The sequence below is a fragment of the Erpetoichthys calabaricus genome, chromosome 1 (assembly GCF_900747795.2).
Source record: "Erpetoichthys calabaricus chromosome 1, fErpCal1.3, whole genome shotgun sequence".
NCBI classification, from domain to species: domain Eukaryota; kingdom Metazoa; phylum Chordata; class Cladistia; order Polypteriformes; family Polypteridae; genus Erpetoichthys; species Erpetoichthys calabaricus.
The window spans coordinates 116,335,251-116,479,429 of NC_041394.2; the positions used below are offsets into that span (position 1 = coordinate 116,335,251).

The 144,179-nt window shown below is 38.7% G+C and overlaps 3 protein-coding genes across 5 annotated transcripts in view; all 3 read left to right on the top strand.

The window, feature by feature from the left end:
* The first annotated feature begins 18,786 nt into the window (after window positions 1-18,786).
* LOC127528761 (cystine/glutamate transporter-like) lies at window positions 18,787-100,112 on the top strand. 3 transcript variants are annotated; one of them, XM_051929531.1, is made up of 13 exons: window positions 18,787-18,900; window positions 39,824-39,898; window positions 44,324-44,450; window positions 51,499-51,614; window positions 53,917-54,042; window positions 57,332-57,431; window positions 74,156-74,200; window positions 79,791-79,914; window positions 82,120-82,223; window positions 95,707-95,803; window positions 96,124-96,273; window positions 98,777-98,954; window positions 99,773-100,112. In XM_051929531.1, the coding sequence occupies exons 1-13, from the start codon at window positions 18,792-18,794 to the stop codon at window positions 99,835-99,837; spliced, it is 1,416 nt and encodes a 471-aa protein (XP_051785491.1). In that variant the 5' UTR covers window positions 18,787-18,791; the 3' UTR covers window positions 99,838-100,112. The 3 variants fall into 3 exon arrangements, with proteins under 3 accessions (XP_051785491.1, XP_051785488.1, XP_051785497.1); XM_051929528.1 differs by lacking the exon at window positions 39,824-39,898 and having other exon boundaries at window positions 18,787-18,975; XM_051929537.1 differs by lacking the exons at window positions 39,824-39,898; window positions 98,777-98,954; window positions 99,773-100,112 and adding an exon at window positions 97,109-97,205 and having other exon boundaries at window positions 18,787-18,975.
* A 14,698-nt stretch (window positions 100,113-114,810) lies between these two features.
* On the top strand, window positions 114,811-115,347 carry LOC127526845 (ribonuclease H-like). The gene has a single exon (XM_051923920.1). The coding sequence runs from the start codon at window positions 114,811-114,813 to the stop codon at window positions 115,345-115,347; it is 537 nt and encodes a 178-aa protein (XP_051779880.1).
* Window positions 115,348-129,060: 13,713 nt separating this feature from the next.
* Window positions 129,061-144,179, top strand: part of LOC114654852 (cystine/glutamate transporter-like) — a 90,367-nt gene continuing 75,248 nt past the window's right edge. Inside the window, 3 exon segments of the mRNA XM_051923992.1 lie at window positions 129,061-129,375; window positions 139,502-139,687; window positions 139,689-139,836. Of these exon segments, the coding sequence (XP_051779952.1) occupies window positions 129,061-129,375; window positions 139,502-139,687; window positions 139,689-139,836 (649 nt within the window).

The following is a 144,179-nucleotide window of genomic DNA, read 5'->3' on the forward strand; positions in this document are numbered from 1 at the left end:
AAAGGGGTATTTGACATGACCAGGTTTGTATGCTGCTGAAACATATTTTAGTTTATGCTTGTAACAGAAATTTGAATCAAAATATTGGGTTTAATGCCTCAATCACAGGGGAATATCACAGCACATCCTAAAACACAATATATCTATTTCATCATAAATCAATAGCATTTTACAAGGGAAATTTTGAATTCTTAGTAATGTTAACCAAGACTTGGAGCTTTGTTATCTTAAAATGTTTTTTAAATCTGTATATTTTTAAATAATGCTCTTTATTTTTACAACAAAACAAACAAATATATCAAATTTCACAATATTCAAGTTTGTCTCCAGGGAACACATAACAGGCCTCTCGTCCAGTTTCAGTGTCACTGTTTATGAATTATTTTTCTACCTGAAAGTGTAACTAAAACATTAATTCCATTTTCAAAAATATTTTCCGCTCCTAATAAAACCATTTATGCAAGAATTGAACACTTGATAATACTGTGAATTTCCCATTGGGATTAATAAAGTATCTATCTATCTATCTATCTATCTATCTATCTATCTATCTATCTATCTATCTATCTACTGGCAGACTTTAAAGGAAGTATTAAAGTCTCAGACCAAACAATTTCAAGACAATATACTGTATATAATTGCTAACATTTTTCAAGAAGAAACAGCGAGACATTTTAATTCTATAAAACATGCATAGATAGTAATGCCTAAAACAAAAAACATCCTTTTCATCATAAATTAACAGAGTTTAGAGAGGGAATTAGAAAAAATGTTTTGAGTGTAAGGCATAATAATAATAATGATTACACCAAAAAGCTGTAAATGAGTTGCTTGAAAAAATTTAAATAAAACTATATTTCAAAATTATGTAAAAATGAACAACAAAATATTTGTTTATATCATACTAACCACAGTATTAGTGGTTTCAGTATACTATTCAAGATAGTCAGGAAACTTGTGAAAATAATATTTAAAAGTAGCATCAAAGTCTTCAACTAAACAATACTGGAACAACATACAGTATAGCCGACTGACATTTTATGAGAGAGAGCAGCAGCAGATCATTCTTGTATTTTTCAAGTTTTTCTTAGCTGTCTGGATCATTTATAGCTATTGAGCACCTTTTAGCAAAATCAAGCAGTTTTTTCTTCCTAGTGAAATCACTGGGTAGCTCTTCATATTTTGGAGGGTTTGCAATGGCCAGCTCAGCAATTGGTGCTGAGGACACAATTGTATTCAGTCGACTCTGTGTGCCTTGTACGCAGAAACAAATGGTTTTGTTTTCTTATAGTGCTTGAGAACTGCTCTGTACCTCCAAACAGCTTGATCAGGTCCTCTTGCTGTGGTAAAAAAATTTAAAAATAAATAAATGAAATTACTACCAACAAATTAGTAATGCTAACAAACAACACCAATAATTTTAAAACCTCTAACAAGTATTATATGAAAGTCACTTATTTATTAGTATAAGTTAAATTATCATTGCACACATTTAAAGCACCTTTGCTATATGCTATTGATGCAGAAGGGGAAAAAGCTTTGCCATTACCATTTTACAAAAACTTCTTTATGTCGTGAGATGTAGTCAAATAATACTATTGTCTTAGGATAGGCACGAAATGTGGTTTGACATTTGTTGATTATTTTCTCATGTCTCTATCTTAATCAATTGTTTATGTAATATTGGGCACAAAGTAGGATTGACTGCCAGAACAGTGGCAGCTGCTTGAAAATGGAAGATCAAGAAAATCATTTTAAATTAATAAAGTGGCTTCAGAAAAGGAAACTATTTAAAAGAAAAGTTAAATGCAGTATGTGAAAACGAAAAATGTCTGTGAAAAAGGATAGGGTAGCAGTAGACTACCATGTATGGTTAAGTGTTTTTTTTTATATATTTTATAACTAACTATAACTATATGATACATTATCTGCCTAATAGTACAAAGAATACACAACATGTGTTTTGCCCTTATTGTGGCTCATCAGGTGTATGCACTTTTGCATCCCCTTACAGGGACAGAACCTCTGACGTCAGCACTTGTGGTGAAGCCTCTGATGTTGCGCCAGAGTGGCTGGTTCGCTTATTTGATTGGGTGAAGATCGAAGTATTACATTCTTAGGTACACGTTGCAATCTGATTATTTGGGTGGTTACCTACCATGTAACGCTTGTGGTTGGTTGGCCAGTTGGCAGACATCCACCACGTCCTCTCAGTTGTGAGAAGCAGATCACAGATATGTGATAGAGTATCTGCCATATACCGAAGAGAAGGTCCGTGATACATATTTGTAGCTGGAAATCCACGAAGGGAGACAATGAATCACATATCTTAAAATAGATTTTTAATTCCTAAGCTTTTGGCTCCTACCATATAGGAGGGCCGAGGGAATTTGTTGTTAATGGTGAAAGTCACTTCAGACATAAGAGAAAGGCATTAATAGTTTTCAGAACCATCAAATGCAGAGAAAGTTCATCAGTAATGTTGAAAAATATAATTAATTTTCACCTTATGTGAAGTATTCTTATAGTTTTCAAAAAGTGTGACTTTATGTAATAGAAAGCATTGTGTAATCTTAAAAATATTAATAATTAGTGTATGTTGTAGTTATTTAGGCATTTCATTGCTATTAGGGTTTGTACTCTGCTTACAGTATAGTAGAGAATGGATTGCAGGTGGATGGAAAAGTAGAAAGCAGGCATTTGGCATGTTGGGGAGTGTAGGATGAAGAGGAAAAGGCAGGAAAATCATTTTTAAGGTTGGTTGAAAGAAGAGCAAAGTGACACCTTGTTCACCACGTGATGGTTGGCTAATGTGTAATAAGTGACAAGTGGTGTGTCTATAGAGGGTCTTTTCCCTACTTTTATTATAGACATTTCACTGTAAATTGCAGTGTGAACTTTGAAGACCCAAGAACTGGAGTGCAGACTCAGTACATTAGAGGGCATGTCACACATATAAGGACAAGATGTGAAGACTGAGGGGAAATAGATCAGAGGGTTTACTGGAAGACCACTTTACAGTCATTAAATGGAATAAATTGCTGACTAAAATATTGTAGAGAAAAGCCAAGCAAAATGACACCTTTTATTGGCTATCTAAAAAGATTACAATATGCAAGCTTTCGAGGCAACTCAGGCCCCATCTTCAGGCAAGATATCTACATTCATAATGGCTAACACGGTACAACACCCTAGTACTACAGACATGGCTAAAATATTATAATGGAACACTGGGCAGACTGTTTCATTACATTTGAAGGCAAAACAAATAAAGATTAAATGCATCAGTCTCTTAGTTCTAATTGTCTAGGGGTTAGTTTCTTAATTCTTATACTAACTCGTTCTGTACATTTTCTTGCTTTAAATTTATTTGGCCTGTTTTCATCAAAATTTGATCTAACATCAGGTGACTATTCATTATTTATTAATTAATTAATTTATTTTATTTTGCATTATGCATACCGTATGTGTACATATTTGTTTGTCAGAAGATAGATAGATAGATAGATAGATAGATAGATAGATAGATAGATAGATAGATAGATAGATAGATAGATAGATAGATAGATAGATAGATAGATACTTTATTAATCCCAAGGGGAAATTCACATACTCCAGCAGCAGCATACTGATAAAGAAACAATATTAAATTAAAGAGTGATAAAAAATGCAGGTAAAACAGACAATAACTTTGTATAATGTTAACGTTTACCCCCCCGGGTGGAATTGAAGAGTTGCATAGTGTGGGGGAGGAACGATCTTCTCAGTCTGTCAGTGGAGCAGGACATTGACAGCAGTCAATGCTGTTTCAACATAAACAATCTGCTACTAAATAGTAAAAAATGCTTTACTAGCTATTTGTTAAATAAATTGTAAACGTTTAAAAATATATTACCTAATATATGAATTATGGGCAGCACGATGGTGCAGTGGGTAGCACTGCTGCCTTGCACTTAGGAGACCCAGGTTTGCTTCCTGCGTCCTCCCTGCGTGGAGTTTGCATGTTCTCCCCGTGTCTGCGTGGGTTTCCTCTGGGTACTCTGGTTTCCTCCCACAGTCCAAAGACATGCAGGTTAGGTGCATTGGTGATCCGAAATTGTTCCGTGTGTGTGCCCTGGGGTGGGCTGGCACACTGCCTGGGGTTTGTTTCCTGCCTTGTGCACTGTGTTGGCTGGGATTGGCTCCAGCAGACCCCCGTGACCCTGTAGTTAGGATATAGCGGGTTGGATGATGGATGGAATATATGAATTATCATCTAATAACTATTTGAATGAACTCATGATCTGTTAAACATTAAATAATGTTTGTTAGTGATCTATTAATGAAAGTTATTATAAAGCATTACCAAAATATTAAAATGTGTACTTTACTTTAAATGTTTAAAGTCTAAATGTTCTTGATTGTCACTTTTCATCCTCTGCTAGAGGTTGATAGAGGGGCAGACCCATAGTAAAGGAGCAAAAATCAAAATAACATATTTGTAATCTCTGACCTTGAAATAGTCTAAAATAATCCCCCACATGAATGTGTTAGCAATTTGTCATTTTTAACCTAGGAGTACCAGTAAAGAGTCATATATTCCTGAACACCAGGAAAACCAAAGAGATCATTGTCGACGTCAGGAGGCACAGCACCGACTTAGCCCCCCTTTACATCAAGGACAAGTGTATGGAGAGGGTCCATACCTTCCAGTTTCTCGGCGTCCATATCTCCGCTGACATCTCCTGGACAGACAACATCACAGCAGTCATCAAGAAGGCTCAGCAGCGGTTACACTTCCTGAGGGTCCTCAGAAAGCATAACCTGGACTCCAACCTGCTACTGACCTTCTACCGCTCGTCCATCGAGAGCCTGCTGATGTACTGTATCACAGTATGGTACGGCAGTTGCACCATGGCAGACAGGGAGAGGATTCAGCGAGTAGTAAAGGCAGCACAGAAGATCATCGGCTGCCCTCTCCCCTCTCTGATGGACATTTACACCTCCCGCTGCCTCAACAGAGCAAAAAATATCAACAAGGACAGCTCCCATCTTGGCTCTGATCTGTTTGACATGCTGCCCTCAGGGAGGCGCTACAGGTGCATCACAACAAGGACAAACAGACTCAAGAACAGTTTTTTCCCAAAAGCCATAACCATTCTAAACTCACACATGCACTGACTACACAGTCTAACCCCCCGACCCCTGGACTTCCTTCTATCCATCAACTGTGCAATATCCAATATCTAAATAGTACTGATAATAACTGTGTAATATCTGTATACTGTACAATATCATTACTCTCAGGGTCCAACATCCACTACTTACTGCACATGATCATCATTATTGTGCAATATTTAAATTATGTGCAATAACCCAATAGGGCAATAGTTATTTATTCTTTCTAGTATTTAAATAATGTGCAATAACCCAAAAGTGTAATAGTTATTATTCTTTCCATATGTATATAGCGTCACAGAACTTTTTTTGCAACTTCTTTGCAACTTTTTGCACCATTTGTTTATTTGTTTATTTACTTGTTGTGTTCTACATATATGTCTGCACTGAAGGAGCTGCTTTTAATCTCATTGTACATGTGTATAGTGACAATAAAAAGACATTCTATTCTATTCTATATCAAACGTATAATTTTTGTGATCAGCAATTTCGAAACAGCATAAAACAATACTCAACATGCCTGTATTACTGATCCCTATTTTTTGAGTTTTGTGGAAAGTCAGGAGGTGCCGAAAAAAAAAAAACTGAAGTGATTCCAAAGCGTAATTCTTATGAACACAATAAAGCAACCATTGCTGATCAAATAAACCCTGCAGTTATTTTTTAACATAATTGGATTTAAAAGCAAGTTAGGCATAAATACAGCCCTATCTTTGACTGGTACTCCATCCAGACCTAACTTCTGCCTTGTGGCCAATGCTGTATACCATGACTTGTAATACGCAGGTTAAGAAAATGACTGAATGGACAATAAGATACACAACTTGGACAAATAATACACTTAGAATAGAATAGACCATGTTCTTGTCCATCAAATGACAATGAAGGAAGTAGGACAAAGAGGACAACCCAATATCAGCAGATTCTTTGTGTCCACCACAATCCGAAGATTCAGGCAAGAGAACAGGTAAAGTATAACTGTTTTTTTGTCATTGAAAGTTCACAGTACTACAGATGTTTCAATAGACTATGTGGAAAGTTCATCACTGTTTGTACTGTACCACATGAATATTTTTATAACTGCACATTCATTATTTGTAGAATTGCAAGACTGACACACAAGGGTGGAAGGACAGCTGTGTTCACTCAGCAGCAAGATGCTATTATAGTTAACAATACCATTAGACTGAGAGAAATATAGTAACTAGTTATTGAAGACAACACAAACTTTGAAGGAATTAATAGTGTCAACCTTTTGACCGTGTATTCCAAAGAAACAGGGGGTGCATGAAACAAGTGTATAGAGTACCCTTTGAGTGCAACTCAGGAAAGGTCAAAGAGCTGCAATTTCAGTATGTGCAAGTAAGTGTACATTCAGAGACATTTACAGTAGTTCAGATTGTTTATAATATACATAATATTACTGTATATATACTACTGTCAAGCTCAATGACATCACAGTATATACAATATATAAATCAAGAATGCATATAATGTACTTAACAACATTGGTTTGTCTTTCTGTAGCACTTACAAAACTATATCTGTTTCTACATATAGAGAATATTAGAAGTGTATTTAATGGACAGACCCCATGAATACATTTTTGTGGATGAAGCTGGGTTTAATCTCACAAACAGGAGAAGATGAGGCCAAAATATAATTGCCAGCAGGCCGTTGTTGAGGTTCCTGGCCAGCATGGTGACAATGCAACACTATATGCTGCCATAAGCAACCGTGGTGTTCTATACTATCATATTACGCTGGGGCCATATAACATCCAGTACCTTTTTACATTTCTTGGTGGTCGTTGATATGTCTTGTTTGGACTTGAGTAGCCTGATCATGAGCTGAACTACAGTAGCATCCTACCTATGTTATAGTTTGGAACATTGTCAGTTTTCATTGTGCTGATCAGATAAGAAAACGGTATAACATCAATGAGCAATTTATCAATGTGTACTTTCCACCGTACTCCCCTTTCTTCGACTTGATAGAGGAGTTTTTCTCTACTTCGCGGTGGAAGGTATATGACAGACAATCCTACACCAGGGTAAATCTCCTATAGGCCATGGAATTGGCCTATGGTGACATAGGTATGGAGTTGTGTCAAAGCTGGATTCAGCCCACGAGAGGGTTCTTCCCCCACTGTGTGCAAGGAGGAATATAGCATGTAACATTGATGAAGTGCTGTGGCATGTTCCAGCCCAGAGACGTGATGTAATAATAATAATAATTCTTTGCATTTATATAGCACTTTTCTCACTACTCAAAGAGCTCAGCACTTGCAGGTTAAGGGCCTTACTCAAGGGCCCAACAGAGCAGAGTCCCTATTGGCATTTACGGGATTCGAACCGGCAACCTTCCAATTGCCAGTGCAGATCCCTAGCCTCAGAGCCACAACTTTATTTTTTCTTTATGTACAGTAAATACTGAATCCACTGAGTGATGAAATCTTTTTTCTTTGTTTTTTGGAGATATAAATTGCATTTATTGTATTGTAAATAATGAGCATTTCTCATGGAGTTACTGCATATGCCCTGAACACAGTGTTTTCCATTTTTTTGATGTAGTGTGAAATGACTGCACAGTAGCATTTTTATTTTGACTGCTTTGTGTATGATCTGAAGACACTGTTTGGTTTTGAGCACAGGTAAAACTGTTTTGAGACGATTGATTTTGCAAGAAGAGTCAGAGGTTTTGTGAAAGTAGTTTGAGAATGGGGTTTGTGTTTACTGTTTTGAGAAAAAGATGCAAGATTTCAGAAACTGTGTTTTAGCAATTCAGAAAAACTGTAAAACTAAAATCAATTGGACTCAATCTAGAAAACAGACTAAATGTTGATTCACTACTAGGTGGCACACTTGGGTGAAGACTATTAGAACTGTCCAGTGATGTATTTGATGCATATTTTTGTAGTTTTACTACCAGATTTTTTACAGAATTCTAGCACCCATTTGAAGGCTAAAGTATCATATTATACTTTAAAACAACATGATATAGTCAATCAGCATTACTGAAAATTGATTTGGCTTTTAGCATGTGTACTGTTTGTTTTCAAAGTTATTAAAGTTGATTTTCTAAAGTTAAAAAGTTTTTTACTGTACAAACTTTAAGATGGCTGTAATTTCATATAATGGCAATATATATTAAATCAGTTCATATTCTGATTTTTGTTTCTATTCATTCTGTAGGGAGGCCACCTAATAAAAATTGCAGATTTCAATATGCACTTAGTTTTATGTAAAATGTATAGCTCAAATATTATTTACCTAATTTAGCAAAATAATATGATCACATAGACCCTGAAGAGCATATGTTTGAAGTCTACTATTCCAAGGAAAATTGGCAATTAAAATTAATTATGCAATTGTACTAGGGCAAAATTCACTATAAAGATCAGATTTGAGATTTCAGAGTCTCAAAAGTGGACTCTTCCTCCTAAAATTACCCTTATAGCTGAGAAGCTGTATGAAGCCAGATGTACATTATTTATATGGCACAGTACAGTATTTTGTTTTAATTTTTTTTTTACTAGTGAGTGTGTTGATCTGTAGAAAGGTCATGAAGAACTGCAAGAGGAAAGGGATCTTGTTACCAGTGATATTTCTTTAACAAAGTCATTGTTTGCAAAAAACAGCACCTCAAATCTCCCATAGGTATAATGGACTTATGATTATGCAGTCCATAGTAAGTCAGTCATGGTCAGAGATGATTTAACACATGTGAAAATTTTTTGCAACCAACAGACAATCCATATACAACTATTATACCATTCTAGTAAAGATTTAGTTTAATTACTTGGAAATTAGTGATCTTGCTTATGTCTAAGTAGACCCCTAAACTTTCTGAGTTATATATTCAGAATGGTCCGTTGGCCTCAAGCAAAATATGTTTCTATTGCTGTTAATGAGTCAGTCATATGAGAAGAACTCCTGCACACACTTACACACACTCTTCATCCCAGGCCAAAAAACTGTGCCTGCATGTTTTATGGTGTGGGAGGACAACAGAATACCTGGACACACAGGGAGTGTTTGGACTGAGAATCCAGTCTGGGTCCAGTGGAGCGGTGGTGTAGCAATGATTAAAATTGTACAACTGTGTGTTGTAGAATAAAAACAAAAAGTTATGCAAAAGCAAAGCATATTGGGTAGTCTGGTGTTCAGATTGGGGTGTTAGAAAGCCTGTTATGGTGTCTAAGCAACAAAATATGGCTCTAAAGGAAGGTAAGAAACAATTTGCAGAAGCAGCTATTTCTGTGAATAATAAAAATGTCCTGGTTGAATGTCCCTCCTGCCTTCACTTTTACAGCATGTCCAGTTCAAAAATGCTTAGGTACTTTTGAATTCTCACTGTGCTTTACACACCATGCTTCCCCTTACCAGTTCCTCTTATAATCCAGAAACAATCTTGGCTTTGACCTCCTGACATAGCTAAGTACATTTAGCACTCCACAAGTTGGCTTCTTCCCAGTATTGGCCTCATAATGAGTGACCCAGTTCTTTATCAATCTCTGTGATAAACAATAGCTGGTGAACTTGAGAGAGCTCCACATTTAACGCTGGGTCCATATAATTGCCACAAAAGATGCCTCATTAAAAAGGATCAGTTTTTCAATAACAAACCCAGCCACAGGGGATGCACAAACCAGTGTGTTTCTTTGTGCCAGGGAGGGTTACATCAGGAAGGGCATCCGGTGTAAAATTTTTCCAGATCAACATGCGGACAACAATATAGATTTCCATACCAGATCGGTTGAGTCTCAGGTTAACAACGACTGCCACCAGTAGTGTTAGCCAAAAGGGTGCTGGAGGAAATTAGGCTATTATTGGCCAAAAAAGGAGGGTGGGGGGACAGGGGGGTATGTGTCCAGAGGAAAGAGGAGAAGAGGAAGGTAAAGAGAGTGGAACTGAGGGTAGGAACTTTGAATGCTGGGAGTATGACTGGTAAGGGGAGAGAGAGAGTTAGCCGATATGATGGAGAGAAGGAAGGTTGATATATTGTGTGTGCAAGAGACTAAATGGAAGGGGAATAAGGCCAGGTGGATCAGAGGTGGATTCAAATTGTTCTATCATGGTGTGGATGGGAGGAGAAATGGAGTACAGGTTATTCTGAAGGGACAGTATGTCAAGAGTGTTTTGGAGGTGAAAAGAATGTCAGACAGATAAATGATTATGAAGCTGGAAATTGGAGGTGATGGATGGAAATTGGATGTTGTTAGTGCATATGCCCAGCAGGTTGGGTGTGCAATGGATGAGAAAGAAGATTTCTGGAGTGAGTTGGATGAAGTGATGAACAGTGTACTCAAGGGACAGAAAGTGGTGATTGGAGCAGATTTCAACTGACATGTTGGTAAAGGGAACAGAGGCGACGAGGAGGTGATGGGTAGGTATGGCGTCAATAAGAGGAATGCAGAAAGTCAGATGATAGTGGATTTTGCAAAAAGGATGGGCATGGCTTTGGTTAATACGTATTTTAAGAAGAGGGAGGAACATAGGGTGATGTACAAGAGTGGAGAAAGACGTACACAGGTAGATTACATCCTATGCAGAAGACTCAATCTGAAGGAGATTAAAGACTGCAAAGTGATGGCAGGGGAAAGTGTAGTTAGATATCATAGGATGGTGGTCTATAGAATGACGTTGGAGATCAAGTAGAGGAAGAGCCAAGGGTCAAAACAAGGAGGAAATAAGGACAGCTATGAAGAGGATGAAGAAATTATTATTTGAGGTACTCCCAGATGGGCTTAAGATGGAGAAGGACAAACAAACTGTAACTGCCTTTACTTCACTATTAGCATGTAGACTTATCTTGCTCAACTGGAAGAGTCCTAGCTCACCTCCTTTAAGTCAGTGGATAACTGATGTTATGTATTATTTGAAATTGAAAAAAATGAAATTCTCACTTTGAGGATCTTTGCAAAACTTTTTTAAAACCTGGCAAGATCTAATCAATAACATTTTAGAATAAGTATTTCAATTGAGGAAGTGGATTCCCTTCCCTTATTTATTTTAACTACTAGCAAAATACCCGCGCTTCGCAGCGGAGAAGTAGTGTGTTAAAGAGGTTATGTAAACATATATATATACATATACATATATATATACATATCTACATATACACATACTGTATCTACATATACATATATATACATACATATACACATCCACATATACATATATATATATATATATATATATATATATATATATATATATATATATATATATATACGTATACAAATTTACATATCTACATATATATATATATATATACATATGTACATATATATATATATACATATAAATATATACATTTCTACATATATATACACATATATATACATATGCACATATATATATAAATATAGACATACATATATACATACATACATACATTCACATATATATATATATATATATATATACATATCTACTACATATATATATATATATATATATATATATATATACAGTATATATATATATTCACGGCATTCGTAGTCTGAATCACAATCTGATTGTATGGGTGGTTACCTACCAGGTAACGCTTGTGGTTGGCCAGCAAGTCAGCTAACATCCGCCACGGTGCCTTCAGTTGTGAGAAGAAGATCATAGAATGGTTGAAAATAGTTTACTGTCAAATAATGCAAAGAGTACGCGACACGTGTTTCGCCCTAATTCTTGGCTCATCAGGCATACACACTCACTGCACTTGCTTACGGTAATCGAACCTCGGACGTCAGTGCTAGAGGCGAAGCCCCTAACATTGCGCCACGGCGTGTGGTTCGTTTATTTGACAGCATGTAGATTGGGGTAATTACATTCACGGCATTCGTAGTCTGAATCACAATCTAATTGTATGGGTGGTTACCTACCAGGTAACGCTTGTGGTTGGCCAGCAAGTCAGCTAACATCCGCCACAGTGCCCTCAGTTGTGAGAAGCAGATCATAGAATGGTTGAAAATAGTTTACTGTCAAATAATGCAAAGAGTACGCGACACGTGTTTCGCCCTAATTCTGGGCTCATCAGGCGTACACACTCACTGCATATAGCCAAATTCCTGCGCTTCGCAGCGGTGAAGTATTGCTTTTAAATTTTAATTAAGAAGAAAAGAAAACCTATTTAAATTAAGGGAAAATATACCAATAACAATTTGTTAAGGATCGTTTTTTTTGTGAAGCTGCCTTTACACAGCCTGTCCGCTGTTTTATAAACGAACACCATATAAGGCCGTCCTTTCTCCTTGCTTAGCGGTTCTGTATTGTTTTATTGTTTGTTTATTACGATTGTTATAGTTATTGTGTAGGTATTTAAGACTCACTTTTCTGTTCAGGTACCCATTTCCTTTATGTAATCCGCGGATTCTCCGCTATTTTTTGTTCGTTTATTACGATTATAGTTATTTATTGATTCCCTTTTTTAGCTGACTGCCTGCTCATATAAGGCGCTCTGCTGTTTTTTTGTGAAGCAGACTTTACACAGCTTCTCCGCTGTTTTATAAACGAATGCCATATAAGGCCATCCTTTTTCCTTGCTTCGCCAAGGAAGCAGCCTTTTTATTTAATCCACGGGTTCTCCGCTGTTTTATTATTCGTTTAGTACGATTGTTATAGTTCTCTTTGTATACCACGTTGTCAGTTCAGCACTCCGGTTGAAATATGACCAAGTCGTGCAAGCTTACTGTTGAGAATGCAACGTATAGTTGTGCAGGAGAAAAGCAATCTTGCCAAACTTAATTTAAACTTACGGTTTACACCGTGCTTTGTTTCCGCCTTAGCTGCACTTATAAATATGCTTGTATGCGTCACTCGCTCGCTTCTTATTGTTTCGCTGCCTTCTCAATTGTGTAATGAATGTTTTCTTCAGCGCTCTTTGGGGCTCTTCCTTGTTTTCTACGTACTGCGTTCACAGTCAGTTCACGTGATTACGTGGGAGGCGTGATGACACGATACGCAACTCCGCCTCCCATGGCCAGCGAGCTGCAGTCCATTACAGTATATGGACAAAAAAGAGGTTCCAGTTAGGACTGTTACGCTTTGAATTTCGAAATGAAACCTGCCTAACTTTTGTAAGTAAGCTGTAAGGAATGAGCCTGCCAAATTTCAGCCTTCCACCTACATGGGAAGTTGGAGAATTAGTGATGAGTGAGTGAGTGAGTGAGTGAGGGCTTTGCCTTTTATTAGTATAGATTTATTTATTTATTTATTTGTTTATGTATTTTGCGATAGACGGCTGCACAGTTGGGATGCCTGGGACGTGGAAGGACCGGGAGAGCGCCAATACCTCCCCCGGGACATGAGAGGGTAACCACCCTGGGGTGCAGGGGAGCCACAAGATTGGAGCTGGGAGGCTCCACCCAGTTGGGGCACGTGGACACCCCCAGGGGATGCCCAAATGTTCCAGGGAACATGGAATGCAGCACTTCCGCCACAACAGGAAGTGCTGTTAAGCCCAAAGGCAAATACACCCGGTGTGCTTCGTCAGGAAGCACCTGGAGCACATCCGGGTACTGGATAAAAGGGGCCGCCTCACTCCATTCCGAGAGCCGGAGTTGGGAGGTAGTGTGACGAAGCTTTGCCAAGAGAGGAGTGGAGGCGGCAGGATAAAGAAGATTGTAGCGGAGGACTGTGAGGGACTTGTGCATTGTGCTGTGTTGGAAGGTGAAAACAGCAATAAACGTGTGTTTTGGTCATAGCTGTCTTGGTGTCTGTTCATGGTTGAGGCCGGTCTTCACAATTTATTTACTTATTTTTCCTACTATTAAAGTTTTACTACCATGTTTCCCTGAAAATAAGGCAGAGTCTTATATTAATTTTTACTCCAAAAGATGCACTAGGGCTTATTGTCAGGGGATATCTTATATTTATTCATGTACAACAATATACATTTATCCAAATTACAGTCATGTCATCTTCTGGAATATTGTCATAACTCTCCACATTCAAACCCTGAATTCCAGCCTGAACTTTTAGGATCCTCCATGATCGATGTGCGTGCTTCAATGTTTGATGAATGGTTCGATGTGGTGAAGCAAAATGCCAACATACAAATTTATTCATGTTGCTTTTACCGTGTATTCAAGCGTTGCATATTTCCCAAAGTAATAACACAATATATTTTAAAAGTCTCACATACCATCTTATGTGCCGATTTTTTTTTGCACCTTCACAATACCATCAGAATTTACGGCAGGTAATTTGAGCCACAGAGAAAAAAAATAAGGACATAATGTCTATTTTGTGATTAAAGTGGAAATTTTGGCTTTAAACTTGAAATGTCCACTTTAACCTCGTAGTTTATCATTAAAGCAGACTGTCATAAACATCATCTTAAAACCGACCCAGTTGTTAATTACTACACACTTCTGGGGCTTCCTCCTGACTTGACAGCAGCGGCAAGCAGCATTGCTACACAGAACACATTAACTTTATAATATTCCAGCTCTCTGCACATTTAGAATTCTTAGATTTATACTTGATATCACTTTCATGATGAAATGCATTAAAATATGTTGTGATGTAAGATTTTGCATATAACTTGATAAATATTTTGTATGTCTTTATTTGTGATTTAGGCAAAGCAATGTAATTTAGTGTTATATTAGTGAGACATATTCATGTTTACCCTCTTTTAGGAATGGGTCTCTTTGAATTTTACGACAGAGTTGGGGGAGGATGTGCCTTAAACCAGTTTGGCGAGTGTTTCTCTGCTAAAGTCTTTCAACCCCCGCAAGAAAGCCATAAACACATATGGTCTTGGGGGTGGCAGGTTTTAAGATGTTCTATTTCCCTATTGGTCTGAGGTATGGCTGTTTGGAATTGGCTTGTCTCAGAAGCCTTTAAGTACTATGATGCCCTATTGGCTCTAGGGGTTGGACAGAACATCTATATATTTACTTGCTTAACCTCACACTCTCTCTCTTACTAACCTCTGATCATGAAGAAGCATATATCTCTTACCAAACTGATGAAGACCATCACACCATGAACTGAAGAAGACAATATATTACTCTACCAAGATAAAACAAATATGTATGTTACATTTTACAGATAAATCGTTAACTTTGTTTAAATAACGAATACTGCTAATAGTTACACATATGGGGTTGCACAGAGGCAGAGCAGTAGCGCTGCTGTCTCGCAAGGAGTCACGTCCCTTGTGATCCCTGCCTGGAGTTTGCATGTTTTCCTGGTGGGTTTCAACAGTGGGCTCAGTTTTCCTTCCAAAGACATGAAGGTTTGGGGATTTGGTGAAGCTACAATGACGCCAGTGTATGTGTGTGCTTATGTTCACCTTGCGATGAGCTGATGCCTCATCCAGAGATTTTGTTTCTGTCTTGTGCCGATGCTGCTGGAATGGGCGCATCCCCGAATTGATGGATGTAATTATTAAACATCCTTTTCAGAGATATTGTAGCAAGGTGTCCTCGGAAATTTAACTGATGTTTCGGGCACACGCGTCACATTGAAGTATAAACCTGGCCTTAGGCACCTTACTTTTCAGCTGACGATCTTGACTAGGGCTTATTTTTTAACAAACTGAAACTGAACCATTAGTTAAATCAAGCAATAGTGATAACAGCGTGAATGACCGAACTGTGTGATATACATGGTGAATTCAGTTGCGTTAAGGTTCACCACATGCAACTAGGTCAATGGCAAAAGTGAAAGTGACTGCAGTCAAATGGTCAGACAAGAAAAGTATTAATAGAATAGAATATAGAATAGAATAGAATGCCTTTTATTGTCACTATACACATGTACAATGAGATTAAAAGCAGCTCCTCAAGTGCAGACATATATGTAGAAAACAACATATAAATAAACAAATGGTGTATAAAGTTGCAAAAAAAAGTTCTCTGACGCTATATACATATGGAAAGAATAAATAACTATTGCACTATTGGGTTATTGCATATTATTTAAATATTGCACAATAATGATGATCATGTGCAGTGAGTAGTGGATGTTGGACCCTGAGAGTAATTATATTGTACAGTATACTGTAAGAAAGGAGCTATATTGCTCCCGACCCGACACAGATTGGACACAGGAGGCACGTGTAAAAACCAACAATCTTTTATTTTTCTTCAGCTGGAGGGGACGTCTTCCCCATTATCCCTCCAGCCACAACACAGTCCCAAGCACAAATAAACACAAAAGCACTATCCTCTCTCTCTTCTACCATCACTCCTCCACAAGCTTAGTCCTCCTCCTCCCGACTCTGGCCGCTAAGTGGTGGTTGCTGGCTCCCTTTTATCAGGCACCCGGAAGTGCTCCAGGTGGTTGATTGCTGTCATCTGGCTGCACTTCCGGGTGTGGCGAAACCAGTGCCCATAAGGGGCCAGCCGCTCCTGTTGCAGCACCCCCTGGCAGCGCCTGCAGAACCCCACAAAGCTGCACAGAGCTCCAACCCCCATGAAGCCCTGGGGGAGTCCGAGGCACCGCTGCAACCCAGGGATGCTGCCATCTAGCATCCAGGGGGAGATACTGGGCTTCCCACCCTTGTCCCCCTGGCAGATGTGGTGAAGGGGCGTCCCGGCCATCTGTCACAATACAGATATTGCACAGTTAATATCAATATCATTTAGATATTGGATTTTGCACAGTTGATGGATAGAAGGAAATCCAGGGGTTTGGGGGGTTAGACTGTGTAGTCAGTGCATGTGTGAGTTTAGAATGGTTATGGCTTTTGAGAAAAAACTGTTCTTGAGTCTGTTTGTCTTTGTTGTGATGCACCTGTAGGGCCTCCCTGAGGGCAACAAGTCAAACAGATCAGAGCCAGGGTGGGAGCCGTCCTTGATGATGTTTTTTCTCTGTTGAGGCAGAGGCTCATTCACAATGCAGCAACTGCCAATGATTGTGCCAGGGGAAATGTGGAAGTTACTAAGCCTTGCAGTGTAGTTGTCTACAAAAACACAGGGGGGCTGATTGCCCATACAGATCAGGCACTGACATTCTGCCGTCTCATGTGCAAGCAAAAGAAAAAATATTAGAAAAGTGTACAAAGGAACAAACTTCTACTGTTCCGATTGCAATGTGGGCTGTGAATTACTGACCGTTTCAGAGCATATCACATGGAGGAAATGTACTAAATCTGCACCAGTACAGCAGTGGACACCAGACATATTTCTTACTGTATTTATTTTGACATTTTAATATTTGCATGTTTCTGAGACACTTAATCACATTTTCTTTCATGGTTTTTGGTTCATTTTCCAGGGGTAAAGATAACGCTAAGGAGGCTACAAGATGTTTTAATATAACCTTTGTGTCTGTGGTATCTAAACAGAAATAAACAACACAAGTTCCAGTGGAGTGCATTCACAAATAAAGATAGTCAAGATGTCAGACTAAAAAGTCAGTGAGCAACGACAACAACCAATATTTTTAAACCACCTTGCAAGTGGCACAATTAACTGGTTTAACAGCTTTTCTCACACTGTTTTACATGACTATTAAGGACCCAATTTTACACAAAAAAAAAAATTATAAAACTTTTTTCATTACATCATTGTATAAAAGTAACCATATCTGCTTTGCAAGGTGGTGTAACATATGAAGATTTCTTTGATGCACACGAAGAAACATCTTTTGACAAGTCCAAATAAATTTATAACCCACAAAACATTTTCTGAAACCTTCTGATACGCATAACAAGAGTGATTCATTTCAGAGCGTCAGCTCTTCTGAGAGAGCAAAGGATTTTATTTACCTTTTGGGAGAAAGTTGCGAGTTTTCAAAACATTTTATTTCCAGATGCAACCAAGAACACAATGCAAAAAAGAAACTGAAAGCAGGAATAAAATTGAAAAAGATCAGATTAACCAGAAGCTAATTTCACTTGACCAATAATACAAGCTGAGAGGTACCTGACACCCCAGAGAAAGCAAATGTCTTTAGCTCCTCACGTAAAATACTGTTAACAGGAGGGGCATTGTCACTTCTTTTCCTCTATTATCTCTTTGTTTTTTTATTGTATATGTTTATTCATTTATAAATATTATGGTTTTAGTATTTTGACAAAAAACAACTCATTACCAAGACAACTGAGGCTGTTTTCTTAATTGAATCAGAAAGGTCTGAATTGCCAAACATGGTGGCTCAGTGCTTATTACTGCTACCTTGCAGGTCCTTTGTCTGTATTTTGTAAGAGGTATTCTGTTAAAAGTTCACATTTTCAACTCTGTATTTTCTTTGTATGAGTGATTTTAAGCAATCCAGGTTTGGTTCCTAATTTGTGAATACTGCAGTATAGGAATAGGCATTGGTTGTTTGACATTTGGTAATGAACAAAACAGAAATGAATGGATGAATGGATCATACCACAAAGAAGTTAAAACTATAGTAAATGGTTTGAAGATGCACTGTGTAATTCTAGTCAGTTCCATTTTTTTCTTTTCTTAATTGGTTTATTAATCTTTGAATTACAATGGATATCACTGAAAAGTTTTCAAAAGTCTGTTCAGTTAGTTTCACAATTTGTTTGATATCCTTTTCTCTGCATGTTTTTCACTTTCTTTAGAAAGCATGCAGCGTGTAAAGGGCCAAGTTTTTTTCAGAGAGAGAGGGAGGGGTGGATAAGTGACCAAAAATACAGTTAACACAGAGAGTAGCTGCCTTCAAGAAATGGCAAGCACAGACACTGTTTACTTGAAGAGAAAAGTCAACCTTCTGGGATCTGTGTGCCTTATTGTAGGCACAGTGGTAGGAAGTGGGATTTTCATTGCCCCAAAAGGTGTCCTGAGAAACTCCGGCAATGTTGGAATGTCTCTTGTCGTCTGGTTGGCCACAGGACTTCTCTCTACATTTGGTAAGTAAAGTAACACTTTGGTTTAGCAAGCCAGGGTTAAATTTCATGCATAAGCCATAAAATATTTCAATGGTATATACAGTAAATATTTTATGAGCATTTTGTAACCTGCTGAAATGAGCTATAAACCTTTTAATATCTGATTAAAGAACTTGGTGAATTGACAGTCTTATTTTATTTGTTTTTTGAGCAGCATGGTCTGCGGAGAGAGTGTCGACCTTGTCGAGTGGTTTACTGACCTTGGCTTTGACATTCATGTCCCTGGTGACTCTTCCTGTGAAGTCAGTAGACGGATTGAGAGAGCATGGGCGGTCATGAAGTCGCTGGAAAGGGCTGTATGGTGCTCCAAATATCTATGCAAAAGGACAAAGGTCCAAGTCTTTAGTGTCCTGTCTTGCTATATGGTTGCGAGACATGGACGCTATCCGGTGACCTGAGACGAAGATTGGACTCCTTTGGTACTGTGTCTCTCCGGAAAATCCTTGGGTACCATTGGTTTGACTTTGTGTCGAATGAGCGGTTGCTCATGGAGTCCCGAATGAGGCACATTTACCTGCATTGTGAGGGAGCGTCAGTTATGGCACTACGGCCATGCTTCCAAGGGTGATCCAGCTCGTAAGATCCTCATTTTTGGGGACCCCAGTGGCTGGACCAGGCCAAGAGGTTGCCCACGTAACACCTGACTGAGGCAGATAGAGGGTCATTTCCGGACAGTGGTACTGCACCGCTTGTCTGCCTGGGGGGGTTGCCAACTGGTATCCTGAGCTGTTTCGCCGTGTAGTGGGTGCAGCAATGCACTGTACCAGTGCACGCTCCCCAGCTTCACTTGACTTGACTTGACTTGATGGTTGTGAATTGTTTAGTATTGCTGCTTCACAGATCCAGCATCCTGAGTTTAAATTCTGTGCCTGATCATTGTCACTGTGGATATTTCATGTCTGCATGGGATTTCCTCCAGGTACGAGTGGTTTATCTCTCACATCTCCACACGGGTCTGTCAAGTTCAGTGTTGTGCGTGAACTAGTTCAAAAGAGTGTGTTCATTGAACAAGGTAATTTTTCTAAGAACGGTGAACTTAACGTAATGTATTTTCAAGTGAAGAACTTGAACGTGAGCTAGTTCAGTTTTATGTGACATTCTGGATCTGGTTTAGGTCCAGATTAAACGTTTTGCCTTACCCTGTAATGTAGGGGTGGCGCCAAATCCAAATACGGTATTCAGATGAGCACAAATAGTGGATTTTTACAAATATTTATTTTGTACGAATTTGTGTAAAAATAACGTAAAATCAAATTAGCACTGTCTGTGTCTGCTTGCTTGTGCTTAAGCTGCACCCCTGCTGACACAAGCACGCTGCGCAGCAACGCTTTTGCTTTTAGGAAAACGTTGAACTTCGCGAGGCCAGTTTATATTTTTCCCTGTTGGCCATGCAATATGTGACGCAAATTTTGACCGGCAGCGTAATAAGTTCACCTACAAGCTGGTTCCCCAGTCACTATTTGTGTCACACAGTTGGAAATAGAGCGGTAATTTATACTTGCATCTATTTAATTTCTATTTAGACCTCGAGGATATTAGCATATATGGTTATACGTGTTGCTGGGTATAACTCAATAAAGTGTATTTAAATAAAAAAAGTCTTCAGAATTAGTGTACTTTACTCAGGAACACTGTAATAGGCTAATAAAAGGCATGCAAAATTGAAAAAAGTAAACTCAAGGGTCATTTATTCTCACTCCTTAAAAAATAAAAAAAAGCTGAACTTGAATTAGTTCAAAATTGAAATGGTGAACTATGAATGTGAATGTATTCATTTTAATCTGTGCAAACTGAACTTTAGTTAGTTCTTGTGAGGTGTGAACTTGCACAACACTGGTTAGGTTAAGGGGCAATTCAAAGCTGGCCTAAATGTGCATGTGTGCTTTAGCCCTGTGATGGAGTGGAATCATATCAGGGCTGTTTCCCACCTTGTCCCAGTGCTGATGGGATAGGTTGTGGCACCAATTTACCCTGAATTAGATTACGTTGGTTTGAAAATGTTATTTTCTAGGTGTTTTTAGCACCTGATGGGGGTGTAAAACTTTTTGTTTGTTTGTTTTTTTGTAAAAAGGGCCATGAATAATCATACAAATTATTAACCTCTCTCATTCTCACATTTCAAGTACAAGTTTTTTCTTCTTTCTAGAACCATAAAATAAATCATTCATGCAAAAATATACAAAATAAAATTTTCCCATTTAATCCAAATCAGAGTTATGAGGAGATAGTGTACATTCCAGCAGCATCAGGAAACAACTCTGAACACGGCAGTAATCAATATCAGGGCCTAGTAGCACATCTATATATCTTCTTAAATGATACCTAGAAATGATCACATAGTATAATGCATGTTTTATACACAATACATTTACAAATATGTTTGTTACAATATACAGTATAAGGAGAAATATATGTCTGATTATATTACAAATATACATTTGAACCATGTATACTTTACATTGAGTAAGTTTGTTCTGTAATCCAGAATGGAATAAACAGCTTTAAAAACCTTGAATTGTTAGCCACTTCCATATGTAAAACCTGGAACATTAACAAGCTATCTAATCTTAGTTTATTCCTAAATCACTTAATGCAGATTTTGAGTCTCTGGGCACTGTAGCCTTGAAATAAAATCTGGCTGGGGCACAAGTCCAGTTTGTGTTGTTCAAAAATATAAATTGGGATAGTCAGGAGGACTGTTAAGTACAGTATAACACAAAAACTCAACTGTCAAACATGTAAATTATTATAAATTACAAATAGCAGTGAACAGGAATACATATGAATGAATGAAATATTATTGCCAAGCAATACAGTTATTAGGAAATTGTCTTGGTATTACAGCCATAAATACAACAGTAGTAAGATTTGTCTATAATTATCTTATAAACCCTATAAACCTATCAAACAGAAAGTACAATATACAATGTGTGACTTGATCACACCATTATATACAAGAGAAGGGAATGGTAATATAGTACACTTTGTACATTAAAGCCACAAAACAGTACAACAGCATATAGAATTACATTCATGACCAATGCTCTTTTTTTATTTTTTTTATTAATTTTATTGTAATCATTCCATACAAATAGATCAATTTTTACAAAAGATAGGATTGAAAACAAGTCATCCCCCAAAGAGAGAGAGAGAGCATGGCCTGCAGAGTAAAACTTAAGGCTTGTAGACATACCTAAATTGATGACTTTAATAGGGCAATAGAGATAAATCGGAGAAGAAAAAGAAATGTAGAGATAATTGCTGCCTCAGTGCATTACGAGCTTATTCTAAGATATTATTGATTAGATCCTGCCAGGTTTTGAAAAGATTCTATACAGATCCTCTAACTGAATATTTGATTTTTTCCAATTACAAATAGTATAAAACATCGGTTTCCCACTGTCTTATCAGAGGAGAGTTAGGATTCTTCCAGTTTAGCAAAATAAGTCTGTGTGCCAAAAGTATAGTGAATGCAATCACCGTTTGTTTGTCCTTCTCCACTTTAAACCCATCTGGAAGAACACCAAACACAGCTGTTAATGGGTTAGAAGGGATTGTGACACCAAGGCTGTCTGAAAGGCACTTAAAAATTTTGGTCCAGAATGATGTTAATTTGCTGCAGACCCAGGACATGTGACCCAGTGAGGCTGGGACTTGATTGCTGTGTTCGCAGGTTGGATCTTGCCCTGCAGGCCCGGTCTTAGGTATTATGGGGCCCTAGGCGAAAGGGGGGTCCAGAGCCCCCCTGGAAGCTCTGCGAAATGCGTGAAAATTAGACCAAGGAGTCGATCCGGGGCCCCCCAGACGGCGGGGCCCTAGGCGGTCGCCTACTTCGCCTATGTCTAAGGCCGGGCCTGTGCCCTGGAAACATTTTGGACAATTTTAGGTGAGACAGATGTGCTCGATATATAATTTTGAGTTGAATAATTGTATGCTTTGCACATATGGAGGTCGAGTGAAGTCTCTGCATTGCTATTTTCCACTCCTTTTCTGATATATTGATTAAGAGATCCTTTTTCCATTGTCCTCTTGGATCTTTAAAAGGGAGGGACTGCAAAATTTTGAGCACTATTTTTTCTGGCATGGAGGAGGGTGCAAGATGAGGAAAATCGGGCAGGTTCTGTTTAACAAAGTTCCTAATTTGAAGATAATGAAAGAAATGTGTGGCTGGAAAGTTACATTTGGAGTGTAATTATTCATAGGATGCAAAGATGTTGTCTATATAAAGATTTCTAAGCAATTTAATCCCAAATCTTTTCCAGATATTAAAAACTGCATATGTTTGCCAGGGTTGAAAGAGGTGGTTCTCTTGCAGAGGTGCCACAGATAAAAGATTCTACATCTTAAAATGCTTTCTACATTGGTTCCATATTCTGAGTGAGTGAAGCACAATTGGGTTATTAGTATATTGGCAATAACTTGCATTTATCGGGGCACAAAACAGGAAATATAAAGAAGTACTGCAGGATTTTACTTCCATTGCGGACCAAGCCAGTGTATGTTCATCTATTTGTATCCAGGTTTTTCATAGCTTGTATCTTTGCTGCCCAGTAATAAAACTGAAAGTTGGGTAGAGCCATGCCAGCTTCTGCCTTAGGTCTTTGTAGGGTCGCTCTTTGGATACGTGAGTGTTTTGAGTTCCAAATAAATGAGGTTATTGTTGAATCTAATTGCTTAAAAAATGATTTATTAATGTATATTGGAATGTTTTGAAATAAAAAATGTAGCATAGGAAGAATATTCATCTTAACAACATTAATTCTTCCAGCTAGAGTGAGATGAAGGGTTGACCATCTATGCAAGTCTTGCTTAATTTTTTCCATACAGATGGTGAAATTTTGTTGATATGTTGCTTTATGTTTACTTGTGATGTTTAACCCTAGGTATTTAAACTGATCTGCGATGATAAAAGGGAAGGTGTCCAAGCTAATATCATGTGCTTGAGAATTCACTGGAAAGAGCACACTTTTGTTCAAATTAATTCTGAGACCAGAGATCTTTTGAAATTCTGTAAGTGCTGTTAAGACTGCAGGCACAGAATTTTGTGGATCTGATATATACAGTACGATATCATCTGCATATAGAGAAATTTTCTGTTCCAGTCCTTCTCTGTAAATCCCCTTTATCTGATAAGAATTTCGACAGTGGACCGCCAGTGGTTCAATGGCAACTGCAAATAGCAGTGGTGACAAGGGGCAACCTTGTCTGGTACCACGTTCTAGTTTAAAGTAGTCTAAACAAATGTTGTTAATAAAAACTGAAGCTTCTGGATTGGTATATAGTAGTTTGATCGATGCACAAATGTTCGGGCCAAACCCAAATTTCTCTAATGTAGTGAAAAGGTATTTCCATTCAATCATGTCAAATGCTTTTTCTGCATAGAATGATAATAATATTTCTGGGGTGTTTGACTTTGTTGGTGAGTATATTATATTAAACAGGCGTCGAAGATTGGAAGATAAGTGTCGACCCCTGATAAATCCAGTTTGATCTTGTGATATTATCGAAGGCAGCACTTTCTCCATCCTTCTAGCTATGATTTTTGAGAGTATCTTAACATCATTATTCAGGAGTGAAATTGGTCTATATGATGCACATTGTGATAAGTTCTTATTTTGTTTAGGAAAGACAGTGATTAATGCTTGGTGAAAAGTTTGAGGTAGAATTTGATTGTCTCTAGCTTCTGTAAATGTTGCTAATAGGAGGGGAGCTAGCTGAGTGGAGAATTTCTTCTAAAATTCTGCAGGGTTGCCATCAGGACCTGCTGCTTTCCCGCCTTGAAGTGACTTTATAGCATCTAGTAATTCTGATGGCGCCAGAGGTTTATCCAGTTCCTCTGCACTAAAAGTACCTATTTGTGGCATCTGTAATGTATCCAGAAATGCATTAGATTGTGTGTTGTCTTCTTTAAACTCAGTGGAATATAAGGATTTATAGTAGTCTCTAAATGTGTGCATTATATTTTTATGCTCAAAGATTTTATCTCCGTTCATGTTGGTGATTGCTGGGATTGCATTGCGAACTGCTTGCTTGGGTGGATTTGTTGAGCTAAAATCTTATTAGCTTTCTCTATGTGTTCATAGTAATGATGCCTGGATATATAAATTAGTTGTTCAGTTTCTTTAGTTGTCAAGAGGTTGAGTTCTGAATGCAGAGCCTGCCTTTTCCTATGTAGAGCCTCGCTTGGAAGCCTGGAATGTTCTTCATCTACTCTAGTAATTTCGTTTTTTAGCTCTGATACGTTCTTGGTTACTAATTTATTCCTGTGGGAGAGATATGAAATAATCTGTCCTCTTAAGAAGGCCTTTAAAGTTTCCCAGAGTATTCCTGCAGAAACCTCTGAAGATGTATTTGTCTCTAGGAAAAAACTGATTTGTTTGGATATAAATTCAGTGAAGTTCTCGTCTGCTAATAGAAACGGGTTAAGGCGCCATCTGTGAGGTGAGTGTGTGGGGCGTAGTGACTTTAGCTCCAAGATCAGAGGTACATGGTCGGAAATAACAATAGCATCGTACTTGCAAGATTTAATCGTGGGCAAGAAATTATTATCTATAAAGAAATAATCAATTCTTGAGTAGCAATGATGTACTGGTGAGTAGAAAGAATATGTTCTTGAGTTTAGGTTTAGAAACCTCCAGGGGTCTGATAAGTGTTTGCAGTGTTAGATATCATCCCCCCTGTGACATCAGTCCTATCTAAGAGTGGATTTAAAACACAATTAAAGTCCCCAGCCATTATAATTTTTTTCACATTGGGAATGGATGCAAATACGTTTTGCATGAATTCCTTATCATCGACATTCGGTGCATAAACATTTATCAAAATCATTTTACAGTTAAATAAGTTGCCCATGACCATCACATATCTCCCTTCAGGATCAGATACTACATCTGATGCTACAAATGAGACTGTTCTATGGATTCCCACACCTCTAGTTTTCTTTGTAAAGCTAGAATGGAACATTTGGCCAGTCCAGTCCTTTTGCACCTGGAACCGATCCTTGCTTAGTAAGTGGGTCTCCTGTAAAAATACTATTTTAGCATTTAAACCTGTTAGGTGAGAGAATACTGTCTTTCTCTTTAATTTGTGGTTCAGGCCTTTAACATTCCAGCTCACAAAGTTAACTGTCCCATCATGGAGACATTGATTCTGAATTTTTGATGTCATTTTATAGTCTTAACTGGAAGTGAGACAGCTTTAACCTTAATTTCCTATTTCCCCACGGGTAATTGCCATGCAGCCTATTGTTACATTGGTAGTTATAATTATAAGGATTAAAAGGATAGATTAGATATAGCCTGCTCTCTTTCTCTCCCCCCCTTATCCCCCCCCCCCAATTTTGCCCCCCCACGTGAGCACGTCCAAAGCAAGACAAGCCCCCACTCAGCGGCATTTGAGGATTAGAAAGTAGACATATTTATTGCCAATATAGTCTAAATACTATATGCCTAAAATATAATCATTAACATACTATAAGCATAAGATAAAATCCTCAGGAATCTTAAAGTATTAAGATAATAAACCCAGGGAATGGTGTTAGAAAGTGGTCCAGGATATGCATAGTAAATCCTAATGCAATAATTACAATAACAGTAAACCAAGGGTATGATGTTAAACAGTCCCCTTTAGGGTAGTAAAAAGAAAAGAAAAAAAAAGGAAAAAAAAAATATTTCTTCCACACACGTCTATAACTGTAATTAACACATAAACAGAAAGCAACCAAGTAATGTAAAGAATGTATAATTATAATACCCGTATCATTACTAATGGATCAGACAGCAGGTGATATCTCCTTGCCATGCCATGACAGGATGCGACTCACTATTGTGTTGTGAATAGTCTCGGGATCAGCTTTCTTAATTCCTTTTCTGCTTCCTCCTTGCTGGAGAAGACGTAGTGTTGGCCTTGAACATCCACTTTCAGTTTGGCAGGATACAAGAGGCTGTATTTGATATTGGCTTGCCGTAACCGCTGTTTGATGTTGTAGAAGGCTGCACGTTTAGCAGCTGTTGCGGGAGAGAAATCAGGGAAGATATGAATGTGTGAATCTTCCAGAGCAGCAAGTTTGTCTCCAGGTTTTTTGCATTCGAAATTGGCAGCTGTTGCTTTTCCATCAGCGGTCGATGCTAGATTTTCAGCTATTTCAATTCGAATCGTGAATGACTGCTTAACATCCTCTAGCTGATCGGCAAGTGTGCTCAGTTTAGACACGTTTTCCTGAATATGCTCCTCAATTTTTTCCAGCATACATTTAAAGGCCATCTCAAAGCAAGTATATATGCGTTTCTCCGAGTCTTTATTATCCTGCCACAGCTCTTGCTGCAGCTTCTCACTTGCCTTCTTGCTTTTCTTTATCTCTTGCTTCAGCTCAGCGATCATTACCTTCAGTTCGGACAGATCATTTCTGCTTTCGTGCAGCGTAGGCGAAGCGGCAGGCTCTATTACAGCCGATTTACCTGGCTCGCGTAGAGTAGGTGAAAGCGCGGACTGCAAGGCCTTTTCCAGTTTCAAATGATCTTCCCCAATCGGCGAGCTATCGCGACCTGCGTCACTTGCACTTTCGCTCCCCATTTCGCTCTCAACTGGAGATGATGCAACGGACCATGGTCCTGAGGAGTCAGGGCTTTCGCCCATCTGTTCCAGGACAGTCTCTGAAAGGCCGTAACTTGGGCTTCTACTTGGACTTGCTGTTCTGGGCTTGGATGTAGCTTTAGTTTTCTTTTCCATTTCTTTCTGAGTCCCCTTCTTACCGACCATGTTTATATAGGATATCTCAGGATAATAAAGAAATAATATTAAAAAATAACACCGCTGCTAACGGAGCTCCGCTTCAGACGTCCATCTCTCGCAACGGACGAGACCAACTCCCATGACCAATGCTCTATGCACTATGATTGAATCATTAGAGGTGTCACACTACAAAACTGAAGATAACGTGCACATGCTGTGAATGACTGCAGCTTGCTCTGATTTTCTTAAAATTTTGCAATTGAAGACTACAATTGAAAATTGTTGGATATGTTGTGTAGTGTGACACCAGCTTAAGACAGAAGGTCTTCTCTTTCTATCACAACATATTTTAAACTCTTTTTAAACCAACCCAGGTCCTTCATGCTTGTCTCTTGAGAATAAATAATCAATAATCATTTCTTTAGTTTATAAAATATTTTGTGATTTGTTGTAGATCATATGTGATTACATCTTCCTGAAGAAGGGGCCTGAGTTGCCTCGAAAGCCAATAAAAGGTGTCATTTTGCTTGACTTGTCATTACGTCAATAATGGCTAATATGGTACAACACCCTAAACTTTCAGAATAATTAAATTAAATTGTTAAAACTGTTATAGTAGTTGCCGTGAAATTGTATTTTTTTTTACTTCCCTAATCTAAGGTGACTGAAAAATTGTTATTAATTTGCCCAATTTTTAACCTGTTTATGCAGTTCAAGATCATGTTGGCAATACATTTGTGACAGCATTTAACAATAAAAAACTAATAATTTACAGTGTAAATATGCGTCTGGACATATGATGAAAATAAACATTTCAAATCAGAAGAAACATTTTAGTCAGTCAAGATCACAACATATAGTTAATATATCCCCAGTTTAGGGTTTTGGGTTTATGCACCTGGTCTGTGTTTCTACTTCATGACTTGTTAGTTTATTTCAGATTGCTGAATATGGTTCCCTTACATTAGCAGTGATGTCTCTATGCTAAGTTAGGTACAGGAATTAAGAAGTCTAGTGGGCATTACATTTATCTCTTGGAAATGTGAGCCCGACGTCAGCATTGCTGCCTATACACCCTTAATGTGGTTTGGAAAAAAATTAGACACATTGGGCAGATGGTTGTAAAGAAAACCATTGGGGGGGGGGCATGGTCTGTTGCTGTGGTTTCCAAGGGTTGTCATGGAGAAAGGACACCAGGATACAGTTGAAAAAGGCCACAAAAGGCAAGCAGGAGAGGAAAGAGAAAAGGTTTTCAACATATACTGATATACAGCACAAAAAAACAGCAGACGTTGACTATCCATGACCAGAGAAAGGATTGCATTGCCTGCTTACGGAGGTGGCCACCTCAAAGACTTTGCTGGCTGACCCACTCTAAAGTAGAAGCGGATGGGACAGTCAGGAGAAATTAAATTGGGTGAGATAAAAGCAGTCCTTGCTTATCTGGGGTAGCACGTTTGGAGACTCTAGGGAAAAGAGATCAAGGAAAATGGACTAATATTATCATTTGTGTCTGCAAACTGTCTGGATTTTGGGTTTTTTTCTGGAGGGAAGGGTTTTCTTTCTTTTAAGTTATTTACATACTGTACTTGTGGGGATGTGGGAGAGGGAGGTGTGTTCAAGAATTTTGTTGTTGCCATTTATGTCTGTATAGTTTTTCATACAAGATTAATTTAATACAGTTATTTTCACCTTGTATGATTCTCATGGTTATTTTGCTTAGATTGTGTAAGTTATATTATTTATCATATCAGTATCACAGGAAGGGGTCAGACACCACCTTTAGTGGTGACATATAGCGATATCTGCTGGGAAAAGTCAAAGTGTTATAAACTCATAAGCAATCTTGAAGTCCTTAATGGGCCAGGTATCTTAGAAAGATTATGGGCAATATAAGGCAGCATGTTCACTTTTAAGTTCATAATCAAGCTTAAATCTGTCACGTGTACATCGTACTATGAGATTGCTATTTGCATAACTTCCACAGACTAAAGATGGCAGTACAATACCAACAACAGACAATGAATACAAAGCAGGGGGTATCTAAAAGAGATACTCATGTAGTGATCAATAATCTTTTGACATGGGAATAACAATTGTCACTTATTCTAATGGTGTGTTGGTTAATGGTCCATGTTCATGTTGACCAAGGTCTTTAATAATATTGTTTGTATCTCTAAGGCAGTGTGTGATATATGTGTCATGGACAGAATGGAGTTGAATCCCAATAATAACTAAGAGTCAGCTTCATGATCTTCTGTATTGTTTGTGTAGTTCTGAGCTCAACTGCTCTGGGATACCAAGGTGTTGAGCAGCCAGTGAGTATGGACTGCGGTGTACACCAGTGGGAATTGGTAAGTAGAGATGTGGACATGCAGGCTTTCCTTAGATACAAAATTTACTTGGGAGCAAAAAAATGTTGCTATATAGGTTCAAGTTAGGTAATGGGTTTAGGGGTGGCTCTGCCGAAAGTGAGCATTTAAAATCCATCAATCCCTCCATCCAAGAATCATGCTCTTGTTCATCCATAGCCAGCCATCTTAATGGTATTCCTCAATTTCTGTACAGGACACCTGCCATAGTTTTTTTCTTTTCAAGATGCACTCTCTCATGAATATAAATAGGTCAACACCCTTATAGTACTAGAGATCTTCATCACGGTAAACACCAAGTGAGTTGTAGGCAGGAATTGTGAGGTTGTGTGAGCAGGACTTGTGGGTGTTGCAAGCCTTGTCCTAACAAGCCAATTGCCATGGATTGTTGTGGCAGATCATGTTTAACTCCTTTTAACTTGTGTATTAAGCAGTTTATTAAGTCTGGGACCACCAGGACGCAGCATTTATGGAAGTCTCTAAATGTAGTCCCAAAGTAGTCAGTTTTTAAATATATTGATCTTGAATATCATTAGAGATGATAAAGAGCAGTGGACCCAGGATAGACCCTTGTGGAACACCATATAGAATATCATGTGTCTTTGAAGTATAATTACTACAACTAACAAAGAATTTTCTACCTGTCAAGTAAGACTCAAACCAATTTAAGACACTGCCAGAGAGGCCTACCCATTGACTAAGGTGATTCCTAAGAATATTGTGATCAATGGTATCAAATGCACTCAGAATGCACTCAGATCTAAGAGGATGAGAACAGATAAATGGCCTCTGTCTGCATTTACCTACAAGTAATTTACTATTTTAACCATTTTCAGTTTCTGTACGGTGATTTGTTCTAAAACCTGACTGAAACTTGTCAAAAACAGAATGTTTATTAAGGTGATCATTTAGCTGCATAATAACTGCCTTTTCTAGGATTTTACTCAAGAAAGGCAGGTTAGAAATGGGTCTAAAATTTTCAAAAGCAGAGGAGTCAAGATTATTTTTCCTGAGCAGGGGTTTAACAACAGGAGTCTTAAGACAGTCTGGGAAGACATCTATATCTAATGATGAATTTACTATGTCAAGAACAATATCAATTAGCACACCGGATACTTCTTTGAAAAAACTTGATAGTATTGGGTCAAGGATGCAGGTGGAGAGTCTCAGTTGAGAAATTATTTTATATAAACCCGGTAAATCTATCCAGGTGAAGAAATTTAATTTGTTTAAAATCGAGTACCGGGGTTTAAGAGGGTTAGTATTGGGGAGATGTACTATATTATTTCTAATATCATTAATTTTGTGATTAAAAAATATAGCAAAAGCCACACAAGTTTCACTGGAAGTTTTTTGGAGGCATTCCATTGAGAGACCTGGGTTTAGCAGACAATCAATTGTAGAGAATAAAACACTCGGATTACTTGAATTGTAATTTATAATTTTACAGAAATAGCAGCACCTCTCAAGATCAACTACTGTATGTTGTTGTATTCTGTTATTTTAGCCTTCAATATCTCATAGTGGATAATCAGTTTAGTTTTTCTCCATTTACGCTCAGCTCTCCGGCTTGTTTTCTTTAGATCAGACACTCTTTGGGTCTTCCATGGTGTAACAGTGCTGGAGGATTTTTTAACTGTCTTTTCAGGTGCGACTATGTCAGCGGCAGCTCTCACTTTAGTATTGAAATTTTGCACCTTACTATTTACATTATCCTCACTATTGTAGTAAGCACTACAAACGGACTGGTTGCTTAAAATGTTTATAAACTTTGAAGCTGCAAATGAATCAAAAAAGTGTTTTTTAACAATGTGCTTCTCATTAATTTTTTCTATCATTATTTCTATATTAAATAGTAAAAGAAAATGGTCTGATAAACCAATATCAATGATCTGCCTCACATCAATTTTTAGTCCTTTAGAAATGACTAAATCCAGCGTGTGCCCTGCTTTGTGTGTTGGCTGACTAACATGCTGACTCAAATCATGAATTCTTTTGCTTTTGGGTCACACTGATTATTGATATGAAAATTAAAGTTGCCAACTATTAGGAACATGTCATAGTTCGTAATTATAATTGACACTAAGTTTGAGAATTCCTCAAAGAAAGATGCATTGTATTTAGGAGGTCTATACACGGACAATATTAGAGAATGAGAGATTCCTTGAATAACAACCGCAAGATACTCAAAGGACATGAATGTACCAAAGCCGACAACTTTACACTTTAACCAGCTCGAGTAAATATTTGCTAAACCGCCGCCTTTCTTACCTTGGCGATCAGCATGAGTAAAGGTGTAATTCGGAGTTACAGATTCAATTAAAACAGCCACACCATCAGAGCTAAGCCACAGTTCACTTAATATAATAAAATTGATGTTCCTATCACTAATAAGATCGTTGATGAAAAACACCTTGTTGGTTAATGCTCTAATATTTAATAAGACCATATTTAAAGTCCTGGAAGAGCAGAACTGAATCATAGAAGCATTATAGGTATTCGAGATGGAAATTAAATTATTCATATTAACGCTGCTTTGTGCATATTTTTTATTTAATCTATAGTCTGTTTTTATAATTTTGATAATTGCTCATCTAGAGGTGAAATGATAGTTAAATGATTCACATTTATGCTGCGCTGTCTAGATTTTTTACATGATTTAAGGTTAGTTATTAGAGTATTGATGCAGTGCGCTTTTGAGGAAGATTTCACTACAGAATTATCATGTCTTAGTAAGTCATTATGGAAAGAGTTTGGAGTAAAAATACAGATTCAAGATAGATGAATTATCTAGAGATGAATCTATTAGGATGCAGACCATCCTGCTTGAAGAAACACGGCGACTCCTAGAAGAGGTTCTAGTTGTCCATGAACCCGATGTTTTGTCCCTCGAAGAAGCCTTTTAACCAGATTTTTAATGCCAGCAGATGATTGCAGTACTCATTCGCTCTTCTAACCAGAGTTAAGTGACCCGAGATGAAGATTCTTGTAGCCGGGGTCCTCTCCTTTGTGGCTTTAATAAGTGCTGTGAAGTCCGCCCTGAGTATCTCCTACTGTTGTTATCTCATGTTGTTTACCCTGGCATGTATTACAATGGATCCTACTGCCCTGTTCTTGTGCTTCTCGAAGACTATCGGCACTCTTCTCATAACATCTCGAACACGAGCACCGGGAAAACAAGAAGGCGCAGGGATAAAACTCACTTAGCTTGAAAGTGAGTGGCACAGCATGGAGTCGAGGTTACTGAAACACAATTTGCTGTTCCACTTCCACTTCGTGTCCTAGGAAAAAAAGAGAGAGAGTTTTATCAGTTTGTTCTACAACATCCCAGTGTTATTTAGGCTTAAATATTCCATCTGATATTATTCTGCATTATTACATACATAAATAAGTACTAAACACTGTTTATTCTGTTTAAACTTTTAATTAATAATTTAACTAATTACACGCCTCAGTACTCTTGTCAGTTTTTTTGTAACCTTAAAACTTTCATCTTGTTAACATTACCTGTTTTTTTTTGACAACATGTAATACTTACTGCTTAAAAATAATCTGAAACTTATTTAATCCAATTTAGCATTAATGGAATGGCTATACCATATCAAGACAAGGCACAGTCTGGATGACCCGGGCCATTTTGCTAGAACATCTTTTGGGATGTGACATGAAAAGAGCAAAGCAGAACCCATTTAAACTTCCACTAGGTGCAGAAATTAAGCCCAGGACCATGGATACCTAAAGGACAGAACTCACCACTACACCACTATGTTGTTCTTCTTGTTGTTTTCATATGTACTTGGTTAAAAAAGCTAGGAAAACGGAAAAGTTATATGTTGTAAGAAAGAGAAAGGGCAAATGAAAAAGGGTTAGGCAAGCCACAGTCGTATATTATTATTGAAAAGAAAAAAATAGAATTTCAAAAAAGTGCAACAAACTCCCAGACATGAGTTTCATGGTTGAACGAAGATGGCTAAACTTTTGATCTCATATGCTTCTAGCAGGAAGTCGGACACTGGAACTGACATCAGAGATGGTAGGGTCGTCAGTCTTCTGGTCTGAGGAGGGAGAAAGAGAGAAGGCATTGCCTTACTTAGTGCCAGGAGGACGGCTTGGACATGCTCTATGTGTTCCTCCCAGGTGCCAGAATAGAAGAAGATGTCATCTAGGTAGGTAGCACTATAGGAATTGTGGGGATGTAGCACACTGTCCTCCAGAAGTTGGAAAGTTGCCAGAGCCCTAAGTAATCCAAATGGTAGTACATGATATCGCCAGTGTCCAGTATGGGTCCTAAACACTGTCTTCTTCTTTGCGGAGTCCATTAAAGGAATCTGCCAATGTCCTTATGTCATGTCAAGCATGGTCAAGTATTGAGCCTTACCAAGTTGCTTGAGGAGTTTGTCCACTTGTGGCATGGGGTAATTATTGAATTGGGGGACTTGATTAATCATTGCAAAATTATCAACTTTTGTCTGGATTTGGGACCAAAAATGATCAGGCTAGACCAAAGATTAAAACTTTCCTAAGTCACATCAAGGTCTAACATTTGTTTGATCTCAAGTTCCACTTCTGCACACCTTTCTTCTGGGTGGGCTACACCCGGCTCAGTAATGATGTCATGCCAAATCAAGCTGGTCCTTCCAGACTGTTCATTCACCACTTCAGAGATAGAGAACATGGCTTACTTGAGTTCTTGTCATTAACTGGGTATCAAATCAGATCCAAAATTAAGCAATGCTTATAAAGCAAAGAAAGAACAGGGCTGGCCAGAGTTGGGATTGTGGTCCTGCTCCTTCCATGGTTTTAGCAGATTTATGTGGTAGACCTGCTCTATTGGATGATGGTTTGGTTGTTTGACCAAATAATTGACCAACCCTTTCCTCTCTTTAATTTCATATAGGCCTTGCCAATAAGCCAGTAATTTTGAGTGGGAAGTGGGAATAAGGACCATGACACCATCTCTGGGTTTGTTACTTACAAAGTCTAGTGCCACAGTCGTACCAACAGGCACAGGTTGCTTGTGCATGCTCCATATTTTCTTTTAGTATGGGCCTAATTTTTGCAAACCTATTGTGTTACTGTATGATATACTCTGAAGTGTTTGTAGAAGGGAGTGCCTCTTCTTCCCATCTTTCCTTTAATATATCAAATAGTCCCTGGGGTTGTTGTCCAAATAATGATTCAAAAGGTGAGAACCCTGCAGACGCTTGAGGGACTAACTGGTAAGCAAATAACATGAGGGGGAGTAACTGATCCCAATTACTCCCATCCATGGTTACCACCTTGCACAGCATTTGTTTGAATGTTTGATTAAACCACTTTACAAGACCATTGGTTTTAGGTCTTTAGATGTATTATTTTTTTATTTTGAGAAACTTCCCTGAATGTCTCCAAGTTAAAGGGTGTCCCCTGCACAGGAATACACTGAGCAGCATTTAAAGAACAAAACTCATCCTAAACTTTGCATTATCATCATCATTAAAATAAATTGCAAAATGGATAACAATGGAAACAAGTCTGTCAAGAGTTGCACAATTACTGCAAATACCGTATCTCAACCGCATTACCATTGCAAATAATATTTATGCAGTAGATGTTTCAGGACAAGGTATGGGCACAGCTTTATTACAAATAGAGCTTACAGTGCTTTCAGAAAGTATTCAAACAATTTCACTTTCTCCACATTTTGTTACATTACAGTCTTACCCTAAAATGTACTCAGTTTTTTATAAATCATACATTTACACACAATGAACCATAAACAAAAAGAAAAATTAGGTTTTTACATATTTTTTGTGAATATATTGAAAATAAAAAACTGAAATGCAACACATACATAAGTCCTTTGTTGAAATACCCTTGGCAGCGATTACATAACAGCCTCAAGTCTTCTTGGGTATGATATTATGAGCTGGGCAGACCTGGATTTGGGGATCTTCTCCAATTGTTCCAACCAGTAGCTGCTGAACTCTGTGAAGTTGGATAGGAAGCATTAGTGCACCTCTGTTTTCACTTCCCTACAGAAATATTTGATTTGAGAAATGTCCAGGCTCTGGCTCGGCCACTTACGGGCATTCACACAAGTCTGTGCACCTGACAGGTCATTGTCATGTTGTAAGATAAAATTTCGCCCCAACCCAAAGGTCTGAGTACTCTTAAAGAGTTCTTTTTTTGTCATAGATCTACCTCTGTACTTTGATCTGTTCCTCTTTTCCTTGATTCTAAAAAGCCTCTCAAGCAGACCCTAATACTAGTAAACAACACTACAGCATGATGTTGCTAACCACCAGGCTTCACCACTGGGACATTATTGGCCAGGTGATGAGTGATGTCTGGTTTCCTCCAAGATTGATGTGGTTTCCTCTACATGTAACAAGCCAAAGAGTTTAATCTTGGTTTCATGAGACCAGACCAGATTCCTTTAGGTGTTTTTCAGCAAACTCCAAGCAAGCTGTCGTGTGGCTTTTTACTACCCAATCCACCAAAATAGCTTGAGTGGTGGAGTGCTGCAGAAATGGTTATGCTTCTGACAGGTTCTTCCATTTTCACAGAGAATGTCAAAATGACCTTTAGGTTTTTGGGCACTTTCCTGACTAAAGTGCTTCTTTCCTCTTTGGCTAAGTTTGGCTGGACGGTCTGCTTGAGTACTTCCAAACTTGTTCCCTGTAAGAATGCTGGAAACTACTTTGTTGTTTAGGACTTTAAGAGCTGCAGAAATTTTCCAGTCCACAGCTCTGTGCCTTGACACAATCCTACCTCAGAGGTCTACATACAATTCCTTTGACTTAATAGCTTGGTTTATCCTCTGTCAACTGTGAAGCCTTATACATGCAGATGTGTTCCTTTACAAATCGTATCTAATCAACTGAAAGACCACAGGAGAAGCTTAATTAAGTTATAGAAAATCTCAAGGATGGTCAAATGAAATGGGTTGGACCTGATGTCATTTTCACAGGTCTTGGCAAGAGGTCTCAATACTGTATGTATGTTCATGTTATATTTAAGCTTTTTATTTTACATATATTTGAAAAAATGTGTAAAAAACATTCTTTGCTTTTTGACTATGGAGTATTGTGTGCCAATAGATGATTAAAAATTTGTTTAATCCATTTTAGAATGCAATATGTGAAAAGAGTGAAGCTGTTTGAATACCTTCTGAATGCAAAGTATGTTTTTACGTTCAGATTGGCCAGTGTTGTTTCCTATCAACTCTGCATCTCATAACATATACAGTATAAGAAGATTCTTTGACAAGAATAGATATGATAACACACCATGACATTCTCAGAAAGGATTAATGCAAATCAGCGTCAATCTCTACACCATGGGGTGCATAGCAGAAAAAAACATGGAGAAGAGGCCAGTCATTCACAGGTAGTTAAGAATTCTTCACACTTGAAATCTTAATGCTACATTAAAAAGGTACCAGTTTCCTATACACACATTGCAGTGAAGCACAGTTAATCTCTATTAAGTCACCATTTTTGCTGTTTCTCGGTCACAATTTATACAGAAGGTTTTGACTGTAAATTAAGGTACTGATAATAGACTACAGTGGATATGGTGAATCAATACCATCCCTACATTGAACTTGCTTAATCCTATTCATGATCATGGGATCTTGAGAACATCCTTGCAACACTAAACAAATGGCAACAATCAACAATAAATGGTGCATCCATACAAGCGAGAAAAAAAACAGATAAAACTTTTATAAAGATAAAAAATACTCACAAAACAGTAAACCCAAAACATCAGCAAGACTGGCTCAGTTTTAGCTTTGACTATCTGGAGGCATTAGCAAACAGAAGGATGCTGTTGACTAACCTGCTCGGTATTATCAACAATGGGTCACACCCTGTATAGGACACACCAGGGAACAAAAGACTAATTTTATCATGTTGCTTCAGGGGATCTTTGTTCTGTACTGGTATGACATTAAACTGCATCTGCCCTTGCAAGTAATCATCCAACTTGCAGGGAATACTTAGAGGTTGGTGGCAGGATTGGCACTCTAGCCACTGTAAACATTTCACCTTCACACAGCACTGAAATGACAGACAGGACCCCTTTCTGCTCTCCGTGGGAGTAGCTCTGCTGCAGCCACCAACAATATGGTTGCCAACCAGGATCCCAAGCTGTTTTTTTGTGTGGTAGGTGCAACAACGCATTGTACTAGTGCATGTTCCCCAACCTGACTTGCCTCGTGTGTGTCTTATAAACCATCAGACAACACTTTGGCCATTTTAATATACAGACATTTCCATAATTTATTAATAGTGCTCTAATGTTGTAGCTTTATTGAGCTCAATAAAATATCTAGATATCCATCTTAATAATGGATTGAAACCCTGAGAAACAAATTACTAAAATGCACTTTGGTTCTGCATTCACACAATACAGAAAAAAGAAAAAAAAGCAGCAATATTACCTAACCGATAGAACAATCAGAATTGATGGAGTTCCTTATACATTAAAAAAAAGAAGAAGGAGGATAAATCATAGACATGTATGAACTCTAAGACCACAGACTGGCCACTGGAACTAATCACCAGGAAGTCTTGAACATCCATAGTCCAGAAGTTTTGAGGTCATTGTGGGCTGGGAGAGGGGTGGATGCAGATATATACTTTGTTTTATGTTCTCACAAGAAGCAAGAATTTAAGATTACACAGACATCCTGAAAATATTATTTCTGGAAAATATTTGGGCTGTTGAGGTAGTGGCCTAATACATGTGTGCTAGCAACAAACAGAGAGCTTTCTGACAATCCAAATAAGTGTGCACATATTTGCTTAGGTCCCCAGAGGGACCAAAAGTGGTCTTATCACTCCTTTTCCTTATCTATTATTGTTCATTTGCAACCTTTGTAGTTTTACCAGTTTTTCAGTAAAAGAAACTCATTGCCTTGCTAATAAAGCAGTTGAATTACCGGAATCAGAGATGTTATGTCATATTATGCCTAATATGGTGGCATAGTGGCACTGTACTTATCTCTTCTTCCTTACAGGTTTAGGAATTTGGCATATTTTACCTTTATGTGGATGTTTTAACAGGTGTTCTGTTAGTCCTTCCCCATTTCTACTGTAAAGTTTTTAAGGCTACACTTAAGGTCTGGTTTGAGAAACTTTAAGCCCTCACTGGTTGTATCTGCTGCTGTCTGGATAGACTGTGGTTTCTTGTCATCCTGTAACAGAAAAGGCAGGCTTAGAAAATGAATGGATGAATTGACCGTGCTGTGTGAAAGTTAAGATGTTGAATGGGTCGTATATCTGAGTGAAGACACCCCAAGTAATTCACTTCAGATGTTAATTTCACATTTTCTGAGTCACTGTTAATTGGTGGATGTAATTGAAATTCATAACACTGAAAGAAACTGAAATGTTTTCAAAGGACAGGCTTCATAGAGGCATCCAGTTTTACAACTTTATTAATTTCCTTTTTCTAGTCTTTTTCTCATTTACTTTGGAAATCATATGTAGATGAATGGGGTTTTTATTCAACACCATACTCAGCATTAAACAGAGAGAGACAGGAGAGAGAGAAGGGCGAGAAAGTGGCCAAAAGCACCGTTAACACAGACCGTAGCTTCATTGCAGAAATGGCAAGTACAGAAACTGTTTACTTGGGGAAAAAAGTCAACCTTCTAGGATCATTGTGCATTATTGTAGGCTCAATGGTAGGAAGTGGGATTTTCATTGCTCCTAAAGGTGTCCTGAGAAACTCCGGCAATGTGGGCCTGTCTCTTATCATCTGGTTGGCTACAGGAATTTTCTCTACTTTTGGTAAGTAAAATAACACTCTTCTCCGGAAAGCTTGGGTTAAGGTTCATCAGCAGCCATAAAATATAGCAAATATGTATGGTTTTTGAAAACCATTTTATAATTATTATAGATGAGTTATGCAATTTTCTTTTGTATTCATCTAAGGAAAAATACTACTTGGATGGAAGAAACCAGAGGATAGAAGATTTTTTTGGCTTACAAAATGTCCTAGCAAGCACCACCATTTTCCATATTTGTTTCATAGGCATATTGATGTTGGCAACAATGTATATATCTATTAGGTGAATTTTTGATGAATGGACACAGGATGTCATCATGTCGCCATTATGAATGGTGACAGCACATTCAGACTAGCACCAAAGCTTTGGATCGGCTGGACTAAAAAGAGTATTTTTATGAGAATATAGGGAAAGAATAGCACATAAATTTAGGACATTTTAGCTGACTTTTGGCTTTTGTTTTTTACTTTGACACTATTTTTTTTTTTGTGTTGTTTATTTGGAACTTTGACCTTGGCTCAGTTCTTGACTATTGTTATTGGTATTCCATGTAGAAAGCCCTTCTGTTTCTGGTTGATATTAAAAAAAAGTTATCAGTACTAACAGGAATGGGCTAGCTTTTTGCCCCTGGTCACTCTTGTCTGAGGCTGTTGAATGGTAACATCTGCCATGTCACAGCCACATGATGGTGTAGTTGAGAATATATTGAAGGGGTTCAGTAAGAACTTACCTAAGTAAAATAAGTCACTGGCACTTTTATTCTTCAGTTGTCCAAAGCAACGATATCTTTATTGACACACACAGACCTTAGCTGCAATGTTCATGCGTGTGTGTTTTGCTCAGTTGCACACAAGCCATTTATACAATTTGCATTACCTTTAGCACTTCACATGTTTGGTTAGTATGTACCTCATGAATTCTTATTAGACTCTAAACAAACAACTCTCTTTTCAGATAAACATCACGTCCTTGAGAAGCCTGCAAGTCTATTTCGGACTGTACTTGTCAAACCCAAAGAAGCAGACACAAGCTAAAGTTTGCTTCATTTTCTTCTATTTAGAGAGAGAGAGAGAGGTTAGGAGCACGCACTAATACAGTGCATTGCTGCACCCACCACATGTTAAACCCACTCAGGATTCCAGATTAGGACCCGAGTGCAGCCATGCAATGGGTGACACTCCAGCACCACACTAGTTCAGATGGAATGGAACAGCGTGAGGTTTTTTATGGCGGCTGGAGTGCCAATTCTTCCACCACCCCCCAGGTGTTTTCCCTGCAGGTTGGAGGGCCTACATGCAGGGCTGGATGCAGATTAACGTCATACTATTTAGACTTAAACTAATTAATTAAGTAAAGAATTATAAGCGTGGGTGTTATATATAAAGATGATAACTATAAAGTAAAAATCAAATGCATGAAGTAAGTTCTTCTCCATTAGCTTGAGAATCTTATCTATTAATTATTATTACTATGCTAAGCACTGACAAATTAACAATGTACCTGCCAGGTCTGCTATTCCCAACAATAAGATTAAATGAGTAAATATACTCTTTTTCCTATGACTTATTTTATGATCACAAATAGCAAGTCGAATACTAGGCTTGTGACCGACTGCACCTGGACACAGGCCCTTGGCAGATCCCAGAATTTCCCAAACTGTGCGAGAAACTTTCAACCAGACCCCACAGTAGAAAGGAAAGTCTTAGTGTGAGCATTTTTAGTCTAACCTTTACAATAGCCACTTCAGTGAGCTCCCATTGAGTTTGTAAGTTTGTTTAGAGTTTAGTGTGTTTTTTCTGACTTTTGGCTTTGTGCTCCTGGATTTTTGAGTTTTGCTTTGCAGATTTGTTTTTGTCTTGATCTCAGTTTCAGAAATAATAATCTGACTACTATTTTAAGATTTATCCTTTGGATTTTTTTAAAGTACATGTTCTTAAGTCACTGTGAAAGGTCCTCACAGAAGGCGCAGTGGTAGTGCTGCTGCTTTGCAGTAAGGAGATTATGGGTTCGCTTCCTGGTTCCTCCCTGTGTGGACAGTGCTTTGAGTAGTGAATAAATGTAAAGAATTATTATTATTAATTATTAAAGGTGAAAGACAAGTAAAAAGTAGTAAATAATCCTATAGACTGTGGAAAGGTACTAGAAAAGTTAGAAACATAAACAACTTGTCAGATGATCCAAACAGGTGAGGCTAAAGGAGTTCCTTTGTTCTGTCATAGTAATATATAAATAAATGCAGACACATACTTACAAAATAATAGTACTTTTCTGGTTTTGAATTATGTTTCAATCTATTGCTTTTTGAATGAACATGTTCATATATTTGATTCTACTTCATCCTGATTTGCATTGCTTTCTGGGTGTGCACTGTCAGCCATGTTTTACAGAGTGATGTTTATTACCGCGTCCCACTGGCTGTGGAGGAGCTGGTCCTGCTGGCTGTACTGTTGGGCTCCAGCTTCTGTGAGCATGATGACCTATCACATACCTGACAAAGACTTACCACTTTCCACCTTAGCCCCAGTACTGATGTGAATATACATTTTCAGGTTTTAAAACAGGACATAAATGATCATACAAATTGTGTACTTCTTGGACTTTAATGTGCTACACTTCAAGTCTAACTTTTCTCCTCTCCCTACAGTGCTGTCAGGCTATTGGAGTCCCCTAGATCTATAAAAATAATTTAGTCTTAATGAAAAAAATATATTACAGAACATTCTCAAATACATTCTGTTCAATTCAGGATTGTGGATATTCCAGAAGTATACAATAAGGATATTGAAAATGGAGAACAGAGAAAGACAGGAGGGCAAGTGTCACAGCAAGAGTGCCATGAGACTGAGCGATGAAACTGAAGCATGGCTAAGCACGGTGACTTGGGTTTGGGCACTGTGTAATGAACTGTTAATTTAAGTCCCACCTTTTATACTATTTTTTTTATTTTTTTGCTTCCATGCATACCACATTTGTGTACTGCACAGGCTGAGGACTGCTGTTCTTGTGCATATCTGCACTGAATTGTGACTAGTTTTATGTAACAATTGAAAACCATTTCAGTTACCTAAATGTTTATATAAAAATTGGGCAATTTAAAGACAATCTTTAAAATCAGAATTAATTTTTTTAATAATGCAGCCTCGCTAGGTCCAAGGTCTCTGGTTTTAAAAATAAGGAAATATAATGCGCTATACCTTTTTAAAATTAATCACATAATTTAATTCTTTAACTTTAACAGCACGCCTTTAAACACATAATGGAATATGACTGCGTTTACAGATGTGCTTACACTTTGTGCTCTATAGGTTTTTGTAACTTAATAAAACTTAGACTAGATGGAGGGAGCAGGAGAGCTGGGAAAAATAGGAGTGAACTGAAAGTTCTGAATGATTACAGTGACTAAAGTAGGAAAGAAAGTACTGACATCATTAGTTATTGTTTTTAACAACATGTTTAATATCATATCAGAATGCTCTGAGTACAGTTTAAATGAATCAAGTGTAAACGTTCTCATATAAGACATGATAAGCTAAGTCTGTAGCTATCAACTAAAATGCATCTTTTAAGAAGGTACTGTATATACCAGCTTCAGGAATGAAGGAGTATTTGAATTGGTTATTTTTTATTTTTTTGTTTTCTGTAATCTGAGTTTAGAGTATTGACAGATTTAGGTTCTTATCGTTTTACTCTTTCACAATTTTATTCATTGTATTTGTATTAATAAAATACAATAATTAATCTAAAAGACAAGAATTAGATTGACTCAATAGACTAAATACAACTACTATAAAAGCATCTCATAAATAGCTTCAAAAACAATTACTAAGACAGAAGCCACACTGGTGCAAAGTGTTTCTGTGTTCTCCCAAAACTTAGTTTGAGTTTGATGTTGTCACAAGATACTGTATTTTACAGTTTTGGCAAGATCTGCTACCTGGTGTTTCATGGCTCATCACATAAGACTAAACATTTGATAATACTGTGTTTAGTTTAAAATATTGTTGTAAGAATTACCATAGATCATTTAAAAGAAACCACTATTGAAAAGTCTAAGGAGTAATAAAATCTAATATTGTTTAAAAAGATTTCTGCAGTGAAAATATATCTCCTTTTTGCTTCCCAAAATCTCAGAAAAAAGATATTGGTCATTATTAATCCGTCTGTTTTACTAACCTGATTATCATTCATTTTAGTATTGTGTGGGCTTTGGTCTTTGTTAAATATTGTTACAGATGTCATAAAAAATGTAAAAAATACACAGACAAAGAGAATGAGAGGAAACAATTCAGTCTATCAATCACCTTTGGTTAGTTAATAGTTTATATGCCCCAAAATCATATTCTACCAATGTGTTTTCTGCTTCAACAATATGACCTATTAATCTGTTTATATTTGTGATGTCCTTTATTTTATGCCTGGCTTCTAGGAGCGCTCTGCTATGCTGAGTTAGGCACAAGCATTAAGAAGTCTGGTGGGCATTACATTTATCTTTTGGAAACCTTGGGACCCATGCCAGCATTTCTTCGTCTCTGGGCACAATTTATTCTTATTCGGTAAGTTTCTGTGAGATGAGCATGCAGATAATATATTCTGTATTCTTTAGTCATGATGATTAAGGTTTGGTAAGTTTTAAATTTGAGAAAGACTGATAGACTGGCATCTTTGTTAACACAAAGATTTAGATTTTATCTGTGGAGATAAGATGCTGGCACTCAGTGTTGTCGATGGAGAGTGAATGGTCAATGCCTACCACCAGGTTTATTTCAGGGGTACAAAATAAAAAAGGAATACTCTATACTCTCATGAAAATTTAGAAAAAGATGGAATTCTTTATGTTGTGTTTCTGAACACCAGAAAATCAACCAGCAGGAGTATTTGCTGACATTAGCAAAGAGATTAGTAAAATAAAATGTGTTATTTGGTGTAGTCACACCTTGCATTATTTCTGTTAGAAAAGTGCTTGTGAGGATTCCTCAAACATGTTTTTTTCCATCTGGACATATGCTGAGGTATCCTTCAAAGCAAAACAGAACACTTTTATTTGTTCTGTGAGTATTACTCAATGTTAAGAATTATTTACCATTAGAATCTCAACTGGAACAGATACTTGAACCTCTCAGCCATTCTTCAGAATTGCCTTTGAAATACTCCAAAAATGTGACACGTCTAGAAGGTTCATTAACAGTTAAAAACAAAGAAAACTAAAACAACAAGCAAACATTTTACACCTAAATATTGATAAAAAATTTGCTCTAGGAATTCTGCTGTGTGATGGTTTTTGGATAGATAGATAGATAGATAGATAGATAGATAGATAGATAGATAGATAGATAGATAGATAGATAGATAGATAGATAGATAGATAGATAGATAGATAGATAGATAGATAGATAGATAGATAGATCTTTTTTTTTTTTTTAAATAAACTTTATTTAGCACAATAACAAAAACATGAACACAGCAGTAATATGCAGTTAATAGACATGTTGCATTACTCCACTACTATTGCCCTGTACACGCCTTCTACTCCACACATAATATTACAGAATTTCCATAATACATAAGTAATTCATCATTTGTTCATTATACCACTACTCCCTGTATATGCCTCCTAATCCACACATAAATATAAATAATTGTCCCTAATAAGTTGTACTCGTCTCCTACTCTGTACATCACACTCCATTATACACACAGTACTGTATTCCTCAGGACGTCTCCTGTGCTATGCTTACAACCATCCAGTATTTAAATATTGTGAAGGACATTTGAAGAAGTCACCACCCAGTCACCAACTTGTCCCTCTCAACAGAACACAAAACACCCCTAAGCCCCCATAAATCACAGAAGGTCTGCATGTCTCCAATGAGGTGGTGGTATGTGAATTCCAGTTTCAATCTGCACTTCACCAGCACTTTAAACATCAGGAGCACATCGGTGGTCTTTGAGGTTTTCTCTTTGTTCCTCCTGGTTTTGAGGATTGAGAGTTTTGCTTGGCCCAGAAGATAATTGCCCAGCACACACTTGTTTCTCTGTCTCAGAGTATACTTAACACCAAAAATAAAGCAAACAGGTGACAATGACAGTCCTATTCTATCAAAGAGTGTCTTGAGAAATGTAAAAAATGGTTCGAGCCTTTTGCAGTTAACAAAAAGGTGAAAGACAGTTTCTCGCTGTTGACAAAACGGACAACAGTCTGATGTTTCCGGTGAAATAATCGATAAGAAGGAGTTGGTGGCGAGAGCCCCATGAAGAATCCTCCATTGTAGGTCGCCAATTCTTTTTTGCAGTGGGTGTTTGTAAAAAGTTCTCCACGCTGGAGTTTCATTCACTCCAACATGCAGTTCTTGTCTCCACCGTGTGTCTGGCAAGTCTCTAAGAAATCTGTAGAAAGTCACCTTAACACACACCTGGTAGAACTCATTTTTTCCCATCGTGTCATACTGCTTGTCTATTAAGTTGCCAAATCTCAGAATGGAGCCCGGCTGGTCGGTGCAGTCTGTGACGTTGGGCTTGACTTGAATGACGAGCTCCTTCACATCTGAGTTGAAGATTGTATTGTCTGAAGAGACGCTCTGGCACAGTGACCCTGCGCCTAAGGTGACTAAGGCCTCCTTAAACTGGCACAGAAAGTGGTGTATGAGCCGTTCAGACCTCACGCCCAGGACCGATGTGAGGTGTGCTGCAGTGTGCCATGTGCCAGTGTGGTTATTAACAAGATGGCCAATCTTCAGAATTCCACTTTTAATAAGGACTGAGGTGAAATGATATGAGCAGAGCAGAGGAGATTTCAGCACATTATTCCAAATCAGAGGTTCCTCCAAAAAACAATGAAGATTACAGAAAACAAAACAAGATCTCCTAAACTTACTATGCCAAGTAATCAACATGGACTGATAAAATTTTGGCAGAAATGATAAAGTTAGTTTAGAAACATCTAAGAGGAGTAGCCGTTTGTCAAATTTTAACTCGTTCACTTTGTGTAAAAGTACAAACGCCAGGTCTCTCCAAAGCAGGCCGTCTGGACCATAGAACAGCCTCTGCAGCGTCTGGAGCCTGAAGGCCTCGATTTTACTCCTGACGTCAATCAGGCCCTGCCCTCCTTCTGCCACTGGTAGGTGCAGCACACCTCTCTGGACCCAGTGCAGACTGTCCCAAAAAAAGTCAAGGATGATCGTCTGTACAGATTTGATCAGAGCTACTGGTGGATCAGCACACCTGAGCTTGTGCCAAAACATGGAGGCAATCAAGTTATTCAGAATTAATACCCTGCCTCTACATGAAATGTCCCTCAGAAGCCACTTCCAACGGTTCAGCCTTGCTTGGATCAGATCTGTCCACCCCACCCAATTGTCTACAGCGGTGCCATCCGTGCCTAAATACACCCCCAGGTACCTAAAGACATTCTTGTTCCATTGGAGGGTCTCAGGAAGAGCCGGAGGAGATGCGAGTCCCCAGTCACCCACTAAGAAAGCATTGCTCTTCAGCCAATTGACTTTCGCTGACGTCAGTCTTTGAAAAACATCTAAGCAGTTGACTAAAGTGTCTACGTCAGATGAAGAAGAAACAAACACAGTCACATCGTCTGCGTAGGCAACGACCTTAAAACATGTAGTGGGGCAAACTGGGATGCTGAGACCAGAAAGACGACACCTGAGCTGCTCTAGGAGGGGCTCAATTGATAAAGAGTAGAGCATCCCTGAGAGGGGGCAGCCCTGGCGAATACCCCTGGTGACAGAGAAGGGGGCTGTCAGGGCACCATTAATCTTCAGAACGCCAAAGACATTTGTGTAAAGCATCTCAATATATTTGGAGAAGGAGGACACAAACCCAAAAGCTTGTAAGACTCTGAACAGATATTTGTGATCCACTCTGTCAAAAGCTTTTTCTTGATCCAAAGAGATCAATCCTGCCTTTAAACCAAAAAGCTGTGAAGTCGTAATTAGGTCTCGCACCAGAAATATATTATCAAAGATGGAGCGGTTTGGCACACAGTAGGTCTGATCTGACCTGATGACGCACCCCATTACCCTACGCAGGCGAGTAGCCAGAGCCCTGGACAGAATCTTGTAATCCGTACATAAAAGGCTAACAGGACGCCAGTTCTTGAGGTCAGACAGATCTCCTTTTTTAGGGAGCAGAGCGAGAACAGCCCTTCGACATGATAATGGCAGTTCATTGTTCATTATGCTCTCCCTGAAGACTGCTAATAAATCTGCACCTAATAAAGTCCAAAATGTTCTAAAAAATTCGACCGTCAGGCCATCTATGCCAGGCGACTTTCCCGTATTTAGTCCACTGAGGGCTGTAGTCAAGTCCTCCAAGCTGAGGGTTGTATCTAGAAGCTCTTTTTCTGTTTCGGGGATTTGTGGCAGGTTGTTTAGGAGACTCCTGGTCTCAGAAGAATCTTCTGTTGTTTCGGCACAGAACAGCTTTTTATAAAAATCCTGAGCTAGAGCCCTGATGGCCTCAGGCTCCTCGATGATGCGTCCATCCTCATTTTTCAGAGCGTGAATCACTTTACTCTGTGATCTTTTTTTCTCAAGTCCAAAAAAATATTGAGAAGGAGAATCCATTTCAGCCAAGTCCTGAATTCCTGAGCGCACAAGAGCACCATGCACCCGTCTGTCCAGTAAGTCCATGAGATCTTGTTTCTTTGTCTTTAAATTCTCAAAGACACCATCGTTGAATGAGCTTTCTAAAGACAAAGAGAGTTCTAAGATGTCTTCCTCCAACTCTGCCATTGCCTTCCTCATATTCTGAGTTACATTTTGTATGTATTGTTGACACAGCACTTTGATTTCAGTTTTTGAACAGTCCCACCACTGACGCAGAGATGAAAAAGAAGATGTTGTCAATCTCCACCTCTTCCAGAAGAATTCAAAAACTTCAATGAAGCGGACATCTTTCAGTAGACTGTTATTGAAGTGCCAGTATGACGGAAAAGAAGATTGAAATGGAAGAGAAACTTTGAGAAGGACAAGACTGTGATCAGAGAAGCCAGAAGGATGAATGGAGCAGTTCGCTATAAGATTGCTGTGGTGATTCAAACAATACACCCTGTCTAGTCGCGCCATGGAGATCGAGCCGGCCGAACCCTTCACCCACGTGTACTGGCGAATTCCTGGGTGTAATGCCCTCCAGACATCAAAAAAGTCAGCCTTACTGAGGACTGACTTCAAGTGAGCCGCGGAGCTGGGGTGAGGCTCCAGGCCATTTCTATCTAACATGGCATCATCGGTGCAGTTAAAATCCCCCCCCCAAATAGATAGATAGATAGATAGATAGATAGATAGATAGATAGATAGATAGATAGATAGATAGATAGATAGATAGATAGATAGATAGATAGTCAAGGAAGTAACTTAGCTTTCTGAAAACGTTCTATTAATAAAAAAAATTATTACGAAACAAAAACAACCCTCTCTCAAATACACATCACAATTACTAGAAAGAAAGACAGCTTCTGTTATGGCCAAATATAAAAAGAGCAGTCACAGTGAGGCATTATAATGGTGTACTGTAGGTATAAAGGATCCCCAATAGTGTAACCTCTACTGACTAATTCCTCAGGTAAAGGTACTTAATGTTAGTATGTCAGAGACAGGATGTGTAACATTTCACATAATGGCCATCAATTTTGTCTTTACATTCTCCTCCACTACTACCTTCAGGTGGTTCAGAGTGCATTCAATTAACTGAGCCTGCCTTCTTAATTAGCTTGTTGATTCAGTGGGCCTCTCTTTAAGTAATGCTACCAGCCGAACACATCACAGTATAGAAAATCTTACTGGCCATTACAGAGTTGTAGAACATGCAAAGGATGTCACTACCCACATTAAAGTAGTGCAGTCTCTAAGAAAAAAGCCTGCTCTCCCCTTTCTTATATAGTTCCTTTGTGTTGCGAGACCAGTCTAGCCTGTCATTGATGTGGATCCCCAAGTACTTGTAGCAGTGTACCACCTCCACATCTATAGTGGCCAGGCATAGAGGCTCTTCAGTGCAGTGGAAGACAATAACAAATTATAACCAATTTCTTGGTTTTGACAATGCTAAGCTGCCAGCAATATTTTCTGCACCAATAAAGTTTTCCACCTGACCCATATACTCTGTCTCAATACAGAGTTGTCATGTTGTCAATAGATAGATAGATAGATAGATAGATAGATAGATAGATAGATGCCTGACAGCTTTTACAATATCCAGGACATCATAGGATCATCCATCTGCAAATGTCTGAGCTTACCCCTTAACAGGGAAATCTAGATGGTATTGAAGACACTATAGAAATCAAAAACATGACAGCTTTGTCCAGACGACAATAGGCTTTGTGATGCAGATAGATGATTGCATTTTCCACTTCAATCTTTGTTAAATAAATAAAATACAGTGGGTACAAGTGGTCATTCACAAGAGGATTCAGGACCGTCCTCTCAAAAGACTTTATGATGCGTGATGTTGGAACTGGAAAAATACAGGATGTTTTTCACAGTAGCAGCACATTTTGGAGCCTTAGTGACAGACTGAATATGTGACAGAGGATATCACAGCCTCTTTTTCACTAGGTTTGAATGCTTTCTTTTTCCTCATTCAGGAGGCCTTTTAGCGCCTTAGTAATCCAGGGCTTGTTGCTTGGAGAGCAACGAACTGCCTTTGAGTTTATCACAGTGTCGAAACAAAAGTTAATATACACTGTGATGCAGTGACGTAGTTCCTTAATATTGTCGTCATTTGATACGCACATCATTTCCCAGTCTGTCATTTGGAAGCATTCATTCAGAGCAATTTCAGTCTCCAGGCTCCATTTCTATTCTGGTGGTTACAGGTGTCCAGCTAATACCAGGCATGTTGATGGGAATCAAGTTGTGGTCAGATGTGCCTAAAGGTACCAGTAATTTAAACTTAAAGGCACCTTTAACATTAGAATAGTGCAGGTCCAGCTTGTTATTTTGTTGAGTGGAAAATGACACAAACTGATTGAAATTTGTCATTGTTTCTGGTATGCATGGTAAGAATGATTTGTCATTGAAGTGTTGGTGACAGAGTAAATCATTTCTATTGCGGAGTCCCTGTTTGCAGAGGGAGGAATATAAACATGATTAAGGATGATCTAACACATCTGCTTGGACAAATAATGTAACAGCCAGAATTTCAATGTCTGAATTACAAACTGTAGTTTTATTTGCTTTTACACCATTGATGCCCAGTCTCCCACCAGTCTTATTTTCCACAAAGCACTGGTTCTTTTTCTGCTCAGATAATGTGAAATCTGTCCAACAGTAAAACAGTGCTGAACCCTTCACTATAAAGTTACAACCACATACTGTATTTGTAATAATAAAATTGTTAATTAAAAGTGCTTTTATAAATTCCACAGCTTACACAATTATAAAAGGTTTGCAACCTGTAAAGTGGAGAATACACCCACTTTGTGTAACAATACAGCAGTTGTGTTTCTTACCTGCCAGTTGCAGTATGAATGTTGAGCAATTTGTGGTCAGTTACTGTGCAAAGAAGAGGGATTTAGAAAAGATTTAGAAGAAAAACTGCATTGCCCTCCTCCCTAACTTTAAATCATTTGTTATCCTTTGAACAATCTAGGCCTGCTGCCTCATCTGTGGTGGCTTTGGCATTTGGCCGGTACATTGTTGAACCTTTCTTCAGCCCCTGCTCAGCACCCACATTACTTGTTAAAATGATCAGCATAATTGGAGTCTGTAAGTAGTCATTTGACTTTCCTATTATCTTTTCTTCATGCCTGCTTTAATCTAAATGTCAATGATATGTACACTGATCATGCATCTTTATGAAAAATGAATATGTCAAAACATATGCTATAATATGTTATTATTTTTATGTACATTTATGTTGTAAAAACACAAAGGACACACTCTATCTGCACACTCCATTTATTGTCCTGAACTCAAGAGAAATTTAAGAATACGATTAAGGCGGTTACACTTGCTCCAGAGAACTGTTTGTTTTAAAAAAAGTACTACATAAGAGTCAGAGCTCTGTCCCTGTCCCCAATAGGTCTCAGATGACAACTCACTAGTGCATCATGTAGCTTAACACTAGAATCTCTGAAGCCTGCAAATGTTTTCGTCGCCCCGGACCAACGTAATTTTCCTCGCAGCTCCTTATCACCATGCCAATTGCCCAGTGATAAGCACTAACCCATCCTCCATTCAGCCAGCTGAAGTCACCACACAGCAAAATTCTCACCGCTCAGGTCTGTGTGGATGTTTTGTATCTGGCAATGAGTTGTAGGGAATTATACAGGGCTATTCAAAATGAAAGAGCAGATTTCAAAAATGTATTTCAAACAAACTGTATAAGACAGAAACACATTCCACACATCACTGGATAGAGGAAAGTTCAAAGTTTGGTCCTATGGTCCTTGAGGTTGCATGCACTCAACATGAGCACCATGTGTAGCGCGACATACATCAAAACGGTAGATATATGCTTGCCCGTGAGGTGGATTTCCTAGGGCTCCATTCGAACACACCTCAGATACATTTTCATCTGACATGCATGGATGACCAGTGCAACCTTTTTCTACGAATTTTTTATGCCACTCGTAAATTTGTTTATCAAGAGGCGGCTGTTTGTTGAATGTCGGTGGAATTCACGTTGCACTTGAACAATGGACTCACACTTCGCAAATTACAGCATGCAAAATGATTTCTCTTGTGGTGTTGTCGCCATTTTACTATAAATGAGAAACAGCACTCTGTGGTATTCACTGGTACTTTTAGACGGGCTTTTAAACCTTGAACTTTCCTCTATCTAGTGATGTACAGAATGTGTTTCTGTCTAATACAGTTTGTTTGAAATAAATTTTTGAAATCTGCTCCTTCATTTTAAATAGCCCAGTATAAGTAGATATTTGAATACATGTGTGTTTTTCATAGTCATGCAGATTTGCTCAGGTGGTAGAGAGGTAGTGCTGCTGCTTTGCAGTGAAGTGATTTCTTGGTTCAAATTCTGGGTCTTCCCTGCATTTAACACTTTGTATAGTGAACTGCTGTTATTATCAGCGATTCAAGTGTTAAAAATAACCTCTGTTGGTTTGTACTCCATCATGCTCTTAACCTAATCTCACATTTAATGGAAAAACCTAGTAACTGTCATTGTTTTCAAAATTGAGTTTTGTTTTTAGTTTTTGGTCTTTCCTGATGTTATAAGGTAGTGGTGATGGCCAAAAATGTCTTCTTTCCGGTCATAGCACGATAGAAGAAGCTAGTATGTACACAGTATTTTACATACTGCAAGACAAAAACCTAGCAACTTCACTGACCAATGTTTACCAGGATTACGATCACATGATTTAAATGCTGCAACTGCGTTATTTAAATTTGTTGATTCGTGACAGATATTATAATATTTATATATTATAATATTTAGTAAATAAAAATGTGTTCATGGATTCTTGGTTGAAGTAAGTAAAACTAATTTGAAATGCTTCAAACATTCATATCAGGTAACTTAGTTACCATATACACCAAACTGTTATGTCATGCATACATTTTAAAACTTGTTTAGCTTTGTAGTGCTCAGCCACTAAAAGTGACTACATGATAACATCACATGGCGCACACCCTTTACGTCACCCATCACGCCAATGTGACTGGTAAAAGGTGAGGTATCTAATAACAATATTTGTTGCCCATCAAAATAATACAGAAAATGGCAATACACATGAGACAAAATTAAATTCAAAATGGTGATTCACTGACATCACCCAAATTACAAAAAAAAAAACACAAAATAATAATATTTTGATGGAAAAACCAAAGTAAAAAAGAATTCAGAATGTTCTGACATTCTCTCATGACAATGTTTGGTTTGCTTCTGTACTACATTGATGGTTATAGATAGTATTTTAATGAGTAAGGACTAGAAGACAAGACATAGTGAAATTCATTGCCCCCTGTTGGATATAGGATCTTTGCCCCTGCCATTTTATTTCTTACGTTTACTTAATCACTTTTATCTTTCTCCATCTTTACCTAGCATTTGCTGTGGCTGTGAATTGCTGGAGTGTCACCTTAACCACACGATTACAGATAGCACTTACCACTGTCAAGATGGGGGCCTTGGGATTAATTATTGTGCCAGGAATGATCAAGCTTGGTTCAGGTAAAATAAATGTATTGTTTGTTGTTTTTAGCTCCTGTGATCCACAATTTTGCACAATTAGCAGCATGCATTGATTGTTTATGCCACAATTCATAAATGTTGGCAGAAGCTTTAATTGACAACTCAACTTTCTGTGAATGCTGCCATTGGTACTAAGAAAGGCTGAATGAGAAGATGTAGCTAGGTGTACCAAATACATTTTTATTGGACCGATGAGCAAGCAGATAGTCAGGACATCTAGACAATCCAATCTTGGCCATAGACATAGAGAGAAAATGGATTCAGACTATGGATATATCAAATGGCAAGTCATAACCAAGCATAGAACATTTTAGTACACTAAGACCAAGAGATGTATCCAGAATCATTCTCAAAAATTGGAGTGAAGTAGTCAAGATTCTAAAAAGATACAGAGCCAAATGTTAAGTGAAAATCATACTTTAAAGTCAGAAGAAAAAAAGGTTGTAACCAGAAAGCTCAGAAATAAATATCAGAATAACACTGTCTTTTTGTTTTAAATCCAAGCTTGGTCAATGCAGACATTTAAGTTGTCATGGTAGTGACTTAACATGTTACACACTCCCAGTTGTCTAATCTAGTAGTGGCACAGAAACCATCAGCAAAAATGGTGGCAACCAAAAGGAAAATAAGAAAATGCCATGGGAGAAGGCAATTCTGTTATAACAGAGTCAAAAACATCTATAAACAAAAATGAAATTTACCACACTTGATTTGTTGGCCTCAGAATCCCTAAAAAACATATCAAAATAATATTTAGAGACCAAAGAATGGCTGAAAAAAATTAAAATCATGAACCAGATTATGGAGTCCTTCTGTGAAATTTATTAAAAAGGGATATGCATTAACTCAAAAATGGTCTTCATGGCTGTAGCCCCACCAATGAACCAAACACCAAATTCTCATGCCATGATGTTGTCAGTCCAATATCCTTTGGATCATATATTTCTGGTTCTCTTATATATATTTCTCTTCTGGTTCGTCCTGCTTCCACTTCAAAACCAGTCCCACCCACACGCAGCCGACACGGCATTTCTCGATTCCTATTCGTCCTCTTCCAAACCCTTCCCCACACTGCATTGGGACTCCAGACCAGTAGTGCAAACACTGTCATGCACTATACTGGCCTGCTGAGCGTAATACATCCAACAAGTACTCCAGGTGCTGCCACAACGGTAAAGTAGCTTTACCACCTTTGCGGGAGTTTCCTGTGTCTTTACAACAGCTTCTTACACACCAAACATCAGAAGCTAAAAATTATCGTGAACACATTCGAGAATACAACTCTTCTCTAGCATTTGTTTCCATTATTGAACAGATAACTCAACCTCTTGGCCATGGACCATCCTGTTTTAAAATACACGGGCAAATTTATCACCAAATCTCTCCAGTATACGCTAGCACTTCTACCTCTCCAGGATATGGACAGTTGTATGTTTTTGACACAGCGCAAGCTACTAAAGTACGCTTACAAAATAAAGCAAATTCTGCATGCAGTGAAAATTTACTTCTCCTGCTAGATTCCATGCTCAGAACCATCAACCCCTTCGCTAAATCATACAAACACATGCATGAAATCACTCAGTCCATTTCAACAGCATCTGTACAACTGGTTTTCAAGGAAAACCCTAGGCAGGATTTACGACGATACAATGCCCAGACATGTCGCCCGGATGTTGCAGCGATTTTCATTGGAGAAGATGGCGAACCGCCTGCCGAAAGGGACATTTGCATCTATCCCATAGGCAACTCCTGTAAACAGATTTCCACACTCAATATGAATTGCGATCCTATGGTTTACCCACTTTTATTCCCTTATGGAGACATTGGCTGGCACAAAGATTTACATGTTCCCGATAAAAGAACCGCCAAGCGAATAAGGCTTACTCAATGCTAATTTTACACGTGCAGATTAGCAGTGAGGAATACATTTAGTATTTTGCACACCAGCGGCAAACTATTCCAACAGTATGTCATAGATGCATATGTTAAAACAGAGGGCGCGCGTCTCAACTATCTCAGATTACATCAACAAGATCTGCGTGTGGAACAATACAAAGGACTATCGGACTCTTTGCAAGCAAACGCTGAAAATAACGTACAAGTAGGCAAAATGATCATATTACCGTTCACATTTCCAGGAAGTCCAAGATACATGCAACAAAACTATCAGGATGCCATGGCCATAATACGTAAATTCGGAAAGCCTGATTTATTTATCACTTTCACATGTGATCCTGCTTGGCTGGAAATTCTATATGCACTGTCAGATACCCAAAGACCAGAGCACAGACCTGATATTGTAGTACGAGTCTTTTGGATTAAGCTGCAGAAATTACTTAGAGACATTCTACAACAACATCTTTTTGGGGTTGTTATTACACCGCCGTATGCTACAGTGGGCGTCGGCTGGTAATTCTTAATCGTGAAATGCAAAACGTTGGAGAAATTCTAAAGTGAACAGGACGGGCCAGACAATAGGAGGCTCAACTCACTCTTTTGCAGATGACTTAAGAACCAGTTTAACTTGGCATCAAAACCTAACAATCATCTTTAAACCAATATCTGTAATTCCTGTTTACTGTCCATATCAGTATATTTTGTATTAAATCAATCTTTAACAATGGCAAAGACTGTTATGTTAACTCTGTCTTGCCTTGTCTGTGTATTCTACTATGGAAGCTTATTCCTACCATTCAAAAAACAAAAAACATTGCATTATTTCACAAAAATATTGTTGTTATTATGCAATATATAAGAATTGTTGCAGTCCTCTGATGCTGAATGTTTCAATATTAATGATCAGTGTCTGAACTCACGCAATACATGTTGACAATGATAGGGTTTTAAGAGAGATAAAATAGAATTATTGTTAATTACATTGTAGCCTATATTTGTTTTGTTCTCAATAATGTTTACTCTGTGCCCTTGGAGCCCAAGGCTAAAAGCTTTGTGCTGCTGGTTAGCAGATTGCTTTGCAGGAAAGTTCGAGTTATGGATCAATGCCCATATGGCATCTACTGTAAAAACCCAAAACATTTCCCCATTTGCCTCTTCCATTACGTCACTGTGTTTAGAATTCCTGAAAGATTTCTCTACTTTAGAGAAAGATGTGTTTTAAGTAATCATGTAGTAACAGTGGTTCAGCCTCCATTTGTAAAGGATGAAATATACATGTATGTATGCAACAGTTTGATTTCACTGATCTATCCACCTTCTTGTCTACTGCTAGAATATCTGATTATGTCAACCCTAATTTTTGTCTTTGTAGGACAAACTGAAAATTTTGACAGTGCTTTTGACACCAGTTCCTTGACATTAGACAAGCTGCCGTTGGCTTTTTATGCAGGATTATATGCTTATGCAGGATGGTAGGTGTCTTTATCTCAAAATTTGTTTCTGTTTTTTGCATAATTCCTGCTGGTAAATTTTTCTTGAATATGTTGACCTGACGCAAAGAGCTTTAAGATCCCTTGTGAAAAAAACAGCCGATCTACCTTATATTAAGTGATCACCTGGATTTAGATAGATAGATAGATAGATAGATAGATAGATAGATAGATAGATAGATAGATAGATAGATAGATAGGGCGGCACGGTGGCGCAGTGGGTAGCGCTGCTGCCTCGCAGTTGGGAGACCTGGGGACCTGGGTTCGATTCCCGGGTCCTCCCTGCGTGGAGTTTGCATGTTCTCCCCGTGTCTGCGTGGGTTTCCTCCGGGCGCTCCGGTTTCCTCCCACGATCCAAAGACATGCAGGTTAGGTGGATTGGCGATTCTAAATTGGCCCTAGTGTGTGCTTGGTGTGTGGGTGTGTTTGTGTGTGTCCTGAGGTGGGTTGGCACCCTGCCCGGGATTGGTTCCCTGCCTTGTGCCCTGTGTTGGCTGGGATTGGCTCCGGCAGACCCCCGTGACCCTGTTTGGATTCAGCGGGTTGGAAAATGGATGGATGGATAGATAGATAGATAGACTTAGTGATTGGCTTATTTTTCCCAGGCTGAAATTTAGGATTTTACAGAAGCAATATTCAGTTTTTCATTTTATTGTGCCAGAGGTGAACAAGTCAAAATAATACAGCAAGCAACTAATGAATTAATTCATTAGATAATTTCATCTTTACAGTGCCGATAAAAGCACTCATTTTCTTCATTAATTTCAGTCTTAATGGATCACCAATTCATAGAAAAAATAAATTAAAGTAAAATTTAATGATTTTCTGAACCCAAAAACTGTTCCAGCATAATTTTTACAAGGAGTAGGTACAATTGTAATACACTTTAAATCCAGGAATTTACATGAGGGCCAATGTTTGTGAGAAGTTTAATGTTGGCCTTCTGTCTTGGTGGCTTTTTTCCTGGTAGTCCATATTCTTCTTGTATTCCAAACATGTTCTTGTTAGATCTCTCGATTAAACAGATATGGTTCTTGTTCTGCATTTTATGCTGCCTTGACACTGCAATTAAAAAATAGGGTCAAGTGACCCTAGGTAGTGAATAAATGTGAATTAGTGTAATTCCTGGGATGCACACACTTTTTTCACTTTTATCAACATATACTCCCCCAAAAATTAATATTGTTATTATGTAATTGAACACTCTGACTGTGGCTGCAAATACTGTAAAAAAACAAAGTGTGTAACTTTTAGCAAAGAAATTCCTCCATAATAGATACCTGTGACTCTAATGTGACTGTTACATTGCTCTATGAAGACAGAACAATGCTCAGTTTGCATGCAACAACCCTTTACTTCCGTAGTCCCTTTTTAATCTTTATCCACACTTTTTCAAGTATACAAAGAAAGCATGAAACATGGCACTGTTGCAAAGCTATGCAGATATGACAGTGACCACCTTCTCTGAGTAATGCTCAAAAACAGGTGGCAGCAGCATTTTTTATCATATGATGTTATGGTGATTAAAGATGCTGCAATGGCTATTTATTATTTTAAAACTTCAGGGTTTTTCCAATTGTAATTCACACCAGTTTTCTCCTCTTTCCGTAAGGTAGTCTTTCTCCTGTCAGTACTATATCAATCCTCAATATTATCAACTTTTATCCACAAATTAGGATATGTGCCTATGTGTCTGTCTGTGTGTCTGTCCACTTACTATGTCTCAGTCATTCTAAAAGATGGATGCATTCCGTTTGTCTTTCCAATAGATCACACATCACAAATATTAACACTGCTTTTACAACAAACAAAACATTACAAATGGCATATCAGAGACATCTGTATTGTATTTGTCATTTAAACAGAAGGGGCACCACAAACATTTGGAGTAATGCATTTTGCTACTAAAAATATTTGTGATGCGCCATCTTTTAAAATGACAAATGTGATATATGTCATTACTACATGCATTACAATATACGGTCTAATAGTACACTTCAAATATTAACACACATATACTTCAAGTACACTTCAAATATTAACACACATATACCTGGGGCTTCCCGTCCAGGTAGAGAATCTTCCTCTCTCAGGTGGGGATGCCCATGCATCCACCTGGGACCTTGCATTTGTGTAAGGATGCTTCCCATCTACTGGTCGGTATGCCCGCCCATTCCATTTAGCACTGTATAGCGGGTCCGTGGCTCTGAACGAATGGCCAGTTTTTAAAATAATTCATTTGGCTGGATCGTTCTCTCCATGGGTGCAATCATGCAGCTGCAGGGAGTTGATGATGTAATTGGGGCGAGCTGCACCTGCACGTGAGGGTGCAATTGTTCTCAATTGATTAATCGGCTTCCTGCGGTGCGTGATTGAGATACTGCGCCCACGGAGCCGTATAAGACCGGCACAGGAGATTAGAAGAGAAACAGAAAAAAATGAAAGAGGCTTAGAGAGCAAGACCAGCATTGAGATGAAAGGGTGGATGAGCCAGCCAACTGAAAGAGAGGTCAGTGTGGTCAGGGGTCCCAGGTCAGAGTGAACGATCGGCGCTCGAGGGACGGATTGCTCCCATTGATTATTCAGAGGAGTGGGTTCGATCGAGGTGGAGTCCTCCCTAGGGATCCAAGGGCGAGAAGGAAGACCGGAGGACAGCCAATCCTGAGCAGTCTGGCAGCCAAGACAGGGTCAGTAGTGTGAGGACCACGGCAGCTGAAGTCTCTCCAGTTGAGCAAGCCTTGGGTGAGTTAGAGAGACTGGGAAGAAGCTGTGCATGGCTGGTGTAGCCCCAATATGGCTGTAGGTTTTTAATTCCCGTTTTTAGCCTGGTTTTAAGCTTTTGGATTTTTCACTGGTTTTTATGGATTATTCACTGGAATATTTTGGAGCACTGAACTTTAGTTGGACTCTGATTTGCTTGGTTTTTGTTTGTAATAAAAGTTGCACCTTTTTGCACCATCCCCTTGCTCAGTTTGATTTGTCCCCATCAGACCAGCTCATCCAGTTACATTACCGACGGTGTTGGGTTGGAGAGGCTCCCAAAAGGGAAGAGGGAGCATGGAGCAGGACCCACACGCATCACAAGCAATTACAATATATATGTATATATATATATGTTTGTGTGTGTGTGTACATAAACACACACACACAATAAACCAGTTAAAAGTCTAGACAAACCCAAACCCCCAGGATGGTGGCATTAGAGGTAGAGTTTCAAAGAAAAGGCCAATCTGAAGGAGGCAAATGAAAAGAAAATGTTAAAATTGGAAAAAGAACACAGATATTGGACAGAAAATAAGTGTACTGTGATCAGCATCCTGGAGTTATCTTTTCTGTGTTGCAGATGACACTGGTATTTGGTGTGCATTGATATGTATTTAAGGAAAAAGCCAACTGAAGACCTGTAAGGTCTTTTGCTTCTCAAACTACAAACTCTGATGTCCTTATCTTCTTGTGTAATTGTGTACATTGGCCTCACAGTTTTCCCCCTTCTCTAGAAGTAATAGACACATTTTTATGTGAAATCTTAGGTTTCTTGCCAATCTTTCACATGGAATATTATTCATTCAGCAAAAAATTTTTAGACTGACATGTTTCTTGGTAAAGCTGTTTCATTTTGGCCTTTTCTGAGCTTTGGGAATCCAAGTAGCTTCCAACCCATTGGACCAGAAAAAAAACATTTTAGTGGTGCTAAAGGTTGTTCCGATAACTAATTAGCATTTAAAATGACAAATTAATGATAAGCTAAGGGTGTTTATCATTCATACATTGAATGAGTGGCTGCTAGAAATGGGGCTTTGCAGTCATTTATGAATAATCAAAAAATTAGTAATTTCAAGCAGTTATAGCTATTAGAAGCACTTGTAATGTCTTGGCTAAATTTTAAACCAATTTAATGGTATCCTGATAAAAACAGGAATAAATTTCTATTAAAAATATGAAAATGTATGAGTCTGTTATGGGCGGCACGGTGGCGCAGTGGGTAGCGCTGCTGCCTCGCAGTTGGGAGACCTGGGGACCTGGGTTCGCTTCCCAGGTCCTCCCTGTGTGGAGTTTGCATGTTCTCCCCGTGTCTGTGTGGGTTTCCTCCGGGCGCTCCGGTTTCCTCCCACAGTCCAAAGACATGCTGGTTAGGTGGATTGGCGATTCTAAATTGGCCCTAGTGTGTGCTTGGTGTGTTTGTGTGTGTCCTGTGGTGGGTTGGCACCCTGCCTGGGATTGGTTCCTGCCTTGTGCCCTGTGTTGGCTGGGATTGGCTCCAGCAGACCCCCGTGACCCTGTGTTCGGATTCAGCGGGTTGGAAAATGGATGGATGGATGAGTCTGTTATGACTATTGTACACAAATGCAAACGATTACAGTAATAACACAAGCATTTTGAATTGAGCTTGAGCTGTGCTTTCCTTTCAATTCTCTTTCTCGTTGTCTGCTTTTAGCTCTGTTGTTCCAAAATACATATTATATATTTTTCCCAGTTGCTAACACATAGTTTCTACAATACTATACAATTTACAAAAACTATATACGCAAAGCCCAGAAACAAGAAACACTGTCTTAAAACCTTTAACGCACAGGGAAAAGCATTCCTAACACTGAAAAACACTACAGACTGTGCCCAAAAGCAAACATTCCAGTCAAAATCACACACTAACACAGCAAAAATGTAAGCCACAATGAGCACTAAATACACACTGTGTACCTATGAATTATTATTATTATTATTACCTATGAAGAACACTTTTGCTTCAAATAGAAATATGTTACAGAGAATGAGATAAGTCATGGAGTTTAAGTACAGGTAAGTTTTATTTTGCAAAGGGTTACCATAAATGAATCTTTTATTGGAAGAAAAATGCATTTGCTCACACTATATAAAATGAGTTTTGTGAAAAAAAGAAATCATACATGGATATTCTTTTGAAATAACAAAATCACACTGCAACCTGAACTCAGGCGATCTTCTGGCGATCATTAGGGTTTGACCAAATGTTATCATAAATATCACACTAGATGTTTTCCCTGGCCAAACAGTGGGGATAGTAATGCTTTGAGTGGCGGATCCATCCTTAACAAGCCTTAGGAGTGACATTATCACAGGACGCCTGTGTGGCTTTAAGAAAACAATCTCATTTATAAGGGTTTCGGTCATATACTTTCCATCTTCAATTTAAAAAATATTCTTCAGTGCGGTTGAGGAATGATAGCTTTGTGGAACTGTGGAACAGCACATATACAACAAGTTGAATGTACACATTGAATGTAATACTGTTGCTGAATACTTCATTGTCTTCCATGACATGTGTCTGAACTTCTGTGAATCTGATGGCATTTTTTGCCAGTACCATATTTTTAATTTTGTCTTCTTGTACTTGAGAAAAAGAGCACTCGTTCTACCACCATTTGGTCTTCTGTGAATTCTTCAGAGTGAAGAGAAAATTGTCTACTCTTTCTCTACATAGACAAGCCATAATTGAGAAAAATTATTATAAGTGTTATCTGTTTTCATTGTGCAACAATATAGCGGCTCAGATTGGTCTGGACTCACTGCCTAGCTTTTTGCATATAGTATTCAAGCCTTGGTTGATTACACTCTCTCCCAATATTGCTGTTATCTCTTATTAACTTCAGATATTATAACTTCATCCGTGGATCTTACAATTATTGATCACAGGTGCTCATGCAGCTAAACAGGTAGCCCGATAGAGGAGCAACAGAGGCAGAAGAGGTGGTGTACTGGTTTGATTCAGAAAGCGAGGAGTATGACAGCCACTGCCTGGAATATGTCTATCTCACTTGTGTTTCCTGGCAAACAAAGTTAACAATCTGCATCTGTTAATCCATACTAAAACAGACTTTTCTTTTTTATCTGCTCTATGCTTTACTTAAATATGGATGAATGATATATTCCTGACTCTGCTTTGGACTTACCTGATTTCACACTGTACTGAGTGGAACACGTTACAGAACTGTGCAACAAAACAAAGGGAGGATGAGTGTGTTTGTACATTAATCAAGATTGTTGTAATGATGTGACAGTTCTATATAAATCATGCTTTTCCTAACCTAGAATTGCTTATTATAAACTGTAAGCTGTTTTATTTTCCATGCGAGTTTTCCTTAGTAATTCTAGCCTGTGTTTACACCACCAGTGCTCATGAAGTGTAGTGGTAACTCGCTGATGTAATCACTGAGATTGAAAAACACAACTGAGACTTACAAATCATAATTTTGTGGTTTCTTTTTTTTTATTTTATTGATTTTATTTGAGGAAAATAACATTCTATACAATCAAGTCAAATTAACATGCCCACCCGAGAGAAAGGGAGGAGAGCCAACAGCAAGAGCAAGTCTTTAAAAACAACAAAGAAGGGGGAATATCCTTTTCCCAATATAAATTCTTCTTCTAAAATTGTATTAATTAGATCCTGCCATATTTTAAAAAATGTTTTGAACCGATCCTCTAAGTGCGAATTTAATTTTTCCAGTTTCAAATAGTATATAACATCATTTACCCACTGGCTTATAACAAGTGAGCTGGGATGCTTCCAGTTGAATAAGATTAAGTCTATGTACTAGTAGTGTTGAATCTTGGCCTGGAAACATTTTTAACAATTATTAACAAGATATATTTGTCTCAAAAAAAGATTTTAAGCTGAATAATTGAATACTTTGCACATATGTAGCTAGAGTATATTCTATGCATGGCTGCCTTTTATTCCTTTCCTGAGATATTAAGTGAAAAATCCTTTCCCCAACATACCCTGGGATCTTTTAAAGGAAGGAACTTTAAAATGTTTTTATATATTATTTAGTGATTTTATATATTATCGACTGATCAATATTTCTTCTGGAATAGAAGTGGGTGGTAAGTGAGGAAAATTGGGCAGGTTCCTTTAAGTAAAGTTTGTGATTTGAAAATAGTGGGAAAATTGTGTTAATGGGAAGTTTGTACCGTAATTGTTCATAAGATGCAAAAACATCATCTATATACAATTTTCTATGTGTTTTAATCCTAGACGTTTTCCAAACATTAAATACTGCGTAGGTTTAAGAGGGTAAAAAAGGGGGATTATCATGTAGAGGTGCAACAGATAAAAGCTTCTCAGCCTTAAAGTGCTTTCTGAATTTGTTCTATATTCTGAGTGATATATGGACAATTGGATTATTAGTATATACTGACGATAATTTGTATTTTTTTCTGGAGCACAAAGCAGGGCATATAATGAAGTACAGGAAGATTTTATTTCTTTTGTGGATCAGGCTTGTGCATATTCATCAATACGTGTCAATTTCCAGGCCTTTATAGTTTGTATATTTACCCCCCCCCCCCCCCAGAAATAAAATTGAATGTTACGTAGTACCATGCCCCCTTCTGGTTTAGGTCTGCTGTGTGGTTTCTTTTTTTTATATTTATTAATTTTTTTTAAGAAAAATAACATTCTATATAATCAAGTCAAACTTAACAAACCAGAATTCAACCCCCACCCGAGAAAAAGAGAGGAGAGCCAACAGCAAGAGCAGATCTTTAAAAAGGCACTTACCATCTTTGTAGAGGCACCTTTTGGATCTGTGGATATTTTGAATTCCATCAGAGATTGGTTATACCATTTGAGCAGATTTCAAACACAAATCCCATTGGTAAAACACACTTATCACCATACAGCCAATCTGAAAACATTCCTTTCTCTAATCAAACACAAGGTACAGTATCAAAACTTAAGTTCAGTTAGCACTAATTTCTGTACTGTAGCTGAAAACACTGCCAAATTGCTTCTCAGTTGATGCTAAACTACTGACTGCGTATAAATGAAGCTGTGTGCCTTTAGTATGGTTTTTTTTGAATGAACCTAAAATGGATAATAGACAAGGAGCCAGACGAGAATAAGGAAAAGGAAAGCAAGGAACTATAATATAAGATGACAGTCATGCTACTGTGGTTGACCATGTGCTTGTACATTGTCCAAATCTCAGTTGCTACACAGTTGCCTCCATAGTCCGTACCTTCAGAATTGAGAACAGGTAAAGCACTTTACTTTTATGGCATTTAACAGACTTACATTGAATAATTACAGGGATGGTCTCCCTGGAGCTGTAGAAAAATGTTTATATTGCCAGTACTGGATTGATCATAACCAAAAATTAAACTGTACTATGATCTTCCACTGTGCTTTTTGTACACATTGATTGCAGCTCCCAGAGATGCATTGTGTGTGCGTGTGTTTTGTGTGTGTAGAAGTGAAAGGTGACCTCATAGTGGGGACAGATAATGACTCCTGTCGAAGCACAAAAACAAGAAATAGTGAATGTGGTCGTGGCCAACAACATTATTCACTTATGGGAAATTCAGAACAGAGTCATAAAAGATCATTCCAGGGTATACATCAAATCACTATTTCTACTATTGTCTGCATAGTATGTTGTAACAACCTGAACATGAAGCAGGTATACAAAGTCCCTTTTGAAAGGAATTCAGACCAAATGAAGACCTATGCACCCTCATACAGTATGTAGTACCAAGTCATGATACAGTAAAAAGTACAACACTGATTAAGTGTACATGCAAAGTTCAAACTTTTTACTGTACATTGTGCTTATCTCTGTTCTTTTATTGTAGAGAATTTTTGAGCTTGATGCCAAGGACATGCCATATGATTACATTTTTGTTGAGGTGGCTGGATTTAACCTCACTAAAAGAAGAAGAAGCCGCTGCAACATTATTGGCAGCATACTATTGTGGAAATACCTGGGCAGTGGGGAGGCAATGTGACCATGTGTGCAGCCATAAGTGTATAAGAGTTTCTCCAACACCATGCCATTTGGGGCCTTTACAACACAGCACATCTGTTGAATTTCCTAGATCACCTTTTTCAGAGTGTTGAGCGACAACAACAAAATGAGGCTGGAAAGGCAGAGCTGTCACAATACATTGTGATTTGGAACAACGTCAGTTTTCACCGAGCTGCAGCCATAAGTAACTGGTTCACTGATTATCCCAGGTTTCCCACTTTGTTCTCACCAGCATTTCTCAACCACACAGAGAAGAATTCTTCTCAGTATGGTGGTGGAAGTTTTATGTCCAGAATCCTTATGACGCAGGGAATCCTTTGTGGCCCATAAGGGAACCCTGTGGGGATATCACTTTAGAATCCTTCCAAGCCTGGATGACACACATCCAAGTATATATCCCTTGATGCCTTAGAAACGCAAACATCTTGTATGAAGTGAATGAGGCTTTGTGGCCTGACCCAGCCCAAAGATATGATGCTGATGAACAAAGCCTGTAATGTACAGTGATTAGCAGACTTGCTAAAACATGAAATGTGTTTTTCTTTTGTTGCTCATGACTTTATACACTGTTGCATTTGGAGCAGTGCATTTGAGGAAAATTAAAACTTGAAACTTGGTCTTGCATGTGATGTATCTATACACGTTCAGTATTGTATGTTGAGTGCTATCAATGAAAATCTTGATAAGTGTGAAATATATGGTTCCTGGTTGTATCAAGTTTTTTAGAATAGTGTTCTGAATTGATCCTCTTTGTGTCTTGTGGTCGTTGTGTTTCTGACCATTTTTCCTTGCTTGTGTGTGTCATCTGAGTAAAATGTGTTTTAAGTGACAGAATGAATAATTTTGAGTTGACTGTTTGCTTTTGGGCTGGAAGTCTGGAATTTGCACAGATGAGTGAGATGTTACGTTATTGTGTTAAAATGTTTGAGGGAATGAGGGCACCGTGAAATGTACTTAAGCAACTGGGGAAAACTGTAAGAATGTATATCATGTCTTCTCCCATGTTTAACTTCATAATACTGACCATTCAATTATTCACCTTATTCCTGCTTACAAACAAAAACAATTGTGAAGTTTAGCAATGATAAGACTTGGTTCACACCAGAGCTGCACCAGAACAAAGAGTGTACTTTCAGAACTGGAAATCGTGAGGGATACAGGAAAGCCAAGTATATCTTGGAGAAAGGGATCAAAGTTGTGAAAAGAAAGTACTCAGATAAGCTTCAGAAACAATTGTCTACAAGCAGAGCAGGACTGACATTTACAATCAGCAGGAGCTTTCCCGGTGGTCTGCTGCCTGGCTTGGCCTGGCATTCAGAGCAACCAGTGAAATAAACTAATGTGTTTAAATGGGTAACTAGTGTTATTATACTGGAAAACGAGCAGGCTTTATTGCTCTGTAGTGAGCACAAATCCCTTCGGTTTAACGTTGGATGGTTTCTTTTCTGGTTTCTGGTTGGATGGTTTCTTGTTTTTGTTCAAGTCAAGTTTTGACTTCGCCTGCATCTCGCGCTCTGACAGTTAAACAGGAGCGCTATGATGAGAGGTGCATATGTCTGGTGCTTTTGTGATTAAAGTTATATATGAAGATTGTTTAAAAGTGTATAATATACTTTGAATTATATTTGGATGTTGTATACTGTAGGTTTTGGTATTTGTTACTATGTATTTATTTTGTTTTATTTTTGTTTTAAATTTTAATGAAATGTAGCGTTTGGTCACATTTTTAATGTTTTTTTTCCTTTTTCCCTTAGAGTGACTGAATAGGTGACACAAAATGTTTTATTTTATTTTTTTATTAATGAAACACATATGTGAGTGGAATGATTTGTGTTTTAAATGTACCTGTTGTTCTTTATTTCATGATAAGTTTGTTAATGAACATGCCTTGTTTTTACTTTATTTTAATATTTTTAAAGTGTGTCTCTCGCGCTCTGACAGTTAAACCTTAGCTCTATGATGAGAGAGTGACTGAATAGGCTACATGAAATCTTTCAGTTTTTTGTTTACTAAGTGAATTTAAGAGTGAAATGTATTTGTAAAAACTGAATCTATTCTGGGCGGCACGGTGGCGCAGTGGTAGCACTGCTGCCTCGCAGTAAGGCGACCTGGGTTTGCTTCCCGGGTCCTCCCTGTGTGGAGTCTGCATGTTCTCCCTGTGTCTGCGTGGGTTTCCTCTGGTTGCTCCGGTTTCCTCCCACACTCCAAAGACATGCAGGTTAGGTGCATTGGTGATCCTAAATTGTCCGTGGTGTGTGTGTGTGCCCTGCGGTGGGCTGGCGCCCTGCCTGAGGTTTGTTTCCTGCCTTGCGCCCTATGTTGGCCTGCATTGGCACCAACAGACCCCCGTGACCCTGTAGTTAGGATATAGTGGATTGGATAATGGATGGATGGATGGATGAATCTATTCTGTCTCCTCATTCATAGAAATTCCAAGACAAAATGGTGTTTGTTGCTTTTTTGAGTCTGTGCCTGTACAAGGAAACTGATGTATATTGTGTGGACTGGGTTAGACTTGGGATAACCGGCCTGAATAAGCTTCCCAGTCTGGCCCTGTCTACAAGTGACAGGACATCAGTCTGGAGAGGCCTTAAACAGGTCATTATCTACAAGAAAAAAACATCAGACAGTTCTGCTGATCCCAGTATGGCTAAACAGTTAAATCAGTTTCACGTTCACTTTGAAAGACAATGGGACATAAATCTACCTGATGGTCTCACTGTCACTACTCTACACTGCTCTTTTTCTCAGATTCCCCTGTTGTAATCACTGCAAAAGACATCTGCAACTTATTCAAAAAGCAAAATATTTAAAAAGCTGCAGGCCAGGGGCCTCATGTATGAACGGTACGTACGCACAAAGATGTTGCAAACGCCCGTTTCAATGCTCACATCGCAATGTATAAAAACAAATACACTGAAATTAACCGCATGTTGTTTATTAGTTTAAGGCATCTGATTGTAATTAACCTGTAACAATATAATGGTCCATGGAATGGCCAAACTATTCCAAATACCATAGCTGCTTTAGCGTTGTTACTCTCAAGTACTTATCCCACTGTATCTGAGTGTGGAATCACAGCTCTACAGCTGCTTAACGGAAAGAGAATTACCGGTATACAGCATCAAGCACATGCTGCCTCAGCCATGCGTACAGTCTATTGAACTGCTCTCATACGACAAACGCTTCAGAGCCAAAAACAGTTTCATGCCAAGAACTATAAACTCAATCAATCAGTCCATCAAGTGCTCCTTGTAGAACTATTTGTACTTATTTGTACAATTACCTCACTGTAAACTTGCGGTACAGTTATAATATTGCACAACTTGAGCCACTTTATAAAGCGCGTATTTACATATGATGATGATATCATTTTTAAGATGAAATGCAGCAAAATATGTTTATTACATTATACAGATAAAATGTTAATATCATTTAAATAATCTATATTGTTAATAATTAAACATGTGAGGACACGGTGTCACAGCACTAGCAAGGAGCTGGCGCCCCATTCAGGTATTGCTCCTGCCTAATGCTGTATTCTTGCTGGGGCTGGCGTGACACTGGATGGATAGACGGATAGAATAATTAAACATGTATTACGATAATATTTCAATGTTTCTTAAATATTCTGAAGAATCGGCATTCTAAGCTTACAGATGGCTTGACATCTATTACAGAACTGATTAGTGGTGACTGGGCACTTGGAGAAAGAAAAGGAAGGACAGGAATAGAGGGTTAGTATGTTTGAGAGAGGCAGTATTGCTGCAGTAAATTATTTCATCGAAGGTCACGCACAGCGCAACAAGCATCTTGCGGGAGGCAGGAACAATTTCTGGAGGGGGCAGCAGCTTGTCACTATCACTGCACCACCGTGTTCCCATGTTTAATAATATGTGTTATTTCCTGTCATCATGAAAATGATATCAAATATTCATCTCAGTATTTAAATTATTCAGAGAGCTGTAATATCATGAATGTAATGGATTCTGTGTCCTGTTGGAGGAAGAGAAAGCTCGTTTAAGAAGCACGTAGTGATTCACACACATAGAGCACATAGAAGAACACATACAATACAAAGCATTTAACATGCTACTTTAGTTACGATGGTATTTGAGAAACTAGTAAATTAAAGATTTTAAGATGAAGTTTATGATATTCCACTTTAATGACAAATTAAACTACGTGATTAAAGTGGAAGTTTCAAGATTAAAGTTCCGTGTTTTTTTCCCACTGTGTGCCTATTTTTATTATCTTTTCTTTGTACCCTAATAAGCTTCTATATGACTATCAGACGGTGGGCTACAATTCGACTTTTCACTGCGACTTTGATATCTGACAACTTCTTTTTTATTTCGGGCACTGTGCAACTTCGTGACCTTGAACTTTCAAGTTTCTCTGATACTCTATGCCACACAATCAACTTCCTTTTGTTGTTTTTACCACTGTTCAAACCAACAAATAGTACGTTTTTCCTTGCCTCCACTTAGTATTCACTGAAATTCTTCTATTTACCCCCGTGTTTTTGCCATTGTCTTTTCACAGAACGCTGAGCTTAAGGGCTATGTATATTGATTTGCATATTCAGATGCGTAATTCTTTTCGCTTTGACCGGAATTTATGTAGCAGAAGAACGTGGAAGTTGGTGTACGCACAGATTTATGCATCTGTTTTTTTTTTGAGTGTACGCACATTTCCACTTTTGTCCGTACGCCATGTTTTAGTGTGAATTCTATGCACGGCGTTATGCGTGAGGCCCCAGGATCTTATTTCCCCTTCCACACTCAGGCACAGCACAGACCAGTTGTCTACAGTATATGCAGACATTTTCAACGAATCTCTGGATCTGTGCACTGTTCGTACATGCTTCAAGGCCTCCACCATCATTCCAGCAGCTAAAAAAAAAATCAAAGGTCACAGTCCTAAAAGACTACATACCAGTAGCATTAACCTCTGTGGTAATGAGGACCTTTGAACACCTTATTCTAAATAACCTCAAGAATGCTACAAAAGACTTCCTGAACCCATTTCTATGGATGATCCAGTAAAGTTTGGTCTGAACTTTATTTACCAAAACCTTGATAAGCCAGGGGCATATGTGAGGATCGTGTTTGTGGACTTTAGATCTGCTTTCAATACAATCATCCCAGAGCCTCTGGATAAGAAACTCACCCCATTCAACCTGCCCAATTTAGCCTGCCATTGAATTCGAATTCAGACTTTCTTACAGATAGGAAAAAGTACATGCGGCTGGGCAAACAGATGTCTGATCCATTAACCCTTAGTACTGGAACACTGCAGGGATGTGTCCTTTCCCCAATATTCTCCTCACTTTATACAAATGACTCTCTGGTGATTTGTCTGTCAAACTTCTTAAATCTGCAGATGACATAATACTAAGACTCATTTTAAACAATGATGAGTCCATATACAGACAAGAGGTGGAAAATCTGACATTGTGGTACAGCTACAGTTTTTTTCCATGTGCAGTTATTCTAACTAATCAGGTCTGAGCTTCAACTCAGTATGTAGGAACACCTGCATACTAGACTGCCTAGACATTTTAATCCTACTATCTCATTATTTTTTGTTTTGCCATTGTATGCTGTATCATATTTAATCATTTTATGTTTTATCTTCTTATATTTTTCTTTTGCATTGTGTGTTGTCCTTGTATGTTGCACTAACACTATGAAGAGAAATTCCTAGTACACATTAGCATACGTGTCCAATATGTGTTCCTGACAATGCAAAGTATTGTACAACACACACAATTCCGCAAAAAATGTTTATTGTATGATAGTATTCATATACGTAAGTGCAATGAAAGTGAAAAGCAAGTGGGAAATTGCACAACAACACTGTAACAAAAAGATACAAAGGCAAACCTATGTACAACATGAAGAAAACACAATACAGTGATCCCTCGCTATATCGCGCTTCACCTTTCGCGGCTTCACTCTATCGCGGATTTTATATGTAAGCATATTTAAATATATATCGCGGATTTTTTGCTGGTTAGTGGATTTCTGAGGACAATGGGTCTTTTAATTTCTGGTACATGCTTCCTCAGTTGGTTTGCCCAGTTGATTTCATACAAGGGACACTATTGGCAGATGGCTGAGAAGCTACCCAACTTACTTTTCTCTCTCTCTCTCTTGCGCTGACTTTCTCTGATCCTGACGTAGGGGGTGTGAGCAGGGGGGCTGTTCGCACACCTAGACGATACGGACGCTCGTCTGAAAATGCTGAAAGATTATCTTCACGTTGCTACCTTCTGTGTGCAGCTGCTTCCTGAAGCAACATGCTGCACGGTGCTTCGCATACTTAAAAGCTCAAAGGGCACGTATTGATTTTTCACTGTTTGTTTTTCTCTGTCTCTCTCTCTCTCTCTCTCTCTCTCCCTGCTCCTGACGGAGGGGGTGTGAGCTGCCGCCTTCAACAGCTTTGTACCGGCGGTGCTTCGCATACTTAAAAGCCAAACAGCCCTATTGATTTGTTTGCTTTCCTCTCTGTTTCTGACAGGCTGTGCTCCTGACGCGCACTTCTTTGAAGAGGAAGATATGTTTGCATTCTTTTAATTGTGAGACAGAACTGTCATCTCTGTCTTGTCATGGAGCACAGTTTAAACTTTTGAAAACGAGACAAATGTTTGTTTGCTGTGTTTGAATAACGTTCCTGTCTCTCTACAACCTCCTGTGTTTCTGCGCAAATCTGTGACCCAAGCATGACAATATAAAAATAACCATATAAACATATGGTTTCTACTTCGCGGATTTTCTTATTTCGCGGGTGGCTCTGGAACGCAACCCCTGCGATGGAGGAGGGATTACTGTATAGACTAGAAAACAATGTACGAAACACAAATAAACACCAAGGCTAGTATTATTTGTTGAGCATCAACTCTCTCCTCTGTGTTAGGCCACAAGATCCTGTCAGTGTCATATCTTATGTTTTACCTTGCAAAGCACTGAGGGAAAAAACATCTTGCATGCCTCATCCACTTTTGACAATTGTCAACTGGGTTATGTTAACAAGCAGCACCCATTGCTCCCAGAAAGGATATTTGCTAATGAAGCTGAAAATCATGAATCTTTCACCACCACAGGTGGGCAGCAGACCACTCTCTCACTACACTGGAGTGGTGAAACCTGACACTGTTCCAAATTACCCCAGAATTTGGGAAGTCAGGCCTTGCCTCTTTTCTCCCTTTCTCAGGGATAAGAGCGCTGCATAGGTTACACATGGTTATGTGACTCCCATGCTTCCCTGGTGCGTTCACTGTGGATGCCCTGTGATGTTCCTGCCACATTTGCTGATTTTGTTCAGTCTGAATTCAGCCCTTTCCACATGCAAAATTATGTCTGAGGGGTCCCTTGATTCCATCTCTGTCACCCTGTGCAAAACACCTCAAAGCAGTTCACATACTATAAACTACAAATAGTGTAGAACAGCATTCCAAAAAACAAGGCAGTAACAGTTAACCTACTATAAGAATGGAAGGCATTATCCAAAACACATATATATATTCCTAAAATGTGTTTTACTTTAGTAAAAGTAGGATAATGTACCATAGTAGGGCACATTCAAAAGTAATTTTGTTTTGGAATTGAACACCTGCCTCCCCACTCATTCAGTGGTCAAGAGTTCTATCTTCAATTCTATTTTATGAAAAACTTAGTTTCTCTGAATTTTTCCATTAAAACATGAGATAATAAATTTTTCTCACTCATCACTACAAACATTTTGGTGCAAATAAGAAGTAAAAAAAATACTGTTTTTGTGTGTAGGATTCCCAAAATGATACAGCATACTAAAATGAATTATGGTTGACCTGCATACCTGGCATGCACCTTAGATCTGAAGACAGTCATTGATCTTACTATGACATGGTAACTGAATTCTATTTTACTTTAACAGGTATGTCTTGAATTATGTCACAGAAGAAGTCATTGATTCCAAAAGGTATTGAGATTTTTGTCTCTTATTTGCAAAAAAGATCTTAGGAAGAAGTTGTAATAAGGATATGAGTAATAGTACATAACAAACTGAGGACTGAGCGGAAACAATCTTTATGTCAGAGAGTAGAAAAAACAATTAATGGTGGTTTATTTATCAATAATGAATGATCATACCTAATTTTTAGTTGATCAGCATACTGATCAAATCAAAAAAATGACATGTGCTGGTCAGTTTACTCACTAAGCAAGATACAGTATTGTAGTTGGGACTGCTAAGAGAACTGAATATGAGGCAAATTAAACACATACAGTGCATCCGGAAAGTATTCACAGCGCATCAGTTTTTCCACATTTTGTTACAGCCTTATTCCAAAATGGATTAAATTCATTTTTTCCCTCAGAATTCTGTACACAACACCCCATAATGACAACGTGAAAAAAGTTTACTTGAGGTTTTTGCAAATTTATTAAAAATAAAAAAACTGAGAAAATCACATGTACATAAGTATTCACAGCCTTTGCTCAATACTTTGTTGATGCACCTTTGGCAGCAATTACAGCCTCAAGTCTTGTTGAATATGATGCCACAAGCTTGGCACACCTATCCTAGGCCAGTTTCGCCCAGTCCTCTTTGCAGCACCTCTCAAGCTCCATCAGGTTGGATGGGAAGCGTCGGTGCACAGCCATTTTAAGATCTCTCCAGAGATGTTCAATCGGATTCAAGTCTGGGCTCTGACTGGGCCACTCAAGGACATTCACAGAGTTGTCCTGAAGCCACTCCTTTGATATCTTGGCTGTGTGCTTAGGGTCGTTGTCCTGCTGAAAGATGAACCGTCGCCCCAGTCTGAGGTCAGGATGTCTCTGTACATTGCTGCAGTCATCTTTCCCTTTATCCTGACTAGTCTCTCAGTTCCTGCCGCTGAAAAACATCCCCACAGCATGATGCTGCCACCACCATGCTTCACTGTAGGAATGGTGCCAGGTTTCCTCCAAACGTGACGCATGGCATTCACACCAAAGAGGTCAATCTTTGTCTCATCAGACCAGAGAATTTTCTTTCTCGTGGTCTGAGAGTCCTTCAGGTGCCTTTTGGCAAACTCCAGGTGGGCTGCCATGTGCCTTTTACTAAGAAGTGGCTTCCGTCTGGCCACTCTACCATACAGGCCTGATTGGGGGATTGCTGCAGAGATGGTTGTCCTTCTGGAAGGTTCTCCTCGCTCCACAGAGGACCTCTGGAGCTCTGACAGAGTGACCATCGGGTTCTTGGTCACCTCCCTGACTAAGGCCCTTCTCCCCCGATCACTCAGTTTAGATGGCCGGCCAGCTGTAGGAAGAGTCCTGGTGGTTTCGAACTTCTTCCACTTACGGATGATGGAGACCACTGTGCTCATTGGGACCTTCAAAGCAGCAGAAATTTTTCTGTAACCTTCCCCAGATATGTGCCTTGAGACAATCCTGTCTCAGAGGTCTACAGACAATTCCTTTGACTTCATGCTTGGTTTGTGCTCTGACATGAACTGTCAACTGTGGGACCTTATATAGACAGGTGTGTGCCTTTCCAAATCATGTCCAATCAACTGAATTTACCACAGGTGAACTCCAAGTAAGCTGCAGAAACATCTCAAGGATGATCAGGGGAAACAGGATGCACCTGAGCTCAATTTCGAGCTTCACGGCAAAGGCTGTGAATACTTATGTACATGTGCTTTCTCAATTTTTTTATTTTTAATAAATTTGCAAAAACCTCAAGTAAACTTTTTTCACGTTGTCATTATGGGGTGTTATGTGTAGAAATCTGAGGAAAAAAATGAATTTAATCCATTTTGGAATAAGGCTGTAACATAACAAAATGTGGAAAACGAGATGCGCTGTGAATACTTTCCGGATGCACTGTTATGGAATGCAGTGGGTCTCACCCTAGGATTGTATGTTTGGTTTATTTCATTTTTGGTTCTTTTTTTCTGAGATGTCCTGATTTTGTTTAATTCCTATTAATTAAATATTTTCTTTTAGTGTCTTTTATTAATTTATTTATGCATTCAGTTAATTTTGCTTTGAAATGATTTATTACGCTTAAGGCTGCAGGGGAAAGACCCCCTAATTAGACTAAAAGAACTAGGCATCTTAATTAATCTTTTAGGTTTTAAAACATTCGACAGTAAGTTCTTTTTGCCATTCACCCTGACAACACTCTGAGTTCAATGACAGTCTGCAAAACACCAACCCTGAAAGCCACTGAAATACCTTGATTGTTGTAGTGGCTCTAATGTGATGGCCTTTTCCAATTCCAATAAGCAGAATGCACCCTTACAAAACAAAACACTTCAGTCGCTCTGGTCCTGGAGGGCTGCAGTGGTTGCAGGTTTTCATTCTAGCCCTTTTCCTAATCAGTGACCAGTTTTCACTGCTAATTACCTTTCCTTTCCCTTCATTTTAATAGCCTTGTTTTTAAGGATTCAGTCCTCTGAATTTAATTGTTTCTTCATTAAATGGCAGCCAAACAGAAATGAGATGTGAAACAAGCCAATAGATGACCAGCTAAGTTGGTGCTTCAAACTCCAACCAATTTCACTCCACCTAATTTCTCATTTAGAAGCCTATTCTTGTTGTTAATTACACCCATTATTTAATTCCATGGCTTGTTGCTGCTGTCATTCTGCCACAGTAGACATTTCCAAAACTATTGATCCTCTTTTTCATAAGAACGCTGTCAACATGTTTTGGTAACTTAAGCAGATCAACATTTATGGAGATCTTTACCTTTTTTTACTTTCAAATATGCTCTGAAGAGTACAAGTTAGCTGGTCATGTGTCAGCTCGTTTTGTGTCTTGTGTCATTTTGTGATTATTTTTTGGCTACTAATTAAGGAAAAAAGAAACAATTCACGGGTCTGAGTCAAGTCAATTAAAGTGAATGCAAAAGAAATTAATTAGCAGCAACTGGTCACTAATTAATAAGATGATTAGAAAGAAAACCTGCAGCTGCTGCGGCCCTCCAGGACCGGAGTTGGACACCCCTTCTCTAATGTGTGAGGCTCTTCTCATACATTCTATACTTTTTTTTCATTTTTTAAGTATTATTACTGCTATTATTAATATTATTGACTGTCATTTTTTTTTAATTTGCCTTCACTGCCTCTGAGTTTGGGTTCCCAGAATACATGTGTAATACATGTAAAAACAATAACAATTTCAAAAATAACCTCTTAATTTCCTGTCAGTTTTTTTTTCTTTCTTCTGACTTAATCAAACCCAAGAGAAAGAAATTGATTAAAGCCTTGACCGTCTTTTTGCCACAAAACAGGCATGCACATTTGAGAAATGTGACAAAATCCATAATTGATCAAAGAAAATTATTATTAAATCAAGTGATGAAAGCTTTCATTAATGTTGTATGGGTTAAATTTTGTAGCGCTTAAATCAAATGACCCTTCGATGAAGAAGAGATCGCTCACACTCAGAAGCCTAATGTGTCTCATTTTTTGATGGTGCTGCCTCGATATGTGAAATCTGAACTCAGTTCACATAATAATAATAATAATAATAATAAATTTTATTTATATTGCACTTTATATTTTAGCAATCCCAAAGTGCTACAGAGTAAAAATAGAATAATAAAATAAAAAAAAGAACAGAAGAGTCTATAAAATACTTTAACAAAATGACTTTCTAAAAAGATGAGTTTTTAGGTTTCGCTTAAAGGCCTCAGTCGACTGTGGGGCTCTCAGGTAATCAGGGAGGGCATTCCACAGCCTCGGCGCCACCGATGAAAACGCCCTGTCACCCATGCTGCTGAGCTTAGTTCTGGGGACTTGAAGAGTGTTAGTGAGTACAGAGCGGAGGGAACGTAAGGAGTTATGGGGGGTAAGGAGTTCCTGTAGATAAAGAGGGGCATGTCCATAAATGCACTGATGGGTAAGAAGGGAGACCTTGTACTCTATTCTGAATGAAACAGGGAGCCAGTGAAGGGTTTTCAGGATTGGGGTGATGTGATCATACTTTCGCACCCTCATCAGGATCCTGGCAGCGCTGTTCTGAATATACTGGAGTCTCTGGATACTCTTGCCAGGAATCCCAATGAGGAGTGCATTACAGTAATCCAGCCTGGAACCTCTAGGGACAAACTTCAAAAGGAGAGTCACCTGACCAAAGAGAACTTGATTAAGTAGAATTTATTTGTAACCTAAGTTAAATCTGGTAAAGGTTTATCGAGAAGGATAACTGGGTTTGCTGGCATTTTGATTTTATGGAATGATCATGCAAGAAACTTCGCTCTCTGGTGTGGATTTGTTTTCACTTAAAATTCCCATCAAGAGAGCAACAAACAATTTGTGAAATGTAGCTCAAATATTTTCAACAATACATCTGCTATGCTTCTCCATTTGAGGTCTACACATCCTGCCATTTCAGAGGGAAATAGCAGTCCTCCTGTATCAGGTGTGATACCCGACATACAGTAGTGGGAATGTGGTGCCAGACTACACTTTGGATACCTTGTAGTTTATGGACCAAACAGGATGAGTCAGAGAGAGATGAGACACAGACCAAAATGTTGTGGAAAACAAAGGTGCAATTTATTAACAAAAGAAACTATATCCTGTGTCATGCGGCCATTTTCAGACTGTCCTTCAGCAATGACACACAATCAAAAATAAATGGGAAAAGACAACGACAGAAATAGTGAATATAGTGTTTACAGTGCATTTAAAATATAAAGAATAATTAGGAAACATGCAACAAAGGCAGTCTTTCTCTATCACAATCAGTTCAGCAAGATACTTGAGGAAAAACTGAAGAAATTTACAGTATATCCCCAAGCCAATTACTTATGTTATCAAAATCCTTCAACAGATGGACTCCTTCTTCTCACTCTGATGGTCAACTGGCGACCCCTGCTGGCGAGAAACTCTTTTTATATTGGCCTTAGGATCAGCCAGCCTCTCTCTATCCTCATCTACCCCGTTCACATAATCGAGGCAGACACAAGCACATTCACGCTATGCAAATTCAGAAAGTATGCATTTTTTGCCAAAATATTAACACTTACTTTTGGAAAAAGCAGTATACCTTGTAAACAGTACAATGTATTTTCACAGTTCCTTGCTTTTGAAATTGTGACAGGACTATTGACCAGTGAGTGAGGGGGGATATATAGCTTATTTGCATGTGTGTGCACATTCCTACCTCGGTCACAAGAGTGTTTTCAGAAAGTGGTTTATTTAAAATATTTCTGTAAAAAACTAAAAATACATGTCTGCAATGTTATGAGCAAACGATTGGATGACTTTGCATGTGGATTATGCAACACCAGTAACATGAGATTTTTTTAATGAATGTTTTTAAATTTTTTGCTGTTGTGCTACATTGGTCACCTACCTTCTTTATTAATGAAAATTTGACATTAAAAATTTTCTTGATTGTCACTATTAAGCTCATAAGGCAAGCTACATTTAAAAAATATCTACACATGATCTGGGTTTTAATAGTTTTTTCACTCCTTGTGCTGGTGAATCATTACACCATCTGCAATAAGTATTTATTGGGACTGGATTAATATAAGGTCAACTTTTGTTATTATTTTTTATTTTTTTTAGAAACATCCCTTTGTCAATCATATTATCCATGGTAACTGTGACAATTTCTTATCTTCTGACGAACATTTCCTATTACACTGTGATGACATCTCAAGATGTTCTGGAATCCAATGCTGTGGCTGTGGTTTGTGAATTCACTTTTAATAAATATGAACAGATAAATATTAGAATGATTTTAAAGGTCTGCCTGGTGGGACAGTGATTAGCATTGCTACATCACAAATTCAGTAGACAGGAGTAGTAGTCCTCTTACATTTCAGATTAAGTGGTCAGTCTAAACCAGCCTGGTACAACTGAGTGTGGGTGTGCTCATAAAAGTGCTCTGTGGAGGACTGGCATGTTGGCCAGAGTTAGTTGCTGTTTTCCACATAGTGCTGCCAGAATAAACTCTAGCATCCCACAACCCAGAAATTGAATGAGACAGGGCCTGGGAATGGATGGATGGATACATTTATAGGATAACCTAACTGCATGACTACTGTAAACCTACCCAAATGTTACACATTTGAATGAAGGAAATTTCAAATAAATAAAAACAAAGTTTTAATTAACAGTATCTGTAGCCCATACTGTGCAGTCTAGAACAGAACAGAACAGAACAGAATTTTGTATAGCTCTACTAATGGTGCTAATAATGCTAATGCCCTGGCATTACTTTTTGGTCAAGGAAGGTATGGGTGAGTGAACTATGGTCATATGTGAGTCATGAGGTGTATTCGAGGGAAACAATTTATTCAACTACTTTTAACAAAACAAAACAGATTCACGAAAAATAATTGATTTTTGCAGAATGTTGCAAAAAAAAATCTTTTCAAAGTAATAAAATATCTGTTATGTGATAGCCAAGGTTTATTCCCTGGCTTATGTTTGTTTTCCTTTTTTGTGTTTTCTTTGTTTATCTTATTTTTAAATATATTATTGTACTTGTGTGTTTTTGTTGATATTGGCCTTTTTATTTATTATTTAGTATCTATGTATTGTGCTGTGTTCTTTTCTGTTCCTTTTGTTTTGTGAGTGGAACCCAAAGAGACGGGCCCACTCTGATGTCACCGCTGAAGGACCACTTTCTGCCTCTTTTTTCTGAAAGCTTGGAGCAGGTCCTTCTGTGGTTCATTGTCACTTGGTGTGTGGTTTATTTATTGTGAGCATTAATTTTTCTAGCTTCTTGAATTACTGCTTTGTGTTCTTGTATTTGGTCTTGTTTTATGGATCTGGATTTGTTAGCCTTAGATTGTCTTTTAGGCAAATCCTTTTGCCTTATTTTGCCCGTTTTGCTCCTCAATTGTTTATATAATAAAATTCTTATTTTATAAGGATCCTGTGTAGACTTGATTCTCAAGCCAAAGGTTTTGTATGGTTTTCTTTTCACTTGATATGCATTTTGATACATTTTCAGCCAATTAAATGTATTTGAATTTTCAAAGCCTGCTCCCTATTTTTGGGAGCCCTGATTATGGAGTTGGCAAGTTAAGCCTGTCTTATGTGAAGTTTTTTCTTAGCAGGCTAGGAAAGTCAGAAAATTATGCAAATTATAGCAGAGGGCATGGTATTAATTTGTATTGTACACAAATAACTTGATACATAATAACATCTCTTCATGCTAGGGAAGTTGCCATGTGTCAATTACAATCTTCCTGGTTTCCTCATTCATCAAAATATTAATTTATAGATTATTATCTGTTTGTGAAATTAAATTCACAAACTAATTCACAAATCAGATTTGTGACAGATTTGTGCATTTCAAAGCTCTGCCAGGCTATGCTGCATGATGAAATTGGATCAAACAATGAAGAAAAGAGTAGATAGATGCTGACAGTCATAAATAAGGGTGACTGGCCGTTTCTGAAGGATGGCAGGATGAGGTGATTGGAACTGACAGCTATGAGGTAAGCAAGTGAGTACAATAAACCGAATGATCTGCTTTGTCTCATTATTGACATAGGGATCTAGTTGCTGTTAATGCTGCTGTACTCAAATATGCATCTTTTTTATAATTAAATTCATCCATCCACCCATTATCTTCACATTCCTTGTCCAGTTCAAGATCACATTGGGGTCTTTGCTTATCCTGGAAATTCAAGACAGAAATCAACCCTTATTATGCCAGGCTTTCAAAGGCTGGCTGAATTCTTGACAATTAACCTAAAATGTATCTCACTAAGAGTACCAGCAGAAGAACCCACTCTGACATTAGGAGAACATTCAAATTTCACACAGACAGTGACCAAGCTGGTTTTGGACCCAGAACTCTGGAGATATGGAACAGTTGCACCATAATATTTAGCAAGTTTCCATTGCTTCAGTTTTTTCTTTTTGTAATCTTTTTCAGACCTTTGCTGACAGAGCACTCCAAGGGTTCTCCTCTGTCATTCCAGTCCTTGTTGCCGTGTCCTGTTTGGGATCTCTGCTGGGAAGCTGCTTTACTACTCCCAGGTAAAAATATTAGTTTTCAAACCATTTTTACAAAGTGGGGAGGAGTGTAATTTTAAGATGCGAGTTTGATGTTTTATGAAATGGCACTGCTCATAAGAAGAGCTGAGAATAACTCTGCTTATAAAGAATATTTAACATATAATAATAGTAATTCTTTACATTTATGTAGAACTTTTCTCACTATTCAAAGAGCTTTTCAAAGTGAGTGGAGAGTCACTTTTACCACCATCAATGTGAAACATCTACCTTGGCGATGTGATGTCAGCCATTTTGCACCAGTTTGCTAACCACACATTAGCTGTTAGGTAGTGTAGGAGTAAGCAATAGACAGCCACGTAAGAGACAGCAGATGATTATTTGGCCAGAATGACTAGGCTCTGGTGGGCAATTTAGCCAGGACATCAGGATACACCCTACTCTTTCTGAGGTCCTTGGTTTTAAATCCGGTCCACTGGGTCACTGGGATCTGCATTCAGACCACAGGGTAAGCTCCCCCTCCTGACCTCGCCAACACTTCCAGCAGCAGCCCAAGCTTTTCCTGGTTGGTCTCCCATCCAAGTACTGGCCAGGCCCAGACATGCTTAGCTTCAGTTAGATTAACTGTTCTGAAGTGCATGTGATATGGAAGAGCATTGCCAAAGTATTTATATAAAATCAAACATTTTAGAGGTTCAAAGGGATAAGATAATTCCACAACTATCTACTGAAGTCATATGGTTTCTATGGCTCTGAATAGTATTTACTGAGTTATGAAAACGATAAATGGATTTTACACTGACAATGAGTGCACAGTTCTACAAATTTACCCTTAGTGGTCTATAAATGTGCTGGAGGTTTAAGAGGAAAAACTGCAGGGAAACAGTTTTAGTCTTATAAAGAAAAAACGTTAGTGAACATACATCTTGTTTAAGCAAGAAGTTATCTGCAAATAAGTGATGCGACTCCAAAGCCAAAATCACAACCCTATGGTTATTAAATGCTTGTTTAGAGAAGGTAACTAAAACTCAACTTGTGGAGAGGAGTCCCTCTTTCACTTTGTCTTTTAGGGTGGAGACACCTTCTCTCTATCATACTTCTTCCCAATAGTAGTCACTTAATTGATATGTGTGTAACCAGATAATCTGTTACCCTTAAAATTTTCCGGTTAAAATATATTCAGCGTTTTACTTGAAGTCATCTTCCTGAGGTAGCTGTTCTTCTATTATCTTTAGCTTTTAGCAAACACTTGTATTTTTCTATTTCCATAATCAGAATTTGTTTAAGTATGGTTTTTTTCTAAATATAATGCACAGACTTATATTCCTACATATTTTTCTCATTAAATTCAAATGCAAATAAAATAGAAAACATCTTGCAATATATGCAGTACATACAAGTTGTCACAGACGGTCAGGGTCTTTGTCCAATCGGGACGCCTCTTCACGGAGAGGACATGGGGAGCAAGCGTGGGCAGAACAGTACTCTCCCCTGGGACGTTAGATGAAAGCCCCCATGGGTTGCAGTATTGCTTCGGATTCCCGCAGGGCTTCATGGGAGATGGAGTTATCTACAGGCCTGTTGGGATCCAGGGGTGCTGCAATAGCTGTTGAGCCCTCTTCGGCGGGTTTTCCGCCACACCCGGAAGCGGTGCTAGAAGTAGGTCAATGAGCACCTGGAACTCTTCCGGGGGCATTATAAAAGGAGCCAGCAGTCACCACTCTGGGAGCCAGAGTCGGGAGGAGGAGGAGGGAGACAAAGCTTGCCGAGGAGGAGTGGAGGAGAAAGACAAAAGAGAATAGAGAATAAAGAAGGAAAGTATTGTGTTTGTGCTTTAGGACTATGTAGTGTACTCATTGGAACAGGGAAGATGTTCTCCACGAGGGAAGAAAAGAAAAGAAAAACTTGTGCTTTCATAAGTGTGCCTCCTGTGTCTGTCTGTGTCGGGTTAAGCGCTGGTATAGTGCCATCTGCTGCCACAAAGTATATTGTAAATATATAAGTATAAACTTTTGATGTTTATGATCCTTGAACTTTTGTTCTCTTTCAATGTATTCATAGACCTGAAAGACTTACAGTAAACAGTGTCATGTAAGATAAATTTATTTGAGGTAAACAAGGCTAAGGCCAGTTGACAACAGAGGAAAGGAACATTAAATTCCCATTTACATAAGTTTCAGCAGTTCATTGATGATTGTGAATATGCAATGTACCTGGGGACAAATATCTATCTATCTATGTAGACCTCCCAGTTCTGCCTCATCATCCTATGATATTTTGTAGTAGAGTATTGTATGCGATTTTATAAAATCATTTAATGGTCTGATGTTGGCTGTTTCACCAGTAATGTCATTGTCTCTGTTCCACCTGGAGGAAAATGTGAAGTATTTTGGTCAATGTATAAATGACACCATTTGCCACAATAGGAAAAGAAAGATAAAAGGAAAAACTTAGTAACAGGCAATCACATGATTATCACTAGTATTAAGAAACCTGTGTCCCATGTGGTCTAGTGGTTGTGATTTTTTATCTAGATGGTTCAGATTCAAATTCACATATATATAAAATAGCAATATTGGCTTGAAAACCTTTGTTTTATCTAATGGCTGTCATTTTATTCATGAATCCAGCATCGTGAGTTTGAGTCAATATACTTTTGGTGTCTGCAGCCTCTATCCCATGTCTGTGTGGATTTATCTCCTAGTACTCTGGTTTTCTCCCCACGTTCCAAAGAGATGCATGTTAAGTTAATTACAGATTCTAAATTGGGCTCTTGTTAGTGTGTTAATGAGAGAGCCAAATGATGGAAAGGTGCCCTGTCCCAGATTTGATTCCAAACTTGCAACTGATGTAGTGAAGATTGCGAGCCTCCCATTTATGTGAATTGAAATAAAGAGGTTTCAGAATTGTTTAACTTTTAAAAAGTATCATGGCATATTTTAGGTAACCAATCAAGTGTTAGTGACTTGGTCATGAATTGTAGTCATAAATATGGCAAATTGGTGCATGAGGCCTCCAAACAATCCATAAAACTGACCATGACCATCCCTGACCTGCCCAGAAGAAACTCACCTAAACTCAACCAGGCCCCAATTACTGCTGGCTTTAACCAGAGCAGGCCTCAAACAAGGAGAGAAAAAATGTTAACCTCTGACTTGTATAGAGACCATGTTTCACAATAATCTTTAGAAAATGAAGATATATTAAGAAGAATAGAAAATAATGCAAAAATGCTTAGCAGAGCAAAAAAAAAAAAAAAGTCCAATGAATTTTCCTATGAAGGCACTCCACAGTTAAGAAGTCCTAATGCATGATCCAGTAACAGTAATCCCAAAACAGAAGCAAAATACAAATACCAGAAGGAAAGAATAAGAAATGCACTATTCACATAAACTCCAAAACAACCTTAATGTTCCGCTGAACATTCTCACTTTCCTGACTGAGACACCACCACGTGTTTCATTTAAAAACTAATAGATTTCTCCCTGTTTTCACCTTTCATCCACTGATAGAACTGTAAAGGAAGATTTTTCAAAACACTCTCCAGAGCTGGAAACTCTTAAAATGCAGCATCAACGTTGTTATATGGACGGGTGAAAACTGAGTTTTCTGAAAATGATACTCTAATCACACTCTGGATTGCTCATGCTTATTTCATGGTGTAGCTGCTCCCGAAGGTTTTCTTTTGGTACAGATGAGACCACGCTCCGACTGATGTTTAAAGAGTATTTATTTGCTCTCTCTCTCTCTTTACCGCTCTCAAACACCGTGAAAAACTAAAATACAATAAAACTAGTAAATTAAACAATTAATGAATTACGCAGGTGTCAGGATAACAAATTAAACATACCGTGTGCGCTTTCTGACCAGAAATTCAGGAGTCTTTATCACAGTCTCTCTGATACTTCACTTCTTCTTATCTTATCTTATTAAAACTAAACAGCTCAGCGTCCATTAAGCGTGTCACTATGTGCATTTCCGCTCCACCTCCGACCTTATCATGTGACCACTGCGCACTTCTGTTCAGACCAACTTTGCAAACTTATGTACAAATACATTGATTATAATATAATTTACAAATATATTTTACGAATTCAAACACTAAATTTACATATATACACACACATATTTTGTGACAGCTACACTGCCACCAAAATTACAAAGATTTATGTTAACCATATTCAAACAGAATTTAATAAATCCTGTAATTTTCCTTTTACCCTTTTTTAAGTCAAAAATTAATCTTACATCTTGTATGTTACCTCAGACTCAAACTTGCAAATGATACCATGCTTTACATCTCTAAGACATCTGTTTTAGTATTATCTGCATAGTAATTTAGGAATCACTCCCTACTAATACAACTAATTTGTGAACTGGTCGTTCTAGAAAGGATGGTTGTATCAGACTTTCACCCTTCATTCCGTCTTCGTGTCTTTCTGCAAGTGACACAATATTTAATGTGCTTGCCCACTACCTTACTGGCACCTATTATCCAACATCCACTTGCTCTAAGTTCATTTAGAGTTTGCCCTGTGCCTTGGTGTTGAGTTTTCTTGTGGCAGTGATCAAGTATTAATTGCGTAATACCATTCTTAAGAAGAATTACTGGATGTTTCAAGTCAAACGATGTAGAAGATTTTCTCAATCGACCTCCAACCCTGAGCAGTCCATTTTCAAGGAATGGGTCAAGTTGGAACATCTTGTGAGTTTTTGATAGCTTGGCAGATTTTAGACTGAAACACTTCAACTCCTCTTCAAAGGCTTCCCTTTGTGCTGCCTTTAGGAGTACAAAGGCGGCTATTCTTCATTCTTCTACACTAATGGGTCCTGTTTGGTCTTTATTTGCCAGCCTTAGAATTCTAGCAACAACATTAAGAGCTGCATTCCAATCTGAGAATCTTGAGGACCTTTCAAGAAAACTTTCTCTTTCAGAAACATCAGCCTTCAAGACCCTTACCTCTGGGTCACCTATAAGTAGCTCTGGGGATCCTAGGCTTGTTACAATCTCCCGTTCCCATAGGAATTTAGGTCCTGTGAACCAATGCGAAGCAATCAAGTCTGCCACCTTAACACCCCTAGAGGCTTGATCTGCTGGATTTTGACTTGTTTCAACATAGAACCATTGACTTGGATTTGTTTTGTCTCTTATTTTCTGAACACGATTAGCTACAAAAACATGGAAGTGCCGAGCTTCATTTTTGATATACCCAAGCACTACCTGCGAATCTGTCCAGAAGAATTCCTGATCTATCTTCAATTCTAGCTCCTCTCTAAGGATGCTACTCACTGCAGCAGAAACTGTAGCTGCAGTCAGCTCAAGGCGAGGTATGGTAATAACCTTTATGGGTGCCACTCTGGCCTTACCCATGATCAGAGCACAGTGAACTTGTTTGTCAGTCACAATCCTAATATATGAACACTGACCATAACCATTATTGCTTGCATCTGAAAAGTGATGTAACTCAGTTTTTTGAATTATGTCAAGGTTCTCAGGAAAGAGACATCTTTTTATGCAAATTTCTTGAAGGGTTTTCAAATTATGAAGCCACGCCTCCCACTTTGGCTTTAGTTCAGGGGAAAGAGGTTCATCCCATCCTACATCCCGTTTGCACATCTCTTGAAGTATTCTTTTCCCAGTCAAGATATAGGGAGAAAGAAACCCTAATGGATCATACACACTTGCAACCACTGATAGTATTCCTCGCCATGTGGCTGCCCTTTCATCGACAATGACATTGAATGTAAATGCATCAGCTTCAGCATTCCACTTTACTCCGAGTACACTTTCCACTGGAAGCTCATTATAATTTAGGTCTACATCCTTCACTGAACTGGCACATTCATTCTTTGGAACTACATTCAAAACATCTCTACTGTTGGACACAAATTTGTGTAAACGTAATTTTCCTTTAGCACATACCTCCCGTGCTTCCTTAATCAGCTGCTTGGCCTTCTGAACAGACTCAACGCTGGCAAGTCCATCATCAACGTACAAATTTTTCCGGATGAAACTTGCCGCCAATGTGTAGTCCTTTTCATACGTATTGGCAAGGTACTTCATGCCATAGTTAGCACATCCTGGAGATGATGCTGCTCCGAAAATATGCACTCTCATTCGATATTCCTTGGGTTCCATTTGCGTGTTACCATTTTCCCACCACAAGAACCTCAGAAAATCCCTATCTTCTACGTTGACATGGAAACGATGGAACATTTTTTGTACATCACAAATAATTGCAATTTGGTGCTGGCGAAATCTACAAAGAACTCCAGTCAGAGCATTAGTTAAGTCAGGTCCTGTAAGAAGGTGGTCATTTAGAGAGTTACTTTCAAATTTTGCCGAGCAGTCAAATACGACTCTATTTTTCTCTGGCTTTCTAAGATGATACACTCTATGGTGTGGAATGTACCATGTGTTACCCTCCTTTGGTGTGGCAGTTACTTCTTCTGCGTCACCATCTTTCAAGACCCCATTCATGAATTTCACATAATCCTCTTTGTACTTGGGACTTTTCTCCAGTTTCCTTTTTAAATGCCTCAAACGTACTTCAGCCAGTTGCTTATTGTTTGGCAGCAGAGGACGCTCTTTGAAGGGCAGAGGCATTTCAAGATGTTCTTCTTCATTGTGGTGAATTTTATCATTCAAGAAGTTTAGAAATTGGATATCTTCTTGAGATATTTTCTTTCCTCTGGGCTCCGTGTCCAAGAAATCAGTTTCTAGTGCCTTAATCACTGTGGCAGGTGTAACAAACGGTAGTTCCTTTACAGAGATGCGGTGACAAAATCCTTTCACCTTCCTTTGGTTTATATAAGGTGTTATGGGTCCTACGATACTCCAGCCTAGTTCAGTTTCGACTGCGTATGGCTCATAATCCTCCCCTGATATCACTTGTTTCGGTTTCAGGGCTCTTGCACAGTCATAGCCAATTAAAAGACCTGCAGGACAGTTCAACATATCTGGTATTTTTTCAGCCACACTGAGAAGATGGGTCAAACCTTTCACTGTTTCACGAGTAGGGATGCTACTTTGTTCTAGTGGGATGTACTCTCGTGTATATACAGGTGGTAGTACAATATACTCTTGTGAAAAGTACCCTCTCACTCTTAGTCCAACTGCTCTTTGACAATTCACTATTGAACCTTTGTCAGTCATTGTTGACAGCTTTAATCTAACAGGTTCTGTGTCTGCATTAATTTTTTCACAAACATCCTGGTCAATAAACGTATTATTGCTCTGTGTGTCCAGTAATGCATACACTAAGATTTCTGGGCTGTTCTTTGCTGCACAAGAAAGCCACACTGGAACAATCATTGAAGTGTGCTCGCTATTGGCTACATTCACGCTGCACAAAACAGTGGACGAATTCTCCTCTAACTGTGGCAAGTCTGGCCCCTTTTCTTGAAGACATTCTTCATGAAGCGGTGTGGGGTGGTTACGTCTGCAGACATTGCAAATGGCCCTCTTTCTACAATTTTTGGAAATGTGGCCAACCCTAAGGCAGCCAAAACACATGTTGTTGTCGACAATAAATCTTTTCTTTTCCTCCAAAGACATTGCTACAAATTTTTTACATTTATATATAAAGTGATTTTGTTGACAAACAGACACATTCTACTTGCCTCAAGTTTTGAGTGGCAGAAGAGCTAGTTTTGGAATCTTGGTTATCCTCTGATCCATCTGAGTCTTGGATCAAAGTGGATTTTGGATCTTGAGATGTCTTTGTTGATATCATTAAGGCGCTTTCCTTAAGATGCCTTTGTTCCTTTGCAGGTTTTTCTTCCGTATGTTTCAATGCATAAAGTAAGGAAATTGGGTTGCATGCAATGCACGCTTCCTCTTCCACAAAGTCTGAAAATTCCTGGAAGCTTGGATAAGGTTTGTTATCACTCAGTGCTTTAGTAACATATAGATTCCACTGGGTTGTTAGCCAATCAGGTAGCTTCTGCAATAATTTCTGATTCTCCTCACAATCATCCAAAATCTTTAAGCCCTGTATGTGCAGCATTGCATACTTGCATGAGATGAGGAAATCACTAAACTCTCTCAATTTAAGAGATTCTCGTGGTCCAATCCTTGGCCAGGTACTCAGTTTTGCTCAGAATGCTCTTTGGACTACAAAGGGGTGACCATAACGTTTGTTCAATGCAACCCAAGCTTGCGTGTATGCTTCCCCATCACTTCTATAAAACATTCCTTCTACTACGCTCAGTGCTTCTCCACTTAAGTATCTTTTCAAATAGAACAACCTATGTGCTGGGTTTGTGCAGTTTGTTTCAATTAAGGCCTTGAAGCAGGTGCTCCATTCAATAAATTTGAGTGGGTCCCCTGTAAACACAAATGGCTCTGGTGCCGGAAGTTTAGTCACTGCCAGGGATTCTCTTAATGCCTGAACTAGCAAGGCTTCTTTCGACGCTGATTCAGTTTTATCTTCAGGAACTGAAGTGCTTTGAGGAACTTGGGCAGGAGGAATGCTATCATGCTGCATTGGAAACTGACTTGGAGGCAGTGTGGTTATTATTTCAATATCTCCCATTTCGGCATTCAACTTTAATTCCTCTTCAGCATAAACACTGTATTCTGCCTCTATTACTTCAAGATCCCGTTGATTTTCCAGCATTTTTAATCTCTCTTGTTGGGCTAGGACCTCCTTTCTCTGAAGAGAAATTTCCGTTTCTCTGTTAATCTCAGCCCGTTTTGCTGCCAAGCGTGCTGCAGCCTCTGCCCTTTTTGTTGACATGTGACTTCCTTGCTGACTACTACGTCCAGCTCTTGATACAGTTGAACCATAAATCGACCTGGCTTCTTCTCTTTGGAGTAACTGGAGGAGAGTTTCTTTCTCAGCAACTGCATCAAACATTTTGGTACCTGCTTCCATATAGCGCCTTTTCAGAACTGCCATTATTTCACTAATTACTGAGATGCTGCTATCCATTTTTCTTCTTATATCTTGAGACGAGGTAGCCAGTGCACGTAAACCCTCATATTCCTTTTTCAGATCTGACTCATATTTTTCCAAATCCAAAATCATTTCACTTAACTCAGCTTTGGATTATTCTTCCTCGAGTTTAGACCTGATAAGCTGAACCTCTGCTTTGAAATTTACATACAGGAGCATAAACTTTCTTTCCTTCCTAGCTATCTCATTTTCTTTAAACTCAAGCATTTTTTCTGTGGGGCATCTAGCTCTTTCTGAGCGCCTAACCTGCTGCTCGACATGAGATGGTTGCTCCTGTAGCCCTACTCTGTGTATTTCAAGCTCAGCATAAATTTCAGCTATGCGTTCTTCAACCATTTGTCTTTCTGAGTTTTCAAGTTCAGTTTCTAATTTCTTCTCTAATTGTGCCTTCTCGTTTTCTAAAGCCTCAATTACTTGTTCCATTTTCACTAACAAACTTATAAGCACTGCATTGCAATATTAAAGAAATGTGAATTATAGAATTCTCATGAAAATATGTATCAATTATAAAACAATCTACACATTTCTGTTCAACTTACAAAACAAAATAGCATATTAGACACAATACGTAATTAAAACTTTCATAATATGAATAACAAGAAACGTTAATATCAACAATTATGAATATGACTATATTTCCAAATATAAATATGCCTAACCTGATGTCCCAACAGCGTTATTACTTATTGTACACAGAATAGTCCAAAGATGTTAGAACGATTCCCTTTCTGTTGCTGCACTTCACTTCAAACCGTCTTCTTATTGCGTGCCAAACCTGCTTCGCGCTGAATCGGGTGTTGAAGCTCCAGACGTCGCGTGCAACGAATGCTGGGATTTGTAGGCAGATCCTCCCATGGAACGTGGTAATGGAGTATCGAAACACGTGTCCTTCCAATCTTCACTGAAACGCTACCGAAACTCTTTGCTGACTCACTCCCATAAACAGCAACGTTTTTCACTGTAGCTGCTCCCGAAGGTTTTCTTCTGGTACAGATGAGACCACGCTCCGACTGATGTTTAAAGAGTATTTATTTGCTCTCTCTCTCTCTTTACCGCTCTCAAACACCGTGAAAAACTAAAATACAATAAAACTAGTAAATTAAACAATTAATGAATTACGTAGGTGTCAGGATAACAAATTAAACATACCGTATGCGCTTTCTGACCAGAAATTCAGGAGTCTTTATCACAGTCTCTCTGATACTTCACTTCTTCTTATCTTATCTTATTAAAACTAAACAGCTTAGCGTCCATTAAGCGTGTCACTATGTGCATTTCCGCTCCACCTCCGACCTTATCATGTGACCACTGCGCCCTTCCGTTCAGACCAACTTTGCAAACTTATGTACAAATACATTGATTATAATATAATTTACAAATATATTTTACGAATTCAAACACTAAATTTACATATATACACACACATATTTTGCGACAGCTACACATGGACTTTCCCTGATTATCTCTCTTTACAATGTCTCATTCACTGATTGGTTGCTTTCCATGGTGAATGTAATGCTCTTTGCCTGTAAGCATCTAACTGTGTTTTGTACAGTTTGAATGCTGCTTACATGTGCAAAAAGCAAATAATTTACCTTTCGCTACAGTTTTGTGATCAATCCAGTGGCCATCTTTGTTAGTGGTGCAGTGAAAAATTCAGAACTCTGTCAAAATAAGATTGTAATTAATTCAGTTAACTGCCTCTTATCAGTTGTTATTACTTAACCTTAATATGTTCTGCATTAAAATTAACAACAAGGAGTTTAACAAAGTGGATGGGTGTAGAACGCAGCCAATCTCACAATATTTCAGGACAGAGACATTAAAACACAATGCAGATAAGTGTTAGTGGCCTGAGTCCTAGGAGAACCTGGGCCAGGTGCAGGCCACTGTTGCTGCAGGGAGTATCTGCAGTGGTAAGGTGCTGAAAGCATAAAAGAAGCAGGCAGCAAATAAGAATTTCTAACGTTACTTGATTTTATTCATATTTGCCCTGAGGTATATAACTGCTTCAGTTTCTGTGTAGATCAACATGTCAGTAGGTTAAGCAATGACGGAAACCAATTTCCTTTGCATAACAATAGTGTATATACATTTTCATTGGTGGAATAATAATGTTGTTGCTAACTATCAAGAAGTATTTATAACCACTGTAGGTTGGTTTGAGACCAATATCCCCCGAAACACATCAATTTTTAAACCAAGTAAGAAGAAAACATTTCCTAAGGAAGTAGGAAGTCCTGTTACCACAGTGCTGTTTGTTGATGAGATACCAATCAAATCAGTTTGCTCTTCAAATCAGGCGACTCTCTTGAGAGACAGGTAAATATTAGAGTCATGTAGATGGTTATTAACAATAACCTGTAACAGCATTACTCAAGAAATTATCCTCTTCACTTACCATCCCAGCATCAAACAGTACCCCTTAACCTATTTGCTTTACATGTTTTTGTAAAAACAACACACAGAAACGTCATTTTTTACACAAGTTTTAGTCCGTTACAAAAGTAAAGCTAAAGACACACATAGGTATGCATGCATGAACTGTATTCATTTACTGTATAGTTAGTTTTACAGATGTTGTTTGGCAAACTCCAATTTCTGTGAACTGCTTAAAATCAATCAATCAGATGAACATGAAGCTCATGACTTTTTTTTAGTGTCGCTTTAACGTTTCCTATTTTTATTTGACAACTCGACCACTTTTATAACCAGCACATTGACTTGACACAGAGGCAATTCACTGTGGGCCACTTTAATAACTTCTGTCTTTTTCTATATGCTGTCAATGAGCAATAATTGTTCTGCATGTGCTGAATTTGATTTTAATAGGGCTCTGAATTTTTCACTACACAGTCCCTTTAAGGTGTGATGGGCAGCCACGGCCATTATCTGGCTGAGATTCCAATAGAATGGAAGGAATGGGGGAGAGAGGATCGCTCCCCTGGGACGCTAGAGGGCAGTCCTCCTGGATGGCTGTGGCACCACGGATTCTCCCAGGGCACGCTGGGAGCTGGAGTTTGGTGCAGCCCTGTTGGATTCCATGGGGGCCGCCAGGGGGAGCTGCAGAGCCCTATCATGGACATCCACCACACCTGGGAGTGATTCCAGGTAATCCTGATGAACCACCTGGAGCACTCCCTGGTGCTGAACAAAAGGAGCAGCCTCACTCCATCCGAGGAGCCAGAGTCGGGAGGAGGAAGATGAAGCTTGCCAGGACAGGAGTGGAGGTGGAGAAAGAAGAAGAAGAAGGAAGAGAAGGACTGTGTTTGTGGTGCTTTGTTGTACTGGGCTGTGCTGTGGTCGAGCAAAGAAAAAGTGCTCCAATAAACATGTGTGGCAAACTTGTGCCACTGTGCCTGTCTGTGGCTGGGTTTGGGGAGCTGTATGCACCCCAGTGGACCACAAAGGGTTTTCTGTCCGAAATGCGCATGTCCAGTGTGGGCAAAGGTCTATGTCATATACGTTTTTGGGCATTTCAGTTCAGACATAAATACTTTTGTAAATGATGCAAAAAGTCCAGTGCGGACGGAGATGCTTTTTGTTTAAAAATTCCTTTTTTTAAATGAAAACATTGTAGTGTGGATGTACCCTGAATACTGTATTAAGCGAGAAGGAAGACCCAGCAGAAGTGATGTCAGGGTGACTCTGTCTCCTGTGGCTTCACCATTAAAGTACACAGAAGGGCCATACATTTAAAGTTATAGCATACAAAGGATATACTGTAGGATTACCAAATCATAGACAAACATGAAAGAAATGACATTAAAATATGAATAGAACTAGGGTGTTGTACCATGTTAGCCATTATGAATGTAGAGAAAAGCCAAGCAAAATGACACCTTTTATTGGCTAATCTTGCCTGAAGAAGGGGCCTGAGTTGCCTCGAAAGCTTGCATATTGTAAGCTTTTTAGTTAGCCAATAAAAGGTGTCATTTTGCTTGGCTTTTCTCTACATTAAAATATGAAAAAATAATAATTCAGAAATACAAAAAATGACAGTAAGACATTAAATACACCAGGATTCAAACCTTTACATAAGCAACTCAATGGCTTCTCAAACTTTTTATGTCCTAAAATATATGAAGCAGTTCTAAAATTACTACACAATGCTAAAATAATGAGCCCTGAAATCAGATTCTCATTTTTTCCCTTTGTTAAGTAATTTGTGTGCTTCCACAGTTTGGAGGCTCTTCAAACTGTGGATAGAGAGTAAATCATTTTTATCTGGAATATTCTATATAATAGGCCAAAACAAGCACTGTGTAGAAAGATCTCTGTATAAATATTGCATTCTTGTAGATGATGGGACTCCATCACTACTTTTTAATTATGTTTTTTCAATATGTAGGAGAAATATCCCATGAACATTCGTACCATTTTATTTTATTTTATTGACTTTATTCCTACTGTTCATATTTCTCATTTTTGTTGGCCACACCACATTTATAGATCAGTTTAAAATGTTGTTCAGAATTCATGATGACTTTTTCTTGTAAATCTTATTCATGTTCTTATTTCTGTCTTTCACTTATTTGACTGTGCAGGATGCTGTTTTCTGGCTCCAGAGAAGGACAGTGGCCTATTCTCTTTGCTATGATTCACATTCGAAGGCACACTCCTCTGCCGGCAGTGCTTATAATGGTAACGGCAAACTTACTTACAATGTTGGTGGCCATTTCCACTGACCAAAGGCTTCATCTGCTCACTAATTACAGGACGTTTAATATGATTAACGTGCTTGTTGCTGGAACAGATACCTCTCACTGAAAACAGTCTCGCTTTATTTAGATAACATTTTCCTTTGTGGCTACAAAATTAATTTTAGTTCTAAGTCTACAACTACTTTTTCTAAAAACTTCATTAAAACTGCTGTTACATTCTGTTTTTTATGTATGCACTGTTTTATGTTATTAAGATAAGGGATGTATTCAGGATTAATGGTCTTACTCACTTCCTCGCAGTACCCCATGATAGTCTTCATGATCTTGGCTGGTGAACTCTTTGGACTGTTAAATTTTTACAGCTTTTCTCGATGGCTGTTTATGGGCTTGACTACTATGGGTCTCATGGTCCATCGATATCGGAATCCAGATCTTCCACGGCCTTTTAAGGTATTTGTTTTTATTATTCATTCTAGAAGTTTTCATTTCCACTGCCTGTAGAATACTTTGAAAGCAGAGTAGGAAATGTGGAATTTTTTTTTTCTTTCACCTCAAGTAAGGTTATGGCCAAGTACATTTCTGTCATTACATTTAGAAAAGTCATTTTCAATATTTGCACTCTGGTTGGTACTACACAGACATAGCACAATAATCTGAGAAATTCTCTGACTAAACTCTTGAGGTGATACAGTTATTATTTAAACAGGTGAGAAGTGTTTTATTGTGTATGTTTAGAACATGAAGCTCTTTTATCTTCGTGTAAAAAACAATTTAAATAAGTAAAACAATTTTTACACATTTTTATTATTTTACATTTTGTATTATTATATAATAAAATCAACATTACAAATCATCACTATGTTAGAAACTTTATCATGGGGACAAAAAATGTTAATTTTAAAAAGAAAAAATTTTTTTTTTTGATGAGTAGATAAAAACTCACAAATTGAATCAGCCTGTATAAATGTTCAGTGCAAAAAGTGTTTTTTTGTTTTCTAAGATTATTTTACTTATTTCAGTCTTGAGTTATCTGACTGGGATGTTAAGTCCAATTTAAAGGAAAGTTTGACTTAAAAACACCACTGCGAGAGACAAACCTGTTATCAGCTCTAATGAGGAGCAGGCCGGGGCACATTTACTTGTTTCCAAACCCTAACCCTTCAAGCCTGTTGAATATGTGTTAAAATTCACTCATTTCAATATTTTTTGTTTGTAATATGAAGATGTTTTTTGTTGTTAATCAGATATGGTCTTATCCAGTAAAATTTTCCTGCTTCACTGGCAGATTCTGCTCTTTGTTGAGGATGACTGTCCTGCGTCTTTTTGTTGGACCAGGATTTGTTGAGGCTGTTCAATAACTACCAAAGCATACTGAACCTATATATATATATAAAAGTCAATGTATGTGTGTGTGTATGTATGTATGTTCCAGCATCACTCCTCGAATGGCTGGAGCGATTTTAATGAAACTTGGTACACATGTTTCTCAATTGTTGACTAAAAATACTGTAGGGTGAAATCAACCCTAGCCCACCCCCTTCTGGGTAGGGTGTGGGGTGATTTTGCGGTCTTGTATGCATGTTATCATCCAGTTGACACTTGGAACAACCACCAGAGGGCAAACTGGAGGTGACTGCCAGCATTCTTTATGTTTGAACACCACCGCACCCCTGTTGCTTTTGAAATTAAATATAGTTGGCCAGATCCGTGCGTCAACTGGATGATAACATACAAGACTGCAAGACAAGCACATTAGTGAGTCTTCATTGTTTGTTAATTTATTTTTATTTTTAAAGTTGTGGTTTTATTTAATTATATTTTTCTCAAACAACTAAGAAAAAAAAAACACTTTATTTTCCTCCCAGGCAACGTTGGATATTTCAGCTATGTTAGCTAGTATACATTAAAGATACAAATAGCTATATATGTAACTCTTTAAATTTGCTTAATCAAAATAATTTTGCTGTAATCTTCAGTGTGTTCCCTCAAAAGTGCAGCAAGACAGGAACTAATACTTTACAGAGTGTAACTCTGTCAACTAATTCTTAAATAAATTCAGGTGTATGAAGTTACAACCAAACATAACTGCCATCCGTGGAAAATGTCAAAACATTAAAGAAAGAGTGATGGTATCCTCCTCCTTGACTTTGATTGGATAACCACCCATAATCCAGCTGAATTTGAATGCTTTCTGAAACTTGCATGCGATTACTTTGATGTGATGAAAGAAAAAGGAGACATATTTCAAGTGTACACAAAATGTAACATTTATAATATAATATTTAAACTGCATTTGGCCTTGTAGTCAAATACAATTTCAACTCTTTACTTGTAAGAATGACAAGCTTTTTGACGTCACGTTATAACTTACATAACATAATATACTTAAACCCTCTTATTTCAAGGCATCACTTGGCAGAAGGCAGGAACCAACTATGGACAGGATGCAAAGTCATCACTCATGCACACTCACCCAAGTTAAGAAAAATTAAGAAGAAACAAATATGGTTTTATCCTTTTATTTATGTGTATTTTTGAATGCTTTTGTTTTTCACATTTTTTTTCTCTCTATGCATTTTATAGTCATTGGAAACAAATTCCTATTATAGCAGCAAAAAGTTCAATGTGTGAAGGATTCCTGAATGAGGCGTTGCTCCATTACAGGGCACCACTCAAACAAACGCTAACTAATGATAGACCAATTAAGGATCGCCAATTGACTTTACCATACAGTACGTGCCTTTTGCACTTGAAAGCAAAACTGGAGCTCCCAGAGGACTCCCACACTAGCACACACTGCCACACCCCCATTTATAGGTAATTTAATACAGTTTTCTTAAACCGTTCTCTTAAAGCAGAAGGTTGTTTTGTTAATAGCTCAGCTGAAATGTAAATGAATTATGTCATTTTTTGAGGACACTACTAATATTTTTCTCTCTCTTTCCTTGCACAGGTACATCTTTTCTTCCCTGCTGTTTTCACCGTTGTATGTTTTTTCATTGTGGGGATGTCCCTCTACTCTGATCCATTCAACACAGGCATCAGCTTTGCCCTCACCCTGACTGGTATCCCAATTTATTTCCTTGTGGTTCAGAAGCAGAGGCTGCCTTTATGTGTCATCAGAGCTTTTCGTAAGTAGAAACAGGGTTTATTCTGAGATAGGAAATTTTGTATTTTGTAATTTCATTCACCTCCTGGTGCAGCAATAAAAACCAGTCTTTACCAAAATTGTGCATCAGTCCTGCCTGAGGTTGCAACAGCCTAATAAGATGCCATAAATAAGAACCATTGTTCAGTTGATAGTATAGTAGTACAGAATTACTTCTGTTGCCATACTACTTTGGGTGAGTTGGTTGAATTTGTTGCCCAGTTACTAAGTGTGTGGCCGTTGCATATTCTCCCTTTGTTGAAATGAATTATTTCTTCCTGTATTACCAAAACCTTTGTTAGGCAGCCCTACACTTTCTAGTTAACTAATTATCAGAATATTCAGGTAATTCTTAATCAAATACAAAATAATTAACAGATAAGGTACATTTTGTAGTAGCTAAGTAACATAAAACATTGTTTTAATAGATAAGAAAAGTGTGTTTAAAAAGAACACTTATAAATATTACAAGAAAAGTTCTGCTTTATCCAGAAAGGTTTTCCGCCTTTCTCCTACAGTAATTATACTATAAATAATGTAATAAGAAATACTTAACACAAAGTCACTGATTTATTTAAACAAAAAAGTGTGTTCAAACAGTGCATGTTACAAATATTAGACTTGTATGTGAATATTTACAGGCAAAAGTCTTTTACTTTTACACTTTTCACTTTAAGCAGTTCCTAATCAGACATAACAATCATCTCACTTCAAGATAGCAGAGAAGCAGTGCTCTGTGGAGGGATGGCCTTTCACTTCTGTTGATGATATGTTTGACATGTTGGTTTTATTATTTTACAGACACCCTCACTAAGAAGCTTCAGATCCTCCTGGAAGTGATGCCACAGGAGGTGCAGACCTACTAAATCTTGAGCTGATCACAGCTTTACCTTCAGAAACTCATTTGGGCTCCACAAAATAATGTATGTGTAGCATACTGTACATATGACTAGATTTTATTTTAGTGGGAAAACAATGTATTATGGGTTAATACCCATCACTGTGAAGAAATATATCAAACAGCACATATCTGATTAAGCTGTTTTTCTTATTGATCTGAGACCTGTTGTTTAAGGAGTTGCATGATGCTCATTTTTTATTTAGTGAAAAATATTAATTGAAAACTTTAACTCAAAATTATTTCAAGTGACATATGAGAATGAATAAATAAATTTTCACCATGTAACAAAAACTTTGATTTTTTCATTTACTAACTACAGTATAGTATCTAACAATATTGCCCAAAAATAAGTTTAGTCATTTTCTATTGACATTTCATTGGATTGGTTTAAAATATGGAAATGTAACACCACAGACATCTGTAAGATATTAGGAGACAAATAAATTAACAAAATGCCTGCCTATCCTTGATTTTTTCAGTCAGCTTGAAGGTCGTGTAGCCTTCCTTGCAACACTTTATTAAACTGGTGTATTGGTTCTGGCTGATGTCACCATTCAGAGATACCAGATGTCTTAAGCCTTCTCCCTGCACTCTTCTCCATATACTTTTCAATGATCTCATTTACCGATATATTTAAAAAAACATATAAGGAAATAAATGGTGGAGAATCAGACACACGTACAGTAGATACAGAATATTACTAAGCACTAAAACTTTATGAGTGGATTTAGCCAGAACTAAAAGGAATAAGCTACAGTGGGCTGGTGCCCTACCCGGGGATTTGTTCCTGCCTTGCGCCGTGTGTTGGCTGGGATTGGGCTCCAGCAGACCCCCCTTGACCCTGTGTTAGGATATAGCGGGTTAGACAATGACTGACTGACTGACTGACTAAAAGGAATAAGGCAAACATTACATTTTATTGTGCTACATTTTCAACCATTATGTTGGCCCTCTTTAATACACTAACCTGTAACATTTTTATATATTAGCCATGCTCTGCATGTGTGGATGGGAGGAAAAAATGGGGTAGGAGTTATTCTGAAGGAACAGTATGTCAAGAGTGTTTTGGAGGCGAAAAGAGTGTTAGGCAGAGTAATGATTACGAAGATGGAAATTGGAGGTGTGATGATGAATGTTGTTAGTACATATGCATTGCAAGTTGGGTGTGCAATGGGTGAGAAAGAAGATTTTGTAAGTGAGTTGGATGAAGTGATGACAGTGTACCCAAGGGACAGAAAGTGGTGATTGGAGTGGATTTCAATGGGCATGTTGGTGAAGGGAACAGTGGAGATGAGGAAGTGATGGGTAGTTATGGTGTCAAGGAGAGAAATGAAGAAAGTCAGAGGATAGTGGATTTTGCCAAAAGGATGGACATGGCTCTGGTGAATACGTATTTTAAGAAGAGGGAGGAACATAGGGTTACGTACAAGAGTGGAGGAAGATGCACAGAGGTAGATTACATCCTATGCAGAAGAGTTGATCTGAAGGAGATTGAAGACTGCAAAGTGGTGACAGGGGAAAGTGTAGTTAAGCAGCATAGGATGGTGGTCTGTAGGATGACGTTGGAGATCAAGAAGAGAGTAAGGGCAGAGCCAAGGATCAAATGGTGGAAGTTGAAAAAGGAAGACTGCAAGGTTGAGTTTAGGGAGGAGGTGAGACAGGCACTGGGTGGTGTTGAAGAGTTACCAGACAGCTGGGAAACTACAGCAGATGTAGTAAGGGTGACAGCAAGAAGGGTGCTTGGCATGACATCTGGAAAGAGGAAGGAGAAAAAGGAAACCTGGTAGTGGAATGAGGAAATACAGGAAAGTATACAGAGGAAGAGGATGGCAAAGAAGAAATGGGATAGTCAGAGAGATGCAGAAAGTAGACAAGAGTACAAGGAGATAAGGCGCAAGGTGAAGTGAGAGGTGGTGAAGGCTAAAGAAAAGGCGTATGATGAGTTGTATGAGAGGTTGGACACTAAGGAGGGAGACAAGAACCTGTACCGATTGGCTAGACAGAGGGACCGAGCTGGGAAAGATGTGCAGCAGGTTAGGGTGATAAAAGATAAAGATGGAAACGTACTCACAGGCGAGGAGAGTGTGTTGAGCAGATGGAAAGAGTACTTTGAGAGGCTGATGAATGAAGAGAACGAGAGAGAGAAAAGGTTGGATGATGTGGAGATAGTGAATCAGGAAGTGCAACGGATAAGCAAGGAGGAAGTAAGGACAGCTATGAAGAGGATGAAAAATGGAAAGGCCGTTGGTCCAGATGACATACATCTGGAATCATGGAGGTGTTTAGGAGACATGGAAGTTGATTTTTTAACCAGATTGTTTAATGGAATCTTGGAAAGTGAGAGGATGCCTGAGGAGTGGAGAAGAAGTGTACTGGTGCTGATATTTAAGAATAAGGGGGATGTGCAGGACTGTAGTAACTACAGGAGGATAAAATTGATGAACCACAGCATGAAGTTATGCGAAAGAGTCTTGGAAGTCAGGTTAAGAAGTGAGGTGATAATTAGTGAGCAGCAGTATGGTTTCATGCCAAGAAACAGCACCACAGATGCAATGTTTGCTCTGGGGATGTTGATGGAGAAGTTTAGAGAAGGCCAGAAGGAGTTGCATTGCGTCTTTGTAGACCTGGAGAAAGTATATGACAGGGTGCCTCGAGAGGAGCTGTGGTATTGCATGAGGAAGTTGGGAATGGCAGAGAAGTACGTAAGAGTTGTACAGAATATGTACGAGGGAAGTATGACAGTGGTGAGGTCTGCGGTAGGAGCGACGGATGCATTCACCGTGGAGGTGGGATTACATCAGGGATCGGCTCTGAGCCCTTTCTTGTTTGCAATGGGATAGACAGGTTGACAGATGAGATTAGACAGGAGTCCCCGTGGACTATGATGTTTGCTGATGACATTGTGATCTGTAGCGATAGTAGGGAGCGGGTTGAGGAGACCCTGGAGAGGTGGAGATACTGTATGCTCTAGAGAGGAGAGGAATGAAGGTCAGTAGGACCACCAAGACAGAATACATGTGTGTAAATGAGAGGGAGGTCAGTGGAATGGTGAGGATGCAGGTAGTAGAGTTGGTGAAGGTGGATGAGTTTAAATACCAGAAATCAACAGTACAGAGTAAAGGGGTTTGTGGAAGAGAGGTGGAGAAGAGATTGCTGGCAGGGTGGAATGGGTGGAGAAGAGTGTCAGGAGTAATGTGACAGACGGGTATCAGTAAGAGTGAAAGGGAAGGTCTACAGGATGGTAGTGAGACCAGCTATCTTATATGGGTTGGCACTGACCAGAAAGCAGAAGACAGAGCTGAAGGTAGCAGAGTGTTGTTATATGAAGCTTGTTATGATATTGAGATTATTGTCATTATATCTGTTTAGACTTTATAAATGCATTTTTCAATATCTTTTCTGTAAGAATGCAGAGCTGAGCCAGATTTAGCACAGAGTGTCAGCATTCAGAATTGCTGGGCCAAGCATTAGGATAAGACAGACAGGGACAGCTGAAGGAATGTGTTGTCAGCCTGAAAGAGAACTGTGTATTATTTGAACCTACTGTCTGATGTCAGCACAAAATCTTATCTCCTTGTTTGGAAATGGGCTGTGTGCCATCTGGGGGCTTGCACGTGGATAAAGCAGTATAAAACATCCTGGAAGATTGCCAGCCATTGGGAGACTCGACGGCCAGACTACTGGAGACTACATCGAATTGGTCCGAGAAATCCTTCCTGTGCTGTGACGATGACTGCTAACTCGCAAGGCCCCCACCCTTGGACTGAGTACTGCGGTGGGTTTCCCCCGTTATTTATGCAGTGTAAGCCGATATTAAACAAAAGCTAAGTTTATCCTCGTTTTCATGTAATCTTGTAAACCGTCATATTGCATGCTGGGGGGGATAACACCTTTTTAATTTATAATTACTTAAATTCAGGTTAATTAAAACGCCGCAATTTAAAAGAACTTATTTCCGAGGAGCTAAAACCTCATATCAGACAACATTCTGGTGTAGTCGGCAGGATTGTGGCTATAATAATAAACCATATATTCATAATGTATAATATATTTAATAAATATGCTTCAAATAATGTCGGCGGGGGGGTCTCAGTCAGGTACCATTGAGGATACCGGGTTGGTCACGCGCACTGTCATAGACGCGCGTGGCTGAGTTATTTAATACATATACGGCCCCAAGTGCATGGCCCGAGCTAGAAGGAGAAGTTAATCCTTCAAATGTGCAAAAGGCGGTTTTGGAACTCGGGCTAGAACGCAGGAACGAATAGCCACTGGGAATTAGGATGGCTTTTATTAACCGCAATACGCGAGTTAGACCATAAAGTTCAAAGTATGGTCATAGAATGTGGGGAACTTAAACAAGAAATAGAACATCTACAAGAAAAGCAAAATATCTCTCGAGAATGCATGGAAAATGCCGCGTCCCGTGCGGACGAGTGGGAGAATAAATGCACTGTTTTAGCCATACGTTTGGTGCATGCTAGAAGACGGAAACAAGGAAAAAACATCCCATTTCCTCTTTTAAAATACGAGCCATAATGCAAGGCGATTGGAACCCAGGAACATGGGATGGCACTGTATATAACTCAGACAGTGACGATGATGTTTTGGGGAAAGACGGCATGGAATCAGACGAGATAAATGATAGAAATAATAATTTTGACATAATAGATGCAAGACCGGTTGTTCAAAATAAAGCCAAAGCGAACCTAGGTGGACAGCACAGGGTAACGCGAACCGTACGAGATTTTACACAAACAGAGTTTCTGGAAATTGGTAAACAATATAGGCAGAGACCAGGCGAGAGCTTAATGCAATGGATATTACGTATATGGGATGAGGGTGGTGATAGTTGTCAGTTGACAAATGCAGAGATTAAAAATTTAGGCTCTATCACTATGAATCCTAAATTAAGGAATGTGTTATGAGGGATACAAAATCAAGCGATAGTATCGATAGTGGAATGGGTAGTAAGTGCTATACAACATGCATATCCAGATGCTAGAGACTTGGAAGAGTTTGATAGATCCTGGCGGACAGCTCCTGAAGCAATTCAGCAGCTGCGAGAAATGGGTGTGCAATCAGCTATTTATAAAGTCGCACCAGGAGTCGCGTTTGCTGGCCCTGATACTGAGGCATTCACTGCTGGTATGCGAAGCCGTCTAATAAAAAACGCACCGAGTTCGTTAAAAGGGGCTCTATTATCTATGCTCGCCGGACCTAATCAACAGACAGTATGGGATGTGACTGCGTTATTGAGTCAGTTACACTGAAAAAAATCATTTTTTGGTCTAGCTTATTTAACTCACATAAGTGAGTTTATTTTATATAAAGTTTGTATAATTTTGAATTTATTTATATTTAATAGTTTATCCAACGAAATACGCAGACTTTCATCTTTACATTAATTATTACATTGCCTCTACTAAGTTTATTGTTTAAATCCAATTATACATGGTGGGGGGGGGGGCGGGGGTTCTTTTGCGCATGTTTACTGAGCAGTTTCTGATTCGTGCACAGAGACCATTCTACATGTATGCTCACTGAACAGCTTCTGATTTGTGCACATTGATCATCTGATTTATATTTATGGAACTGGCGGGTCTTTAGGAACAGAAGCCATTTTTCTTTGTAAAACATTTCTCGAGTTTGGTAAGATATTAATAACTTACATTTCATGTGTGTTTTTGTAATGTGCGCAGTTTTGTTAACACGTTAATAACTTACATTCCATATAAATTACGATAATGTGAACAGCTTGTTAAAATGTTTATGTACTGCGGGTTAATCGCAGGCTTTTAGCAGGTAAGAATTTGTGTTGTTAATGTGACCATAACGTTCTAAAGAACTGAGTTAAAGCGTGAATGTGTATGATTATGGTATTTATTACAAGTAACTTTTCATTATTCTTCTCGTAACCAAAACCTGCCGAATATCTTTTTTTCCCCTTTTTACCACACTGCCAAACGCCATTTTTCTAGCACTTTCTTGTTTCGCGATAATCAAAGTTTGCACAATTTTGCAACTGGATTTATAAACTAAATAGAGCAAATAATTATCTGAAGTATTCACAATAATGTGCAGTTGCTTGTACAAATTAAAAAAATCTTTAACAAAGATCTTACATTCGGCGTACTTTTTTAAATTCCTGTGTGTATCGCCAGTTTCAAAATAAAGAAAGTTGTTCTTGGGTAAAAAAAAGTTCCAGAATAGGTATGCTACAAAAACGTCATTGCAAGGTAGAAAATGGATGACTTAAGACTGCAAGCAATATCGTTTCTTGTTGAACTGATGTTTTATGTAATATATTTTACTGATGCACTGCACATACAAATATGGTTATTTTTAAGGGATATACATTATTTTCTATCAGCATTTTTTAAAATATACTCATAGTATGTTTCGTATGGATTGCAAGTGGAGGCCTGCATTAACATATTATTTGTATAACTAGCTTATAAAGCACATATTATGGCATTATGAATGTAATGTATGTAATTATGGCATTATGGTAAAGAGAATTTTTTTGGAAATCACATGTAAAGCTAATTTGGTTGTTTACAATTTTTACACAAACTCATCATACATTCATTCTTAATACAGTAAAAATGTTTTTTTGTGTTCTTAAATTTATGACAAATAATCACCAGTAAATATATATTTTTAACTGCACTTGATACTACCCCATATCTAAAATTTAAATATTTACTTTTATTAATTAACACTGCACTATTTGTGTTTCTTGTAGGTGTGAAATGAGGTCGTATTGTAAATGCTGCAGTTACTCAGTTTCTTCAAAGGCAGATCTGCTTAAGCACTACAGACTTCTTCATAGCAATTTTGTACATGGTAATTCACAGCCATGTTTATATCCAAATTGCCCATGTTTGTTCAAAACAGTAAATGCACTCCGGACGCATATCTCAAGATATCATTCATTAGAAGATTCATTAAGCTCTGTAGAAGTTGTAAATTTCACATGTCAAATCCGTAATGAAAGCAGTTTCTCTTCTGAGTCAGATTATTTTATTCATGTTGGTCAACATCTCAAAAATCAGGAAACTGTTTTGTGTGTTTTTAAAGGATGCGATTTTGTGACAAATGTTTTAGGAACATTTGCCTCACACAGGAGTAGAAAACATAACCCACACAGAATTAATGATTTCAAGGATGAAGTTATTAAAAGGCATCATGAGTGCACAAACACTGTAGAACAGGGTCTGGGACTGCATTATGCTGAAAGTGATATTGATGGTGAAAGTATTTTAGGTGATGAAACAGGAGCAGAAGATTTACTAAGCATGATTGAAAAGAAGATAGGTTCTTTTTTATTGAAACTGGAAGTCAAATATAATGTTTCCCAAAAATGTATAGACGAACTGGTTGATGAACTGAATTTCATATCCAGTTCTGCCTCACTTCCTGTTATAAAAACTATTATTAATCGCAATTTGAAAAAGTGTGTTGTTGATGAGGTTGTGATCTCCAGCTTGGCAAAAGACTTGTGTTTGTCTAGTCCTTTAAACACATACATAAGAAAAGATGGCCCATTTTCAACAGCGTATAGGAGAAGAGAATACTTTAAACAGAATTTTAATGTAGTTGAACCAATTGAATATATCATTGATGAGAAGAGTAAGAAATGTGTTCAGTATGTACCTCTGCTTCCATCTTTATCACGAGTGTTGAGTAAAGAAGACATTTTTAAGAAAGCTTTTGATAAAGAAAGACACACTCAAAGATGTACTTTACAATACAGATCATTTCGTGATGGTTTACATTTCAAAGAGAACATTTTTTCTCATCTGATGAACAGAGTATCCCTATTATCCTTTATGTTGATGATTTTGAGGTATGTAATCCTCTAGGTACATCTAGAAGAAAGCACAAAGTGACTGCCGTGTATTGGGTGCTTGCTGATATACCAGCAGAATTACGGTCTGAACTAACATCAATTTATTTAGCCCTTCTTTGTGGAGCACTTGATGTTAAGAGGTTTGGCTACAGAAAAGTCCTAGAACCACTTTTGAGTGATCTAGCTATTTTGGAACAAGAAGGTGTCTTTATATCCCAATTTGGTAGAAACATAAAAGGAACTGTTCTGTGTGTTATTGCTGACAATCTTGGTGCACATTCTATAGGTGGCCTAGTAGAAAGCTTTTCAGGAGCATATGTATGTAGGTTCTGTCTGGGTCACCATTCTGAGTTCCAGTTCAAAGAGGTCAGAACATGTTCATTTCAGTTAAGATCTAAGACAGAACATTCTCTGCATGTAAAAACTGTTCTGGAAAGTTCTACCTTAACTCATTGCTATGGAGTGAAAGATATGTGTCCATTGACTGAAAAATTGAATTTCTTTCATTTTGTATCAGGTTACCCCCCTGATGTTCTGCATGACGTATTTGAAGGCATTGTGCCTTATGACTTAGCATTGTGCTTAAACCATCTTATAAAGAACAAGTACTTTACACTTGATGAAGTAAATAAATCTATTAGACAGTTTCCTTTCAAGTGGATGGATAAAACTGACAGTCCATCACTTGTGCCACTCAACTTTACTGAACGCAAAAGTATTGGAGGAAATGCACATGAAAATTGGACATTTCTGCGTTTATTGCCATTTTTGGTAGGGCATAAAGTACCTTTTGGTGATTTATCATGGCAGTTATTAATGGTCCTTAAAGATATTGTGGAGCTTGTTGTATCACCAGTCCACACTGAAGAAACAATTGAATATCTTGATTGGAAAATATCTGAGCACCGGCATAGATTCTTGGCAGTTTTCCCCCATGAGAGACTGTTACCTAAACACCATTTTCTTGAGCACTATCCTCAAATGATAAGAGCTTTTGGGCCACTTGTAGCAATGTGGACTATGCGATTTGAAACAAAACACCGTTTCTTCAAGCGTGTTGCTAGGTACAATAACAGTTTTAAAAATATCTTACATTCCCTTTCTAGTAAGCACCAGCTGTTGATGGCTTACCAACATAATTCAGCTGCAGTAAGACCAACTCTCACAGTCACAAAACAATCAACAGTTTCCTTAGAGGTACTGAACAATGATATTGCTTTGGCTGTTAGAAACAAATGTCCAGATGAAAATGTTTTACATCTAAGCAATTTTGTGTGTTGTCATGGAACCCAGTATAGAGTCAGTATGATAGTGCCTTATGGTGAAACTGGAGGATTGCCTGATTTTGTTGAAATACTGCAAATGTTTATTCTTAATGACAAATTATACTTCATTGTAAAGAAACTTAATGCTTGGTATATTGAACACCTACGATCCTTTGCACTAGAGTCAACAAGCCATGTACTTGTAATTGAACAATGGGAACTTATAGATGTATGTCCATTAGCTGATTATACAGTTGGAGGACAACGTTTAGTTACGTTGAAACGGCACATTACTTTTTCTTCCTAGAGAGATGTTTCGGAAGCTTGATGTTCGAACTTTTAAACAGATTTAAAGATGCTTAATGATTTACTTTTCAATGATGTAGAATACATTAATGTTTAATAACAGTTTAAGTGTAAATATCTTATATGAAGCCCTTCAAGTATACTACAGATGTAAGACAAACTAATGTTTCTTTCTTTGTTATAGTTTTGATTTGTTAGGGTGCCATGTCTCTTTCTGCAAAATTAAGAGTCATACTACCGGATGACAACATCCGGAAAATGGTTTTGAGTTCTGGCATACAAGGCACCATTTTAGAATTAAAATCCATGGTACAAGAAGCTTTTGACCTTCAGGAAGATTTCAACCTGCAGTACCAAGACAGTGAGTTTGACAATCAGTTCTTTACTTTAATGTCAACAGATGAGATTAGTGACAAAGATACTATAAAAGTGGTATGCTCTTCAACACTTTCCCACGAAACTGCCTCTTGTTCATCAAATCAGATAGAAGGTAATCAAGAGCCACCTGATGACAGTTGTTCTTTTTCATCTTCAAATACTGATGTGTTCCCTACCCCAAAAAGTGACTTGCAGCGGTCACAGCCTTGGCCTGAAAATTTTACAATTCCATCCTTTAAATATGATACAGAGCTAGCTCTTGAACATGGTAATGAAGCCTACAGAAAAGAAGGTACTCTTTTAAACAGTCCATCTATCAAGACTGATATTCTAGAAAAATTAGCAGAATCCATTTTCCAGTATGTAGCATACCCCTCAAATGTCCAGATTTGTGCAGTAGCAGAAGCTTTGATTGCAAAGCACCCATGTTTGAAGGAGCCAGGCTCTCACTCTGGTTATTATGGCTGGCAGACCAGCTTAAAATACAAAATGGCCAATTACAGGACAAAATTAAGGTCCCTTGGATGCCCTGAGCTGATGGTGAATTCAGTAAAGAAGAAGCAGTTGCAGGAAAAGTCTTCATCAAGAAATATTAAAAAACCTAAGAAGGCAGAAGTGAATTATCTTCCACCTTATCCATTAGGGGAAACAAAGCAAAGCCTTGAAAAAGAAAGAAAGGAGCTTTTGACCGAGGTGAAAAAGAAAGACAATCACAGTGTTATCAGCCAAAAAATGGCCAAAACATTTTCTCTTCGAAGGCAGGAAATTCTGAATGAGTTTCCAAGGATTGAAGATTTCAAATCAAGATGGCCAGCGCTCTTCAATGCCACTCAGGTACTGAAAAAATATTAAAGTAAATTAACTTCTAAATTATTTTGAATTGTTATAGTTTCTTTTTTATGTATAATATGGTGTAGTTTTACAGCTTGTAAAAAGCACCTGTTTGTGATCATTTCAAAACTGTTCTTAAATTAGTTCCACTTTATGGTTTGTGTTCTGCCTTTGCAGATCAGCGAAGAATTCTTGAGAATTACAACAATCCATCTGGTTGAAAAGTTTATGTCTTCTCTGGATAAATTTACACCAAGGCTGATAAGTATTTTCCGGAAAAAGGGAGGTGCTGTCCGAAAAGAAATCCAGATGATGTTAGATGTCTTACTTGGGGTAAGAAAAATAAATTAATTCTTGCAGCAATATATGTTAAATGATGTGGTTTGGTTGCTTTTTCACAATGCCTCTTAATACTGTTTTAAACAGGAAAGTACTATCCACAAGCGAAGAGAGATTGTTCTCCGCTGTTTGATGAAGTACCTTGGTGAAAATGTGGAGGATCTTCTCAAAGAGTATGTGGTAAGTGGATCCATTTTAATTTTTTTTTTTCCTCTTCTGTTTGCTTAGATAAAGCCTGTTTCTCAATATTTCATTGACTGAGCGGAGTTAAAAATAATAATAAAAAAAAAGTTCTAATCTATATCACAGCTCTGACAAACTAATAAATAAAATACATATAATATTTTTATATCACCATTGCATACTACTATAATATGTTAGTAACACTATATTCTTTCACTCAGTAGTTTATATTACTTTATTTTTTCTTTGCTTTGATAGTATATTGTCCTGTTGCTTGTCAAAAATAACACATATGGATGCTGTTGCATAAAACAATGAAAACCCAAATAATGGCCAAGTCAAATCTAGAATGGGTTTGAAAGTTGATCTCATTTGTTCGGAGATGCCCTCTACACTGGATGTCATCCATCTTGATTATACAACATTATTAATCTGAGATTTTTTCACAAACATTTTGATATTGTTTGGTGTTATTCAGAATCAGTTTCTATTGCATTTTATTGAATCATGATTTGTTTTGCTTTAAAACTTGAGATTAAAATTCTTCTTAGCCAGCTCTACCAGTGTAGGACAAGGAACAGTTAAAGTGTTTGTTTATTTGTGGAGTATTCCTTTGAAATGTAGATGTATTTGTTATTGATATTAATTATGGCTTTTTATTTTTTTAGGATGTTGAAGCTGATAGTATTCAGTCTGACTGGAGTCAGTATGCTCTGAAAGTATTTATCATAAAGCATGAAGGAGCTCCTGATGCAGAACCAGCAGATATTGGTGTGGTTGTTGAGGGAATTGAAGCTGTTAATAACCTTGGTAACTTTGCAAAAGCGTGTGCCATATTACTAGGTGTTATATATTCACTTAATCTAAGTTACCCTAAAGAGCTAAGATATACTTTTGAAGTATTCCAAAAATTGTTTTTGGAATTGGATGGTCTGAAACTTAGTTCAAAGGTTTTTTCTGTAAAAAACAGGTTAATGTGCTAATGTTAATGCTTTATTTTTTGCACCCACTTTATTTACTGCAATAGTAGAAGAGCATATTGTTTTATATGTATGTATATATGACCATATATCAGACAAAAAAGTATTGTTTGCTGGATTTTTTTTCCACTTAGAGGCCCTACTGTACACAAGATTTTGTTGAGGTTATTAAGTTTACAGCTTCACAGTTAACCTTATTTTGTAAAAGTTACATACTGTGACTAGCAAACATTCAGAAGGAAATGAACAATTTGGATTGTAAAGTAAATTTCAGTGTTAACGAGCCCATAAGATGGCTGTAGGATTTTGCGAAGAGAAAATAAAGGTAAAATAAAATCTACATTGTAATTACTGTTATTTGTAAAGAAAAATATTGTAATAATGTTTTATACATTAAATTACAAAAACTATACTCTTGTGCTTTTTGTGCTTTTTTCCACTTTTATGACTTCTGTTTGAAAAGGTAAGAATATTGAGTTACGCTTACTCAAAAAAATTATGGCAATCGATTGCGTAAACCTTTTTAAGTTTATTCCAATTAAAATCTTGTGTTACTTATACATAAACCATTTGAGTAGGGTTAAATTATGAACACTAGTTGTTTCAACTTAAAAAAGTAATAATTTTGTAATAGAAAATGTTAGTTAATCCAAAAAGTTCGTATCACATTTTTATTTTCACTCAACTCAAAAAGCAATGTTAAATTTACATTAATACCTTTGTAGGATTTACTTAAGTAGTGTTAGTTGAAAGAACTTAAAAAGGTGAATGCAATTGATTGCCATAATTTTTTTAAGTTTATCCAACAAGTTATTTTTTTCAGTGTAGATGAATTAGGCGCTACGGTATCGGCATCTACTGGGCAGAGACCAGTCAGAGCCATAGAAGAACAGGATAGAATAACTATATACCGTGGAAAGACAGTTCATGATCTGCTATGAGCAGGGATAAATAGAAGGGACATAGATGGCAAACAAACTGCAGAACTTTTTCAGAAATGGCAAGCTCTGAAAAATCATAAATATGGACAGGGCATAACTACTCCAACCGCACCGCCTAGTGAGATGGAAAAGAGACACTCTGAACAAAAACCGAGACGATATAATAACTTTCCAAAAGGGTGGCGCACACCCCGACCAACGTATTGAGGGGATGGCAGGTCTCCTGTAGGCGGGGAGGTACGGCTCATTCATACAGGAGACCGACGCCCGTATGTCCCGCTAACAATTTACTGGGGTAAAGGAAGAAAACCACATCAGGTTATGGCACTTATGGACACTGGGGCAGAAGTAACTTTAATTCACGGAAATCCGCATAACTTTTCAGGACCAATTGTAAATGTAAACGGATACGGAGGCTCAGATATACAGGCGAAACTAATCACAGTACACTTAGCAATAGGAAAGTAACCCTCTTTTAAAGCTAATGTGCTAATTTCAGAATTGCCTGAATATATTCTGGGGATAGATATTCTTGCAGGAAAGTCATTACAAACAAAATGGGGAATAGTAAGAGGAAAGGCAAAATGGACCCCTTTAGAAATCCCAGTACCTGACACACCTGTAAATTTAAAACAATATCGTTTGCCAGGAGGTTTGCAAGAAATAGGAGACACAGTGGAGTTATTTCAGGTAGGAATTATTCAACCTGCAGTTAGCCCTTTCAATTCTCCTGTGTGGCCAGTCAGAAAACCGGATGGTTCATGGAGAATGACAATAGATTACAGAGGTCTAAATGCTAAAGCACCGCAATTGACTGCTGCAGTTCCTGATATCGTTACCATCGTAGAAGACATCATGGCTAATGCAGGAGAGTGGCATGCTGTCATTCACCTGGCTAATGCTTTTTTCTCTATCCCAATTGCAACGCAAAGTCAAGATCAGTTTGCATTTACCTGGAAGGACAGACAGTACACATTTCAAGTACTGCCACAGGGATACCTACACAGTCCTACGCTATGCCATGGACTTGTAGCAAGAGACCTGGCTACCTGCCCAGAGTTGGAAAAGGTACGATGCTTCCATTATGTGGATGATATAATGTTAACTGGAGATGAATCATCAGTAACAAATGCATTGCCTGCTTTAATAACACACATGGAGAGCCGAGGATGGGCCACAAATAAAGACAAAATCCAAGGACCCACCAGAGAAGTTAAATTTCTGGGCATGATGTTGTTTGGACCAGAAAAACGAGTGCCCAAAAAAGTAACTGACTCTTTGTATAAGTTACAGGCACCCACTAATAAAAAAGAAGCTCAATCCTTTGTGGGACAAATGGGTTTTTGGAGATCTTTTGTGCCACATTTGGGACTAATTTTAAGACCAATACATGATGTTGTCAAGAAAAAGACACGGTTTGAATGGACAGAAAAACAACAAGCTGCTTTTGAGGCCGCTAAAGAAGCTTTAGTCCAACACCAAGGACTGGGACCTTTAAAAGCTAATTTGCCTTTTGAGCTTGAAGCTACAGAACAGAACAACATTGCTACGTGGAGCTTGTGACAAAAGCATGGCAGTAAACGTGTCCCCGTAGGCTTTTGGAGCCGACAGCTGACAGGATCACAGACTAAATATACACCACTTGAAAAGCAGCTCCTTACAGCATACTGGGCCCTTTTGCACACTGAGACACAGACAGGTCCTGCTCCGGTAAAGCTACGCACTAACTTGCCTATTGCTGGGTGGGTTAGAGACAATGGTCTGGGCACTGCCCAAAATCAAACTTTATGCAAATGGAAATGGTATTTGCAAGCAAGAGCACACTTTGAAGGAAAATACACGAGTGCATTACAAGGGGCCATGGCAGGGGCTGTGATATATGAGAATCCAGATGACTCACCACCTGCTGTGCCTGTAGTGGAGTCGCCCTTTAAAGAAGCACCAGCATACGATCATTTGACACCAGCGCAACAGGAGAACAGCTGGTTCACATACGGATCAGCAACTGTGAAAGGAGGAAAAAGGCTTTGGAGAGCAGTAGCTTATCAACCTCACACTGAGACCATCCTCCATCAACAGGGGGAAGGTAAATCAAGCCAATGGGCTGAACTTATTGCTGTAGCTATGGCATTAACAGAAAATCGAAGCTTCCCTATTGTTGTTTATACGGATAGCTGGGCAGTGTTTCAAGGACTAACAGTTTGGATAACCATGTGGAAAAGGGCTGCTTGGACTATTCATGGGAGAGAACTATGGGGTGGCACAGAATTGTGGGAGCAGCTTTGGACAATGGGCATGAGAGGGGAGACCCTCATTGGTCATGTAGATGCCCATGCCCCATTGATATCCCTTGAAAGGATTTATAACCAACAAGCTGATATGATAGTTGCTGTCTGAGAAATCAAACAGGAAGAAGTCAATACAGAGGATGATGACCTGTGCCACTATGCGGAGGTAAACATAATCGAGCCTTCTTTAATATTATTAGCAAGGTGGGCACATGAAACTTCAGGACATATGGGAGTGGAAAAAAAATATGAATGGTGTCATCAGCGATGTATACCAGTCACTAATGATATTGTTAAACAAATAGTGAACAATTGCTCTACCTGTACAGAAGTAAAACAATGACCCCTACAGAAGAAGGCAACTGGGAAACTGAAGAGAGGAATTGGACCAGGACAAATTTGGCAAGTGGACTACATTGGGCCACTGCCACGAGAAAATAAACAACTGTATGCCTTAACTGCAGTAGACACTTATTCTGGACTTTTACAAGCTTATCCATCAATAAGAGCTACGCTTAATGGACTAAGCCATTTAATCCAAGCATATGGTGTGCCCGAAGAAATCCAAAGTGATCAAGGAAGCCACTTTGCTGGGAAAGACGTACAAGAGTGGGCTCAAGGAGCTGGAATCCAGTGGACTTTACATATCTGTTATCACCCACAGGCAGCAGGACTTATTGAAAGAATGAATGGCCTTTTGAAAGAACAAGTTAAAAAACTAACTGGGCATACTCATCTTAAAGGGTGGACTAAAGTTTTAAAGCAAGCCTTATTTAACCTTAATAATCGTCCATTGGCTGGGTCCACACCATTTATGAGACATCAAAATGTCGGAGGAGAGCCACCTTTGTGTGCCCTCCGCCTGACAACAATTAGCCCACTGGCAAACAACGAATTAACTCCCACAGGGTTATTGGTTAGGGTACCCAAGTCACTCATAATCAAGTTAAACTCATCAGAAAAACTAAGCTTGGGAATAACGGGTCAGTGGCCAAAGGAATGGGAGGTTAGAATAAATGTTGAAATGCTTGTACCAGACGCATGCCTAACAGAGACATTAGATATCTGTTTAAATGAATGGTATTTAGTGTTAGCAAATCAAGGCAGTCAAGACATACACATAGCTGAAGGACAGGCCATATGTAAACTGCACATAGAAAAAGTAACACCTGTTTTAGTCAGTATTGAACAGTTTAAAGGAGAAATTGGAGGGAAGGTATGGGTATTAACTCCAGGGCAAAAGCCTAGGGCAGGAGAAATAATAACTGCAGGACAAGGAGACACTAGAATGGTTCTTTTAACGGGCTCTCAGTCGCCCCTCTGCTTTCCCTTATACAGATTATCCTCACGTGTGGAGTAATCGGTACAGATGGTTTATGGACCGGATGGAGCCGAAGCACCCCCTACAATAAAGTTTTTTGGGCTGCTGACATGCCAGGAACAGAAAAATATGTGACACTGAACTTCACTCTTACCAAGAACTGTACCTGGCAGTTACGAGACAAGACACCTACGGCTCCGTTTTCCATGAAACTGGAATATCCTGAACTGTTACTTTTACCTGTTATGACTTATTAAGACACTGAAATAACTGTGACTGTGCATAATAATGTATCTGTCTGGTTGGCTATGATGAATTGTAAACCTGATTCTAATGGAGGATTATGTTGGACAATTGAAGGGGGGCAACAACTAACTGCAATATCAACATCTGACAATGATGTAATATTATATGTGTTTAAAAAGGAATCAACAACAAATGTAAAGGTACCTGTAATGTTATGGGAAATTCATAAGACTAGAAGAGGAAATGGTTATCCATTTGATGCAACACTACTCAGGCAAATGAAAGGTTGTAAAAAAGCTAGGATAGCACATAAAATAATTACTGTAGCACTTGACATTAATGTTAGTGGGTTTGATATAAAACGTTATGATTTTCCAAAAGGAGAAAATATAGTACCACGCAGTACAGATGCAACATATAATTGTAGAAACATACAATCTTTATGGCCTCCTCATTAAGGGTAGAAATAAAATGAAGGACACAGCGAGACATTTGGGGGGCTATAGGAACTGGTTTAGGAGTAGGAGGTTTAGGTCTAGGGTCTCTTAATACTGCTGATATAGCTGCACTATATAACAAAATATCATCTATTGGTGTAAAACAAGCTAACAGTTTGCAAACTTTGGCTCATTGGGGGCCAGAGTTGGCAGACAGACATTTACAGGAGTTGCTTTTATGGAAGACCCACCATGGATGGTGAAATGAGTCCTTATGGACTGGTTTGCAAAGCCAATGGGCCATAGATGTAGAGTCAGCATGTTATTTAAAACAGATTATTGCTATACAGCAGTATTTAAATTTTAAGACAGATTGGGGATTCAAAGAACCCCAACACGGGAGAAAGGAATTAAAATTACCATTAGACTGGTGGTTGCAGCCAAAGTCCTTCATGTGTGAAGCATCAATATGCCAAGCTGTATTTCAGGTAGCAACCATCGCTGAAGATGACAATATTTGGTGTCCGTTTCATGTTCTACCTGTTTTACTAGGAGGAACGTGGTGGGCACCCATAGTAGATAGAAAATGGATAGACATGAATAACAATACTGTTGAACCTGCCTTTTGTTATAACTGGCAAGAAGGGTTCGTATGTCAAAGGGTGGGTACATTGCCACACTCCTGTTTGCATCCTTTAGCTGGAGACTGTTATTGGCACCAAATAGCAGTAAATTCCACTGAAGTGTTTCAAACCGATACCACTTCTGCATGTGCAGTGACAATAAATAACATAACTTGGAGTGATGGCACCCATTACAAGGGCCCAGGGGTATCCTGTCACACCAATGTTAGTACTATACAAGATGACTATTATGGAAAGACTTACGTTTTAACTACATAGGAGGATATACATTGGGAAGCAGAAGCTAACCCATTCCTCCACTTACAATTTGCCTATGAGATAGAATTACCTAAATATACAGTAAAGCAATTTTAGAGCATGCTAAACAATATCCTCCCTGCGTGGAGTTTGCATGTTCTCCCCGTGTCTGCGTGGGTTTCCTCCGGGCGCTCCGGTTTCCTCCCACAGTCCAAAGACATGCAGGTTAGGTGGATTGGCGATTCCAAATTGGCCCTAGTGTGTGCTTGGTGTGTGGGTGTGTTTGTGTGTGTCCTGCGGTGGGTTGGCACCCTGCCCAGGATTGGTTCCTGCCTTGTGCCCTGTGTTGGCTGGGATTGGCTCCAGCAGACCCCCGTGACCCTGTGTTCGGATTCAGCGGGTTAGAAAATGGATGGATGGATGGATGGCTAAACAATATGAATCTTTTTAATGTAACGTTACAAAAAGCAAGGGACCTACTAGTAAGATTAAAAACTGATGAAAAGAAAGTAATTACCTCTGCAGAAGAAATTGAAGAAATATCCACACATCACTGGTGGGATTTTTTCACTAAGTGGTCACCATCTAGTAACACTATTTTAAATGTACTTGTTCATCCAATTGTACTGTTAATTATTATTATTATAATTTTCACCATTACAAATATTTACCTACACTTGCGTATTAGACGGGTGAAGCAGGAGCTAGATCGGCAGTACACCCCACGTCTTTACAAACATTCTTGAGGAGCTGTTTACATTGTAGAGGGGGATCGAGTACCTTTTACTTTGTGGATAAGATCCTCAGGGATTATTTTGTCACAGATCCAGTGACAAAGGGTGGTTTGTTATATGAAGCTTGTTATGATATTGAGATTAGTGTCACTATATCTGTTTAGACTTTATAAATGCATTTTTCATTTCTTTTCTGTAAGAATGCAGGGCTGAGCCAGATTTAGAAAAAAGAGTGTCAGAATTCAGAATTGCTGGGCCAAGCATTAGGATAAGACAGACAGGGACAGCTGGAGGAATGTGTTGTCAGCCTGAAAGAGAACTGTGAATTATTTGAACTTACTGTCTGATGTCAGCACAAAATCTTATCTCCTTGTTTGGAAATGGGCTATGTGCCATCTGGGGGCTTGCACGTGGATAAAGCAGTATAAAACATCCTGGAAGATTGCCAGCCATTGGGAGACTCGACGGCCGGACTACTGGAGACTACGTCGAATTGGTCCGAGAAATCCTTCCTGCGCTGTGACGATGACTGCTAACTCGCAAGGCCCCCACCCTTGGACTGAGTACTGTGGTGTGTTTCCCCCGTTATTTATGCAGAGTAAGCCGATATTAAACAAAAGCTAAGTTTTTCCTTGTTTTCATGTAATCCTGTAAACCGTCATATTGCATGCTGGGGGGGGATAACACCTTTTTAATTCATAATTACTTAAATTCAGGTTAATTAAAACGCCGCAATTTAAAAGAACTTATTTCAGAGGAGCTAAAACCTCATATCGGACAACAAGTGTGACATGGATGAATAGGATTAGAAATGAGTAGGTGGACGGTTGGAAGACAAAGTCAGAGAGGCGAGATTGTGTTGGCTTGGGCATGTGCAGAGGAGAGATGAGGGGTATATTGGGAGAAGGATATTAAGGATAGACCTGCCAGGAAAGAAGATAAGAGGAAGGCCTAAGCGAAGGTTTATGGATGTGGTGAGAGAGGACATGCAGGTGATGGTTGTAACAGAACAAGATGCAGAGGACAGAAGGATATGGTAGAAGATGATCCGCTGTGGTAACCCCTAACAGGAGCAGTCGAATGAAGAAGAAGAAGAAGCCATGCTCTGCAGGATTTTTGACATACATTATACAGACTAATGCAATGAAGTATAACCAACAAATCTATCCATTGATAGATATACAATATACAAGCATACAATATTTTAAATTATACAAAATCATAATTTATTTTTTATTAATAATGCAAACATTTTCATTAATGTTACAAATAAAGAAATTTCCATATTTGGAATCCTGAACTTTTTTAAAACTTTTTAAAGTCTAAAGCACTCTTAATGTACTTATGTAATTTTTTTAAAATTTGAACAACAAACTGTTCAGTATGACTAGCTCTTGGTATCCGTCAGATAACATTCTGGTAACAGTATTATTGAAAAACATAAGTACTATAAAATGGTAAATTAAGAAATTTTTGAAATGGTCTGTAGTAACTACAAGGTTTATCACAATATTTACCTGTTTTTGCAACTATGCATTTGCTGCAAGTAAATAAGAGGTTTACATGTGAAATAATAAATAAAATATTGTGAATGAGTAACATGCAAAAAAAGTTCTGAAGACATTTCATTGAAAAGGTAACATATTATCACCACTTGTATTGACATACACATAAACCATTTGATCTGCTCAAAAATTTTCCATTTTAAATGCAAAATTCATTCAATAAAGGATACAAATTTTTCGACTATCAATCAATTATATTTGTGATGTAAATCAGTTATATTTAAGATGTGTGTTAAGTGTTAATTTTGACAATACATTTTGATTTAGTTTTATTCTTAGTCTTCAGACTAAATTGCATTTTAGTTTTAGTCACATTTTAGTCTTTTAATTATTGTTAGATTTAGTCTAGTTTTAGTCGACAAAAAAATTAATTTTAGTTGAGAAAAAGTAAATTAGATAAAAAATCCAAATCATATCATATTTAACAGATGACTATGCACAGAATATACTGTACCTCTACACTATTATACTAACATGTACACAAATGAGCTAAACCACATGTAGTGACTATGGAACATAAAACGAGTAAAAAAGAGTAGGTGTAGAAAGGATTTGCTCCAAAAGATCTTGGTAAGGTAAAGGCAGCTCTAGTCTGTCATCACAGTTTTCTGGATTTCAACATGCCTTAGTTATGCTGCTATAAGATTTGACCAAAAAAGGCTGGACCAAGCAGCACATATTTAATCTCAGCATAGGGTTTACAATGGATGATATCATCATGAACTATCTGATTTATCAGACCATGTAGACATTTTAAATTTATTTTCTGGTCATTTTTTTCCAGCATCTGAAAAATACTGCTTAAATAATACTCCATCCATCCATCCATCCATCCATCCATCCATCCATCCATCCATCCATCCATCCATCCATCCATCCATCCATCCAACCATCCATCCATTCTCTTCTGCTTATCCGAGATCGGGTCGCGGGGGCAGTAGCTTGAGCAGAGATGCCCAGACTTCCCTCTCCCGGAATACTTCTACTAGTTCTACCAGGGGAATCCTGAGGCGTTCCCAGGCCAGTCGAGAGACATGGTCCCTCCAGCATGTCCTGGGTCTTCCCTGTGGCCTCCTCCCGGTTAGACGTGCCCGGAACACCTCACCAGGGAGGCGTCCAGGAGGCATCCTGATCAGATGCCCGATCCACCTCATCTGACTCCTCTCAATGCGGAGGAGCAGTGGCTCTACTCTAAGCTCCTTATGGATGACTGAGCTTCTCACCCTATCTTTAAGGGAGAGCCCAGACACTGCGGACGCCGCTCCGATCTGCCTGTCGATCTCCCGCTCCATTCTTCCCTCACTCGTGAACAAGACCCCGAGATACTTGAACTCCTCCACTTGGGGCAGGATCTCATTCCCAACCCTGAGAGGGCACTCCACCCTTTTCCGGCTAAGGACCATGGTCTCGGATTTGGAGGGGCTGATTCACAGCCCAGCCGCTTCACACTCGGCTGTAAACCAATCCAGAGAGAGCTGAAGATCACAGCCTGATGAGCACAGCAAACAAGACAACATCATCTGCATAAAGCAGTATCCTAATCCTGAGCCCACTAAACCAGAACCCTCAACATCCTGGCTGTGCCTAGAAATTCTGTCCAACTCTCACCGGAAACGGGTTTAACTTACTGCCGGCAATGCGGACCAAGCTCTGACGCCGGTTGTACAGGGACCGAACATCCCTTATCAGGGGGTCCGGTACCCCATATTCTCGGAGAACCCCCCACAGGATTCCCCAAGGGACATGGTCAAACACCTTTTCCAAATCCACAAAACACATGTAGACTGGTTGGGCAAACTCCCATGCACCCTCCAGGACCCTGCCAAGGGTGTAGAGCTTGTCCACTGTTCCGCGACTTAGGATGAAAACCACACTGTTCCTCCTGAATCTGAGGTTCGACTATCTGATGGGCCCTCCTCTCCAGGACCCCTGAATAGACTTTTCCAGGAAGGCTGAGGAGTGTGATTCCTCTGTAGTTGGAACACACCCTCTGGTCCCCTTTCTTAAAGAGGGGGACCACCACCCCGGTCTGCCAATCCAGACGCACTGTCCCTGATGTCCATGCAATTTTGCAGAGGTGTGTCGAGCAAGGCAGTCCTAAAACATCCAGAGCCTTGAGGAACTGTGGGCGTATCTCATCCACTCCCTGGGCCCTGCCACCAAGGAGTTTTTTGACCACCTCGGTGTCCCCAGGCTCTGCTTCCTCATTGGAAGGCATGTTAGTGGGATTGAGGAGGTCTTCGAAGTACTCGCCCCACCGACCCACAACGTCTCAGCAGCGCACCATCCCCACCATATACAGGTCAGCAGTGCACCATCCCCACCATATACAGTGTTGACACTGCACTGCTTCCCCCTCCTGAAATGCCGGATGGTGGACCAGAATCTCCTCGAAGCCGTCCGGAAGTCGTTCTCCATGGCCTCCCCAAACTCCTCCCACACCCAAGTTTTTGCCTCAGCAACCACCGAAGCTGTATTCTGCTGGGCCTGCCAGTACCTAATAGCTGCCTCCGGAGTCCCACAGGACAAAAAGGTCCTGTAGGACTCCTTCTTCAGCTTGACGGCATCCCTCACCGCCGGTGTCCACCAATGGGTTTGGGGATTGCCGCCATGACAGGCACCGACCATCTTACAGCCACAGCTCCGGTCAGCTGCCTCAACAATAGAGACACGGAACATGGCCCATTCGGACTCAATGTCCCCCACCTCCCTCAGGATGTGGTCAAAGTTCTACCAGAGGTGGGAGTTGAAGCTACTTCTAAAAAGGGACTCTGCCAGACGTTCCCAGCAGACCCTCACAATACATTTGGGCCTACCAGGCCTGGCCGGTATCCTCCCAAACCATCAAAGCCAACTGACCACCAGGTGGTGATCAGTTGACAGCTCTGCCCCTCTCTTCACCCAAGTGACCAAGACATGCGGCCGCAAGTCTGACGACACAACCACGAAATCGATCATTGAACTGAGGCCTAGGGTGTCCTGGTGCCAGGTGCACATATGGACACCCCTATGCTTGAACATGGTGTTCGTTATGCACAATCCGTGACGAGCACAGAAGTCCAATAATAAAACACAGCTCAGGTTCAGATCAGGGGGGCCATTCCTCCCAATCATGCCCTACCAGGTCTCACTGTCATTGCCCACGTGAGCATTGAAGTCTCCCAGCAGAACAATAGAGTCCCCAGAACGTATGCCCTCTAGCGCCTCCTCCAGGGACTCCAAAAAAGGTGGGTACTCCAGACTGCTGTTCGGCGCATACGCACAAACAACAGTTAGGACCCGTCCCCCCACCTCAAGGCAGAGTGAGGTTACCCTCTCGTCTACTGGGGTGAACCTCAATGAACAGGCTCCAAGTCGGGGGGCAATAAGTATGCCCACATCTGCTCTGTGCCTCTCACCGGGGGCAACTCCAGAATGGTAGAGTCCAGCCCCTCTCAAGGAGATTGGTTCCAGAGTCCACTCTGTTCATCGAGGTGAGCCCGACTATATATAGCCGGAACCTCTCAACCTCATGCACTAGTTCAGGCTCCTTCCCCTTCAGAGAGGTGACATTCCACGTCCCAAGAGCCAGCTTCTGTAGCCGAGGATCGGACCGCCAAGGTCCCTGCCTTCGGCCACCACCCAGCTCACACTGCACCCAACCTCCTTGGCCCCTCCTACAGATGTTGACCCCATGGGAAGGGGGACCCACATTGCCTCTTTGGGCTGTGCCTGGCCAAGCCCCATGGGTGCAGGCCCGGCCACCAGGCGCTCGCCTTCGAGCCCCACATCCAGGCCTGGCTCCAGAGGGGGGCTCCGGTGAACCGTGTCCGGGCAAGGGAAAACACTGTCCAAAGTTTTTATTCTTCATGGTAGGTTTTCTGAACTGCTCTTTGTCTCATCCCTCACCTAGGACCACTTTGCCTTGGGTGACCCTACCAGGGGCATAAAGCCCCTGACAACAGAGCTTCTAGGATCATTGGGACACGCAAACCCCTCCACTACGATAAGGTGGCGACTCGAGGAGGAGGCGTAAATAATACTGAAAATAAAAATTCAAACATTATAGCTGTACTGTTGAATTAGTAAATTCCAAAATAATTAAAGACACTTATTTTTAAACAAGCCCTTAAAAGCTGTTTTTGTAACAAAGTACTTTTGTCAGAGAATCACTCTGTTAGGTTTGCAACATTTGCTATTGTAAAATTTATATTTACATTACTAGCTTGTTAAAAAAATCACTAAAAAGTAACACTTGATGGATGAGTTGAATTTTTTTTACATTATTCCTATATTTCAGAACTCTTGTAAAAGAGCCTTTGCTGTGCTGTTTCCATTGTGTCTCACATGAACGATCAGATTTTGTTATTGCTTAGCCTCTGTGCAAATCCAGAATTGCTAATGTTACCTACATTTAATTACCTGCATCAAAAACATGGATAGCGTCCATGCCTCGCTACCATATAGCAAAACAGGAAGCATCAGAACCTTCTTCCTTTTGCAGAGATATTGGAGCAACACACACCCCTTTCCAGCGACCTCATGACCCCTCCATGCCCTCTTAATCCGGCTACTGATTTCATAGGAAGAGTCATCAGAGACCTGAATGTCACTGCCAAGGTAAGTAAACCTCTTGACAAGGTCGACACTCTCTCCGCAAAAACAGACTCACTGCTGATGGTTGTGCCTAAGAGGTCATTAAAGGCCTGGATCTTTGTTTTTATCCAGGACACTCACAAGCCCAGATACTCAGTCTCTTTGCTCAGTCTCTTAAGAGCACTGATCAGAGCCTCCATTGACTCTGCAAAGATCACAGCATTGTCAGCAAAGTCAAGGTCAGTGAATCTTTCTTCACCAACAAATGTCCCACAGCTGCTGGACTCTATGACCCTGCCCAACACTCAGTCCATGCAAGCATTGAACAGAGTAGGAACAACAACACAACTCTGATGAGCTCCAAAATAAATTGGGCAAATCACAGAGGTTCTATCTATACTCTGCACATAACTTACAGTACCAGTGTACAGGCCGGCCAAGATATCCAGCAACTTTGGGGGGATCCCACAAAGTCTCAGGGTTAGAGAGTCAAACGCTTTATGAAAATTGACAAAGGCTACAAAGAAACCCTGCTGATATTCTCATTTGCGCTCAATGAGAACCATAAGTGCCAGGATGTGGTCGATGGTAGACTTCTTAGGTGTAAAACCAAACTGCTTCGGTTGCTAGTAGGTGAGCAAGTAATCACAGATCCTATTGAGGATGATCTTATGAAAGACCTTACTTGGCTCCAAGAGCAGTGTTATCTCCCTGTAGTTGCACAATCCAGGTGATCACCCTTCCCTTTCCAGATAGGGATAAGTCCCATTTTCCGGTCAATTGGGATGACACTCGTCTCCATAATCAAACGAAAGATTTCTTGTAATGCCAGGAGGACAGCCTTACCACCAGCCTGGAGAAGATACCATAGATTTCTGTAGCCTTCCCTGCCCTCAGCTGGTTCACCACCTGTACAATCTCAGTGAGACCAAGTGGTTCACAGCTAATTGGGTTAACTAGCTAACCGTGGACACAGAAATGTCCAACATCCTAGCTGGAGGATCAGCTTTCAACAGCTGCACAAAGTAGACAGCCTAGCGGGTTACAACTACAGAGTCATTTGTAAGGACCATTTCATCACCCGCCCTGACTGCTTCTCTAAAAGGAATAGATGTGCGTAATGCTTTGATTCCCTTGTAAGCAGGATGTGGCAGGTAGACCATAGATGGTGTGTCCTCTAACAAACGCCTTCTTATCTCCCCTCAGAGCCCGTGCAGCCATCCTTCTTAGTTCCTGGTACAGAATGCTACAGTTGCTGATATCCAGGGTGGCCTGCAAAATAAAACACCTCCTTCAGGGAACACCGGCAACACCAACACAACCCTCAGCAACCTTTAGTGTCTTGTCACGGAAGGTCTCCACCATCACATTAGGATCGGCTTTTGCACCCAAGTCTGAAAGCTACTCACACAAACTACGTGTAAACTCATTAGAAACAGCCTGATTCTGGAGTTTGGCCTGGTCCAGCCTCATTCTCCTAGTAGCTGGATCTTCAGAGTAGCAACACTAAGTCTGTGTTTTTTTAAACCAAATAGTGCATGATGAATCCCCACAGGAGTAAATGGAAACAAGATGGATGAAGAACTGCTAGCTCCTTTGTCATTTGCATCTTATTGCTAATAAGGAGTGTTTAAAGACAATGAATGCAGCTGTTTAAAACTGAAATAAGGAATTAAGGTTGGGGAACCTTAACAAGTGAGACCACTAAAATGAAGCAGAAAAATGCCACTTGAACAATAATTGACTTCTCATTAAGAAACTGGGTTCAAGCAAAAACCCGAAGCTACTGCAGCTCTCCAGGACTGACGTTGCATACCCCTGCTCTAATACAACTGTGTCATTTTGTCCTAACCAAGTTCTGCATTTTTCTATGATTTTCAAAGTATTATTAATACATGAAATGATTAAGTGGGCTCTTAACATGACTACAAATTCACACACCCTGCTGTGTTTTCTCTTCCCTTTACTTTACAATTAGAAATGCAACAAGCTTGAGTGATCTCTGAGTCCAGAATCTCCTGTCATTTTCTGACTGTTGTTTGTCTCTGGTGACTTAGCTATTATCACTATCTCTCTGTTTACTACTAAATGAATAAAAAGAAGTACATGAAAGAAGTAGACTCTCATACTTTGAATTTGTTTCCACAAAACTATCAAGACTATAAAGAAAAATAGACAGAGAAAAGAGTAAAATACACAGAACGATAAACAGAGAATGTGCTAGGATTCTGAGCTTCCTTGAACTGATATTTCAGACTTTGAGCTTGCTGCATCTTCTTTGTTTTGTGTTTTTGGCTGATGTTAAAAATCTCATTTTTAATTTTATTTTGCTTGTTTGCCTCTGAATCCATCACACATTGGTGGACAGAAATTTGGATGTATTTTTACTTCTTTAGCGAAGCTGATCATAAAATTTGCATTGTAAACATTATTTAAATAAGTCACAAAGTGGATAATTCTGGAAAAAAAGACTGTCAAGAGGTATGAACTGCTTGTGCAATTGCTAAGAATAGCAAATGTCAACCACTTTACCATGGCAAAGAATACATAAACATTAGATGTTACAGCACCATGTATTGGCAGATAGTTATTAGAAAATGAGTGTAAATTGCTTTCAGAAACTATTCAAACCACAAGCCTTTTTCACATTTTGTTACATAGCAATCTCACCCTAAAATCTATTCAATTCTTTTTTCAATCACATGTCTCAACACTGTTTACCATAATGAAAAGAGTAAAAGTAGGTCTTTACATATTTTTGTAAACATACTAAAAATAAACAACTGAAATGTCACATGTAGATAAGTCCTGTGTTGAAATAACCAATGCAGCTATTACATAACAGCCTTATGTCTTCTTGAGTATGATGCTATTAGCTTTGCAGACCTGGATTTGTGGATCTTCACCAGTTGTTCTCCCCAGTAGTTGTCAAGCTCTGTGAAGCTGGATAAGAAACTATAAAGCACCACTATTTTCAATTCCTTAAAGAAATGTTTGACTGGAGAAAAGACCAGGCCCTGGCTGGACCACTTATGGGAATTCATACATTTGTCCTGAATCCACTACTGCATTCCCTTGGCCGTGTGCTTCAGGTCATTTTCATGTTGCAATGTAATTGAGATAACACATGAAAACATTATTTATGAATAATATTCGAGTTGTTAAAGTAAAGTAAATGCTGAACCTTCTAACAGTCCAAATAAGGAAAATGTGCTTAGGTCCTGTCAGAAGGACAACCATCTTAGTGGCACTCAGTAGTAAAAGGCATATGGCAGCCTGCATGGAGTTTGCCAAATGACATTTAAAAGACTCTAAGGCATGAGGTTAATGATTCTTTTGAATATAATTGGATATATTAACCCCTTTATTGGGAAGTGCGTCTTTAGATGCGCTCCGAAGACGACGCTAAATTGGGAAGATCATCTATAGACGCGCTTAATAAAAAGATTTTTCCCTTCTTGGGGGAATGCGTCTATGGATGCAATTGTTTCGGATTGGTGCTCTGCATGGTTCTGCCATCTAGTGTGATTTTTCTGAACTTGGTGGTCATAGTGGCACAGTTACAGTACAGACATCCTTTACTTGGGTGAAAGTTTTATGGTAGTTTCGAGACCAAACAACCCCTAATGGTACTTTTTCTTTCACTTGCCCTTAATCACATTTCTAAAGGAAAAGGATTTAATTTTGGCATTTATTTTTAGTGGATGAATGTCTTTCTTTCAGCAGTGTACCTTTGCAGATTTTATCATGTGCAAAGTTACAAGCATGTTTTGAACGTTTGAGATTTCTTTGCTTACCGCTCTTACTTTGCGAGTGGTAATTCAGTTAGTAGTTTTGCCCGTGTTTTGGTGTTTTACGTATAAGTTTCTTTTTTGAGATTTGTTCCTTCTGTGTAGCAATTAGACGTGTGTTACCCATTATTTGATAATGAAGCATATAGTGACACCAGACCAGTTTCTCCAAAGATGTATAAAATCAAGCCTTTCTTTGACCACTACCTTTGAAAATTTCCTGGAAGTTACATTCCAGAGGGAGATCTTCCGATTGATGAAAGTTTACTACTATGGAAAGTCCGTCTAGGGTGGAAGGAATATATTTCGAAAAAAAGATCATGTTTTGGGATGGAATCCTCTATAAGCTTTGTGAGGCAAAAACTGGATATATGTGGAATATGATGATGTGCACGGGAAAAGATTCAGAACTTGTAAACGATGTAGGAGGGGTTGATGTACGTAATTTTACAAAACTGTTGCAGATTGTGCTAACATTTGCGGAGAAGCTACTGAATCAGGGTTATCTGATAGGACTAGACAATTACTACAGCAGTCCCGAGCTGTATGAATTTTTAAATTTGATGGAAACTGATGTGGCAGGAACAGTAAGATCAAACAGAGAGGACCTGCCAAAATCTGTGATAACAAAAAAATTTAAATCGGTAGAAGTTGCAACTTCATTCAGAAATAAGTTGAAGGCTTTGAAGTGGAAGGATAAGAGAGATGTTTGCATGATGAGCAGACATCTCATAAGAGATGTATAGTGTGTTTGTCACTCAAGCAGAGGAGGGAAACAATATGCTGCTGCAGATCCTGCAATGTTCCATTCTGCACTGCTCTGTTCTTTCGTGCGTACTACACGCAACTGGAGTAATAAGTGAAAAATTGAAAATTTGTACATAGTGTAAATAGCTCTACAAAAAAAACTAGCATGAAATTAGCTTATTGTTGCTAACAAAAAATTGTTTAAATAATTTTGTTTGCAGTTTAAAATTTCAGTTCACATGTCAGTTAGATAATATTCTAGCAAAATTCAACCATTTCTATCGACAGATAAAGAACCCTACTAGGGGAGTGACTACTGAAAAAAGGGCCCCCATTAAAGGGGGTATATTTTTAATTGTATTTTTGATATATTAAAATGGTAAATGAAGATTTACTGAACGTTATATTTTCTAATTTTTTAATGTTTCATTTTTGCTTTTGACCTTGAATATTGTTTCTCTTATCTTTTATCTTTCTAATTCATAAATAAGCTCATGTGTCTGCTGTAGGTAGGTAGTTTTGTGGGCAAAAATAGCAACAAGCTATGGAGGTGAGAAACTTGGGTAGACATCAGGCAATGGGAAGGGAGATCCCCACTAAATGCCTCAGTGAGTCTACCTTCTGGGACAGTGGTCCTTGTGTTTAGGGTTTAGATGGTGCTAAATTGACGGTGAATCGTAAAGGGTGGCTTAGACATAAGAAATAAGAACATAAGAAGAACATAAGTAATTTGACAAATGAGAGGACACCATTAAGTCTTTCAAGCTTGTTTGTTTAGCTAATTGCTAAGTAAATATTTAACTCTTTTTAGGGCGAATGTCGACTTTTGTCGACAGCTGGGGTTGAGGGGTAGAGGGCGATAATGAGCTGTAAATGCCAACAAAACTCACCGCTACATTATGGGTAGATCCGCTTTGCTAGAAGGACTGTTAGACTCGTGGACTTCATGTTGAATGTTTGTGTGTACATGAGTAGTGTAGAGTAAACAATGTCTAGAATGGCAAGAGAGCAAAGTGAATGTGCAAAGGAAAATACTCTGTGTGCACTTGATTTATTTATTTTTTGTTATTTGTGTGTTATCGCTGAATCAGACTTTGATTTATCAAACTCTGATTTGAATGCAAGCGATCTGGAAATCGAAAACGAGAGACAGGTAGCTGTTTTATTTCCTGAAAGTGCCTTTTACAGCTTATGATGTATGTAATAAGTATGTGAATTTACATCCTGAAGAGGCTCCTGGAACAAACAACAGAGTGACATTTGTCATAAATAAGTATTTTATTGTGATTTATTGAGTGAAACCATTGCTTTTTAGAAAACTGAGTTTTTTGGAAAAATATGCAGCCCTGGGAGAAAAGGTTAAAAGAAAAATTATTAGCCCTTAAAGCGTTAAAATAAATCTTACTTATTACCTGCTTGCTATGGCGACTTCTGTCCTTCTGTCTTGGTTTACTGCCGGTCGTTTTACACAGCTATGCACTACATTGACCTCCAGCCTTTGTCTCTGAATTCCTGCAGGAAAGGCGACTTGAATGGCATGCACTGTGCATGCTCCTACTTCTGTGGGCAAATCTGGTGAGCATGTGCCCGAAACATACCCAGAACATGAGACCAAGGCACAGAGTGAAGAAAATATATTCTGTCAAGGGATGACTTTCATTCATTTTGTGAAACTTTTGTTATATATCAGGCAGTGATATTCAGATTGTAGCTATCTGTGGGTACATGTGGCTGATTTAAAAATGTATCTCCCCTACATCTAATTCTGATGTAGTAAACTGTTGGGGTAAAGAATTCCATACTTACTGGCTGTGGTGCTGGTTAGAGCATTACATACAGTGTTCTGTCTAGCAAATTATGGAAACAAATGCCCTCTATTTTACAATGTCTGATATTTAGCTGAAAGCAAAAACAAACATGTATAGGAAGAGAAGCATCAGGTTTTCAGAGAGGATTGGGAAGAGGAGTTTTATTCATACATAGTGAAGGTAGTAAATCTGTCACTAAAATATGGCAGTTCTATGCCTCAGTGCAAGAGATCCAGTTTGACAAGATATCTAACCATCTTTGCTGGAAACTTTCCTATTTGTTGGCAACTTTGAAAAGGCAAACTCAAGGGGCTGAAGAAAAAAAGAAACATGTTGGAATAGGTGAAGAAAGCTACAACTACCTTATATCAGGTTTTGTACGAATTTATAAAATGAATGAAACTATAATCTACAGAGGTTACAAGATGATAAAGAATTGCTTAGTTGTGGTGTGATACTCTTTCTCCAACAAAAGGGACTAATAACAAAAAATAAAAAAAACACTGCAAGTGTCAGATTTCAGTGTAGATTGAAGGGTATTGAATATACTGTACCTACGCAAATAGCCAGTGCCACCCCTAGCCAAACTGGGCCCTACTCTGCCAATCCCTGAATTCACTACATTTATTATTTCTTTCAACCGCTTATTTTGAACAATAAATATACACATATCATAAACTTAATAAAAACTTTAATGTCAAATACAAATACTTTTTTAAAATAATGAAATCATGAAAGTGAATGTTTAGGGGTTTCTTCAGTTTCTTTGTTGCATATCACAACTGCGCACATCTACATTTTCTAGAAACAAAGTAATTTATTAGGTCATCATACAATAGCTTCTGTTGAAGGTCTGCGTTGATGCTGATGATAGGCAAGCTGCTTATATGTTCTTTTGCCATGGATGACCTCAAGCATGACTTGATGAAATTACGTTTTAAAATACTGGTAACTAGAAGAGATACTGCAATCGGGAGGGCAACCCATAGATTTGGACTTTTATGATATTTAATGGCAATGATATACCAATTAATCTGTTTCCTTTATAAATGAAGGCCTAATTAGTTCATAATAATAATAATAACAATAATAATAATAATGCAATCTATTGGGAATCATTGTGCCTTTGTTTCTTGATATTGCCAACAGTAACATTTGTGACATGTTATACAATAACAACAAAAACAATTTTAATAATAATATTACAACTACTACTACTAATAATAATAGCAAAAAAAGATAATAATGTAAAGTACAACAACTACTACAACTACTACTAATGTATAAAATGCTACTACTACTACTACTGAAAGTGCTTAATAAACTTACATGATGCAGTAAATACTGGGTCAAAATGAAGTTGAATATTTAGAAATCTAAAAAATGAAATGAATATGTGAATACATCAGCTACACTTTGAATTTATCATTTTATCCTTCCAATGTCAGCATATAGCAATACGGCATTAAGCACATCAGTAATGTTGGCTACCAATAAAATGAACCAACAGTTGAAGTTAATCTGAGCTATTGCTCTTTTTGGATGTCAAAGTTGTTATGTATGGCACTTTCAATTAAGACAATACACTCAACATGTCCATCAATGCCAGCAGCCTTTAACAATGTGTAGAGGTCCCGAGGTCTATATGGCAGTAATAAATAATTCTTGCCAGGTAGGTACTGTAACTTGAGATATCTGTTAAACACTCATTATCAAAAATATTACTCATAATGCTACTCAATTAATCCAGTAAACTGCTAGCTTTAGTATAGTGGCAATTAATGTTACATTAGCTAGCCTACTGGAAGCTGGACAAATTTAAATTTCTAAACACAACAGCAAGTGCAGCATGATCTGCTTCTTCATGCTTTCATTTTTTTTTCTTTTCTGTGCTCGTAACTACTGTTGACTTGAAGCCATCTCTCTTTCTCTTAATAGCAAATTGTCACAATGATGTTAATCTGACGAGTCATAAAACCTCATAGAGTCAAGCCGTTAACATTTTATATTATAATTCAATAATGTTACATGATATGCCTGGTCACACTATGATTAAGAATAGGGTTGTGGGAGGAGGTATCTACGGTAACTCAAGTCAATTAAACCAAGTGTCAAAAATGTGTAATCCAATTGGCTTTCCAGCAGAGCTCCTGAATTGCAAAGGTCTGTGAACACCCAACAACCCCCCCCACATCAGTCCTCTGATCACAGGCCCCGTCCACAGTGCATGATTGATGTGTAAGAAGGGGTGCATTTGCAGATAGCAGAGTATAAAATAGAGAGCTCTCGATTGCTGAATTTATTAATCGTGTAATGGCCAAATGCTTGTATATGAATTGTCCCAATTATTAATATTTATAAGAGCCATTATTACATATTTTAAAATCCCAGAGGAACTGCAAACTTGATTCCTCTCAAAAAATAAAGAAAAATCTCTCTAAACGTTGTGTGTAAGTGCACCTCCTCCATTATGACACAGTGAAAGTGTTCAGGTACACATAGTGATTCATAGTCCACTATTTACTTCAGGAACACTTTCAACGTACCAAATTAACCAAGTCAGCTTCAAATAGCATGGGCTGCAATCCAGACATGATATGTATCAATGACATGCGGTGAGGTTCATGTCTGGTGAGGCACAGACTCCTACAGAGTCAGATTTACAAATATATGAACCCCCAAGATTAGCTTATTCACTATTCAATTGGCAGCATGCACATTGACTACTGATTATGTTTCATATTTCATCAGCATTCTTTACACACACAAGTAAGGGACATACAGTATATGACTAAGAAAGAATGTTACATTTACAGTATAGTGGCATTTGCTCTGCACCCTCCATGTGTTCTAAATTGGCCGTTGCAATTCCACAATTCATACTCATTCAATACAAATGAAGTATAGAGTAGTGAACAAAAAAAAATTATTTCAATTTTGACCTCAATTGAAATATTTAGTTGTTTTTAAAAGCTTTTAATTCTGACGCTTTAATCAATTTAATACAGACTGTTCAACAAAAGGATAATAAGAAAAACTAAAGAATATTTTATTTAAGGTCAAAATTTAGTTTTTTAAATATTGGATTGTTTTTTTCTTAGTCTGATCCCATTTTTTATAAAATTGAAATCTGTTTATTTTGTTACCTTTATTTGTAAATGAAGTCCATGCGCCTATCCTTCTCCATGAAAATCTCTGTCAATTTCTTGTAAAAGTCCTCCTTATTTTCCTTTAGTTTTAAAAATCTTAATCTTCCATTTTGGACAAATTCAGAACAAAAAAATAAAAATAAACAGACCAGGGCAGTGCACTTGACTTTCTGATATCGCTAACTTATTGGTGCCGCTGCGTAGAAGAACAGCAGCAACAAGCACCTGTTGGGTTCGCATGCACTCCCTTCAGTGCAGCACAGTACTGTCTGTCTCACCTTGTGCCTTATCACTATGGTTTTGTGTTCGATCAGCAAGACTAAATATGTCACACACATCCATTACAGATATTAACCAGACTGTGGAAAGTCAGGGTGTATAATAAACGTGTCTGCAAACATTATATTGGTGACATACAGAGAGATGGCAACAGGCACGCGTCAATTGCATGCATGAGCCTCGTGTATGAGGGAGAGTGCAGTCCAAGGTGAGGTGAGGATTGGCTCGTCACTGCCACACCGCGCGTATTTTAACAGGAAATACGCCAGTTCAGCGATTTTGACTATATAAATGATCAAAGTTATTGGAATCATACAGAAAACAAATTTATAGTACAGACCATTGTACACATTTATTATATATTATCTTTATTAGTTTTTTTTACTTTTAATGATGACAGTTGAGGCTCTGTCTCACCTGCCTCCCCTGACCGCACATCCCTGATATGTATTATGATAATACATGACTGGGAAAATAACAGTTTGTAAATGAGTACTAAGGAGATCGATGCCACTGAGTTGATTTGCAAGTCTCTTCCTTCCACAATAAATCTTCACTTAAACCTACTGTGTCAATGGCTCCTCTTCTCAATCCAAACTAACCAGGCATTGGACGCGGGCTGATGTGTGTCCCAGGTCCTAGCGCCCTATTCCCCGAGCCAGCTGCGGCCTTGCGTCATTCTACAGAGACACAGACGGGACAGGGGCTGTGCTTTTGCCATGGGCAGACCCAAACCGTCACGGCGTCCCAGAGGAAAAGGAGGAATTGAGGGAAGAATGCCGGTTCCTCCGATAAGGGAGGATGTGAGGCAGGACACTGCCGTCTCTGCAGAGGGAGACCCCACAGCCGGCTGAGGTGATGGGAGTGTGTGCGGTCCTGTCACATGTCCAAACACGGGGGGCATGGACGTCACGAAAAGGGGGCCGAGGTGGCAACCCCGGGGTGCCGGTCAGAAGGGGGAGCGTTGCCTACGTAAGAGACGAGGAGACACCGAGTGGCGGCGTCAAGGCAACGTCTAGGCCCCTTGTTATGGTTTATATTTTGCAGAACCGGGCCCTGGAGCGGAGTATGTCGGCTTCTCACCGTGGAAGACCTGCCCTCGCGGGACGGGCCGCTGGCCCCTGGGGTATCAGCTTGTGGTGGGGTACTGTGGCACGCGGCTGGGGGTGGTACCCAACCTGGACGCCCAGGAGGACCAGAGGAGGGCTTGCGCCTCCTCCAGACCATGAGGGGGCAACTGTCCTGGTTGCTTTGGGGGGCCACGGGTACAGAGCTTTGAAACTCAACCCTGTAGGGGCCCGTGGTCACCGCCAGGGGGCGCCTTGGACCTCAGCACTTCCGCCACACCAGGAAGTGCTGGGGGGGAAGAGAAGCAGGGACACACGGAGTGCTTCCGGGGATGCAGCCGGCACTTCCGCCACACTGGGGGTGGTCCGGTGGAAGATTGCCAGAACACACCTGGAGCATATCCGGGGGAACATAAAAGGGGCCGCCTCCCTTCATTCAAAGCTGGAGTCGGGTGGAAGAGGATGGAAGTCGAAGGAGAGGAGTGGAGGCGGTCCTGAGGGAGAAGGCATTGTGAAAGGGCCTGGACTTTTGGGGTGATTGGTGCTGCGGCACTGGGTTGTGTGTGAGCATCATCTGTAAATACTTGTAAATAAATGTGCGTTGGGTGACAAAATGATGTCTGCCTGTCTGTGTCCAGGCTGCTTCCCAAAACTGTTAAAAAGAATCCTGAACCACAGAAGTTGTTTGCAGCAGGAGGATGTTGAGTTCTGTCATTTTAAAGTCTGACAGAACACTTCACTTTCTTCACCCTGAGCCGTCTAATACAACAAAGTCAGCTTAGCCAAATCAGTTTTCTATGAGTATCAAAGTATTATTAATGCATGCAATGATTAAGTAGGCTCTTAACATGACTACAATACACACATCTTGCTATGTTTCCTTTTCCGCTTTACTTTACAATTAGAAATGCAACAAGCTTGAACAATCTCTGAGCCCAGATTCTCCTGTCATTTTCAGACTGTTGTTTGCCTCTGGTGACTTAGCTATGATTTGGTCTATTATCACTATCTCTCTGTTTACTACTATATGAATAAAAAGAAGGGCATGGAAGAAGTAGACTCTCATACTTGGGGTCTGTTTCCACAAAACTATCAGGACAGGCCTATAATGTTTCAGCTATATAGAAAAATAGACAAAGAAAAGAGTAAAATACACAGACACAGAAACGAGAGAGTGTCCCAGGATTCTGAGCTTCCTCCAGATCATTTTTTCAGACTTTGAGCTTGCTGTTTTTTGTTTTGTGTGTTGGTCACTGCTAAACTTTATGTGCCTGATCTCATTTTTAATTTTCATATTGCTTGTTTGCCTCTGAATCCATCGCATAATTGATGGAAAGAAATTTGGATACCCTTTTAATTCTTTAGCAAAGCTGATCCGAAATTTGCATTATCAGCATCATTTAAATAAGTTGCAAAGTAGATAACTGTGAAAAAAGGCTATCAAGTATGTGCCACTTAACCAAAAAAAAAAAAATTGAATTGACCGAATGCCTTGAACAAAAAAAAACAAAGAAATCCATAAACATCAATGTATTCTGAGACCACAGGACTGACTGGCCCACCATGAATCTTGGAACATCCATAGTCCAGAGGTTATGAGGTCAATGTATGCTGGAGAGAGGTGGAAGCACACATATAATTCCTCTTATTCTCTCCCAAGTATCAAGGCGTTAAGAAGTATCACAACAAAAGTATTAATTAAGATAAAGCAGACAGTCTGAAAATACTATTTCTGAAAAATGTTCATGTTGTTAAAGTAGTGACCTATGTGGTCTACATGCATCAAACAGAAATCTTCATAAATGGCAAATTTACTTAGGTCCCCAGGGATAAAAACTTTTCCAGGAGTGTGCTTATGACTAGTTGTCCTTGTCTATGAACTGTAAGGTTTCACAGTTTGGCACTAAAAAACAACAAAAAAAAAAACAACTCAATGCCTTGTTAATAAAGGCAATTTTAATATGTGAATCAGAAAGGTCTAATATGCCTAATATGGTGGCGCAGTACTTATTATCTCTTCTTGCTTACAGGTATTGGAATTTGGCACATTTTAACAATACAGTGGAACCTCGGTTTGCGAGCATAATTAGTTCTGGAAACGTGCTCACAGTCCAAAGCACTCGTATATCAAAGTGAATTTCCCCATAAGAAATAATAGAAACTCAGATGATTGGTTCCACAACCCCAAACTATTCATATAAAAATGATTAATACAAAATATAAAGTAAAAATACATAAAACAAATTAACCTGCACTTTACTTGAAACGAATTGTGGCTGGTGTGAGTGAGTTTCTAAATTCTTGTGGGATTCCACCCAATGGGACGACACACGGAAGAGCATCCCAAAGCAATCGCAGTCTCCTAGCGCTGTAGCAGTTCACTGTAAAAGCAAATCTGAAAAGATCGCGGACATGCTATAAGCACCTACCGTCGATGGGTGATACAAAGAACAAGGAACATTATAAATGCGCTGTGTCTGTGTATAGGAGAGTGGCAGATCCCGCTACAATAAATAACGTGTTGTTGCTGTTTCAAGCTGGAATAAAGCTGGTGTTGCTAAAGTATTGAGACTCCGCTTCGTGTTTTGGGTGCAAGAATGGGGACTCGCACGTCACAGCACACACACACACACACACACACACGCACACACACACAAAGCTTGTAGTAAACAGTATACACTCGTACGGATCCACTGAACAGTATCATCTCCAGACACTCCCCCACACTATGCAACTCTTCAATTGCCACCCGGGGGGGTAAAACGTTAACATTATTCAAAGTTATTGTCTGTCTGTATACCTGCATTGTTATCACTCTTTAATTTAATATTGTTTTCAGTTAGTAAGCTGCTGTTGGAGTATGTGAATTTCCCTTGGGATTATAAAGTATCTATCTATCTATCTATCTATCTATCTATCTATCTATCTATCTATCTATCTATCTATCTATCTATCTATCTATCTATCTATCTATCTATCTATCTATCATCTAATCTATATGACTGACGCACGCCGACTCAGACGGAGAATAGGAGACGATTGCCCACAATCCCCGCAGCGAGAGAGAGAAGAATCATCAGCTCAGTTGTGATCACATGACGCTAATCATACAAAGCGTATACATACTACTCGTATTGCAAGACCTCTCTTGTTTCTCAAGTCAAAATTTATTCAAAATTTTAGCTCGTCTTGCAAAACACTCGTAAACCAAGTTACTCCCGCAAACCGAGGTTCCACTGTATGTAGATTTTTTAAACAGATGTTTGTTAATCCTTCTCCAGTTCAACTTTAGGTTTTTAAGCCTAAATCCATCTGGTTTGAGTAAGTTTAAGACCTTACAGGTTGTGTCTGGTGTTGTCTGGATAGACTGTGGTTCCTTGTCATCCTGTAATAGACAAGGCAGATGTAGAAAATTAATGGATGAATTGATTGTGTTGTATGACAGTTAAGACTTTGAATCGGCTGTATCTCTAAGTGAGGATGCCCTATCTAATTCAATTCAATTCTGTTAATTTCATATTTTTTAGGTCATTTTTATTTGGTTGATGTAATTGAAACTCATAACACTGAAAGAAATTTAAATGTTTTCAAAGGACTGTTCAGTGAATGGCACATTTTATAGAGGCAATCCAGTTTTACACTTTATTGATTTCCTTTTTCCAGTCTCATTTACTTTGGAAATCATATGTAGATGAGTGGGGTTCTTATTTAACACCATGCTCAGCATTAAACAGAGACAGACAGAGGTGGGAAGGGTGGGTGAGAAAGTGGGCAAAGAGCACCGTTAACAGAGACAGTACATTCATTTCAGAATTGGCAAGTTCAGAAACTGTTTACTTGAGGAAAAAATGTCAACCTTCTGGGATCAGTGTGCCTTATTGTAGGCACAGTGGTAGGAAGTGGGATTTTTATTGCTCCAAAAGGTATTTTGAAAAACTCTGGCAATGTCGGCATGTCTCTTATCATCTGGTTGGCCACAGGAATTATCTCTTCTTTTGGTACGTAAAATAACACTTTTCTGTGGAAGCTTGAGTTAAGGTTCAGTCAATCATAAAATACAGCAAATATGTATGATTTAAAAAAAAAACTATTTTACAATTATTAGAACTGTGTTATATAATTTTGTTTTATCTCACTAAGGAAAAATGCAACTTGGATGCAAGAAACCAATTTTGTTGGCTTCAAAAAGTACTAGCAAGCCACCATTTTCCATGTTACTTTATTTATATTGATGTTGGCAACAATGCACATAGTCATGTGAATTATTGATGAATGGACACAGGACGGCATCGTATCACTATTATCAAAGGTGACAGCAAACTCAGACTAGTATCCAAGCTTTGGATCAGCTGAACTAAAAACAATATTTTTATGAGAGTAGATCAGGAAAGAATAATAGATCAATTTTGTACTTTTTGCCTTTGTGTTTTGTTGATGAGTTTTGGCTATTTTTTTTGTATTTTTTTTGTGTTTTTTTTTTTTTTTTTTTTGGCACTTTGACCTTGGCCCATTTGGAGACTATCTTTATTGCTTTTGCATGAGGAAATAATATCATGGTTGATATTAGAAAAATTAAATAAGTCTGGATGTCAGAAATGGGCTAATCCTTTTCACACTTTTTTTTCCTGGCCCCTCGTGTCTGAGTCTGTTGAATGGCAACCTTTGCCATGTTGCAGTCACATGATGGATGATGTTAGGAATATAAAAGGGAAAGTCTTGGATAATGCTTAGCGTGAACATTTGCAGTCTAGCCTTTTAAACAGCCACTTCTGAGAACAGCAGTTGTTTTTTGTATTTGTTTAGAGATTAGTGTGTGCAAATGAACTCTTTGTTCTACTTTAGCCACACTAACTAGCTGTAGACAAAGAGATTCTTAGGCTTATAAAGATAAAAATTAGAAGACAGCTAACAAATAGTAAATAATCCTATAGAGTGAAAAGTTATAAACTTAAAGTACACAAGGTATCACATGACCCCCAGCTATGCATGACTTAGGTGAGGGTAAAGGAATTCCTTTGTTGTGTCATAGTAATATATAAGACTATTCATAAGTGTAAAAGTGTTTATATGTACAGTATATATCTTGTGATGTGTGGGTCACAGCTTAGCACAAGAGACAAGGAGATGAATCCAGGTTTCTGAGAAATTCAGCTGTATTGTTGTAAAAACAGGATCAATAGTAGCATTTATCCAAATGGGAGCTGTCACTTCAGCACTCTGACACATTCAATTACAGTAGTGACTGCTGACAGTCATGCCTGCATTAGTACCCATCTTCAGATTAGAAAAAAAAAACAGATATCCTCCCTCATCAATCAGGCTTGGAGGCTGTGAGTCAATGCTGGAGTAAATGCATTCTGAGGAGAGAGGCAGAAAATGCACAAGGCCAGTGTGCAGCCAGTTTTAAATGTTCCCCATATTAACAACTAGCAAATACCCGCGCTTTGCAGCGTGTGAAGTACTGCTTTAAAATTTTAAATAATAAACTGAGGGAAAATGTACCAATAATTATTTGTTAAGGATCTCTTTGTATACCACGTGTCAGTTCGCCCCTCCGGTTGTAATACGAACAAGCCGTGCGCTGAGCTTACTCTTGAGCATGCAACGTATAGTTGGCCAGGTGAAAAGCAATCTTGCCTCAAATCAATGCCAACCTTTGTAGGGTCTGTCCCTGAGACTTATGAATTGTCATTGTCAAAGTTGGAGGCGTTTGAATTGAAATGGGAGATCAGAGGGGAGGAATGGGGGATCGAGGAATAAAAACTCTCTCCCCTGAGCCACCGCCAGTAAAAAAAGTTGCCTCAATTAGGTTCTTTTGCAGGCATGTGACCTGAAGTCCTCGTGCCATTACAAAGTTTCGGTGGCTGTAAGTTTCTCAGTAACATTATTGGTGCCCCAACCTTCAAAATTTGATTATGCTCAGGAGTCCCTGGAGGATACAGAGTGTGGACCGAGCTGCAGGCTATGGTCGTATATATGTATGTAGGTGAGGATTCAGTTAGCGTTGGGGACCCCGCGTACCAATTTTCTTGAAGATGGGCCCATTAAGTAACAAAGACCGTTGGCAAGTTCAATATGGCGCCGACAGTGGTGTGATACCACCGAAATAAGTACGTACATTCGGTTTCGTTAGTGCAGGGAAGCCGCGTACCAAATTTCGTGAAGATGGGGCCATAAATAAGAAAGTTTAACATGGTGGACCGTTGTCGACCGTTATGACCGTTACGTGTAGAATTCGAAATGAAACCTACTTAACTTTTGTAAGTAAGCTGTAAGGATGAGCCTGCAAATGTCAGCCTTCTACCTACACGGGAAGTTTGGAGAGTTAGTGATGAGTGAGGGCTTTGCCTTTTATTAGTATAGATGTATATGTGTATGTATATGTGTGTGTGTGTGTGTGTGTATGTGTAGATATATATATATATATATATATATATATATATATATATATATATATATATATATATGTGTGTATATATATATATGAATGGAAGAGAAGGTCTGTGATACGGTTTGCATATTTGCAGTTGGAGATCCACAAAGGGAGAAAAAACGAATCACGTATCATAAAATAGTTTTATTCCTGAGCTTTCAACCCCTGTCAGGGGTCTTCATCAGAGGATAATGCTTAGACTTACAAGAATCAAAGGCAATATAGCAACACATTCAGTGGGGGGGGGTGGAGGTGACTAAGTCCGTATGATCAAAGGGGGGGGGTGTATCATTAAATTAAAGTGCATATGTCCTTCTTAAGTTGGCATATGCTGGGTTTATGTCCAAGTGTCTGTTGATGGCATTTTCATCTGATAGCCAAGACTCGGCCAACTCTCTGGCGCTTTTTGTACTGGCCTTAAATTTTACTTTCACGTTGTCCCAGTTGAATGTGTGTCCTGTCGATTTAGTATGTGCATATATCAAAGATAGTGCGTCCTTTCTTCTGACGGCGTTGCGATGTTCCTGTACACGTGTTGAGATTTTTTTTGACGTTTGTCCTATGTATACAGCTGAGCACAAATTGCATGGAATACTATAAACTGCGTTTCGTGTTTCGGCTGTCAATTTCTTGTTTTTAGCATTAAACAGGACCGTGCGCAGATTGTTGGTGGGTTTATGTGCTATTTTGATGCCCCACTTGGTCAGGGTGCGTGCCGTGCCTTCTGACACATTATGGTGGTACGGGAGTGAATGCCAGGTGGGATGGGGGTTCTGATTTACGTCGCTTGTATGCTGATTCCTTTGGCGCCTGCTGTGTAGACTCCGATTAATGAATGATTTTGAGTATCCATTTGAGGTGAAAAGTTGAAACAGATAGCGTCTCTCATTACTTTTTGTTTCCTTGGTATTACAATGAGTGTGGACTCGTTTAAATAGGGTTTTCACGCAGCTCCGTTTATGAGATATCGGGTGATTGCTGGCGTAGTGTAGAATCTTGTCTGCGTGGCATTGTTTACGGTAAACACTTGTGGTCAAGGTGGCGTCACTATTTCTTTTGATGTAAATGTCCAAGAAATTGATGTGTCGATTATTTTCTTTTTCCATTGTGAACTGGATTGCAGGGAATATTGTGTTAATATGATTGAAGAATTCATTCAGCTGGTTCTTTCTTAATATGACGAATGTGTCGTCTACATAGAGTATCCAAATTTTGGGTGTAATCTGGGATAAAGCTATGTTTTCAAATCGTTGCATTACCAGTTCAGCTAGGAGTCCCGATAACGGTGATCCCATCGGCATGCCTTCTTTCTGTGTGTAATACTTGCCGTTGAAATGAAAGTGCATTTTTTGGCAAAGTGATATTAGGTGCATTAAGTCTTTGATGGACAGTTTGGTTCTTGTCTCTATGGTGGGGTCACTATCCAGTTTCATTAATAATGTTTCTGTGGCCAGTTGGATCGGGATCATGGTGTATAGCGATATAACATCAAACGAGACCATGATCTCGTCCTCGGCGATGGATACATCATTCAAGCGCTGTAATGCCGACTCCGCGCTGTTGACAGAATAATCGGAGTCGTCGTTAAATGTTTGAGTAGTTGGAAAAGTGTTTTTGACAAGTTGTATGATGGTCCGCCTATTAGGCTAACCACTGGTCTGTATTTTAGTGGTGTTTTGTGTATTTTTGGGAGTCCATAAAATTCCGGGCAGTTAGCATCATTGGATTTCATTTTGTGAAAGTTCTGTACATCCAGGCGGTTACAATTTCGAAGTTTTGTCAGAGTATAGTTTATTTTATTCTGTGTGGTTTTTGTTAAACTGTTATCCTAGACAGAGAACAATACACCACAGCTATAGAAGAAATGCTCTCAGACACTAATACTTATCAACAGCTAAGTAACGACCC

What these genes read in the sequence shown, in the direction of transcription:
- LOC127526845 (XM_051923920.1), top strand. Translation starts at nt 114,811, where the DNA reads ATGGCAGGGGCTGTGATATATGAGAATCCAGATGACTCACCACCTGCT.
- LOC127528761 (XM_051929528.1), top strand. Translation starts at nt 18,792, where the DNA reads ATGGCAAGCACAGACACTGTTTACTTGAAGAGAAAAGTCAACCTTCTG. An exon ending in GCACAATTTATTCTTATTCG is followed by an intron (nt 44,451 to 51,498) that starts GTAAGTTTCTGT and finishes TGAACAATCTAG; the next exon opens with GCCTGCTGCCTCATCTGTGG. An exon ending in ATCTTCCACGGCCTTTTAAG is followed by an intron (nt 96,274 to 98,776) that starts GTATTTGTTTTT and finishes TTCCTTGCACAG; the next exon opens with GTACATCTTTTCTTCCCTGC.